The following is a 144,179-nucleotide window of genomic DNA, read 5'->3' as shown; positions in this document are numbered from 1 at the left end:
TGTATTGTCTAATTTTTCTGCAATTAATATGTACTATTTTTATAATAAAATACTTAATTTTGAAACATATGTCATACATCACCAATATTTAGACAAACCAGCATTATGTGCCCTGAAATGATTACACTGAGGACAAATTATCTCCTATCTAGTATTTCTGCCCCAAAAGTCTAATCCAGATTTAATTATGTGGAAACAAATACAACTTTAGAGACAGTCTACAAAACATGTGCCATGGACCCTTCAGACCCATCGGTGTCATGAAAGGAAAAAGGCAAAGAAACTTCTAGATGAAAGGCCAATAGAGAAGTTCTAAAACGAAATACAACTCATGATCCTTGACTGTGCCCAGCACAATGGGTGAAAATAAATGCATCTCCATTAATTCATCAACTGAAAACATATTTCCTGAAACCTACCATGTGTCAGGCCCAGTGTTAAGCACTAGTGATATGATGATGAAAATTATAAAGTCTCTAGCCAAAGGACAATAGCTCAGGAAATTGGATTACTACAGCAAATGGCAAGATTGTCATTGGCACCCACCAAGCCCTCCTACCCCATGCACCTTGAAGTGCCAAATGTTGTCTCAGCCTGGGTATGTGAACCCCAACAGACTCCCAGGTCAGGAAGTGCAGGAATTCTACTTTCAGGGTAAACTAATAAGGAGGGTGCACAAAAGACAAATTGATGCTTCCAACAAGAAAACTAAAATTTGTGAAGTTGGAGGGCTAAAATAAGAGGCAGCATTTAACCTACACCATTTCCTGTAACTTGGATTGCTTTTTTAAAACTTGGCTGCCTTGTTATTTTCTTAGTCACCTTTTCTCTAAGCTTATTGGAAGCGTAGTCCCTCCTAGCTACCTCCCACCTGCTGGAAGACAGAATCAAGAGAACGAGAAGCCATGATGACACATCATCGCTGCATGAAAATATTAGGGGGAAAGTAGCAAGTGTACTACCATTTGCATAAAACCTCTTGATGCCCTCTTCAGACTAATGAAATGAATTTTATATCACCCAGAGAGCAGCTGTGATCCTCTGCTTCTAGTAATGAGTATTTGAAGCCAGGTATCTGCAAACCACTGCAACTCCTAATTGCCAAACATCACTGACTTTAGTCCAAGTAAATCCTCATTGTTGGCCAAAGATACATCTTTATTAAAGATTCATCTAATGGGATCCTCTTTGCTCAAAATGCTGTTAGGTTTCTTGTGTTTGTTTTTCTCCTGCTAGTACAGATCCACATCATCTCAAACCTTTTTTATGTTTTTCATCAAAACTGGTTTCTTGTTTCTTTCTTCCTCCCCTCCCCCCTTACTGGCAATCATGGAATCATTTTGAGGGGTACAGTCTCAGTCAGCAGCTTCATCTTTTGTGTGTTGGTCTTGGGTTAACATGAGCCTTTACAACGGCCCGGCAAAACGACCTTCTGTCCAGATGGGCTCTACGGGTAAATTGGGAACCCTGGAGCTTCCAGAGCCCGGTGGTATGAGGCTCCTGCGAGGGCAGCCTGGGGGCTTGGCAGAGATGGGAAGGGGAGAAGGACTGGGCGGGCAGACACGGAGAAGGTAGAGAATAGGAATCATGTGTGTTCCTCGAGTGTACAACCCACATTCGAGTGACAAGTGACGAAGGCAACCTATGAAAAACATCTAAGCACAAATATACCGGAATCCAGCTGCCTCTCTGTGCACGTGGGTTTTCAACTAACTTTGGGAACTGACAGATCCGGCATCGCGCCGCGCGCGCAGCCTCGCCTCCACCTCGGTTCCCTACGCCCTGCCTAAGGTCTTCGGTACCTGCTCTTCCTCCGAGGTAAGAATGGAGTATCATCCCTTCAGCCTCCCGACTCTGTCGCCGGCGCCCAACCACTCCGCACCCATCTCTCTGGGCTGGGGTCTCAACCTGACTTCCGGACGGCAAGTCCCAGCTCCGGGGCCGCCGCCGACCGGCCCGCCTAGCCGCCTGGTCTACCTGGGGGCCGTCCTGGTGGTGGCCGTGGCCGGCAACGCCAAGGTCCTGTGCCGCCTGTGCGGCAGCGGCGGGCCCTGGGCGGGTCCCAAGCGTCGCAAGATGGACTTCCTGCTGGTGCAACTGGCCCTGGCCGACCTGTACGCGTGCGGGGGCACCGCGCTGCCGCAGCTGGCCTGGGACCTGCTGGGCGAGTCGCATCGGGCCGCGAGCGACCACGAGTGCCGCTTCGTGCGGCTCCTGCAGGTATCCGGCCGGGGTGCCTCGGCCCACCTGGTGGTGCTCATTGCCCTCCAGCGCCAGCGCGCCGTGCGCCGTCCCCAGGGCCCGCCGCTGCCCGCGCGCGCCCTCGCCGCCCTGGGCTGGCTGCTGGCGCTGCTGCTGGCGCTGCCCTCGGTCTTCGTGGTGCGCGGGACAGCCCCCTCGGCGCCGCCCGCCGCCCGCGCCTGGCACGGAGAGCATCGCTGCCGCGGCATCTTCGCGCCCCTGCCGCGCTGGCACCTGCAGGTCTACGCGCTCTATGAGGCCACCGCGGGATTCGCGGCGCCGGTCGCGGTCCTGGGCGTCGCCTGCAGCCGCCTGATCTGCGCCTGGTGGCGGCGCCCGCCCCCGGCCCCATCTGCTGCGGCGCCCACGTCAAGCCCCGGCCAAGCCCCGGCCCACAGCGCGCTACCGCGCGCCAAAGTACAGAGCTTGAAGATGAGCCTGGTCCTAGCGCTGCTGTTCGCGGGCTTCCAGCTGCCTTACTTTGCTGCCCGGCTGGCAGCTGCGTGGTCGTCGGGACCCGTGGGAGAGTGGGATGCTGAGGACTTGGCGGTGGCCCTGCGCCTCGTGGGGGTGGCGAACAGCGCCCTCAATCCCTTCGTCTACCTCTTCTTCCAGGCCGGCGACTGCCAGCTTGGGCGGCGGCTGGGGAAGCGCCTGGGCGCGGACTGCTGCGTGCGGGGGGCAGTCTCGGAGGACGACGAGGGACCCCAAGGCCTCCAGGCGCTCCACCGCCACCGCTGGCCCCATCCCCATTATCACCACGCTCGGCGGGAGCAGCTAGAGAAGGGCTGCTTGCGCCCCCCGCCGCCACCCCCCTGGCCGCTGCCCTGCTCCTGCGAAAACGCATTCTAGGTGGTCCGTGGCCAGAGACCCGTCATCTGTCGCCGCGGCACAGCCTCTAATCACAGCGGACCGGAGGGTCTCCGAGAGAGTGACACTGAAGCTGTCCACTTTCTCCATTCTCCTGATATATATTTTTTGTAATGTTTACATTTTCCTACATTCTTCCCGTTCCTTTCAGTCCCTGTTCACATTTTCCCACTTGGAAACGAGGGAGCAAGCCTTTGTGAAATTGTCAAGGTTATAATTCTTTTTTAAAGTTCTCTTTTACGCTCCCATAGGTTTCTGGATAACATCGTCTGTTTTAGCTAAATTGCCAAGCTTTTATTTGCTGGGTTATCATCTGTTTTTACTTATTTTGAGTTGTGTTTCAATCAAGTATACCTTGGGGACCAATTTGCCTTTCTTTCCAGGAGGAAAATCCCCAGGTTGCTCTCCCCAGGAGCCCGGAAATTGTACCAGTGGTACTGTGAGAAATGTAATTGTGCTGTTTTTGTTTTGTTGGGGTGGGGGTGATGTGTAGTGTTTTTGTTTCATGGTAGTGTGTTTTCTCAGAAGAAAATCAGTGCGGGTCTTTATTTACAACCTAGCTTCCACTTCATTAGAAGCTGGACTTGCAGGAGGGAGACATAAAAGCTTCCCTTAGTCCCTTTCAAAAATGCCGAGTTTCAGTAAGCAATTATCCCTGAGCTCAGACCAGCCTCTACAGTGGAGAAAAGAAGCACCAAGTGGTGGGTACGGGCGGCTCCCTGTCCCAAGGAGATCTGCAGCTAGGAAGGAAGCTGTAACCACAGAATGCTGCGTGTACATATAAAACTCCTTTTTTAAAAATGAAAGTAGTGTCTATTGGTGTGGATTGCTGAGAACAAGGTCAAGGAGTAGATATAATTGGTACCCTCCTCGTTAACTGACCTTGGTTCTACAGCGTTTATGAACAATACATCCACTTGTTTGCCAGTGTCCTTCAGCTGAGAATCTGCAAGCTTTCCATTATAGCGTTTCCTGTACATGCACAAATGCAAAACTAAGATGCAGAAAGGGGCAAAGATTGGTAAAATTCACTTGCAGAGTCAATGCTCTCTCAGGTCGTTTTTTTTCACTGATACAGGGCAGGGCAAAAATAGGTTTACAGTTGTTCCTAAGGAAAATAATACGATTAGTAAATAATAATACAAGACACTGTTTCACATACTCACAACTGTAAGCCTACTTTTGCCCCACCATGTATATTCCAAATTCTTAAACAATATACAACACAGAGTAGGCACTCAACACATATTTACTGAGTAATTCATTATATGAGTTAGGCATATGGATAGAAGACTTACAAAAAGAAATATTTGTTAGGCTTGAAACTCCATACTGTTTTCCATGGTGGCTGTAGCAGTTTACATTCCTACCAGCAATGAATGAGGGTTCCTTTTTCTTCACAACCTCTGCACTTGTTATTCTTGGCTTGTTGAGAATAGCCATTCTAACAGGTGCGAGGTAGTTTTGATTTGCATTTCCCTAATAGCTAGTGAAGTTGAGCATCTTTTCGTATGTCTGTTGGCCATTTGTATGTCTTCTTGGGAGAAGTGTCTGTTCAGGTCCTCTGCCCAGTTCAGCAGTCAGGCAGAGAGTACCTCTCCCTCCACCTTTTGTCTATTCAGTCTCTCAAACTGGGGAGGGCAATCTGATTTACTCAGTCTCTATTCAAATGCAAATCTCTTCCATCAACACCCTCCACGCACACCCTGTAGCCCAAATTAACACATCAAATTTACCGTCACAGGAAACTATTAGGTCTCCTTATAACTTCATCCCTAATGGGAAGTCTCAAATGCCTATAATTTTTTACTTTTCTCTCTGAAAGTACTCTAAGTGATACATAATTTCATCTAAGTAAGGACCAAAGGATACAGGTGATTGAAAATTTAGCCTATGCCATCTTCCATGAAGTTATAGTAAGAGAAAAGATTTGGGTACTGAACATTCAAGAGCTACTATGCAACCTGCAACCTTCATTCATCTAGCCAATGAAGTCATGCCATTGTTAAGCTTTAAACTCCTTAGAGTGGCTTCCTTGCAAATGATACAGTAAACATTTCCTCAGCTAGCTGGATGGAGATTTTTAAGTGTATTTTGAACTTTTTAAAGATTTCATTCTTCATTGAAATCTTTATTATTATTGTATACTTTTTAAATATACTCACTAAGAGCCTACCCTAGACCAATGTGTCCTACAGTATACTTTGTGAAGCAGCAGAGGCTTCCATATTAATACATTATAAAAGAAAAAATAGTTTTATAGTTAAGTATTTGGAACAGTAGGTTAAATAGGGTTTCTCCCCTTTTTTAACTTTTTATTACAAAACTAGAGGCCCGGTGCATGAAATTTGTGCACTGGGGGGTGGGTGTCCCTCAGCCCAGCCTGCATCTTCTCCAATCTGGGAGCCCTCGGGGATGTCCGATTCCCTGTTGGATTGGGCCTAAACTGGCAGTCGGACATCCCTCTCACAATCTGGGACTGCTGGCTCCCAACCGCTCGCCTGCCTGCCTGCCTGATCACCGCCTAACCACTCCCCTGCCAAATTGATCGATTCCTAACTGCTCCCCTGCCAGCCCGATTGCCCACAACTGCCCTCCCCTGCTGGCCCAGTAACCCCCAACTGCCCTCCCCTGCCATCTGGTTGCCCCCAACTGCCCTCCCCTGCAGGCCTGGTCACCCCTAACTTCCCTCCCTTGCCTGTCTGGTTGCCCCCAACTGCCCTCCCCTGCTGGCCATCTTGTGGCAGCCATCTTTGACCACATGGGGGCAGCCATATTGTGTGAGGGTGTGAGGTTCAATTTGCATATTACCTCTTTATTATATAGGATACACAGAAAAGTTGAAGAAAAAATACAAAACAACACACATTCACCACTGAGTTTCAACAGTTAACATTTTAAAATGTTAACATTGTTAAATATATTTAGTTGTTTTGTTTTTTTAAATATATTTTATTGATTTTTATAGACAGGAAGGGAGAGGGATAGAGTGTTAGAAACATCGATGAGAGAGAAACATCGATTCAGCTGCCTCTTGCACACTCCCTACTGGGGATGTGCCCACAACCAAGGTATATGCCCTTGACCGGAATTGAACCTGGGACCCTTCAGTCCGCAGGCTGATGCTCTATCCACTGAGCCAAACCAGTTAGAGCTAGTTGTGTGTTGTTGTTTTTTTAATAACTTGAAAATTAGTTGCAGACATCATATGCTTACACTTCACCTCTGAAAACTTGAGCATGTATCTCCTAAGACATGCTTGCATAACCTCAGAAGTATTATCACTCTTAAGAAAATTAGCATTAATTCCCTAATATCATAATACCCAGTTTATATTCAAATTTTATCTTTTGTCCTCAATATAATTTGTAAAGATTTTTTTCTTATGGACTAAAATATAATTAGTCCATACATTACATTTGATTGTTAAAGCTCTTTAGTCTCTTTTATTCTAAAACAGCCTCCCTGACCTTTTTATTTGTATTTATTTTTTATAAAGTACACAGAAGCCAATTTGTTATATCCCAAAAATTAATAATATTCAAAACTTTAGAATCCAGCATAAAAATTGAATGGTGGGCTTCCTACTTCATGAATATAAAGCAATATATTTGCCAAATTCTGATGTCAGTTATAGCATTAGTAAAATTCCAAACTACTGAACAGAAGCTACAGGGGCCTGAAGGGCTGATGTGGAGGAGGAAGAGGTTTAGATGCCATTGTTATAGCACAGAGAGGAAAAGAGAGGGCGCTATAGAAACATCAATGATGAGGGGGAATCACTGATCGGCTGGCTCCTGCAAGACCCATACCTGGAATTGAGTCCCCAACCAGGGCCTGTGCCCTGACCCAGAATTGTACCCTGGCCTCCTGGTTCATTTATCCAAGCTAAACCACTGAGGCAAGCCAGCCAGTTCTTTCTCACATTTTCTACAGTGTACGGCTTTCCTCCACTATAAAAGTCTCTGATATCCAGTAAATTTCGCGCTATAGGTACAGGATCTTGCACATGCTCTACATTTGAAAGATTTCTCTTCAGTATGAAGTCTCTCATGTACAGTAATACATGAATGGCTTTTAAAGACTTTACTACATATTTCACATTCATAAGGCTTATTCCCAGTCACATTCTGTGATGTTCAGTAAGTTCTCACTGCTGGTCAAGGACTTATGACACTCCTCATATCTGTAATACTTCTCTCAATACTACTCTGCTGTGCAACAAGGCAGGAACACTGGTTAAAGGCTTTGTTACATTTTTACATTCATAAGGCTCCTCTCCAGTATGACCTCTCTGATGTGCAGTAAGGTTTGAGGAGCTGCCAATGGATGTGCCACATTCTCTTCATTCATGTGGCTTCTCTCCAGTATGAACTCTCTGATGCGTAGTAAGATTTGAGGACCATCTAAAGGCTTTGTCACATTCTCTACATTTATAAGGCTTCTTTCCATAATGAACTCTCTGATGATAAGTAAGGTGTGAGGACCGGCTAAAGGCTTTGCCACATTCTCTACATTTATAAGCCTTATCTCCAGTATGAATTTTATGATGGCGAGTAAGTTTTGAGGACTCACTGAAGGTTTTGCCATATTCTCTACATTTATAAGGCTTCTCTCCAGTATGAACTCTCTGGTGACAATTAAGGGAGAAGGAATGGCTAAAGACTTTGCTACATTCTCTACATTTATAAAGGCTTCCTCCAGTATGAACTCTCTGATGACAATTAAGAGAGAAGTAATGGCTAAAGACTTTGCTACATTCTCTACATTTATAAGGCTTCTCTCCAGTATGAACTCTGATGTTGATTAAGTTTTGCAGACTTACTGAACGCTTTGCCACATTCTCTACATTTATAAGGCTTTTCTCCAGTAGGAACACTCTGATGATTTTTAAGGTTGGAGGAATCGATGAAGGCTTTGCCACATTCTCTACATTTATAAGGCTTCTCTCCAGTATGAACTCTCTGATGGGTAATAAGGTTTGAGGGCCAGCTAAAGACTTTGTCACAGTCTCTACATTTATAAGGCTTCTTTCGAGTATGAACTCTCTGATGGGTACTGAGTGTCAGGTAAAGGCTTTGTCACATTCTGAACATTTATAAGACTTTTCTCCCGTATGATTTCTATGATGTTGAGTATGTCTTGAGGACTGACTAAAGCCTTTTCCATTTGCCCTGAGTTTGTAAAATTTTGCAATAGTATGAATTCTTCCCTTATGTACAATGAGAGATGAATGACATTTAAAGGCTTTGCCACATGCCTTACATTTGTAAGGCTTCTCTCCAGTATGAATTCTCTGATTTACAATGCAACCTGAAGGCCAAATAGATGTTTTACCAGAATCTTTACATATATAAGGTTTTTCTCCACTATGGATTTTTTTGCGTCTATTTAGATTGAATATTTGACTGAAGACTCTACCACATGGATTCCATTTGTAAGCCTCCTCCCCAGTATGAATATTCTCTTGTTCATTGTAATTTGATGATTGCTGAAAAGACTGGACACATTTACTTCCTTTGTGTGTCTTCTCCACAATAGGAATAACCTGATATATGCTGTGATTGGACATTTGGTCAAAGACTTTTCCACTTTTATAATGGTCCTCTGCAAGCTCACTTGAATGATGATTAAGATGTGACTCTTGCTTAACGTTTTTCCAATGTTCAGTCCACTGATAACTGTTATCTCCATTATGTGTACTCAGTATTATTTCAGAGAATAAATCTTGTATTCCGGGCTTTGGCATAAAGCCTGGTTATCTTTAGGTGGTATAGCCAGAGTGGCCAGGTTGCTGTAGTTCTCCAACATCACATCCATGTACAATTTCCACTGAGCTGGGTCCAGGCATTCCCACTCCTCCTGAGAGAAATCTACGGCCACATCCGTGAAGGTCAATGGTCCCTGAGAAGCAGCCATTTGGTCCTGGTCCTGATAGGGTCTGGGTTGTTTTCTCAGGTGACAATATGTTGAGGAGTCCAGAATGTGCCTTCAAAGGCATCTGCACAGCCTGTTAATCAGCTCACCTCACACTCACAGTCAGGAGGATCTGGAAATGAGGAAAAGGTCACTCCCTCCTGTCCTTTGTCACTTGGAGATACAACCAAGATGACACACACTAACAATGAGCTCCTACATGGAGACCACACTGTGAGGTGTTTCATTTCATCTTCATGTGTCTCTCCTCCCAAAGACATCCAAAAACTCCACTGTGAGAGGCTCCAGAGCGGAGACTTCAACAAGGACTTCAGCGCCTGCAGCGCCCCTCAGCCTTCACTGCTGGGAGGTGGATGGAGAGCGTCAGCTTTAAAGCACAAACACCCTCCTCAGGGAGAACCCGCCATCTTCCCTCCCTGACCTTTTTAAAAAGGTATTGTGTTTTGAAGAGACCAATCCAATTATCTTGCAGAATATCCCACAATATTAATTTTTAAAAATATTTCCTTATGGTATCTTCTAACTTATTCATCTTTTCCCAACAGGTTTCTTTACAGAAGTACCTCTCAGAGTTAATATGTTACTGTACAAAATGACTCTCCAAGTGGATACCTTTTAGGAGCCTCTACTCTCTTCACAATAACCCTTTCTTTGGGAATTGTCCTCATCTCCAAACAGAAAACACACACACATATACACAAGCCTGTAGAGTCACATTTCGACTACATAACCCCACCTTTGGGGCTAGCCCATTAGAAACACTTTCTTGAAGACAAGTGCAGATATAAGTGGTTACAGAAATTTGGACAGTTTTATGGAAGAAGACGAGAAAAACCAGAATTAAATACCCATTGTTTATAGGTGAGTTTGAAAGTGATACCGTTGTTGTAGTTGTAATGCCTATACCTGAGGGAAAGGCAAGAGAATTGTGTTGAGTTAGGTCCTAGAGGAGATACAACCAAGATGACACACACTAAAGTCAAGTCGGCTGGACAATACCAGAGCAAGTACAGGTCTGGCTTAGATGTTGGTCTGATGGAAGGTTATCTCCTATTGGTACCATCCAACTTTAGGAAAAATTGTTTTTTCACAGTGCATTATTTATGCAGGCTCAGAAAAAAAAAACCTGGGCTAGAAAAAGTGGAAAATAAAACTCTTACCATTTGTAACAGCATGAATGGACCTGGAGAGTATTATGCTGAGTGAAATAAGCCAGTCAGAGAAAGATAAGTATCACATGATCTCACTCATATGTGGAATCTAATGAACCAAATAAATGGATGATCAAAAATAGACCCAGAGGCATAGAAGCATGAACAGACTGTTGAACCTCAGAGGGAAGGCAAAGGAGGGTAGATGGGAAGAGATCAACCAATGAACTTGTATGCATAACATGTGGACACAGACAATGGGGTGGTGAGGGCCTGGGGAAGGGAGATGGGTGGGGAGGGGGGGACAGGAACTGGCTGGGAGAGGTTAATGGGGGAAAAGGATGACTATGTAATACTTTCAACAATAAAGATTTTTTAAAAAGAAGAAGAAACGCAGTGTCTGTAAAAGCATGTGGCAGAGGTATTCTTGCTCCCTATGACCAGAGGAAACCAGATGGAGCAGTAGCAACAGCAGAGTCAAAAATGTGCACAGGTGATAACCCAGGTGGTACAAAGGTGAGGAACACTGGAGAATCACCTCTGCAAGCAAGTTGTATAAACCTAATTCATTCCATAAGAAGAGGAGCTGAAATCAGCCTCTGTGTTAAAGACTTAACCCTTTGCACTTGCTTGCTTTTTTCTCGATTCCTTTATTCTAATGCTAACCATGTCGAGTCACACTCGACATCCGAGTGCAAAAGGTTAAAATGCCACTCGCAGCAGATGTGGAGACTTTGGCACTCTATAGACTCTCCCTCAATGCAGCACACCCATTCCAGAAACACCAGGCTCTGTGGAGTATTAGACGGGAACCCACACCCCTTACCCTGTGGTCTCATGTAAAGGAATTTCAATTAGACTAACTCTCCAGGACTCTATCCCCTATTAGGGTTAAAAGGGAACAGTTGAAAACAAAACCAACCAAGATGGACAATGTTGTCACTTATGGAGATGGCAGGAACAAAGGAAGTATAGGTTATGTTTATGGGAGGAAATTACTTCAATTCAGAACATAAAATTTGAGACAGTTATGTATGAGATAGATTAAATATGCTATGTTGCAATCATAAACTGAAATCTTAAAATTTCAGTGGCTTAACACCATAAATGTTTATTTTTCACTTAAGTTACATGTCATTTATAGCTTGGTAGGAGTTGGTGAGTTGGGAGAGGGGGTGGGTAGTCTCTTTTCCACATAGTCACTCAGGGCCCCAGGCTGGTGGAGGCTCTACCATCTAGAACAGCAGTCGACAACCGGTGGTCCGTGAAATCTGAAAGGTTGGCGACCGCTGGTCTAGAACGTCAATTGTTGTGACAGAGAAAGGAGGTGACTGGAGAAGTCTTATATCAGTTCTGCTATGCTTAAGTCTAAGGTGCACTTTCACTCACAGTCCATTGGCCAAAACTAGTCACTAGGTCTCAATCAAGTGTAAGTGGGGTTGGGAAACATGGGGTAGCAGATGGGATGTTTGGTGAGCACCACTCTTTCTGCCACAATACCCAGGTTGGAATATCAGGCAGGTACGAATATGGTGCAGACTTCCACTTACAAGTCATAAGCAGATAGGTGGCATTTAAAGCCACCTTCACTTTCTCATAATCTGAATCCCAATGGACTAATAAGGGCAATGTAATCATCTTTTTTCTGGTTTGAAGGAATAGGAAATCCAGATTGATGGATATTTTTCAAACTTCCCTGTAGTGAAACTGGCAGCACACAGATTTTTTCACTAGCTCACAAGACAAGACTGGCTTAGGATTGAAGGCAGTTTTTGAACCTTTCTGAGAGGAAGGACTTAGTCCTGGAAAACCCTGCCTAGAAACAGCCTGATGCTCAGAGCAGAGGAGTGAGGCTCAAAGGTGAGAAGGGACAAGTGAAACTATCTGCAAAGATATTGAGGGGCAAGATCACAAAAGAAAAGCCAAAGTTTTCTGAGGTAGGTAATAAAACTCATGCCAATGGCTACCACTAGATGTCACTAGTAGGGAAGGAAAGAATGAAAGTTAGGAAGAAAGTGCCTCCAAATGCCTCAGGTGGACCTTTGTGGGAGCTGAGCCTACACTGGCTGGAACTGTTGTAATGGGGGGGACGGGGTGGGGGGGGGGGAGAAAGGAAGGGAGTGGGGGAGGAGAAAAGTAAAATGACAGTATGAATCATGAATTTTATTCTGAACTGTAATGACTTTCAAATGGACTTTATGGGCTCCTGCTTTTAATTCATGAACATGCCTACACTGCATGCATGTGTGCATGTGTTTGTATAACTGAGTCTCAGAAGTGGAGAAAGGTAGTTTTTTCAGCCTCCCACTACAGCTTTCAAAGCGTCTTATCCTTTTCATGACTAATCACATTATTACTTTTAGTGGAGATTTAAAAAAAAAATTCCCATTTCTCTCTCATTCTTGTGTATGTATATATTCATGTATATCTACTGAGGTCTTCAGTTTATTCAAAATCAGATTTAAGGTCAGTGGATCTAAGATGTGCCTTATCTTAATGCCCAGCTTATGCCAAAGCAAAAAAGAACTTTTCATTAGAAATAGCAAACCTTACTTAGTCCTTCAGTGACACCAACTGCGACTACTTACATATTTCATGTGTCAATAAAATAATTTGGAATTGCTAACAGATAATGTAAATTATAATAAATCCAAATATATTTTATTATCACTTTGGTAAAGCAATTCTTCAAAACTAGATGTTTAATTTGTGCTTGAATCAGTGAAACAAAAGGTCAAACTGGAAATTATTCCATAAAATACATCACCCTAAAGCTATACTAAACTTAATAAAAATCTGAAGAAAATGACATTGTAAGCAAACCCATTATTCTGGGCTTCTCAATCTTTTACATGTTTTGGCTCAGAGGGAAAAAAAAAAAGTCATTTGCATGGCATTTTGGGATAAATGGATAAGGCTTCTGGGTTTCAGCAGCCCAAGGCCCTATTGGCAACTCAAGGATCTGAGATCAGTGTATCAGGATATTAAACAAAGATTGTGGTTTTCAACCTGAGGTCACACTGGAATCACCTGGGAAGTTAGAAAAAATGTATCCTTCTCCCCCTCAAGATTTTTACTTCATTGGTCTGGGCATCAGGACTTTTTAATACCCCCAGGTGACTGTAATAAGTTTAGCCAGAGCTAAGAACCACTGCATTAGAAGACAGTCAAGGACGCTTAAAAAAAAACCACACACAAAAAACTATCAGAGCATCTAGCTGCCAGTTCTGAACACAAGTATAAGGTCGTTGTTGCTTTTTCAATTCGGAGACGTATAAAGAGAAAAAACAAAGTTGCAAAGTTCAAAATACGAAAGTGAAAATCTTTTCTCGTTCCTCCAAAAAAAACCACTAAGTTATTTTTTTTAAAGAAAAAGCTTATGTACATACCTACGTATTTCTATCTCGAGAAACAATTTTTTACACTAAAGAGGGTACGTACACATAGTATTCTATGGCTACAAGCAATTCCCATGTCTACACTGTTTATTTCCTGTGACCATTCCCTTGCTGATGATCATTTAGCTATTCTCATTCTTCCTTGCAATAAAACATCTTTATAAATGGATTGCATGCATTGTGACTAACGTTTCCAAATGTTTTTACAAGGTCAATTCCTAGAAGTGAGATCGCTGGGTGCATTTAAAATTTGGATAAATGTGGCGAGATCAACAAAATAAATGGATGCCACCTACGTTTGCGAAAGACAAGATTGCTAAGACTGGGTTCGCAGGTCCCGGCAGAGCGCGGTGGGCCCGCGGTCGCTGTCCAGTGGTTCGCGGAGACAGGCGCGCCGGGGTCACGTGGGCGGCTCGCCCCGCCTCCGGAGTCTCGGCCGGCGCCCGCAGCCCCGGCTCTCGCAGTAGCTTCTCGCGGGGTCCGCGGCGGGCCGCTCACGCCGAAGAGAAGCGAGGGACTAGAAGGTAAATTCTGTTCCGGCCGCGGAGTCGGGCGGCCGGGCGTGGGGCGGGGGGCGGGGATCCCGGGGGCCGCTGCTTCCGGCTGGGAGGCGGGCCTGGGCTCGGACTTCCGGCGACGGCGGCGGCTTCGGCTGCCTGGAGCTGGCGAGGGAGGCTGTTGTGTGGCTTTTGCGCCCCCCCCCCTCCCCAATCACCACTCCTCTCCCCGGCCGTCTGAGGACCGCGGTCTTCCCGGGCCTCGGCCCCGCGTCGGTTAACCATTAACCCCGGGGGCAGGCTTCCGCCCAGGCCCAGGGAAGCCCACACGCCTGGTTCCCGCTAGAGCCCGCGCCACCCCCCGAGCCTGCCGCCTCCGCTGGGCGGCGGGCGGGCGGTTTTCACCCGTTTCCCCAGCCTTGTGAGCCCGGAGGCAGGAAAACTGCGGCGGGGTCCGCCTCTGCTTCTGCTCGTCTCCCGAAGTGGGCAGGCGGGGCAGTCCTCATCCGCTCGGCCCCGCCGAGGACTGCGGACAGTCTTTGTAAAATGTTCGATGGCTGGAAGTCCTGTGCCCCGAAGCGGGCAGAGCCCAAGGACCACGGCCGGGCCCTGCTGCGAACACCGGGCTGCAGTGGCGAGGATTCCTCCCCGGGCGCACGCGCAGCCCTTCTTCCGGCGCCGTGGCCCCGAGACACTGGTCTCGCCGAGGCGGGATTCACCCCTGGTGATCTCCTCTCTGATATCCCTGGGAGCTCACCTGGCGATCTCCTCTCATATCCCAGGGAGCTCACCTGGAAATCTCCTAATATTCCAGGGAGCTCACCTGTCGATCTCCTCTCTGATATCCCAGGGAGCTCACCTGGTGATCTCCTCTCTGATATCCCAGGGAGCTCACCTGGTGATCTCCTCTCTGATATCCCAGGGAGCTCACCTGGTGATCTCCTCTCTGATATCCCAGGGAGCTCACCTGGTGATCTCCTCTCTAATATCCCAGGGAGCTCACCTGGTGATCTCCTAATATCCCAGGGAGCTCACCTGGAAATCTCCTAATATTCCAGGGAGCTCACCTGGTGATCTCCTCTCTAATATCCCAGGGAGCTCACCTGGTGATCTCCTAATATCCCAGGGAGCTCACCTGGAAATCTCCTAATATTCCAGGGAGCTCACCTGGTGATCTCCTCTCTGATATCCCAGGGAGCTCAGCTGGCGATCTCCTCTCTGATATCCCAGGGAGCTCAGCTGGCGATCTCCTCTCTGATATCCCAGGGAGCTCACCTGGCGATCTCCTCTCTGATATCCCAGGGAGCTCACCTGGTGATCTCCTCTCTGATATCCCAGGGAGCTCAGCTGGCGATCTCCTCTCTGATATCCCAGGGAGCTCACCTGGTGATCTCCTCTCTGATATCCCAGGGAGCTCAGCTGGCGATGTCCTCTCTGATATCCCAGGGAGCTCACCTGGTGATCTCCTCTCTGATATCCCAGGGAGCTCAGCTGGCGATCTCCTCTCTGATATCCCAGGGAGCTCACCTGGTGATCTCCTCTCTGATATCCCAGGGAGCTCACCTGGCGATCTCCTCTCTGATATCCCAGGGAGCTCACCTGGTGATCTCTGATATCCCAGGGAGCTTACCTGGTGATCTCTCTAATATCCCAGGGAGCTCACCTGGTGAACTCCTCTCTGATATCCCAGGGAGCTCACCTGGTGATCTCCTAATATCCCAGGGAGCTCACCTGGTGAACTCCTCTCTGATATCCCAGGGAGCTCACCTGGTGATCTCCTCTCTGATATCCCAGGGAGCTCACCTGGTGATCTCCTCTCTGATATCCCAGGGAGCTCACCTGGTGATCTCCTCTCTAATATCCCAGGGAGCTCACCTGGTGATCTCCTAATATCCCAGGGAGCTCACCTGGTGAACTCCTCTCTGATATCCCAGGGAGCTCACCTGGTGATCTCCTCTCTAATATCCCAGGGAGCTCACCTGGTGATCTCCTAATATCCCAGGGAGCTCACCTGGAAATCTCCTAATATTCCAGGGAGCTCACCTGGTGATCTCCTCTCTGATATCCCAGGGAGCTCAGCTGGCGATCTCCTCTCTGATAGCCCAGGGAGCTCAGCTGGCGATCTCCTCTCTGATATCCCAGGGAGCTCACCTGGTGATCTCCTCTCTGATATCCCAGGGAGCTCAGCTGGCGATCTCCTCTCTGATATCCCAGGGAGCTCAGCTGGCGATCTCCTCTCTGATATCCCAGGGAGCTCACCTGGTGATCTCCTCTCTAATATCCCAGGGAGCTCAGCTGGCGATCTCCTCTCTGATATCCCAGGGAGCTCACCTGGTGATCTCCTCTCTGATATCCCAGGGAGCTCAGCTGGCGATCTCCTCTCTGATATCCCAGGGAGCTCACCTGGTGATCTCCTCTCTGATATCCCAGGGAGCTCAGCTGGCGATCTCCTCTCTGATATCCCAGGGAGCTCACCTGGCGATCTCTCTAATATCCCAGGGGGCTCACCTGGTGATCTCTCTGATATCCCAGGGAGCTCACCTGGTGATCTCCTCTCTGATATCCCAGGGAGCTCACCTGGCGATCTCCTCTCTGATATCCCAGGGAGCTCACCTGGTGATCTCTGATATCCCAGGGAGCTTACCTGGTGATCTCTCTAATATCCCAGGGAGCTCACCTGGTGAACTCCTCTCTGATATCCCAGGGAGCTCACCTGGTGATCTCCTAATATCCCAGGGAGCTCACCTGGTGAACTCCTCTCTGATATCCCAGGGAGCTCACCTGGTGATCTCCTCTCTGATATCCCAGGGAGCTCACCTGGTGATCTCTCTAATATCCCAGGGAGCTCACCTGGCGATCTCCTCTCTAATATCCCAGGGAGCTCACCTGGCGATCTCCTCTCTGATATCGCAGGGAGCTCACCTGGTGATCTCCTCTCTCATATCCCAGGGAGCTTACCTGGTGATCTCCTCTCTCATATCCCAGGCCGTGGTAGCCGATTACATAACGGCGGTGCGACTTTATTAAATTATTGGGGGAAAGCTTCCTTTTTAAACATTTGTTGGCACAACTCTTACACATTAGCGTTCCTAAATTAAAAAAAAAAAAATGGAGGACCGCCATCTTTGGTGATATATATGGTGAGAGAGAGAGATATTTTTACTTTGCTAAACGGTTTGGTACCTTTCAGATAGTTTACTTGCAGGCCACGTGTTTTTATAAGTCCATGGATACTCCTTCGATGAAAGGGTAAGGTTTATATTTCCACGTTCACAAATTTAGACTCATAGGATCTGGGTTTGAATCTTGACTACTACTTTGTGAGTTTGAGGAAGCTTTTGTTTAAAAAGAGCCCTTTGCCCTTAGTTCCCTCGTCTGGAACATAGATACAGTACCGCTGGGGGTTTTGTGGAGATTAATGAATTCATATACGCCGAGAGCCCAACCATTGGCACGCCCTGAAAGATCGCTATTTTCATCTATTATTCTGCCATCCAAATAGATGGCACAAAGCTATTACCAAAGGTATTTCTCTTGTCTGAACCTAAAAGCAGAGGTGACACCTGGAGCTATGTATTCTGACAATATGTAGACCAAGTCTCCAGACTTAGTAAAAGCACCGTGGTCAGTGCTCAAGAGGAATAACAAGTTCCTTTAATCTCATGTCTCTTTTTGTCTCCATTGTCTTATGGAAACTGGATTACTGTCTATTTTTAATTTAATCTGAATGGATTCCTTATGCTGGAAAGGTAGCTAATAGAGATTGGGACCCATTTAGCTAATTTGTGATTTTATGTGGTGTCAACACCTTTAGAAACCCAATTTTAGGCACGAGTCAAAAAAAGAAATATTTCTCAAAGAGTGAACTGTGGAACAAAATGGCTAACTTTTTTCAGAAGGACGTCTTCCTCATCTATCCCGCAAACTGGGTAACCTGTCTAATTTTTCACTTTCTTTTTATTCAGTTAAGATTCTACTATCTTAAGGTTGATTCAAAATAGAGGAAATGTGTGTGGGAGCATCTGAATAGTGCATCGAAGTAACAGTAGTTAAGGTGAATACATTGCTCTTAATTGTTTTCTGAAGGGACCAACCATGATATTCACGATATGGTTAAGAATAATATGGGTGTTAATTATAGTCACCAGATATCATAAATAAATAAATAGAACCATTTATGATGCATATAGGGAAGAATTATTTGAAGGATGAGATAATAGTTTCCTAAGCAAAATGAAAGACTATAATCATAGTTCTCGGAAACCTTTATCATTAGCCCCAGCTTTCTCTGTTCATTTCTTATCAGCCCCTGCAAAGTTCACTACAGTTACTTTTTTTTTTTTTTTTTAATTGAGGGCAAAATCCTGCAAAGACTGCATGTTCTAAGAGACTGAAACTTGAGGGAGGATTGTATTTGGTTCTCATTTATTTGGGAGTGGGAGAGAACTAATTTAACCTTTGATGCTACTCCACATCTCATGTATTTTGTTACTTGCTTGATACTAGTATTTCTTTTCTAGCTTTTGCGTGGAAAAAGAAATAGAACTATTCATTTATTTCCTCCCCTAATGCCAAGTTTTGAAATAAGCTGTACGAAATTCTCAAATAGTCCATTAATGATCTATGCACAGGCACATTCTCTAAGGATAGAAAGTGCCTTTTTATCCCATTTTTCTTAGATTTTGGATTAGTTGGATCATAATTATAAAGTAGGATACAATGTAAATTTTGAAAAAGAATTTTAAATATAAGACTAAATGTAATACTTTGAGATGTTTATGAAAATTTGTATTTACCATCCCCTTGCTTTTCTTTATAAATTTACTCCTTATTGAGTATCCATGAATAATATTTTTGATTTTGCCTGTTTTTGCATTTGATAAAAATATTTTTAAATTTTTTTTCATTTAAAGTTATATTTTTCAAATCCAACTTGACAGAGCCATACTACTGCTACATTCCATTGACTGAATACAAAAAATTATCCATTTCACTGTTGATTTTGAGTTGTTTCCTGCCCAATTTTGCTATTGTAACCTTTCTTGTGCATGTCTCCTGGTGTACCTCTGAATGTTTCTCTATAATACACAGAAAGTGGGATTATTGGGTCATGAATATGTTCAACTTTACTAGGTAATGCCAAGCTGTGGGGAGCACTAATTGATGTCATCACTATCAGTTGCTCCGTATCCTTGCCAATACTTGGTATAATTTTTTGCCAGTCTGTTGGGTAGAAAATAGTATCCCATGTGTTACTTTGCTTTTCACTTCTTTTACATTTTCCTACTAATAAAGTGAAGCGTCTTTACATGTGATTAGTGGCCATTCAGATTTTCTCATCTGTGAAATGTTTGTTCTGTATTTTGCCCAGTTTTCTATGATTATTTCGTATTTTCTTTCTGGTTTATAGTTCATATATTCTGAATCTTAATCCTTTGTTGGTTAAATGTGTTGCAAATTCCATGTTTCTTGCTTTTTCTTCAGCCTATTTCCCCCCCTTTCAGTTCATCTTTCTGTTTCCATTTGTCTTATCATTATTGCCCTTCTGTCTGTTCTGGCACAAAATGTGATAAAGGGCTGCACGTCCGTCCAACACTGTGGAGGTAATTACTACCACATGAGCAACTTGTGTACTTTGGGTAGCTTCCAAACTGTTTAGAGATGTAGTATTCAGAAAATCATGGCCTTTAAAAAAAAACAACACTGTATTTTTTTGCTTTTATTATGACGAAATAATTTTTCAAAAATAGCATATGTGCTTTTCCCATCCTTTAAAAAAGTAACTAGGTTAGTTAGAGCAAAGTTTAACAATGCTAATGTCAGAGCACAAATTTGACATGTCTGTAATTCCCTAAACTTGATTTGTATAATAATGCTTTCCTTTATACTTTGAACTTAAAGCTCCTGCTTCACCAGAGGATATGTTTTTATTGATTTATTTTTATTTTTTTAGAGAGGGAGAGACATTGATGTGGGAGAGAAACATGGATCACTTGCCTCCCATGTACTCCCCAGGGATCAAATTCGAAACCTAAGTATGTGTTCTGCCGGGGAATCAAACCCACAACCTTTTGGTATATGGGATGATACTTCAACCAACTGAGCCACCCAGCCAGGACTGAATTTATTATTTAAATGAACTATCCTTTCATTTGAAGTTGCTGAGAGAGTAAATCTTAAAAGTTGTCATTACAAGAGAAAAAAAAATCCCATAACTATGTATACTGCTGGTATTAACTAGACTTATTGCAGCGATCATTTCACAATGTCTATAAATATCAAATCATTATGTTGTACACCCTAAACTAACATGTTGTATGTCAGTTATACCTCAAATTTTTTAAGTAGCTAAATGAGCCAATGCTCTGTTCCTACTAACATTTTCAAACTTCTAGTCAGCCATACAGGATTAAATAAGTATTTAGAGAAACCACTAGAAGGCCTGAAGACTATGTTCTTAAAGTATACAGAAGGTGTTCTTGAAAGGGTTGCTTTCAAAGAAATAGGCTAAATATCTGGGATGTTCATTCACACCCATCCCCTTCTATTAAAATAGTCGACTGGTTGCTCTGTAAAAGCTGGTTGTCCATGCCAGGCAAAACCAAGTGAGCCGACCCAGTAATTTCACTTCTGGGGATTTATCCAAAGAAACCCAAAACACAAATTTGAAAGAATATATGCACCCCTATGTTCATTGCAGTGTTATTTATAATAGCCAACCTATAAAAGCATCCCAAGTGCCCATCAATAGGGCAGTGGAAAAAAAAGTTGTGGTTCGTATCTATAATGGAATATTACTCAGCCATAAAAAAGAATGAAATCTTACCATTTGAGATAGCATGGATGGATCTAGAGGGTATTATGCTTAGTGAAATAAGTCCATCAGAGAAAGACAAATACCATATGATTTCACTTAATGTGTGGAATCTAAAGAACAAAATAAATGAACAAACAAACTTGAAACAGACTCATAGACCCAAAGTGAGAACTGGTGTTTGGAAATATAGTCAATAATATTGTGTAACTATGTATGGTGCCAGTTGAGGTACTGGAAATATTGAGGGAAACACTATGTAAATTATGATTGTCTAACCCAGTGGTTCTCAACCTTTCTAATGCCGCAACACTTTATCTTTTTTTTTTTTAATATATTTTATTGATTTTCCACAGAGAGGAAGGGAGAGGGACAGAGAGCTAGAAACATCGATGAGAGAGAAGAAACATCGACCAGCTGCCTCCTGCACACCCCCCACCGGGGATGTGCCCGCAACCAATGTACATGCCCCTGACCGGAATCGAACCTGGGACCCTTCAGTCCGCAGACCGACGCTCTATCCACTGAGCCAAACCGGTCTCGGCGCCGCAACACTTTAATACAGTTCCTCATGTGGTGGTGACCCCCAACCATAAAATTATTTTCGTTGCTACTTCATAACTGTAATTTTGCTACTGTTATGAATCATAATGTAAATATCTGTGTTTTCCGATGGTCTTAGGCGACCCTGCTAGCGGTTCTCAACCTGTGGGTCGCGACCCACAGGTTGAGAACCGCTGCTGTAGAGCCTAAGACCATCGGAAAACACAGGTATTTACATTACGATTCATTAACAGTAGCAAAATTACAGTTATGAAGTAGCAACGAAAATAATTTTATGGTTGGGGGTCACCACCACATGAGGAGCTGTATTAAAGGGTCACGGCATTAGAAAGGTTGAGAAGAGTTATACACCCAAAACCAATACATAAAGAAGGTGGCGGGGGGCGGGGGGGGGGGGAGTGACACATCTCAACCCAGAGGTCCAAGACTATCCAGACTATCGTGGAGTCCTAAATTCAACAGGATAACAACCAAATGTTGTTTAGCATTGAGTTTGATCAGGAATAAAAGGATAGTGAAACTTTAGTCTTGTGTTTTAAGAGTTCTGAAATATCCACCTTACACACTGAAATGAATCTAATACAAGTCCAGCTTTAAAGTGAGGAGACCTCCCTAATTTTGGCAAGGTTTAAAAGTCTGTAACTCAAAATCATGACTATAATTCAGTATTTTAAAATGTATTATATAGCTACAAAAAAATGCTTCAATCAGTCTCAGAGAAATTAGACTTCTCTTACAATATGATTATCTCTGAGTTAAGTTATAGTCTGACTAGTGAAGGCCACTTACCAATTGTTTTTCTTTTTCTTTTTGGTTCAGCTAGCATGGATCTTGGTAGCCCTGAACAAGACCCTGAAATGAAGGAGGAATATTCTTCTGTCTATGTTGGCAGAGAAGATGACATTAAGAAATCTGAAAGAATGACAGCTGTTGTCCATGATAGAGAAGTGGTCATTTTCTACCACAAAGGAGAATATCATGCTATGGATATTCGCTGTTACCGTAAGATTTTATTTTTTATTTGTAAATCCTGTACTTGTTTGCTAACCACAAAACTATCAAAATTTCCGGGGTTTTTTTTAGTGACTAGATTTAATACTCAATTTCTTTTCAGACTCAGGAGGACCTTTACATTTGGGAGAAATAGAGGTATGTAAGATTAAATCTATTCTCAAAAAAACTCAAATGTTTTCTATTTATATTCTTATTTCATTCTGTAGTAAAAAATAATTTACATTTGTCTTTGCACTGTATTTTAATGCTTCTAGAATAATTGCTAATATTTTAGGAATTTTCAGCCCTACAATGTAAAGAAAACCATTTCACAGATAAATGTGAGAACTATGTATGTCTTCTGACCTAGCGATTGCACTCTGAGATATCTACCCCACAGATATAATTGCACAAATGTTTAAATGTTTATAGGAGATGGTCATTGTAGCATTAGTTATTGTAATTAAAAATGACAGCAATCTAAATGTTTTAACAATAGGAAACAGTTTAAATAAATTATGAATAGCCATGCCGTAGAATACTATGTTTTTCTATTTCATGAAACTGATAGCTCTCTCTCTCTCTCTCTCTCTCTCTCTCTCTCTCTCTCTCTCTCTCTCTCTCTCACATACACACACACACACACTCACTCTCTCTCTCCCTCTCTCTCTCTCTCTGACTGGTACAAAGTACAATCTTTTTTTTTTTTTTTAATATATTTTATTGATTTTTTACAGAGAGGAAGAGAGAGGGATAGAGAGTTAGAAACATCGATGAGAGAGAAACATCGATCAGCCACCTCTCACACACCCCCTACTGGGGATGTGCCTGCAACCAAGGAACATGCCCTTGACCGGAATCGAACCTGGGACCCTTGAGTCCGCAGGCCGATGCTCTATCCACTGAGCCAAACCGGTTTCGGCACAAAGTACAATCTTAAACATAGTGTTCTACTCTCTCTATACTTCATATCTACCTAGTTCCCCACCTGCCCTCATGTCCTCATGTAAAAGGACATGTGTATTTAAATTATGAATGTTAATTTATAATTTATGAAAATATGAATCTTTGCTAACAGTTTTCTGGGGATATAATGTCAGTATTCCAGCACTTTGGGTGTTTAAAAAAATGTAAGCACCTGGTGCTGATAAATGTGGAAGAATTTCTCCCAATTTCAGACCATGACAGACCTATAGAGCTGTAAGACCTTGCTACTCAAAGTATGTTCCATGTGTCACTTGGAAGCTTCTTGGAAATGCAGTATCTTGCGCCTACTGAATTTAAACAGAATGTTGGTGACTCCTGTGCTCTTTTAAATTTGAGAAGCACTGTTTTAATACAATTAAGAAGTTGAGAATTGACTACTTTGGATCATAAATCGCTCTTTAATTAATATATGCACTCAAGCTTTTAGTAACCTCTCGAATTATATCTGAAGCTTACCATTCTTCCAGCAGTTAGTGAAAATTCCTTAAGAAGCATTTGAAACCATTGCCTCATTTCTGTCAAGGAAGTAACATTGACATCTAATATAGGTAGCAGCACAGCTGCAGCAATAGTTATAGTTGCTAATCTTCTGGCAGAGCTCTAACACACTGGAATTCTTATCAATAGCAAAAGGGATGATGTGATGACTGCTAAGATTAGATCCTGCCTTATGCTGACTAATTTCTAAATGGGAGGGGGGAAAAAAGTCGTTTTGTTCTTTAACCTGGTTCTTCTGCAATAGATTCCGTTCTGAGTCTGAGGTTTATTGTGAAGATTGGAAATATCAGACTATTAAATCAATTATTTCCTTCCCTAGGATTTTGATGGACGACCGTGTATAGTTTGCCCCTGGCATAAATTCAAAATTACTTTGGCAACAGGAGAAGGACTATATCAGTCTATAAACCCTAAAGACCCATCAGCAAAACCCAAGTGGTGTTCCAAAGGAATAAAGCAAAGGATTCATACAGTGACAGTGGACAATGGAAATATTTATGTGACTCTTTCTAATGAACCTGTTAAGTATGACTCTGATTTTTATGCCACTGGAAACTTCAAAGTAATTAAGACTCCTTCCTGATAAAATCATATGGCAATGAAAAGTGTATCTCTTTTAAAAATAACCTTGCTTCAATACCAAAGATGATTTTTTCCAACATAGGCACATTACTTATCTTTAAAAGTCATACAGTTCTGATAGGTTCAATAGCACAAGTACTGAGTATGAAGTCTATAAAATGCATAGGTCTGGTATGTGCACTTAAAGAAGGATGAAAGTAATTCGAACTAAAATGAAGAAAAGGTATAAAATAAGATCTATTAAGAAAAATGGGGGGGTCCTTATTTGATGTAGCAGGTTTTATTTATCATGGAAAACTTGAATATATACAAAGTAAACAGAATTATATAATAAACTCTCATCACCCAACTTCAGCAATTTCAGCAGTCTTCCATTCTTGTTCCATTGATACCTCCACATATTCCCTACCTCTCCTATTTGATTGTTGTTACTACTTTTTAAGGTAAAATTTAAATACATTGAAATGCTTAAATATTACCTTCTGTCTTTTCAAATATGTATATAGCAGACTTTTTACACTTAAAAATTGCCTCCAGAAATGAATTTAAAAATAAAAAGCTTATCAATGTGCTAGACATCAAAGCCACGTAAACCTTGGCTCAGTTTCTCTGGTCAAGACACATAGTCTCAACACAGGAAGACAAACACAGCTGCTGCCCGGCCATGGGAGATGTGAAGTTCCTCTTCAGTGAGCAAAAGTGCTTTGAATGCCTATATGAAATTTTCAAATAATTGTTTGTTTTTATTTTTAGAGAACTTTGTGCATGTATGTACAACTAAGTGTTTCATGTAAATGTTATAGAGGGAAAAAATGTAGAGTGTTGTTCCTCGGAATCCTTTCTGCTAAGTTGATGTTAAATGGTTTACCCTGCCAATTATTTTTGGCCAATGCTGTTCCGGTTGCCTGATTCCCGGGATGCTTGTCATCTAAAACTTGACAGCACATAGAATATAAGAACAAGTAAAAACAGAAAGACATAGCTATTCATAGCAGAATATGAATCTCGAGAAAAACAAACCTCGTCTCAAAGCACAGCAGTTTTCTTAGTGGCATAGGATCATATTACAGCTCCAAACCTAATACTTAGCATTCTAAGGGACCCACCTGGACTCTGTCCCTTGGTTATTGTAAAAATAATAAATGAATATAGTATCTTTAAGGCTCTGCTTATAGAGTACTTTGCTATATATTATTACACTAGAGGCCCGGTGCACGAAATTCATGCACGGGGGGGGGGGGAGAGGGTTGTCCCTCAGCCCAGCCTGCACCCTCTCCAATCTGGGACCCCTTGAGGGATGTCCAACCACCTGTTTAGGCCCGATCCCACAGGCGGTTGGACATCCCTCTCACAATCCAGGACTGCTGACTCCCAACTGCCCTCCCCTGCAGGTGTGGTCCCCCCCAACTGCCCTCCCCTGCTGGCCTGGTCCCCCCCAACTGCCCTCCCCTGCAAGCCTGGGTCCCCCCCAACTGTCCTCCACTGCAGGCCTGGTTCCCCCCAACTGTCCTCCACTGCAGGACTGGTCCCCCCCCAACTGCCCTCTACTGCAGGCCTGGTCCCCTGAACTGCCCTCCCCTGTATGCCTGGGTCCCCACCAACTACCCTCCCCTGCTGGCCTGGTCCCCCACAACTGCCCTCCCCTGCATGCCTGGGTCCCCTACAACTGCCCTCCCTTGTTGGCCTGGTCTCCCCCAACTGCCCTCCCTTGCAGGCCTGGTCCCTCCTAACTGCCCTCCCCTGCAGGCCATCTTGTGTCCACATGGGGGCAGCCATCTTGTGTCTTGGTGTGATAGTCAATTTGCATATTACTCTTTTATTAGATAGGATTTCCTTTTCTGGTGGAATATGGGTAGCATGAGGTAATACAACACTTGCTACTCATTTCTCAGACTACTACTAAAAAGCCAGGCTTGGGCTTTATATAAATATTGTTTATGGCAGTAGCTACTCACCAGGTATAGGAAATGTACCACCTCTAGGATGGACACATCCCAGCTTATTATATCAGATGCCAGTACTCCAATGACCAGGCACGTCTTAAAATTTTAATGCATGGAACAAACCAAAGTACCTCATGCAGGCAAAGCCATGGCTCTAGTTTGCAAGCTCACTTACAGAGCATTTTCTCTCATGATCCAGTGGCAACAATGAGTAATGTGGACTTGATTTCTGGTTTTAGATGTGTTACTCTAATCTGAAAATAAAAAATGTCATGTCAAGTCCTGTCCTCATGTACAGAAATCTTCTCATCGGATTTGTAAATAACATTCTGTTTTATAATAAATTTCTGACATCTATGAATTGCAAAATATTCATACTTTACCAGATGAGTTACAAAATAAGTGAAATAGGCAGACTCAAACTATCCAGCCTATAGATAGAAACAAATATTCTTTGAAAAATATCTCTAAAAAAGATATGTAGCATTTTGATAGAGGTTTTTTTCCTTCCCAGAAAAATAATTAGAAAGTTTAAAACAAGTCTTTAATAAAAACATAAATGTATTGTACATACTCCTATATTATAAACCACAGCATAAAGTCTAACCTACCAAAGGGTAAATTTTCATATTCATTAAAAAATAATCAGATAGTCATAAATATAGTCTACATCAAGATTCATTTTGTTTTCTCTACCATATAAACACTTGAGAATGACATTTTACTAGTTCCTCCCCACCCTTTTTAAAAGCAGAGTAGTCAGTATATGAAAACTAGTTTCCTAGTTTTGTCAGATGAAATGTTATTACATAGATAACTCTTAAGCTGTTCAGTGATATTTATGTTCAGATTTGCTCATTCATTTATTTCAGTTGATTGGTCAAACACAGAATGTAAAACCTGGATCTTATTACTCAGCATATTATCAGGAAAATCAGAAATATTGTCTGGCTGATCCAGTAATGAACAATAAGATTTCACTTTGATTTCACCATCGGGAAACATAGGCTCAGAAATTGCAGGCTCAGAAAAGGCTTTTCTAAGATGTTTGCTCTCCCCTCTGTTTTGCCTTATGGATTCTTCTTCTTGGAAAATTTTCTTTACTTTCTCCAGAACAGCATTAACACAGACTGTCTAATAATGAAAAAATATTGAAAAGTAAAGTTTTTTTTTAAGCTATTAAACTTGCAGATAAAAAGCCCAATAAAATCCTATTTAATAAAGAGATAATATGCTAATTAGACCTGATGGCGAATGACCTTCTGTAACGACTTTCCTGAACAACCAGTGGGTGGGGCCGCGAGGCAGCGGGCTGCAAGGGCCCAGGCAGCTGGGGCCGTGAGGACCAAGCCCCTTGCATGAATTTCATGCATCGGGCCTCTAGTGTTTAATATAAAGTCATTAATCTACATATTCTAATAAAGAAGCACTTCCTTTCTGGAACCCCGGGCACATGGCAAACATCACGAGATTGATTCCTTGTTCTAAATATATAGCACCATAATCTAGAAAGAAAATTAAAACCTAGTATAAGTCAATAAAGATATGCTTTACATCTTTTTTCTCAATTCATTAATGTTCTATATATTTATACTTTGATTTAATTAAATGAAACATTTCCTTTATTCTCCTGATTTAATTAAATGAAAATTTCTTCTGAGAGATGAAATGTCTCCAACATGTTAATACCTCACAGTAGGTTTTCCATTTTTGCTTTTTTAGCCCCTGGACTTTGCTTATACCTGTGTGTACAACTGGAAGGGCACAACCATTTTGATAAAAATTTAGTAAGCAAAATGATTTCTAAACAGACGTGATCCACTTCCCCTAAAAAAATTCCACTTAGTACTTTAAAAAAGTGTCAAAACATATAGATAAATACAATTCCAAAAACAGAAAGCTTTGGGTTCATGATGACATTGTAAATCCATTGTACAAACCTGGGAATGCCAGCCTAACTCCAGACTTTTAATTAAGAGTGATATTCAAATGTCTTTATCAATTAAGGCAACTGCAGGCATTTTTTTACTTGCATCTGAGTATATCCAAACTTAGAGCTATAAAACTTGAGGTGCAAACAGCTTCATGCATTTATCTCAAATATGATCATTTTCTGTGTATGCCATGCTATGACAAAAATTTGGGAAGCCCTATCCTATTTAATATATTTCTTTTTCCCTCACCTACAAAATTTTATCTGTGCCCATTCTAACCACTTCTGTCCCAGTTTTAGAAAACGAAAGAAAGTTCTCAAGATCGTTACCTCCAACACTTTTACTACTAAATCTAATGGAAACAAAATCCTCACTTTTCTTGCTTGTCTTGACACTTATCAATCAACTTCCTGAGTCTATTTCCTTGACACTGTTTCTCCTGATTTTCTTCCTACTTTTCTGATTATTGCTTCCTTATCTCCATGGATTTCTTCTTAGCTAATCTTAATGTTGTTGTTCACATTTCTGTCAACTTTTCTCTTGGCATGGTTCCAGACAGAGTGTTAATTTCCAACATATATGTTATATGACTTCAAAACTATAATTCCAGACCTGACCACTCCTAGGTCTTGTTTGGATGCATATATGACCAATTATCAGATAACCAAAAATTGTTTCTATTACCTGCTTAGAAAGTTTATAGCATGACAAATCATGTGAGATTATTTCAAAAGCCTTTGGGACATTACAGTTTAATTTTGGTTTTAGGCTTCTTTTTTTGTTTTGTTTTGTTTTGTTCAACATAGCTATTTCATCCAACCCATTTTTTGCAGTGTATTTGTATTCTAGCTGAATTTGTATTCTATCTGAAATTCACATTTAAGATATTGAACACATCTCAAAAGTTTAAAACACTTTCAAAATATTTATTTGATAAACTCTGTTCTTTAAAAATACTGTATATGTGTTTAAAATTAAGTTTTTTTATTTTTTTAAAAGGTATCTTGGTTATTCTTGACTCCTTGTAATTCCCTCTAAATTTTTCAATTAACTACTCAACTTACACACACTTGCTCATATTTGAATTGGTACTGCACTGAGTGTAGATTATGGGGGATTTTCGTCTTTATTACTGTGTGTTTCAATATAAAAACATTAACATAAATGTGCAAGACATCTAACAAAAAAGCCATAAAAATTATTAAGATAAATTAAAGAAGACCTAAATAAATAGAGATGCCATGTTCACAGACTGAAAGGAGGACTTATTCTGCCAATTATTAAGACTTATTATATTATAAAGCTTCTGTAAATCACAGTGTTGAATTGGTACAAGAATAGAGAAATAGATCAACTGTATAGAACAGAGAGTCTACAAATATACCTACATATATAAGTTCACTTGATTAAGAACACAATAGGTGTTCTTGGGCAATAGTAAAAGGGTGTTTTTTTTCACCAGGAAAGTGAGTCTGTTCAATTGGCTACCCATGGAGAAAAAATTTGACTCTTACTTCATACCAATTCCTAAAAGTGATAAAGCTCCTAGAATACATCAGAAGTAAGAGTTTCATGACCTTGGATGTAGCTCAAAATTTCCCAATTAAGATATTTAAATCTCTCAACATAATGGAAAAAGTTAATAAACTAAATTATATTAAAATTAAGAACTTCTATTTTAAAACACACTGATAAAACAGGAAAAGGTAAGTCCTAGAATAAAATAAATTTGCCCATATGTAAAATAAATTTGCCAATATGTAAGAGGGCTTGTTCCTAGTATATTTTTCAAGTACAAATCAAAAATAAAAAGGATGGACAATTCCCAATAGAAAAATAAGAAGATACTTTAACAAAAATTAACAAAAAGGATATTCAAATGTCCAATTAATGTATGAAAAGGTACTCAATCTCATTAATAATCAAGGAAATGTAAATTAAAACCACAATGTGATTATATCACATATATACAAGAATGACTAAAATGGAAAAGACAATACAAGTGTTGGTGATGATGTTGAGCTAATGGAATGAATTGTTAAAACCATTTTTGGAAAACTATTTGACAACATCTGTACAAGATGAACATATACATATTCTATGGTCCAGCAATTTCACCAAAAACATATGTACAAGAATATTCATAGCACCTTACAATAGCCAAAACTGTAAATATTCTAAATGTTCAAAAGTACAATGGATAAATAGTGATAAGAGTCAATCAATGGAATATCACACAGCAATGAAAATCAACAAACTACTGCTACAAGCATCAAATGAATGAATCTTACAATGATAGTGCTGAGCAAAAAAGGGCAAATACAAAAGAATATGCCGTATATAATTTTATTTATATACAATGCAAACAAAACTATCTATGGTATTGGAAGTCAAAATAGTGGTTGCCTTTATAGACAAGGTTAGAGATTATGAGGGGGACAAGAAAGAGACTTCTAGAATGATAGTAATACTTTGTTTTTTGATGTGTGTGGTACATAGGTTAATAGATTTTGTGATGATTCAAGCTGTGTACTTTTCTCTTTGTATGTTATACTTTTTAAAAAAAATTTAAAGATAAGTATAAATTTTATATAAGTGGAAATAGATTAAAAGAAATAATCATTTATAAAAGCTTTTATATTGTCATGTTTTTTGATGAACACTTTTTAATTACAGCACTTATAACTCAAAATACACTTTTAATTTACAGCACTCATAATTCAAAACACACTAATATTTGTTTTCCCCCAAATCACAGACTTACACAATGGAATACTGCATTTTAGCCAACCATGGCACTATGGCTGAAACAAAACAGCTATGGCTAAATGAAAGCAAAAACCACAATATTTTGACCAAGTGGTAATAGACTTTATAAAAACAAAATAATTTAAGTTATTTAAGCAAATTAGCTTTTAGTGAAGTAAATTTTTAATGTAAAATTATTTTGTGTAACAAGAGAATAGTACCTTGGTTTATGAGTAGAATGTACAGTATACCTTTAATCTTACATAAGATAAGAATATTTATTTCTAGATTCTAATAATTTTGCTTAACTTACCAAATAAATTAGTGCTGCATAGGAAGCATACATTATGCTAGTTAAAGCAGTCTTTGCTGGAAAGGAAATGATATCAAACAAAGAACCCTTTCTGATCTGCAAAAACAGAAGAGAGTTTTCTTGTTAAAACAGAAGTTTTCAATGTTAAATTTTACAGTGTTATTGAAAAATGAGAATTTATGTATTTTTTCCAAATAAAGTCATCCACTTTAGATCAGTCTGGGTTTTTTCACATTCTAAAAATATATGTTTATTTTTTTCCTTTTGTAAAAAGATACTTTCTTTTGCTCATCAAAACCTGCAACATGTCAATTTTAAAAACCTTGCGCTGGCAGGTGGTGTGGCTCAGTTGGTTACAGCCTCGTTCCTTGTACCAGAAGGCAATCAATGTTTCTCTCTGTTTCTCTCTCTCCCTCCCTCCAACCCCCCTGCCGTCCCTCCCTTTCCCTCAAGATCAAATAATAAAAAATAAAAATCTTAACTTTTTTTTTTACATTTACCAAGTGTTCACTAGGGGGTGCTGCTGTGCATGTTAGAACAACAGTGTTCAAATTTATGTAATCATCCTTTACTACATTATTCATTTCTTCAATTTAGCAAACAGTAATCAAAACACTGAACATTTCCTGGAGATTAATGACCTGCTTGGAAATGTTAATCATAAGTCTGCTGAAGGCCAGCCTTAATCCTAGATGATCATTAAGCTTTAGGAAATGCTCTGTGCTCGCATCCAGCATGCTTTTTGAAACTAAGAGAAGGTTTACGTCAATAATGGGTTTGTCTCTCAGATGTTTCCACCTTCTGGTAATAGAAGGTGTCCCTGCCTAAAACAATAATATTACATGTTCGATTCAAGGGAGCTGTACTTCCATAGGCCACTTCTATTGCCTTGAGTGGGATATAAAATGAGGACATTAGGAAAACCATTCCCTTCCCAGTCAGCAGTGCCGTGGCCGTTAGCCATGCCCCTCTGAAGTAACAGCTGAGCTACTTGATGGCTTCAATAACTCCCAAAAGGTACAAGCTGTAGTGGATAAAATAATGCACACAAACTACAAGGAACAGATATTTACAACATTGAAAAACTGAAACAATTAATGATAGAATGATTAGGTAAATTACACTACATCTACTCAATGGTATATTGCAGCCCTTTCAAATGTTTCCAAAGAACAAACATTTACTGGCACTGTGTACCAGGTCCTGTTCTAAGTACTTGTTATTGTAGTAAATTCTGTTTTTGCTTACTGCTGCCACTGTTGAATGGTGAACAAAATTGCCATCTTATTTCTTAAGAGATTTATGGAATGCTGAAGCAAAAATACTCTCTAGCCGAGTAGCTAAGAGATGGCTGGTGAGGGGAGGCCTTTCTTATTCCCTACCTTTCAGGCCATACCAACTCTTAGATATAGGGATAGGTAGGGGCAGTTTTAGCCCCTCATTCTGTGTCATTCTGGAAATTTTCCCAATGTTCCTGGCTTCTGAAAAGATTTTCCAGGAAATAAAGCACCTGTTGCTGTTTTCCTCTTGTAGAAGAATCAAAATGATAGCATGCCTTTGAGTCCCACTGTTAGGCTACAAGGAGATGTTACACTAGTAGAGAGCAGATGCTGACATTAGGAAGGAAAGCAGATACACTCCAGCAAAATGCCTCCTAGCAGAGTAAGATTATGAGTTTGTGAATATATAAATGCAAGTGAGAGGTCCATATTTAATAACTGGTAAGCCATATGCAGTAAAAATAGAAGTGTCTGAATGCCTAAGTCATTCTTTGAATGCATCTTTCTCTTTCAGATTTTGTCCTTCACATAAAGGTAATTAAAACTGATTAGTTTCAAAATAAATTATGTATTTGATACATGTTATGCTTCTGAATGATGAATCTGTATATTGCCTAAGGGTCAGTTTTTCACCATTTTAATGTTTTTAATAAATACTTGCTATTCCTTTGACAAATCATCCTTGTAGAAAATACATTTCCTCCAAAATTCATGGCTACAGACAAGTGGCCATTCTTCAATTTTATGACTCACTTGTAATACATGTTTTTCATATTATAAGCTACCCTGTTTCATCTTTGGCATGCTATGAGCAGGAATAGTGTATGGTAAAACTGAGATAAAGAGAAATTTGGTAAATTGAAGGCTTTATTTAGATGGTCTTGGCCTATTTCAGAAATTTTATCTTAACCTTGTTATATTAATTTTATGTTTTTGCATATTTAAAAGTATTTCATATCAACATTATGCCCACATATTTCTTTTTTAAATTTGGTAATATTACTACATAAGATATATGGATACTTCAACAGTAAAAACATTTCAATATTTAAATTTCCCCCACATAATTTTGACTGCTTCATCTCATAAAAGAACTGTGTTTATCTTATTTTCACTAATAATGGGATAAATCACCAAAAAAAGGAAACTAACTATAAGCAGTTTAGAAAATAAAAATCCATTTACAGGTGACCTGAAGGTTAGAGTATTACCAGGTCCCACTTAGTTTTTGTTGTCCAAAACCATCTTGGTGAGGGATACCAGGGGAGTAATAGGGGAAACTAACTCAGTGACTCATGAGTAAGTGTTGAAAGAAATACTTACTACTGTTAATAGGTCCAGGAAAAAAAGTGTTTCCTATAAGTTTGGGAAAGTTACATGACCATGTCTTTGCTTAGCAACTCACAATGCTCATGAGCACAGGAAATGCTCCTAGCAGTCCACATAGAGTAAAGAAAGTTATTTGACTTTGTTTATCCTAGTATTAACATCCAATGGAACACTGGTCTCAAATAAGCTCTTAATTGGGTGGTCCTGTAAAAGCTCAAACGTCCCAACCTCTTGGTCAAACTGGAGAATTATGTCTTCAAGATTTCAGTAGTTCTGCTTTCTAGGAATGGTCCCTTTCCCCAGGTCTTGAATTACACCACCCAAGAGAGCCTCATGGCAGGGTCATCCAAGGACCTACAGAAGTGCCTGCTATTTGTGAGGTTTGTAGTTTAAACGCAAAACTGTAGTCTACACCAGAGGGTTGGGGGTAAGGAGTAAATTTTATTTAGAAAAACCTGACCCTCATCTTGGAAAAAGCACTACTAGTCACTGGGGTCCACCTGTGGCACAGACCTTTTAGAGGCTGTTTTCTTCACTTTGCCTGCACAAAGTAGAAACAGTTATCTCTAATGCCGGAAGTGCTCCCGGTCCTGTGGCCCTGCTTGGCCTGCCAAAGTCAACAACTATGTCTGGGAGCTGACGTGTCTTGGCCCAAGTCAGCATTCAAAGCTGATTATCTAGGTCACTGCAGCTTAGAGCAGCTTACAAGGCTTAGCAGATGCACCATTCTGTGAGCGCTGGCACTGGGAATGTTGAAAACCATCAGGATATTCTCCACTCGGTTTTCCATTCCTGAGGCCCCTTACAGAACTAGCAGATATATCAGTACAACCTCAGCCCTGCAGAACCCAGAAGGTTTTGAGGAGCAACCTGACTCAGCACCCACAAAGGTGCAAAGCAAGTGCCAGGTGCCGAGGAAGTCTCTTTCAACAAGATGTCCAGCTGGAACCTCCTAACCCAAACTCTCTATGCTCATGTCACAACATGCCACCAGACTCTTCAGGTCACCTGTATCAGTTGGGTCTTTGGGTAATTCATATTTGGCACAATATCTTTGAATATATAGCCAGTGTCCTAATGAAAATACTCCTTTATGTTCTTGAGGGAGGCATTCTGCCTGACTGGTGTTCCCAGCTACATAATATCCAACAGAGTTTCGGTAGAATCATTCAAGGTGCTCTGGGTATACCATCCTCTCATCAGGGATGAGACAGAGCACATGAAGAGGTCCTTGATCGTACCTAAACATAGGTTAATGAGGCTGCTTCCTTTCCTACATAAAGCGATGCCCTCCATGCACCCACAAAGCATATCTCCTTGCAAAGTAATTCCAGATTTCACTCCTTTTACTTCTGCACATCACAAAGTTCCACCTTGACACAGGCAGCCTGGCAAATCTTGAAAGAATTCATGTTGGAATTCACTCTGCATAAGCTGAACTCCATCGCATTGGGACGGCAGCCAAGCAGTGTACCAGGGCTGATATAGCTCCTCTGTGCTATGCCACTGACATCTTGACACACTTTGGTACCATTAGCCAATCCATTGATCTTCACACGGCCCATGTTATTCTGTTGTTCCTTTGACTCTCCAGGCCACTGTCTTCACTGTTCATACTTCTCTTTTTGTCATCACTGAGACTTTCAGATTTGAGATACAGTATGTTGTTTTCTTCCTTGATGCAAGTTATTTTCCTCTCGGTGGCAATTCTGATTCTACATCCTAGCTAATGCATATTCCCCAAGTAAAGCTTCTTCCTCATTCCTACCCTCAAGGACCCAGAAACCTCTGACTTGGTACTTTCCCACTTGTCTCACTCCAGCCATTTAAAACTACTTACACTTCCTAAGTAAGGCATGCTCTTGATTGCTTCGGCATCTTAATATACACCGTTCTCTTCCTGGAACAATTCTCCCCTTTGCAAGGCTAATTTCTCCTACTTCAAGTCTCAGGTCAAGTATCACCTTCTGGAAAGCCTACTGACTCCTCTTTGGAATGACATGCCCCTTGTTGATGCTTCTATAGTGCACTTTGCACACTTTGATGATGTAATTGCTACAATATTCTAGCATTGCTCGCTTGCCTATAACACCCACAGTTCACAGGCCCAGGACAAGACATCTATGAATGCCTACTACCTAAGCTAATGACTTTACATGTCAGGTTTTCAAAAATATTTGTTGAATGAATGAAAAAGTAGAATTATACTTTACTTACTTCCTAAACCAATTCAACCATCTTATACTGAAATTTATAAAAGATATTAAGAAGTAAAGCTGGGTCCTGGCAGGGTAGCTCAATTGGTGAGAGTGTCATCCTGATATGCCAAGGTTGCAGGTTTGATCCCCGGTCAGGGCACATTCAAGAATCAACCAATGAACAAATAAGTGGAACAACGTATCTCAATATCCACCCCAACCCGCTTCTCTTCCCTTTCTTCTCTCTCTCAAATCAATCAATAATTAAAAAAATAATAATAATAAAACGTGCCCTGGCCGGTGTTTCTAAGTGGTTATAGCATCAGTCCTCAGACATAGGGTCCTGGGTTTGATTCCTGGTCAAGGGCTTGGGCCTGGACTGCAGTTTCAATCAGCCTGGCTGCTCATGTGGGAGGCAACCAGTTGATGTGTTCCCCTCACACCAATGTTTCTCTCCCCCCCTCCCCCGCTCTCTCTCTCCTACACTCCCTTCCCCTCTCTACCCCTCCCTCCTTCCCTCTCTTCCTTTCACTCTCTAAAATAATCAACAGAAAAAATAAAAAATATCCGTGGGTGAGGATTAACAAACAAAAAAGGCAAAGCTGAAGGACATCTGGTTCCAGCAACATGGGAGCGTTAATGGAGAACCACACACACAAAAGAAACCTACAAATTCTATGTAAACTCATACACCAAAAATGTAATATAAAACTGAGAAGGAAAGAAGGAAGGAAGGAAGGAAGGAAGGAAGGAAGGAAGGAAGGAAGGAAGGAAGGAAGGAAGGAAGGAAGGAAGGGAATCCCCTTGCCAGGAACAAAGAGGAAACTAAAAACTGGAAGAGTAAGTATCTGAGTTTATATCCCAGGAACTCTGGGGATGTTATTGGACCCTGAAATAATGGCTGGAGCTTGAGTTTCAATAAAGAGACTAGAGATGAGACTTAGATACACATGAGGTGAGGAGTAGGCCTTTGGGGAGTCTCAGTGAAGGTGGGACTGGGACAACTGCACCCACCGTCCAGGAAGAAAGTAAGGAAGCTAGGCTCCACCAGGGGCTGATACCCCTGGAGCACTAGCTGAATCCTTAGAGGAACAGTTCTAAGAGACAAGGAATTTCTGTTTTTAAAAAATCCCCGTTGATAAAAAACTTCCAGTTAAATAAAACAAAACATCAAAAGAAATTATCTACCATGAATGAGACATAATATATATCACAATAGTCAGGAAGATTAGCATCCCCCAAATATATCATAGAAAAATCTTTTAAAGAACCACAAAGAAGTGTGTTTAAAATAATTAGATTTTTAAAAAAGAAATAAACTCATAAAGACACTTTGAAAAGAAAAAAATTGGAAGTTTGGGAAAAACACCAAATAGAACTTCTAGAAATGGTAAATATAATGTTTGAAATTTAAAACACATTAAATAAGTAAAATAGCATAGTAGATACAGCTGGAGAGAATTGATTAACTGGAGGATAGCTCAGAGGAAATTATTCATAATGCATTTTAAAAAGATAAAGGGAAAATATGAGGACATTATATAGACAAAGAATAAAGTGAGAAGGTTCTAAGCATATTTTAATAGGCATTCCAGAAGAAGAGATTAGAGAAAATGAGAAAGAAGTAATATTTGAAGAAATAATAACTAAGAATTTTTCAGAATTGAAGAAATTATCCTCAGATTCAAGAATCACAACGATCCCCACGTGTACTGAACCTAAAAAGCATCTGATAATCTATAGATATAAAAGCCAAGTGACCATAACGGTGGAACGACCTGAACGACTGGAACGACTGGTTGCTATGACACACACTGCGGCAGCCAACCGGCTCGATGAGGGCCCTGATCGGTTCCCCAATCTCCCACAGCCCCTCCCCTCCCCCACTGACCCGGCCCCAATCGGCCCCCATCGGGGTGGGCGGCCGGACCCCACCCATGCACGAATTCCTGCACCGGGCCTCTAGTAGATAATAAAATTGAAGTCATGCATCCCTCATGATCCAGCAATCCCTCTTCTAGATATACACCCGGAGAATGTCTCATACATATGCATGAGGAGTTATTTACAAGAATGTTCACTGAAGCACTGCTTGTAATACAAAAAATTTGGAAACTAAATTGTCCATCTGTCTAGTAACAGATAAACTGAGTTGTTTTTTCTTATAATAGAATACCCCAAAGAAGTTAAAATAATAAATCATAGCTACATATATAAACCTTTGAGTAAAAAAGGAAGTTTCAAAATGATTAAGTACAGCATACCTTTTATATACTAGTAAATTTTAAGTATACATAGTAAAATACATGTATACAAATGTAGTGAAAATATAAACATATGCATGGAAATGTTCACATCAATGTCAGGATAATGATTAAATTTGGTAGAAAGAAAAAGGGGCAGGATTGGAGCATGGTCAATTATATTTCTTTTTATAAAGGAGATTTCTGAAGGCAATATGGAAGAATATTACTACCAGGTAAATAGTGATGGAACTTCTGATAAATTACCTTTCATATATTTTGAAATATTTTATTGATAAGGATTTTAAAACTTAAAGCTATGTCCTAAAACAATAGAACAAGAACAAAAGAGAAGAGATGGCACAGGTGTTGATCTTGAATAGATGTCAAAAGAGAGTCAGAGTCAGCATATGGACCTTAGATAAGTCATCTAATCCTTCAACCTGTTTCTCTCATCTCAGGTTCCTGGAATAAGTTATCACCACTAAGCTGTAAATTTACCTGTGAAACTCACTGTCAATCAAGGCAAAAAGGCAAACACATTGTGGTTTTTGTTCTTACTATAAAAGGAAACACAAATTCAACAGAAAATAGAGATTATTTTTCTGCCACTGAATTTTCATGAGTATAGGAATACAGTTCTCCAAGGATTTCTCTCAGCCCTGTACAGATTGGATCTTCTGAGAAAAGGACATGGTTGAATAGCAAACAATTTGAAAGAAAGTATATTCCTCTGGAGAGATCTAGCGATGTACTTCCCAAGACATGTCACAGGGCACTACAAATAAAGGCCTCTCCTCCTTCCCCTCCAGACACACGTGCTCTTCTCCCTCTCTCTCTCCCTCTCCCCCAACCCCACTAAACTGGGCAGACTACCAGCAACTGTATAAAAAGGCTAAATCTCCTAATTTCAGGTTTCCTCTCCTGTGATGCAACTTACTGTGTACACGCAGAGATAACATCTGGCTCTTAGCTCATTGCCCGGTGGGAACTGAGTGTAGAAAACTGACACTAGCTGTGAATAATAAACAATCTGTGAATCTGCCACCAGGCTCTGTGTCTCTGTCAGTGTGTGTGTGTGTGTGTGTGTGTGTGTGTGTGTGTGTGTGTGACTGTGGCAGGCTAACTTGTTAGCTTGTAAATGATGTAAAAATCTCATCCTTCACAGCAAAGAGGAGCAAAGGGAAAGACTATGAATAATGTAATGGACAGTCCCTTTAAACATGATTTCATAATGAAGATAGAAATGGTCTTCAAAGGACATTTTTACATCAATCCTCTGTAAAAACGTTGGGTCTAACAATGCAAGGAAAGAAATGTCAAGGCAAAACATTAGATTCAGACAGACATTTCGATGGGAATTTAAAATAATACGGGTCAGCTATATTTCTTTTTGATGATCTAAAGACGCACAAACACAAATCATTTTTTACTTTCTCAAACATCAGATATTATAAGAGAGCTCTTTATAATGCTGTCTCAGGCAGTTCATAGTTGAAATATCTGATGATTTCTGGGAAATGTCAAAATCTTTGGTTAGAGAAATCCCTGTATAATGAATATTTTGTTCATTTTAGCCTCCCATCCATTATCCATTTTCTCAGTGCAAAACAACCCAGATTTTTGTATGAGGATTCATCCTTTCCCCTTTCTCCAACCCAGATTTTTGTATGAGGATTCATCCTTTTCCCTTTCTCAGATCATGTGGTCTGGATGGAGTTCCAACCCCCACTCTAGGAATGCTGCAGGTAATTGAGTTCTAGACCAATCAGTGATTACCATTCCCCTGATTTAGACATAAGTCATTCTCTAAGAGTGAATCTCAGGCTTGGCCAGGAATGCTAAGTCAAGGACGCTCATTTTTTTCTGCTATAATTCAGCCTGGAAGGATGAAACCCTGGAACAGCTGCAAATCATCATGTGACCATGAGAGAAATATTAGTCTAAGAATGGTGTCAACATGGGTAGCAGTCAACACGGAAGCAGAATGAGGCGACAGAGAGAATGAAACAGGATCTTGAAGGCATCATTTGAGCACCTGTATCCAGCTATGCCCGAAACCTTATCAACTCTATGGTTCAACTACATGAACTAATACATCACCTTTTTGGCTGAACTCAGTTTGAGTCAGGTTTTCTCTCCCTTCAACAAAAGAATTAAAATTGATTTATTCTGGGGATTGATTAGATGCCAGATTTTCATGACTCTGAATCTTTTGAAACAAACATTTAGAATGCTTTGAATAATGTCCAGATTGAAAAACCCAGAGTTCTGTGACATAAAGTTTAAGGGGGGAAAAGGTCCCCAAAACATTTTAAGAACTGTTATCCTTTAACAGAGCCTCAATGAAGCAATGTAGAACATTAATTTGAAATATACCTGGATGTTGATAGGTCTATCAAAATGAGTGTATAGTTAAATATACTCAATATATTATGTCAATCAAAGATTAACTTGGAAACATAGTTTATGGGGAAATGGAAAAAAATGATCATTTTTAAGGTTTGCTGTAGGATTTTAGGTTTGACATAAGTAGTAATTTCTAGGCTTATATTTAGGATGAACCATCTGAAATTTAGTTTTATATAATTCAATTAAATAAGAAGATTTTAAAAAGTCCACATTACTTCTTCTTTCAGATTTATTTAAACCAGAGAATATACTATCTTGGAAAAAGACCCAACTATTCATTTCTCTTATGCAACTGGTGTTGTTTTACATGTAGGACAACCAAATGTGTCCTACATTTTTCAAATCTTGCAATTTCAAAACATTTTCTATAAAAAGGATCCACATCTTATGCAAATGCAACATTCACTCACCTGCATGTTATATAGGGGCTGCTTTGGTGCATTAACTTCCCTCAGCAGGCGGTGCGATATGCCCCTTAACTCTAAAAGTCTACAAGCAAGCCGAGGCTGCAGGAGTTTGGCCACTGATTTGGAGGATCTGGATATGCTGTTCAGTCCTTGAATTAATGCTCCTCGGTTGATCTTGGCTAAAGCAATGGCCATTTTGACTTTAGATGGTTTTTTCATGCTTTCTCTTTTCTGGAAAATAAGCCTTTGAAAAGTGACTAATGTGTGATTCTCCAGAGAATTAAAATCTACTTTAGGCGGAGACTAAGGACCACATAATTGTACACTGTGCATGGTCCTGTGCACACACTCCATGTTTGCTGATGATATCCCACCCTCTACAACTCATAGACCCCACCATGTACTTACATCTCTACATGAATATATGAATTTCTCCTTAGGATAACTATCCAGAATTTCAGTTATTAGTGTAAAGATATACATTTTTCCACTTTTCTCTCTAGGTTTATTTATTTTTTTGCATCGATATTTAAGAGCTCTATAAAAAATAAACAATTCTTATTCAAATATTATTCAATGTTTGAATTACTCAAATGATAATTATTATTCAAAACTTGTATTTCCCAGCTTACTTTAAACACTTTAAATGATAAAATAGAGCATACATACATAATTCATAAAAACAAATACCCTATATACTAATCAACAAGCTTAGGACACTTTTACTTCTAAAAAATTCTATGAGCATTCTGGTAGAAAAATGTGTGGCATTACCACAACACATAAAATGTAGTACTTCTCTGCTCTACCAGAAAATGAATCCCAGGGAAATTACTTACAATGTGGTCAGACTGCATTCCAGGCAACACACAAGTATAGTTTCCATTCTTCTTTAAAGTAATGTTACGGGCTTTTCTGGCTTTTTAGTATAAGCAACTTCGAATCTCTATTTGTTGAGTCAAAATATGTAAGTATAAAACATCTTTTAAATGATTTTTTTGGTCTACAATTAACATTACTAGTATATATTTGTCTAAGAGCTAACATGCTGTATATTTTAAATGCCTCAATTTTTATCCTGAAGTAATTATTTTATTATTATTGCTTTTGTCCTCAAAATTCAGTCTTCTCTTACTGGTCAGCATTTGCCATGGGAAATAAAAATAAAAAGCCATTCTAGCCTGTCAATGAGGATGTATTTCTGCAGCATGTGCTGGTTTAATCTGTTAACTTTATGGAAAAGTCCCATTAGCTCACCTGTGATCTTCACCCTGCTAGTCAATATAACAGCAGAAAATGCAGTCTAAATTATGGACTGCTACAATTCCAAGCCATTTTAGAATAGAGCAGTGGTCGGCAAACTGTGGCTCGCGAGCCACATGCGGCTCTTTGGCCCCTTGAGTGTGGCTCTTCCACAAAATACCACGTGCGGGCGCGCACATACAGTGCGATTGAAACTTCGTGGCCCATGTGCAGAAGTCGGTTTTCGGCTCTCAAAAGGAATTTCAATTGTTGTACTGTTGATATTTGGCTCTGTTGACTAATGAGTTTGCCGACCACTGGAATAGAGCAATCCTCACAAGCAAGCATGTGGTAGAGAGAGCAAGCAAAATAGCACGAGGTACAATCTACTCCGGTTGCGAGCACACCCATACGCGGGAGAGGATCCATCTTGTCTGCAGTAGCCAAAGCTCCTGCACATACAGACTCAAGTCCTCTGTGACCTTATGCTTAGCTGCTGTCAGGGCATAGGGCAGGCCACCCCAAATATCCCACATGGCATATCAATTATTTTGAATTAAAATTACTTTAGAAACTGCTAGTGCAAGAACAACTCTGGTGCTCTGGTCTCTCTCTCTCTCTCTCTCTCTCTCTCTCCCTCCCTCCCTCCCTCCCTCCCTCCCTCCCTGAAAGCAGGAGATAAATCTCCAATGTGAAAAGTTCTATTCTTGCACCTAGAGTCTAATGAGAGACATCCTTATCACCAGAGTTGGGAATTCAGAGTTGAGAAATGTATATTAAAAAAAAAAATCACTTTTTGTTGTTTGTTTTACTAATTTACTACCCAAGCCCAAACTAGATTCCTCACTAATGAGTACCCAAATCTAAGTTCCTTCATCATGATAATGCTTCACAATTTATTTTTGTCTACAAGATGTAAAAAGCTGCCTGCATTGATCATTTCTCTGAGCATCATTGATGATCTGTTTGCATGCCTTTAATTGGCTTTTCTCCTGTTATCTGATCTTGTGCCAATTTTATTATTAGTCCAGCTACAAGAACTCAAGAGGGACAGAGGAAGGACTTTCCAGCCCCCACACTGCACCAATTCTTCCAACTCCTCCTCAAGGTGAAGCATCTGGAATAAGTACATTCTGATTACAATAGACTGTGCTTTTTCTCATTACAATTTCTAATCATCAAGATGAGGGCCACAGTGCCAGGGCAAACAGGAATGGGACATGCACAGTTGTTCTGCCTTTACTGAAACCTCCTCTACATGATCATCCAGTGTTTTAGGAACCCTTCATTTTTGCAGTTGCAAAACATTAGCATTCTACACTTTTCCTCTTTTTATTTTATGTTTCTTTATAAAATGTTGGTGATCTGTACACATTGGCCAATGCACTGACTTTATATGTGTATTTTTACTAACCAATCTTGATTAATTCCCCCAAACACTATACTAAATTGAGCCATTCAACTTTCCCCTCTTCTCCAAATTGTCTTTCCAAATTTTTCTCTCTGTAGAAAATTAAGCTTATTTGTAACTGATTATCTGTTAATCAAAACTCTCCTGTAGGGTTCACATAATTTGTGTTGAGCAAAATATAGCATTTATTATACACAATATTTTTTAAAATTCAAGTGTGTATTACAATAATGCTTTCATGCACTTTTTATTATCTTTCTCTTTTTAGTCTCATTGTGAATTCGTGGCTTTTTCCAACGGACTTAACCTGTTCCTCATCTTCGTTTCCTTTAATGGTCAAATGGTTTCAATTTAATAACTGTGCTTCCTTTCAGAGTTTTGTTTTTTTCTTTTTTTTAAATCCTCACCCAAGGATATTTTTCCATTGATTTTTAGAGAGAGTGGAAGAGAGAGGGAAAGACAGAGAGAAATACTGATATGAGAGAAACACATCGATTGGTTGCCTCCTGAATGAGCCCCAACCAGGACTTGGGGGCCAGAGAGGAGCCTGCAACGGAGGTACATGCCCTTGACTGGAATCGAACCCGGGCCCCTTTGGTCCACAGGCCAATGCTCTATCCACTGAGCCAAACTGGCTAGGGCCTTTCAGAGTTTTCAAAATACTTTCTCTTTTTTGATACTTTCTTAGATACCTTGGAAAGAATTACTTCTGACAACAAACTGTTTCTGACCACCTCCACTTTCCCTGCCACAAAACACGAAATCAACTTGTTACTGCTCTTAAGAACAGTGTTAGAAACCAAACCCCGCCACTGGACGCATGTCTGGTGGTTCCTCAAGTCACTGGAATATGAAAGTGACAGCAGAAGAAGCTACTTACATTCATTTAAATGGAGAATGAAACATTCTTCTTTAAAAACAACAACAACAACAACAACCAGTCAATTAGTCCAATTAGTTACTTTTAAAATTAGCTCTAATAGAAAAAATTTAAATAAAACATTTCCCCCCCTTTTTTCTTGAGCTACCAGCTTTTCCTTTTTGTCTATTATCTATGCTACATATTTTCTTACCTAGCTGTGTGTGTAAATTTAAATGTTGACTCCAAGTTAAGAAGTCCTCATTTCTTTTCCCTCAGTTTTTTTTTTTTTTTTTTTTTTTTACTCTTGGCATAAGTAAGCATCCTTGAATTGGTTGCAAAGTATGCAAGTTTAGATGATTATTTTTGTCATCATTATCTTCACCAGAGCATATCAACAAATGTCAGAAAAGAAATTCCAACCACCACCATCGCCTCAGAGACACACAGAGGTACTTAAAGACCATTTGCCAAAAGAAACTTAGTTAATCAGATTGGTTCAAGAATCCCACCCCAGCTTTCTCTATTTGAGCCCCATCCTTTCAATACATATCCTGCTTTCCCTTTTTATTTTATTTTCCCTAGAGCCAGACCCATTTCTCTATCATCAGCAGTTTTAATGCTGAACTCCAATTTCTATTGTGCCAGCTTTTTACTACCTACAACTATAAAGCCAGCCTGTCAGCAAATCTTACTCAATTCTTTCTCTGAATAGCCCACTTCTCACTGTCCCAATACCAATACCCAGTGCATTGTATTTCTATACCACCATCATCTTGTCTGGACTAGTAAATTAGCCTCCTCAGTGGTCTCCCTGCTTGTGACCTTGCCTGTTTTCATTCTTTTCCCCAACACATCAGCCAGAGAGCTACAATGAAAACGTATGTCAGATCATATCTTGCTTTTCTTCTACTCAACTGCTTCAGTGGCTCCCTGGTGCCCTCAGTGTCAAAGCCAAAGTACATACCATGGTCGACAAGGCCCTACAAAGGTCGTCTTTACCTCTCATCCACCTCATCTGTTTCTCTCCTTTTTCCTCCTCGTAACTTGTCGAACTAGTTAGGTATACTCCCAGCCCGGGAACTTCGCATTAGCTATGCCATTTGATCCCTCAAGGATACCAACGTTCTCTTCCTCACTTGATTTAAGTCTTAATTCAAGAATCACTTTCTCACTAAGACCCTCTAGGGTCTTAACCATTAATTGTTATCCCTACCCTTACTTCATGTTTCTTCTATGATGTATTTTTTTTTCTTCTCCTTAAGACCTACCATTAACATAAAATATTTTTTTTCTTGTTTATTGTGTTTTCTGCTTGACTAGGATTTAAGTTCTATGACAGTGTTTTATATCCACTTCGCTTACTCATCTTTCCTTAGTGCATGGAACTGCCTGGCACACAGTAGGTGCTCTATAAATGAAAGTTAAAATGAATGAATGAAGAGTATCAGAAAAAAATCACAATAATGAGAAATATCATAGAAATATACCAAATATTAAATTAGAAACCACCCAGAAAGTTTTCAGTGCATAATGTAGTTTGTAACTGTCACAATAATGATAGTGCCCTACAAGAAACAACCCACCAAAAATAAAAATATAACTGAATTATAGAGCATCCTAGTTATAGTCAGGTAGATTCCTCTATAAAAACTCCACCATCATTCCCATCATTTTTTTTTTTTGCCCCAGGCCAACAAGATGGCCTTTTTCTAAATAAATAAATGCCTAAAATAATCATCTTTAAATTATTTAAATACTAATCACAACGTTTAGAGATTTAAAATACAATCCAATTAATAAAGCCCTCATTCCTTTTAGTATGCTTGAGAACTAAAGAGCATTATGAAAATAATAAAATTTGCAGCATTTACAATGTGACCTTTTAAAAATAATCTAGTTAACAGTGGAGTATTAGCATTGTTTTCTGGATAATTTATTTTTGAAGAGCAAATAACTTCAACATGTTACCATATCCCCTAACTATTTAGGTTCCCTGCCAATCTCAGTAACACATTCTTCACAGTAAGTGGTGAGAAAGAACAATGTTGTTTTGAAAATGAGAAATTAAGAACTTTTAACTATGTCTATATTCTCTGAGTGGGGTAAAGTTTTTATAAGTAAATGACTTCAGTGAATTGGAACCAGGAAGAATTCTTTCTTTGAGGATTAGAGCACCAATCTATTTCACCAGAAAGCATGGTGTGACTCTAGTGATAATGAGGCTATGCAGAGGGTAGGAAGAGATGAAGGGAGTTGTAAAGAAACCTGCAACTCCTTTGATTAAATAAAATTCCTGTTCTCTAATATTGGCAATTGTGGAAGAATCACAGCTGGAAGGGGCAGTGGGACTTTCCAGGTCTGTGTCTGGCTTCCTAAGAGTCATCGAGGCTCTCTCAATAATTACTGCCACTGCTGTGCTGGCCTGAACCATTTTACATCCCAGACCAAGCACGGCCACCTGCCCATCTCTTAATACTCCAGCGCATAGCCAAGAAAACTCTCCAATGCTTCAAAAGACTTATACCAAGACCAGGGGAATGGAAAGACGGGAATCAAAGAGACACTAAGTCTAAGATATGGTACTACAAAACCCAACTTGCCTTCTGGAGCTCGTAGGCCTTATCCTACCCTACTTAGACGACCTCCGTCTGGATGCCATCTTACCACTATGCATCCAGATAACTATTCTTCAGTGTCACCCCTCCCCAAGGTCTAGACCCCAAGACCCATGCCATTTATTCAGATTTACTTGACATTCTGGGAGCATGACGTTTAATACTTTTTGGTCTAACTGCTTCCTTTGAAATATTCTTCTCCGATCCTACCCACTTATACCTTTGCTCACTTTGTAAACTCCTATTCATCCTTTGACACTCAATTTAAGCATCCTTCCTGCACGAAGCCCTCTCTGACCATTCTAGGTAGAGTCCTTTATTCCTCTAAACTGGATTTATCTCTTCCCATATTCTAATGCAATTACTTGTTTACTACTTAGTCTCCACTAGATTAAGCATAATGAATGAAAGAATCCTATCATGTTTATCTCTGTATTCCCTCTCCCCAGTCCCATACAGTAGTAAAGTATTTAGTAAAATACTAAATACCAGTCTGATGCCTGGGTGTCTGGATGAATGGTTAAAGGTAGCTCTAATACCTCCTTCTCTGGAATAAAATATATAGATTTTGTGATTATAGTATGTTACTCAGAGTGCTTTTTTGTTTACTTCCAGGTTTTGGCTATGTTTTTCATGTTTGACATTGCCAAAAGTCTGATTTCTGGATAAGTAGATTGTTACTGTACCACCTAACTTTACAACACATTCCATTCCAACTGTGGTCAAAATGACTGAAACACCACTTCCATTAAGAGCTGTGTACTTTCAAGTAAAGTAGGTTACATGTGTCCTCTAAACATGTTACTTTTTCCTGACCATATGTATCTTTAAAATTCTCTCTCTTATCCCTCTTCTAATCCCAAAATTTTATGTTTCAAATCCTTTTTGGAACAGATGTTTAAAACACATATACTTATCTTTCCATTGGTATAATTTATGTCAGTTATGCTTTTTCACTGATTTAAGTGCCAGATATTTTAATTAAAGCACATTTAGGTATTTTTCTGATTTTATAGTAATCAAATCTAAGTAAACTACATTGCAATTGTGGCTGAGAGAGTTCTAGTTTTTCAATCGAACAACACAGTGACTATCATTAAATGTAGTTTATTTATCTACTTCACTTCTTTGTCCCAATCTCTCCCAATGAGTAAGAGTTGAAATCTGTGGGGTGGGGGAGAAGTTTGAAGTGAAATTAATGTTTTTCTAATCTTCAAACACTGACCTCAAAATCAAGCATCAAATAATTGATATGATATTAAAAATACAATATACTTCTTATAATTCTTTTCGGTTATGAAATCACATTACCTGGTTAGACTGTGATACTCTTGGGATGGTAGAAATATCATCTTTAAACTCATCTACAAGGTCCATGATTGTTTTCTGGATCCCCTCAACTGAGACAAAAAGAAGTTAAAGGGGGGAGGGAATCTTAAAGAAATATCCCCTAACCATACTTCAAAATAACAGGGAACACTGGGTCCACAGCTTAGGTGGCTGGAAAAACAAGCAAACCCTAGGGGGCTTTATTCCGTTTCCCACACCCGCGCCCCCTTCACAGCAAGCCTGTGTTTACTTCTTCCAGAAAAGTTCTTCAACACCTGCCCACATATCCACCCAACAGGTTTGATTGGCATGATGAGTTCTTGCTTGGGCTCCTTTTGCTTGGCAAGCTTGCAGGCCTGAGCAATGCTTGTCCTTCCCTCCCATTAGTGAGGGGTGCGGGCAGCCTTCCACTCGGGAAAGCAGGGAAGGACGGAACCTTAAGCTTTACTGCCAGAACTCTTTGTTACTGCACAATGGGCCTCTGAGAACTTGCTACAGAATCTTCTGAGATTACTCTGGCGGTGAGAACTGCATTTGGAGGCACAGAGGAAGAGAAAGGGGGGATTGAAAACTGAACCGCACTAAGGAGTTCCACAATATAAATGGAATCTTGTTCCAATTTCTGCAGTGATACCTCAATTAATGGATCATCTGAGAACAAAGCTCCCTTGGAAATGAGTTGGCATATGTTTTAAAAGAAATGCTTCACACACGATGCCAAGTGGAAAAGAAATACCAGCAGTTAATTCAGAAAGACTCCTGAACGGATTGTTGTCCGTACCCAAATGAAGGTCACTAGGTCCAACCTAGGCAAAATGGTGCAGCCTTTGTTTTGTTTGTCTTCTTTAAAATCTCTTCATCTTTTCCCCTCCTAGTATTCTCCCACTTAGATGACCATTATTCTCCTCTTATCAGACCTGGGAGGAACTGCATATTGTACAGACTTAATAGACTACCTAGTTACAATTCAGGGTGGATGAGTTGAGTTGGTTAGCACAAATCCCATTGTAATTTGAAACCTTTTCATTTAATTGTATCTAAGTGGTTTTCTTCAGCAAGCATTAAAGTGGCTGCTGGAGGTCTATTGGTGGGAAGTGTTTGGAAAAGAGAAATGTTCATCGGGAAGACTCTTCTACCAAGTGGAGCCTGACAGATTCCCAGCTTTCACACAGTCCTTAGTCCTAAGAAAGCTCCCCACCACAGCACAACCACCTGTCCTAACCTTAACCTGCCTTCCTCACTGCTTAAGATAATCACACCCTTAACATTTGGAAAGTGCAATCATTGCCAGAAAGAATATCTACTTATAAAAAGGTGAACATACAAACCTGGGTCTATAAGAGAACAAAGCTCTTTATTTGCCTTATCAAGATCCTTGGCTATCAGAGTCTTCCTCAGAGGAACACCTGGCAGGACATTCTCTTATCTTCTTCCCTGGTCTCATTCCCATCTACCCCCTAATTCTTTTTATCTATCTATTCACCCACAGGGTCCCACCTCCCAATTGGTTTCACCCAGTTTTCTTCTCTTTTCATCAGTTCTTGCTCTCCTGGGCATCCTATAAAATTAACAAATCTACAAGAAAAACATTTCTCATGCTACTATTTCCTACACTTCAAGCATAACCTAACTATGTGTGTTATGCTAACAAAGTCCTTTTTGTCTCTTCTTTCTAATGACCCAGATGAAAAAAGACTGGGCATGGTGGTGGTTGTAAAGTAAAAAAATTCCACCCTGCCACATTTATATTTGTGACCATCTTCTCTAATAAAATGGTAATATGCAAATTAACCATCACTCCACTACATAAGCCACGCCCACCAGCCAATCAGGGCGAGTATGCAAATTAACCCTATCCAAGATGGCTACAGCCACAGAGAGCAAGGTTTCCCAGGTAACAGAGCAAGCCAAGCTTTCCATAGCCGTTGCAGGCCTAAGCCTCCACTCAAGCTACAAAGTTTCAATTATAGAAGGTAAACAAATTCAAACAAATGGCAGCAGAATGGAGCTTGAGAGAGCAGGCCAGGGTTGCCGGCGGCAACAGGGGAAGCAAAGCTTTCCGCACACCCTGGCCGGGCCCACCCGCTTAAGGCTACAAAGTTTCAATTGTAGAAGGTGAATTAACTGCCACAGAAATGGCTTCCGCCCCGGAGGGAACAGCAGGCTTGGCTCCGCTCCAGGCTACAAAGTTTCAATTGTAGAAGGAAAATAAATCCCAGATACCAGGGCCTCTGCTTGGGTTGCCAGGGGGCGTGGCCGGCCTGCAAACCACCACAGGCCCCTCGCTCAGGCCGCCCCATGCCCCAAGGGAACCCCACCCTGATCCGGGACACCCTTCAGGGCAAACCAGCTGGCCCCCACCCGTGCACCAGGCCTCTATCTTATCTAATAAAAGAGTAATATACAGCTTGATCATCACTGCAACACACAATATAGCTGCCCCCATGTGGTCAAAGATCCTGCCCCCATGTGGACACAAGATGGCCACTACAAGATGGCCAGCAGGGGAGGGCAGTTGGGAGGCACCCGGCCTGCAAGGGAGGGCAGTTGAGAGGGACCAGGCTTGCAAGGGAGGGCAGTTGGAGGTGATCAACCCTGCAGGAGAGGGCAGTTAGGGGTGACCAGGCCGGCAGAGGAGGGCAGTTGGAGGTGATCAACCCTGCAGGAGAGGGCAGTTAGAGGTGACCAGGCTGGCAGAGGAGGGAAGTTGGGGGCAAACAGGCTGGCAGGGGAGCAGTTAAGCATCAACCAGGCTGGCAGCAGAGTGGTTAGGGGGTGATCAGGCTGGCAGGCAGAAGCGGTTAGGGGCAATCAGGAAGGCAGGCAGGCAAGCAATTGGGAGCCAGCAGTCCTGGATTGTGAGAGGGATGTCCGACTGCCCGTTTAGGCCCGATCCCAGAATCGGGCCTAAACGGGCAGTCGGACATCCCTCCAGGAGTCCCAGATTGGAGAGGGTACAGGGTGGGTTGAGGGACAACCCCCCGCCGTGCACGAATTTCGTGCACCGGGCTTCTAGTATGATAATATTTTGCTTTTTATTTAATTATCCTATCTAATAAGATAGTGATATGCAAATTAACCATCACTCTGCTACACCCACCAACCAATCAGGAGTATGCAAATTAACCCAACCAAGATGGCTGCAGCCACACAGTGAGCAGGAGGCTTGGGTTTTCCCGGTAATGGAGGAAGCCAAGCTTTCCACATACCCTGGCTGGCCTAGGCCTCCACTCAAGGCTACAAAGATTCAATTAGAGAAGATAAATAAATCCCAGATACCAAGGCCTCTGCTTGGGTCGCCGGGGGGCGTGCCCAGCCTGCAAACCACCACAGGCCCCTCGCCCAGGCCGCCCCACACCCCAAGGGAACCCCCACCCTGATCCAGGACACCCTTCAGGGCAAACCAGCCGGCCCCCACCCGTGCACCAGGCCTCTATCCTATCTAATAAAAGTAAAATGCAAATTGACCATCACTCCAACACACAAGATGGCTGCCCCCATGTGGACACAAGATGGCCACCACAAGATGGCCAGCAGGGGAAAGCAGTTGGGAGGGACCAGGCCTACAAGGGAGGGCAGTTGTGGGCAATCAGGTCAGCAGGGGAGAGCATTTGGGAGGAACCAGGCCTGCAAGGGAGGGCATTTGGGGGCGATCAAGCCTGCAGGGGAGGGCAGTTAGGGGTGACCAGGCTGGCAGAGGAGGGAAGTTGGGGGCGACCGGGCCTGCAGGGAAGGGCAGTTGGGGGGGACCAGGCCTGCAGGGGAGGGCAGTTAGGGGCAAACAGGCTGGCAGGGGAGCAGTTAGGCATCAATCAGGCTGTCAGGGGAGTGGTTAGGGGGTGATCAGGCTGACAGGCAGAAGCAGTTAGGGGCAATCAGGAAGGCAGCCAGGCGAGAAGTTGGGAGCCAGCAGTCCTGGATTGTGAGAGGGATCCCAAATTGGAGAGGGTGCAGGCTGGGCTGAGGGACACACCTTCCCCCCATGCACGATTTTTGTGCACCGGGCCTCTAGTATTTATATATTTATATACTTATATCCTGATGCATCTTAAGTTATTTTAGATAAAGTTAGATAAAATGTAAATGAAGATTATTTTCTTTATTGTTATTCTTTACAACTTATATTAGAGTGCTCCATACTGATACATTCTAATAAGAATTTGAGGCAGCTTATATGTAAATAGCATGTTTGTAAATTGAATCTTTTGAAATATACTAGGGAAACTTATTCTTTAAAAGTAATCCTAGATAAATTATTTTGTTTGGTAAATAATACTTTTTAAACCAAAAATAAATAGCTGATACATCTCTTGTAAATACAGATTTTTTAAAGATGTTTCAAAACAGGCATATTTAAATCATTTTTTTCTTCTTAAAAATTCTTTAAAAACTATATTGTACCAGTTCAGTTGGGTACCATTATATATAGACCTGGAAAGCCCGATGGAAATCTTCAAATAGTTACAGTAAAGTGACAGGCTAGACAGTGGACAGAATTAGCAACCTCAGAATTGCTATCCAAGTTTTAGAATTGCTGATGTTTGGTAGGATGGTAGGATGATAGGAAGTTGAGAAGGTCAGATTTGTTTGTTCACTATTTTCACTATCTATATATATAAAAGCCTAAGTGACCATTACGACCAGACAACTGGACAATTGGACACAGCCAACCTCCTGCGGCCAGCCAACCTCCCATGGTCCCACCCCCGGCTGGCAGGCCCCGATTGGCCTTGATCAGGGCCGGCCAGCTAACCTCCTGGCCCCAATTAGGCCAATCAGGACTGGGCGAGACGGACCCCTGATCGACCCCGATTGCCGGCTAGGCCCAGGGACCCCACCAGTGCACAAATTCATGCACCGGGCCTCTAGTCACAATATAAGCTCCATGAGTGCAAGGATTCTGGTTGGCTCAAGGCTATATTCCCAATAATTAGCATTCTTTTACAATTTCACAATATTAGAGTAAACATTTCCTGAAGTAATGTCTTCAAATTTGTTACTGATATCTGAGGCAGGATGAAATATTTTATCATTAACACATTCATTATGGAGTCAATCAACTGATCTATAAGTGCAGAATACATAAGACATTATACAGTATATATACAAATATATGCACACATAATGCTTATCAAACATTAGAGGAAGAAAACTTTTTCTCCCACATATAAAGCACTGCATTATCTATTTAACCCCTCAGAGTAAATACTGGCTCATGTCACATGCCCTAATAAATGGAATTAATTAAAACAAGAAAAGCTCATATGTACACATATAATACCTTAATAAAAAAAAAATAATAATAAATAAATAAATAAATAAAACAAGAAAAGCTCAATAAAAACTAGAAAATAGATACAATGACAACATATGTCTTTGATGTCCTTTTCTGATTTTTAGGGGGTAAATAATATTGAGTATATTAATTGTAAATAATCTATTATTCTTTATATCTGAGAATAGAAAATAAAAGTGTAGCAGGTTAATGGGGTTAGTATTGATAAATATGAGTAAAGTACATGAAAATATGTAATACAGTAGATATCAAAACAATGTACATGTGAAAAATTTCAAAATGTTTATTTTTTAGAAAATAATCCCTAAAACTGAAAACCAGCTGAAAAAAATTAGCTGTATACCTAAAAATGATTTATTTTGAGTGATGTTAGAACACAGTTCAGAAGATCCAAAGACAAAAAGAACTAAAAAAGACATTTTAAATTTATTCTATCATTTTCTTGGTAGTGTTAATATTGGTTTTCTTTGAAATTTTCCTCATACTACAGGATAAGCACACTTTTAGATTAACAATGTTATCAAGAATTTCAGTAAAATATATAAAAAAAGACCTAATTAGAAAAATCAAAGAACAAAGTAAAACATTGTAATGTTGAATAGAATTGAAAATATTATCATGAACGAATTATTTTTAAAAATAATTTCTTTTCTAGCTGCAGACTTCAATGGCTAAAAACACTGCCAACTGGTAGAAAAGAACACACAGGACTCCTTGAGGAAATAGCTTCTATCAGTCAGGGGCAGAAGTACAAGGTGCTCCAGGGAGATCTCAGGCCAGAACGGAAGAAAGCTTTTTGAAGATTAATGAGGTCCTATTAAAAGGACACAGAAGCCAGCTTCAAGTGGCTTCTACCGGCCTTCAATGTGATGATTATGATTTGGGTTTTCCAATGGAAGGATCCAGCCATCATCATGCTAATCCAGTGGTCAGTACAGCATCACTAATTATGGGACAAACAAATACTATGTGTCTCCTAATATAATGCAATATGAATTACACACCATATATGACATATCCTAGCCAAAAATGTTCCAACTTGGTCTAACTTTTAGATCTATCTTCCAGTTTCCCAGAATACAGGAGATGGACAAATAATCTAATTCAGTGCTTCTCAAGCTGTAGTAAAGAACCTGTACTTCTGTAAATTAAAAAATGAATTATCTGAAAAAAAGAAGTGCATATAAAAACATAAAGGTGGCTTTGGTATTTATTTTTAAATATTTATACAGTCAGATAAAATTATCTTTTCTTTTTAAATCTTCTGGTTTTCCTGTTAAGGTAGTTTTTTCCAGTCCCTAAATTTATATATAAATTTTTTGTCTGTTTTCTTTCTTTAAAAATTAATTTATTATTTTAAAATGTTCTATCTATGCTTCATTTTTAATAGGCTGTTATTTTATTCTATCTGAATACCCAACTGTTTTAGTACCACTAATTAAATGAGCTATTATTTTCTCATTGATATGAAATACCACATATCTATATAGACACACACAGAGATATATATTATGAACTATTTCTAAACTTCCTAGTCGGGCCCACTGACCTATTTGTCTATTTCTATATCATTACAATACTGATTTGTAGTATGCTTTATTTTCTGTTAAGGAAAGTTTCTGTTGCTCTTCTTTTTCATTCTATTATTTCTAGTAGTGTGCTCCCTCAAAACCCACCCCCCACTAATCTCTTGGATTTCAGTATCATCGGGGAGGAGGAGGGGTAATTATCATTTTATTGCTTCTTTTTCCATGTCCATACCAATTATTTTATTATCATATTTAACTGCATTCACTAGGACTTCCAAATCAAAGCTGAATAATAATGATTACAGTAGAAACACCTATCTTGTTCCTGTTTTCCATTAAAATGACTTCAATATTTTACTGTGTACCAAAAACTAACAGCAAATGTTATTCTAAACAGCCCTTTACGTATTTAGTTTCCTTCTATTGCCATTTTGGTTTTGTTTGTTTTTATTGCAAATGGTTGTTAAATTTTATCAACTTCTGTTTCATAGTCTAGGGATAGGATCACTTTCCCCCCTCAATTTGTTGATATAATAAATTATATATTAACTTTCCTGACATTAGAAAAAAAGGGGGGGGGGAATTTGTAATACTTTCAAATAAATTTAGTAAGTTAAAAGATAAATTTAAGAAGTTAAAAGTAAAAAAATAAAAAATTAAAAGCTATGTGATATTCTCAAAAGAAAGAAAAAGCAAGCAAGCAAGCAAGCAAGAAAGAGAAAGAAAAAGAAAGAGAAAGAAAGGAAGGAAGGAAGGAAGAAGGAAGGAAGGAAGGAAGGGAGGGAGGGAGGGAGGGAGGGAGGGAGGGAGGGAGGGAGGGAGAGAGAAAGAAAGAAAGAAAGAAAGAAAGAAAGAAAGAAAGAAAGAAAGAAAGAAAGAAAGAAAGAAAGAAAGAAAGAAAGAAAGAAAGAAAGAAAGTAAGTAAGTTCAGGATAGTGGTTGCTACCTCTGAGGGAGGAATGAAGAGATATGATTGGACAAGGGCACATGAGCCAAACTGGCTAGGGCAGTGTAAGTATCTTCTTAATATTAATAAACAATTAAATAAAATAACCTAATGAACAAATTGCTGTAACAACTTAAGTGAAAAATTATCATTAAAGGCTATTCCAGTAATAATGACAAAGGGGACTTCTTCATTCAATATTTATTGAGCACCTACTATGTGTCATCACTGTTCAGCACTGGGGATTGAGTAATGAACAAAACAGACAAAAACCCTTGCTCTTCTGGAGCATACATCCAGTGGAACAGACTCAAACTACTTATTTGCTATTTTCTATGAACCTACACAAGGCATTTCTTTCATTAGTAACTTGCTCAGATTTTGAGGTGAATATGTGACAACTACAATCTATACAACACTTGAAAAAAGTTAACTGTATATGACATAAAATATTCCTCTGATTGAGAAGTAGATCTTATTTTAGCCTTTAAAATTGTTATAAATCTGTTTTAAATTAAAGTCTTTCTTTCCTTACATCTCACTCATTAAATCTGTAGTCATCATTGTCCAAAAAGGGTTTTTGAGCAGCAGTATGTCTTCTTATAGACTCCTCCACCTTGGAATGGCAATCTATAATTGAAGCATTTCAAGCAAAGCAATATTGAATATACACTGAGTGGCCAGATTATTATGATCTCTGAATGCATAATAATCTGGCCACTCAGTGTATATCTTATATAATAAAAGGCTAATATGCAAATTGTCCCCTCAACCAAGAGTTCGACCAGCAGGCAGGCCAGCCAACCACCCATGTCCCCTCCCCCTGGTCAGGCTGGCCAGACCCCACCCATACACGAATTCATGCACTGGGCCTCTAATATATATATATATATATATATATATATATATATATATATATATATATATATATATATATATTGAGTGGCCAGATTATTATGCGTTCAGAGATCATAATATTCTGACCACTCAGTGTATTTAAATACATATTAAATTATTTTAAGTATTCATGACCTACATATTTTATGGCCTTTGGTTAGAAGTCTTAGATTTACTCACACTGTAACCTCTGCAGAGCATGACTAAAAACACAGATTTTGTATTTTCACCTCTGCACTTATAATTATACAATGTATAACTTAATTGCCTAGATACTTAAACTGGTGTCCCGGGTCAAACCAACAATGTTAAAATATAATGAAAAAAAACCCTGGTAATTCACATAATTATAAAAAAATCGTTATGTTCACTCAACAGTGCTAAAAATGAAAACACTAAAGGATGCATTCCACTCTTTCATCCAACACTTTGACAGCAAGTTGATGACACCTCTTTAAAGCTCAGTCCATATGCCAATGTATCTAAACTCACCATGAGACTACATTTATTTTTATCCAGTACCAACCAATCCTTTTAGGTATTTCTAAGTTACTCTGTACAAAAACAATTCTTACATGTTTAAAATGTAATAAATTGCTCACAGTCCTAAATTGTGAAGACAACATATAACATTTATATTAATAACAATGTCTTTTATTTTAAAATAAAGTCTACCTGGTCAATAATTTAAACTGTATCTACCTGATCTGTGGGTATTTTTTAAAATTTTTACATGAAAAAGCCAGTAAAACTCAAAACTAATTATGTCTAATATGTGTTATCTTGGCAGTTAGAGGATTGGAAAGGCAAAGAACTCTGTTTTTTTCTCTTAAAAGGATGTAGGAAAGGCAGATTTCCTCCTAGATTTTATGTAAAGACTAGAGGCCCAGTGCAGGGATTCATGCACCAGTGGGGTCCCTCAGACTGGCCTGCGGGGATTGGGCCAAAACCAGCTCTCCAACATCCCCCGAGGGGTCCCAGATTGTGAGAGGGCAGTTCTTGGGTGATGCACCCCGGAATCGAGCTCCCTCCTCTCTGGTTCTGGGTGCGTCACCCGAGAACCAAAGCTGCCAAGTCACTGCAGCTCAGTAGCTCCTGCATTGAGCGTCTGCCCCCTGGTGGTCAGTGCGCATTATAGTTACTGGCCAGTCGCTTAGGCTTTTATACTAGTATATATAGATAGGAAACAGAATGATTATGCAGACCATACTTAAGTATTATTATCTATACCAGTGGTCGGCAAACTGCGGCTCGCGAGCCACATGCGGCTCTTTGGCCCCTTGAGTGTGGCTCTTCCACAAAATACCACGTGCGGGCGCGCACGTACAGTGAGATTGAAACTTCGTGGCCCATGCGCAGAAGTCGGTTTTCAGCTCTCAAAAGAAATTTCAATCGTTGTACTGTTGATATTTGGCTCTGATGACTAATGAGTTTGCTGACCACTGATCTATACAAATGACACATTTAACAAATCATCATAAACCATTCTGTTCTGACAACATGAAACATATTAGCATTGAGCTTCATTCCTACTAAATTAAATCAAAATTTGCAATACTCTGACTGGGCTAGACAAGAAGGAAGCTTTTATTTAGGAAGAAAGTAGTATTGGGTCAATTGCCAAGAAAATTAATATTTATAAACTAGATCCCCCTAAAGATCTGCAATTAAAATTTCATGAAAATAATAAAAGCTTTTGTGCTTGGACTAAAATGTTAGTAGAAGATCCATGTAAGTAAGATCAGTGCTAAAGTAAATATTTGTAGGCTGAGTAAACACCACTTTATAAAACTGGCCATGAGAAGTAGACTTTGTACAACAGTCACCTTAGAAAGCTTGACAGCCTTCCTACATTTCACATATTGACGGTAACATACTGCAATAGGAAGGTTAGATTTCTAATTCAGTAATGTTCTAGAAAATAATAACAGTGGACTAAAGCACTTCATGGTGTTACTTTTACTGAACTAAAATTAATGGAGTATATTTAAATTCTTAAAGGATTGTTTAGTAGCTTGTTCCATTTAAAACTATACCAGTAGTTTCATTTCATGATACCAAGAATTCTTTTAGGGGACAACTTAAGAACACACAGTACTTGGCGTTTGGTCAACTAAGTTGGTAGAGAAAAAATATTTCTCTCCAAGAAGTAGGAAACATGACACAGCAAAACCCAGGTATTTAAACATAATAATGGCAGAAAGTATTTTTTATGTTGTCGTCAAATTTGGGGCAGAGAATCTTAGCCTGATCTGGGGATCTACATCTAGTTTGTTCTTGTATTTAAGAATAAGTATCTATTTTGGAAATACCTCTCAAGGAATATAATGTCACAGACAGACCATTTGTTGGGTGCTAATTCGGGGAGGGAGGCCTCGATATCCCCAATTTACAGATGCTTAGAAGCATTAAGTGATTTTCTGCTACCACACAGCTGCTGAGGGTCAGAAGTGGGATAAGAACCAAGTCTTTTGGGCTCAAATCCACTGCTTTCTGGCATATTCCATGTATCTATACATCGTAACTACATATTTAAATAGAGCACAGCCTCTACTGAGGAGCATTCAGCACTTTGCTCCTATATAACACATTTATTTCTTTAAAAGTCTCAATAAAGCACCATTTCTATTAAATCAGATGACTTTATTCAATTAAACTATGTGTTCAAATAGTATTTTTTTTTCTTTTGGAAAAGGCAAATTAAAATCCTATGTAATAAAGAGGTAATATACAAATTGACCGTCATGCCCTCACAAGATGGCTGCCTAAGACCAGGCCAGCAGGGGGTTTAGTGAGGGACGACCAAATGACTGAACAAGCATGCTGCGTGGGGCGACCAGGCTGGCGGGGGACCATGAGGGGCAACCAGGCCAGCAGGAAGGACAGTTGGGGGCAACCAGGCTGGTGAGGGGGCAGTTAGGGGTGACCAGGCTGGCAGAGGGGGGCAATTGGGGATGATCAGGCCTGCAGGGGGGGCAGTAAGAGGCGACCAGGCTGGTGGGGAGGCAGTTAGGAGCGACTAGGCCGGTGGAGGAGCAGTTGGGGGCAACCAGGCCGGCAGGGGGGGACACTTAGGAGCGATGAGGCTGGCAGGGAGGGGGCAGTTGGGGGCAACCTGGTCGGCAGCGGGAGGCAGTTAGGGGCAACTAGGCCGGCAGCGGGGGAAGTTCAGGGTGATCAGCCTGGCACACAGAGGCAGTGAGGGGTGATCAGCAGGCCAGCAGGGAGGGTAGTTAGAGGCAACCAGGCAGGGAGGCAGGTGAGCAATTAGGAGCGAGTGGTTCAGGATTGTGAGAGGGGTGTCCTGGGGATCGCACCTAAACCGGCAGTCGGACATCCCCCTAGGGGTCCCATATTGGAGAGTGTGCAGGCTGGGCTGAGGGGACCCCCCCGTGCACGAATTTCGTGCACCAGGCCTCTAGTTAAATATAAATAGGGAAAAATAGCAATTGTAATATATATATATATACCAAAGGGCCAAAATCTTCACTTTCTGAAATTCATAAATAATATATAAACATGTCAAAGGGGAAAGACTGACAAAACAAAGGATTGCTTCATTTATTTAACGAGTATTTTTGGAATGCCTTCTACATACCCTGCACTGTACTGTATGTTAGGGATAGAATGAACGAGTATTCATTCCATATTGCTAAAAAATGGCTTATTTAGGATAATTCCATTTTATAGAAATATGTGTATACACACACACACACACATATCAGGAAGGACATTATCAAGTGGTTATCAGTGGGTGGTCAGATTTGTTTATTTGAAACATAAAATAATGAACAAGCATTTCTTTTGAAATAAAGTTTTAAGTGTTTAGATATTAAATTATTCAGTTATTTCACCTATTGTTGGGGGGGTTGTAATAAAAATACACTTCTCTTTTCATATCTTATGGAAGATGTATTCCAGCAGAAATGGATTCAATCCTTTCTTTTATTAAAATACTAGAGGCCCAGTGCACAAAATTCGTGCACGGGGGAGGGGTTCCCCTCAGCCCAGCCTGCACCCTCTCCAATCCGGTACCCCTCAGGGGATGTCCAACTGTCGGTTTAGGCCACCAATCGGACATCCCTCTCACAATCCTGGATCACTGGCTCCTAATCGCTCACCTGCCTGCCGGCCTGATCGCCCCCAACTGCCCCCCTGCTGGCCTGGTAGCCCCCAACTGGCCCCCCTGCTGGCCTGGTCACACCTGTTCAGTCGTTTGGTCGTCCCTCACTAACCCCCCTGCCGGCCTGGTTGTAGGCAGCCATCTTGTGATGGTGTGGTGGTCTATTTGCATATCACCTCTTTATTATATAGGATACTTGTATTGATTTCCAAGAGGGAGGGAGAGGGAGAGAGAGATAGAAACATCAATAATGAGAGAGAATCACTGATTGGCTGCCTCCTGCATGCCCCACACTTGAGGATCAAACATGCAACCCAGACATGTGCCATGACCAAGAATTGAACAGTGACCTCATAGTTCATAGGTTGATGCTCAACCACTGAGCCACACCAACCAGGCCAATCCTTTCTTTTATACCACTATATTCCCACCTTCTGGATCCTGCCCCCAAGATACAATAGATACACAAATATTGACCTACAGATGTGCACAGAGAAATACAAATACATGGACAAAAGACAGTCTTCCACACAATAGAAACACACATGCACAGAGAAAGACACACAGAGATACAGTTTCATTAAACTTATTTTGGTGTAAGTGAAAGAGTGTGGCAGAGATTTGATGGTTCTAATCTTGGAAATAGCTTTCATTATTCTCTAAATTTTTTTTTCATTTGCAACACTTGAATGCAATATTTTTCATGCTTTCATATTATAAAATGTACTAGAGGCCGGTGCATGAAAATTCATGCACTGGCAGGGGGGGGTTCCTCAGCCTGGCCTGCCCCCTCTCACAGTCCAGGAGCCCTCAGCGGCACGAGGCGACCCGGCAATTAGGAGAAGGTGACGCCCCATCATACCTCTGCTGCTGCCACTGCCAGCAGTGCGTTTCTGCCGGCCCTGGTTACCTGAGGCTCAGGTGGCCCTGGGTGGCTGGGCAGCCACCATCCAAGGCTTGCCTGTGCCTCGGGCCAGCCCTGGGTGGCTGGGGAGTTGAGGGGACTGGGGGACTCCGGAGACATGTGCGCAGAGTGCCTCCCACCCCAGCGGGGCCTAGGGGACTGGGCGCCACCATTTTGTGGCTGTGGGCACCACCATCTTTGAGGGCATGACAGTCAATTCGCATATTCCCTCCTTATTGGCTGTGGGCACAGCCATTTTTGAGGGTGTGACAGTCAATTAGCATATTCCCTCCTTATTGGCTGTGGGCACTGCCATCTTTTACGGCAGGGCAGTCAATTAGCATATTCCCTCCTTATTGGCTGTGGGTGCAGCCATCTTTGCAATGGCGTGAGAGTCAATTAGCATATTCCCTCTTTATTAGATAGGATAACTTCTCTTGGTGGAAGATAAATCTCTAACTGACCCCTTTTTGGATTTCTGTTTTTGTGGCTAATCATTTGTTCCATCTATTTGTCCTGTGTACTAGACTATCTTTGAACATGTGACAGATGCATGGCTGTCACAGCTGCTAGTCTAAAATGATAACAAATAGATTTAGGGAATCAAAACAGAAACAGACTAATATGAAACAGCTGACAGAAGATAATTTTTTAACTTAATTTAAAAAATTATTTTGTTTAGATGCATATGTATAGAATTATGTTGTTAATTTATAAGAAATAGTTTTAAATAAAATGTGGGTATCCATTCATTAATTAATAAAAAAGGCAGTAGCGAGATAAAACTAGCCCTCATAAAACAGTCCATATATATTATTATTAAATATTATTAAATATTTCATTCATGAATTCAATAACTCCATATAGGAGCATGTCAATGACCATTTTATAAATATATTAATGGTTTAGTCAGAATAAAAAGTCGCTGATTCTCAACTTTTTCATTTTTACAATTATGTCCAGAGCTAATCCTTAACATTTTCTTTAAAAGTCAAATAAAGGTCAGCTGGTAATAATGTTTATGAAGTATGTTTCCCTAATACAATTTTGTAAAAAGAAAATTAATTGAGTATTTATGGAGAGCCTGCTTTGAGCCCAACACTACACATTTATTTGAATGATGGTAGACTAGATTGAATTTCACTGTAATCTAATAGTTATCCATTTTTTTGCCACAGTGTAAGAAGCCTTTTCATTTTAAATAATTTTTTTACAGCTAATAACTGTCAAGAAACACACAAACATTAATTGAAATATGAAACAACACAAGAGTTGTGTGAAAACCTATTTCCAGTGTACTGAATTTCTAGTGTTTGTCCCTGGTTTCTATTCAAACATAATCTAAGGTTCCTATTACTCAGAAACCTTCACAGATTTATTTTTAATACACTGAAAAATTTCTCTATTTCCTTACTATTATATTTCTGTAAGGAAAATAAGGAAGGCACAGAAGGAGGAAAGGCAAACGTTTTCTGTAATGTCTGGGGGTTCACCGATTCCTGAAGCACCTCCATTTGATCTTATCCCCCTCATGGAAAAAATCCATTCCTCAGACCTCTTTTAGGCTGATTAGTACCACATTCTTCAATGGCCCGTTTGATTCCTTTAGGCTATGATGTTTTCCAACCAAGAGAGGATTCCATCCTTCCTACAGGAACTGCTCCACAGGTCAGTCTCAGAGAGGCCTCAGGCAGATCTTCTGCTTTACATTGTAAAGGTAAATTAAGTCTTTCCCCTCCCTGCTCGTTCCTTTAATCACTTAACAGATTTTCAAAACTCTAATATTCCTTTCACTAAATTTCTCCCTTTCTCAAACTTACCTAACCAGAAACTCTGAGTTTATCATAAAAACTTTCAACAATGCTTATTTTGTTTGATATATATCATCTAAAAATACACACTATAAAATTTTGTATGTAAAGTCTATCTTTATCTATATATGAGAGGCCCGGTGCACAAATTTGTGCATCAGTGGGGTCCCTTGGCCTGGCCTGCGGGATTGGGCCGAAACCGGCTCTCCGATATCCCCTGAGAGGTCCTGGATTGCGAGAGGACACAGGCCAGGCCGAGGGACCCCACTGGTGCACGATCGGGGCTGGGGAGGGACGTGACAGGTTGGCCAGCCAGGGAAGGACTGCAGGAGGACTCCAGGGCGTGTCCAGCCCATCTCGCTCTGTCCCGATCAGCCAGACCCCAGCAGCAAGCTAACCTACCAGTCAGAGCATCTGCCCCCTGGTGGTCAGTGCACGTCATAGCGAGCGGTTGAGAGGCCTTAGCATATCATTAGCATACTATGCTTTGATTGGTTGAACAGCCAATTGAATGACTGGACACTTAGCATATTAGGCTTTTTTGTTTGTTTGTTTGTTTTGTTTTGTTTTATATATTTTATTGATTTTTTACAGAGAGGAAGAGAGAGGGATAGAGAGTTAGAAACATCAATGAGAGAGAAACATCAATCAGCTGCCTCTTGCACACCCCCTACTGGGGATGTGCCCGCAACCAAGGTACATGCCCTTGACCGGAATCGAACCTGGGACCCTTGAGTCCGCAGGCCGACGCTCTATCCACTGAGCCAAACCGGTTTCGGCATAGGCTTTTATTATATAGGATATAAAAGCCTAAGCGACCGTTCAACTGTTCGACCAGTCGCTATGACATGCACTGACCACTAGAGGGGCAGATGCTCAATGCAGGAGCTTCCCCTTGGTGGTCAGTGCACTCCCACAGTGGGAGCGCTGCTCAGCTGACCAACAGGAGCCAGACACCGGGCTCATGGCCCACAGACACTCCCCTTGTGTGCCCCTCCCCCATCCGGACCTGTACCAGGATTGGGACCGGCATCAGGACCAACTGGGCGCGAGCCTGCGGCCGCTTCCCAGTCATAGGCGCGCTGGTATTGCCCTAGGACGGGCTTGCAGAGACCGCAGTGGAGCGGTAGTGAGCCACCAAGTGGTGGCAGCGGCAGGCGCAGCGGGGCCAGGATGAACAGGAGCAGCGCATTGCCTGACCTAGGCTTGGGCTCCTCCCCAGCTGCCTGCCATTTTGCGCACTACTACATCCTTCAGGGGATGTTGGACTGCCAGTTTTGGCCTGATCCCCGCAGGCCATGCCGAGGGACCCCACCAGTGCACGAATCTGTGCACTGGGCCCCACTATTCAATAATAATAAAGTATATTGTTCACTTTTTGTTTAATATTTCTGCTTTACAGCTAAAGAGACAACAAGCTCCTTGCTTGCAGGAACATGCCTTATCAAGTCACTTGTACTAGTATAATATAATGGGGCAATGGAAGGTTTGCCTTTGCCATTTTGATCCTACTGTATTTGAACCCGAGGGTGTTTTGATACAAAACATTTTTAATAAAAATATTTGATATCAAAAGCAAACATAAATGAATCTTAGAAGTCTACAGTCAGCTAAATTACCATTCAAGAATAAAAATAAAATAAAGGTGTTTTTTTCAGACAAGAATCACAAGAATTTACCAAACCTAGAGCCTATTCACTTTTATTCTTGCATGACAATTTAGCTGAAGGAAGGATGGGGGTATGATAAGTAAAGTTAATAAAAGAGATTTATTAGCAAATGCATAAATCTAACCAAACATTGAACTTTAAACTTATAACAAGGGCTAATTTTTACAGTAAAAACAGAAAGCTAAAATACTGGGCACAAGAAAAGGACATGTGTGAGCAATCTGGTTGTCCCTCAGCTGAAATCCGGGCCAAACGTAAGCATTATCTGTCAGACCTGGGAGTGAAAGAGGTCTCCAGATGATTCCAGCCCCAAGTCATTGGGCCACTCAACGCTGTTGCTTCACTGTGAGCCATTAGAATCTACTCTCTCTCATCTATATATATAAAAGCCTAAGCGACCTTTACAACCAAACGACCAAACGACCAGAACGACTGGTTGACCATTCACTATGATGCGTACTGACCACCAGGGGCCAGACGCTCAACGCAGGAGCTGCCTCCTCGTGGTCAGTGAGCTCCCACAGCCAACCTCCCATGGCCGGCCAACCTCCCCCATTCCCTCCCCCGGCTGGTCCCTCCCCCCTGGTCCCTTTCCCTGGCTGGCCAACCTCCTGTGGTCCCTACCCCCTTGTCCCTCCTCCCGGCCAGCAGGCCCCGATCGGCCCGGCCCCGATTGACCCGGCCCCAGTTGGGACTGGGCGAGATGGCTCCGATTGGCCCTGATCACTTGCCAGGACTAGGAACCCCACCCTTGCACAAATTTGTGCACTGGGCCTCTAGTATTTATATATTCATCAGGGTTAGCCAGAGAAATGCTATGGTTCTGTTTCTGTGACTTATCCTGACGAATACAGTTGGTGACAAATCCAGCCCCGCTAGCCCTCGGAGAGACTTGGTAGGGATGACACCAGAGAGGGAAATATCCTATCCTATTTTGCTCCCTCTGGCCTCCCTGTTGACAAAATGCAACCAAAAGCCAGAAAGGGGAAGGAGCCTGTTGATATACAAGGTGTCCCAAAGAAATGTATACACACTTTGAATGATTATAAAGTCAATGTTTAATAACTTACAGTTGATTTTCAAAATTTAAAAGAATCTACAGAAATGAATAATTTTTTTGTCCATGCCTGTTTTCAAACCGATGGCCGCTCTGGTCCAGGCACTGCCGATAACACAAAGCAATGGAATTACAAATATCAAGAATCATTTCATTCGGTATTTGTGCACCCTCAATTTGTCAATTGTTGCTGGTTTTCTACTGTAAACTTTATCTTTTATGTATCCCCATTTAAAAAAAAAAGTCTAGTAGCACTTCAGGATACATTTTCTTTGTTCAAAGCTTAGTTTGGCTTCACCCATTGTTTCAAATCAGTTAAACCTGAAAAGGCGTGAAAATTGAGTTAAAGTATGTCTATATTTTTGGGGACACCCTATGGTTCATACAGCCTAGCTTCCCAGTATACTGAGCAGGGTGGAGAAGAGAAAAGAGTGGGCCTGGATGGGCAAAGAAAGAGTTAAACTGTTAAAGAAAAGCTGTGTAATTATTATCGTACAATTCAGAATGGTGGTCACCTCTAGAAGGGTGAGTAGATAAGATCCAAAAGGGACACATAGGTGGTGGTGGTGGTGGTGGTCGGGGGGGTAGTTTCTTAATCGGAATGGTGGTTAAATGGGTATTTGTCTTACAATTATTCATTAAACTATACATGTAGGTTTTGTGCTTTTTGTATATTTCATAATTTAAAAGTTTAAAGAAAAATCAATGCCGAACAATAAGAACTTGTTTATTCGAATTCTAAAAGTCATAATAAATTTTCAGGCGAGGACGGCTGCAGCACTTAAAACAAGTCTGTTTAAAACAAGAAAATTTGTTACAGAGAAGCATACAAGTCCTGACAAGTGAAAGAATTAAATAACTCGTAACTAAAAGATTTTTTCTTTAAAAAAAAAAAAAAAGTTTGCTTCAAGCCAGATGGGGAAGAAAGAATAGTAGCCTGAGTGTTGGACATGTTTAAATGCTGATAGCAAAAACGGTAGAGAGGCCAATGCTGAAGCCGCAGGAGAAGGAAAGGGGGATAGATGGAGTGCAGTCCCTCCAATGTCAAACGGGATACACAGAGCGCTGCCAGGGGAATTAGTCAGAGGGAAGATGAGGAACATTTATTGCACTGTGGCCGAAGGAAAGAAAAGCATGCGTGTGGCTGCACATACATTTGTTGGCTTGGCAGTGGGAAACAGGGGAGTTCCCTATTCGATGCTTCCTTTTTCTGTGACAGAAAACATGAGGGAGGAGATGTCAAAGTCAGAGGTGGGGAACAGTGAGGAGGCTTATACCACACTGACATCATGGAGGACCATGGACATATTGGGGTAGAGAGAAAAGCAGTGAACAGTTTAGGGGGGACCATAAAGGGGTTAACGGTGAAGTTGCTAACTGAGAGCAACGGAAGAGAAAGGGGACAGTATAGTCTCTCTTGGATCTCAGAACAGAAGTTCTTCAGGAGGATGGAGTGATGGTCTGGTTCTCATCCTTCACTCCAATTGGAAGTAGAAGATGAAGTAGAAAGTAGGAAGCAAAGCATGGGGCAACCTAGAGGGCCAGGATAAGGTATAGCTGGGCCTGTAGTGAGAATGTTAGGAAATGGGACATGTTAGGTTAAACCAGCTGTAAGGTTTTAAAGAATTTGGCCTGATATTGCGTAGTGGGTGGTATTGTAGCCTAGATGCCAAGGTTGGCTCTGGAGGACTCCACGTCTTAGATCACTCCCTGACAGGAGAATCTAGTGGTAAAGAACACATGCTCATTATACACAACCGTTTGCATACCTGGTCATCACGTTATCAGATTCCTCTGAAGCTCCGGGTTAAGACCATATTTAGAAGGTGGCTTTGTGTTGAATGTGCCTATTGGGTGATCTTCATGGCTAATTCCTCATGCAGGTAGGTATTCGTCTCTCCTAAAAGGCTGGACCTGCCAATCGGAAGAGAAAACTTTAGAAAGCTGATCAAAGCATACATTGGCTTAATGTAGTTTCCTTTGGAAAATAATGTCTCTATGACAATTCAGTGTTCCCATAACTCTAACTAAAGTGTTTATTATGCAAAAACACCCTTGGGATCAAAATGACCTGTACCGTAGGTGCTCAATAAATGTTTGTTGAACTGAAAAGATAATAATGGGCTTCCCATGTAGGCTTTCCTGCAGAGAAAAGAAAATGTAGGCCACATATCATATGTTTCTAGGCCCTTTGATAGTTTCCTTTCTCAATATCAATGAGCAAATTAGCATTCTAGTTTACACACTGGCCTCTTGTGCATTGGGTTAGCACAAGCTTTGTCCCTTGAGTAAGATCAGCTCTGGGCACCCAGACAAAATAAAGTTTCTGGACTTGCAAAACCCAGGAATGAGCCCTGGAAAATGTGACTTGGGTGAGGCAATGTTACCCTGAGGCCAGCCTCAGCAGCCCAGCTGGCCGCTCCCTATGACATTTCTAGCTTGGTTGTTTAGAACAGTGACTCTATTTGAATCAATCTGACCTCCTGCAATAAAAATCTTTGAGACCATGATGAAGTTGTTACCACAACATTGTTGTAATCCTAGTTAATGCAAGAGGGCTGAGCAATTTCTTAGACATCTCAGTGAATTAATAAAACACACTGTCTGAAAATGCCTCCCAATTCTCGAGTCCAGCATGGGAGTTGCTAACAGTGTACACTGTGTGACTGACTGTTCATGGGGAGCAACCTAGAAACAGACTGTTCCATTTTAAGGCGACAGCTAGTGCGTTCTAGCCTGCTTGTAGGAAAACACAGCAAAGCGCTGCACACTCTGCCGTTTGGGCTGTTTTGTTTTGTTTGTATTCTATTGCACTTCAGTGCTTCTTGTGTTATGCCAGCATTGCACATTTCTGAGTGTCTCATTCTTTTTGTTTATAGAAATCATCGACTCTTCCCCCCATTCTGAAGAGGTAGACATAATGACCAGTAAAAACAGGATTTTTTCCCCAAACTCGACAAACATTCCAATAACAATTATTATTCTTTTGTTTCCGTTCACCTACAAAAAGGTAGATTATAACTAGCCAGATCTACAAAGTGTCATTTCTTGCCAGATTTCACGAGAAGAGTTTTCTCCTCCATCAGAATTTTGTAAATTCTCTTTAAGATTTGCTGATTTCCATAGTAGTAAACCAAGGTATGTGAAAGAACAGTCACAGGATAAAAAGGCCCATCAGTTAATTTTACCTGTTGTCAAGCAATTTAATTCTAATTTTTATACTAATTCAACAAGGATATACTGTGGCGTAAAGGTAAAACTTGGAGAGACTTAAACAAAAAGTCCAGAGTGTTCAGTGGGCAGCTTATGCCACCCCCAGGGCAGGGGGCGGGGCGGGGGGGTTAGGAATGCAATATTGGGGGTTTTGCTCAAGTGCCTTTCTTTTGCGGGCTATTTCAGAGGAGAGTTTGAGAAGCTCTGCTTGCTGGTAAGATTAATCCAGAAGCGTCTTTGCTTTGTTTCCCCTTCTTATCACTTCACTGAGAAAGCTATGAATGCCTTTTAGTGTGGACTGAATTGCCCTTGTCCTAACACTGGAAGGAGCCTGTACCACTAGGACATTTTGAGAAGCGCATGGAACAAGCCCCTTGGTTAGCAGAAACTATCAGCCATGTAGGAGAGGGGCAATCGTTGGCTGAGAAAGTTGGATCTCACTATAGTACGGAAAGAAGCTGAGAGTATAGCTGAAGCGATGATAATACTTACAGAAGCCCAGGTGTTTTAATTTAAAAGTGAGGGAACAGAATAAAAAATGATACTCAAGTCCCAGATTAAGATGTTAAAAACAGAATGGATTCTAAAGAGGAGCATGGAGATCAGTGTCAGTAGGAATGTGACCAAGGAGACCTCTGGGGAAAGTGAGAAGCAGGGAACGAGAGAAAAAAATGTCTTTTGGATAAGCCAACATATTTAAATGCTTCAGTGAGGTGATTTTTTAGAATGCCAAAAGTACTGTTCACCAAGAAACTAACCTGCAAACCTAATGTTTAATGGTATCAGCTGGGCTTTCCTCAGGCGGGGGGGGGGGGGGGGGGGGGGGGAGGGGGGGGGAAGACCTATAAGAAAATTTCAGTTGCTATTCACTGTAAAATAGAGTTTTAAAGTGCAGTCAGGATTATAGACTCAGAAGTATAAAGTAAAAAGCAAGTCGAGAAAAATAAGGATCAGAAGTACTGTGTGAGGGCAGAAGTCAGGTTAAGTGGCTTATGACAGCTATTGAATGAAAAAGTAGAACATTGCAAAGCATGCTTATGAAATGCCCCAGTGGGGATGATATCCAATGGTTGGCCATAGCAGAGACACATGAACAGGACAAGTTAAAGAGTGCAAAGGATGATGGGGAAGACTTCAGAAGGATTTACCACTGTAAATGGCACAACTTTTAGTTCAGTTAAAACTAGAGCCAGGTTATAGTAATGTTTTTAAAAATCTATTTAAAAAATATTTATTGATTTCAGAGAGGAAGGGGGAGGAGGAGGGGAGGGAGGGAGGAAGGAAGGAGGAAGAGAAAGAGAGAAAAAGAGAGAGAGAGAGAGAGAGAGAGAGAGAGAAACATCAATGATGAGAGAGAATCACTGATTGGCTGCCTCCTGCACATCCCACACTGGGGATCAAGCCCACAACCTGGGCATGTGCCCTAACTGGGAATTGAACCAAGACCTCCTGATTCATTGGTCAATGCTCAACCACTCAGCCATGCCAGCTGGGCTATTTTTTTTTAAATGTATCTGAATTCTTCAAAAAGAAGGTTTATAGGCAAAGAATTCAAATCTCATATCCTGTATTTCTGTTTGGCTACAAATGGACAACTTCACAAAATATTATGTATAAATAAATGATATAATCAATAGTACTTGATTAGATACTTGTATACATATTTTTCAAGGGCTAAATAACACAACAGACATATTAAAGGCCATACAACCAGACTTCTTTGAAGTTCAACCCTTTGAGAAATGCTGGTAGAAATAGGCAGTCCTATTTCAAAGGAACATACCGTATTTTCCGGCGTATAAGACGACTTTTTAACCCAGGAAAATCTTCTATACGCCCAGTCGTCTTATACGCCGGAAAATACGGTATATGTATTGGTATTTTAAAGTAACATTTTAACTGAAAACAAAACAAAAAAAACAAAACAAAACAGCAGAACAGTTGTTTTAAAAACACGATTGGGCACAATGATAGAGGTGGATTGGTAACATAAATCCAATCAAACAAACAAAATGAACATTTTAGACCTTTTCTGAAAGAGCGTAGGATAGAAGTATTTTGCATATAAATAACATTCTGGATTCCCACTTTAGCTTCTCCAAACAGAATTGAGGCTATTGCAGCCTTGTGCCTTAGAAGAAATCAACAATTTAGAAAAAAACACACAACGTTGGTTATTTATCTGAGAAAAATTACCCAGGTAATAAAATGAGTAAAGTCAACTTTTCTTATGACTAACTGTATGGTTACCAACCCTGGGACATGACTTGGCTTAAGTTACTCTATATAAAGTATGTGCAAGCTCTTGTAAAAAAATAATGCTAATCTTGATTTTTATGATTTTTGTGTAAATTTGCAAACTTTATCGCTCATAAGATTAGTTAATACAATACAAATACATTTTTCACTTGGCTGATTTCTAGGCAAGTAGACCTGCAGTCTATCTGTGTTGCCTTCTCCTACTTCCTTTCTCACAGCCTCCCTGGCCCCCAGCAGCCAGTCCAGATTCTCTGTTCTGCTTCCTGGTGGCTCAGGACTCTGCCAGTGTCCTTCCTTCTCGGCTTGCTCTCTAGAGCACAGCCCTAGGCACCAGACCAGTAGGTCTGGAAATTATTTATATATTATTTTTCAATTACAGTTGACATTCAATATATTAGTTTCAGGTGTTCAGCACAGTAGTTAGACATTTATATAACTTACGAAGTGATCTGCAAACTTTTTTGACTCAGCGCCCTATCAGAAATAATTTTGAGTATACCCCCAATATCTTTATAAATTACATGCATATGACTGCCAATATATTATGATTACAACAAAATATACTGAAATAGAAAATTTTCAATAGTTGAGATAAAGATTAGATAAATCATCGTTTTGTAACATTTAAAAATGTATTAATAATACAAAATACATTTTTCTCTGAAATGTTATTGTTAATAAAGCTTTTAAGGAGAACAATGGAATATGCCTCATTATTTTTAAAATCTTGGTTTAACATTTTTGTGATACAGCACTGCCGATTTCTGCTTTTATATTAGGTTTATTTAAAGGATCTCTGAGGAGAGCTCACAAAGATATGTGGATTTATTTATTTATTTATAACATACTAGAGGCCCGGTGCACGGATTCATGTACCAGTGGGGTCCCTCGGCCTGGCCTGTGGGGACCGGGCCAAATGGATCGGGCCAAAACCGGCTCTCTGATATCTCCCGAGGGGTCCCAGATTGCGAGAGAGCAGTTCTTGGGTGACACACCCTGGAACCGGGCTCCCTCCTGTCTGGCTCTCGGTGCGTCACCCAAGAACCACAGCTGCCAACTCACCACAGCTCGGCAGCTCCTGCGTTGAGTGTCTGCCTCATGTTGGTCAGTGTGCATCATAGCTAACGGTCGGACGGTCAAACGGTTGCTTAGGCTTTTATATATATAGACTAGAAGCCCGATGCACGAAGATTTGTGCTAGAATGGGCTTTCCTTTCCCTGGCTGCTGGCACCGCCTTTCTACTCCGGCCCAGCCCCTTTCCGCTCAGGCCCCGGAGCCGCCTCTTTCTGCTCTGGGAGCCACCCCTTTCTGCTCCAGTCCCGCCTTCCCATGCTGCCCAGAGGCCCTGAGAGACTGGGGCTGGGGCAGAACGCCTGCGTCACCATGACGCAAGCGTCCCGCCAGCCCCCATCACTCGGAGCCTGGGTATGCAAATTAACCGCCATCTTTGTTGAGTTAATTTGCATATCACTCCTGATTGGCTGGTGGCCTAGCGGAGGTACAGTCAATTTACATGTTTGTCTATTATTAGGTAAGATTTTTTATTGATTTCAGAGAGGAAGGGAGAGGGAGAGAGAGAAACATCAATGATGAGAGAGAATCATTGGTCAGCTGCCACCTGCACACCACACTGGGGATTGAGCCGGCAACCTGGGCACATGCCCTGACCTCCTGCTTCATAGGTCGATGCTCAATCACTGAGCCACGCCGACTGAGCAAGATACGTGGATTTAAATGGTATAACTGCTTCCTTAGCTGTTTTACTAATCATGACACTTATTTTTCAGTCCCATCAGTCATTATGCAGAGATTTTGGCTGAAATCTGATGAATACATTTCCATCTTGCCTACTATTACTCATTTGTTGCAGCAAACTAATTAGGTGTCATACATTTTTATATTGTTCACAAAGAACTTCAAAATCGATAGCAATTTTATTTGAAAAATATTTAGGTTGGTTTTTAAAATCCTATAAGATATAAGAGTTTTTATAGGCTATATTCATTATTTTCAATCACAAAAGAGGCTACATGCATTATTTTCAATAAAAGTTACATAATGAAGGAAACAACAATCATCAACATAGCATAGTGGGTATGGGCACAGATCTTGGATCCAATTGTCTAAACTGGAATCCCAGCTCTTCTACTCACTACTTGTGTAGCTGTGGGAAAGTTACTTAGCATCCTATGCCTCAATTTTCTCTCCTCTAAATTAGGATTCTAATAGAGCCTAATTCAATAGGGTCATTATGAGAATAAAATAAGCCAATATTTGTAAAGCACTTACTATAATATCTGGCATATAGTAAGTATATTTAAGTATATAAAGGATTATGGGAAGATTTCTTGTGCCCTATTGGAAGTGTCATAATTAAAATCACTTTTGGCCCCGGGTCCGGGCGAGGCCGTGGGCCCCTGGATCCGGGTGAGCCTGGCCCCGGGTCCGGGCGAGGCCGTGGGCCCCTGGATCCGGGTGAGCCTGGGTCCCGGGTCCGGGCGAGGCCGTGGGCCCCTGGATCCGGGTGAGCCTGGCCCCGGGTCCGGGCGAGGCCGTGGGCCCCTGGATCCGGGTGAGCCTGGGTCCCGGGTCCGGGCGAGGCCGTGGGCCCCTGGATCCGGGTGAGCCTGGGTCCCGGGTCCGGGCGAGGCCGTGGGCCCCTGGATCCGGGTGAGCCTGGCCCCCGGGTCCGGGCGAGGCCGTGGGCCCCTGGATCCGGGTGAGCCTGGCCCCCGGGTCCGGGCGAGGCTGTGGGCCCCTGGATCCGGGTGAGCCTGGCCCCGGGTCCGGGTGAGGCCGTGGGCCCCTGCATCCGGGTGAAGCCGTGCCCCTGGGTCTGGCCGAGACCAAACCAGAGGGAGTCGGACCTGCATTACCACCATTTGTCCACCATCCAGAGCTGAGGGGTCAGTGCCGACATGTACTCATAAGGAACTGCTGGACATTGATATTGGGTCTCAAAAGAACTGTTGGTCCAGAAAGAAATTCACTACAGACTGATTCATTTGCCTGTCAGCATAACTATTATTGCTCGTCGCACATTCAATTCTTATAAGTATATCTCTAGTGACACATGATTTCGCTCATCTAGGGGAAATGATGAACAACATGGACTGATGAACAAGAACAGAACCAGAAACAAGGAGGCATCGATCGGACTATCGGGCCTCAGAGGGAGGATAGGGGAGGGTGGGGGGAGAAGGGAGAGATCAACCAAAGGTCTTGTGTGCATGCATAAGAGCCTAACCAATGGTTAAGTTCGACAGGGAGGGGGTTGGGGCATCCATGGGGAGGGGTGTGGGATGGGAATGGGGGGGATGAGGACAAATATGTGACACCTTAATCAATAAAGAAATTTAAAAAATAAATAAATAAAATCACTTTTGAAATCAGTTCGGTATTATTTACCAAAGTAGGACATACACCTACCCTGTGACAGCATACCCACCAAGAAACTATGTTTTAAAACAAGAGTAGTCCTAGCAGCTGTGTTTGTAATAGGCAAAACCCAGAAATAACTCACATGTCCATCTACAAGGAAATGGATAAATGAATAGTCACATCGAAGGCTATTCAGCAACAAAAAGAAATGAAAGGAACAAATCACAACTACAGCAACATGGAAAAATCCTACAAATGATGATAAACATAAGAACGCAGACACAAAGAGTATATCCATTGTGATGCCTCCTTTATAAAGTTCAATGAGAAGGATAACCAAAACATTAGTTTAGGAATGCACATTTAGGTACTAAGACTATAAGAAAAAAATAAAGAATCAGCACAAAAGTCAGGCTTGTGATTATCTCTGAGAAAAGGAAGAGAACTGAGGAAGGGCAACCAGATAAGGGGTGTGTGTGTGTGTGTGTGTGTGTGTGTGTGTGTGTGTGTGTGTGTGTGTTGTAGACCTTGCATGAGTGCTGATAACGCTCTATTCTCCTGACCTGGAGGATGTTTAGAAATGTTTATTTTATAATTATTTATTAACTTATGTGCATAGATATTATGCACCTTTCTTTATGTGTGTGTGTGATATTTCACAATGAGGAAATGTTTTAAAAAAAATACCCCAACTATACAAATTTTGCTTTCACAAAACGAACCACATTAATAATATCCTATATTATATGTGTTCTGGCTCCAGATACTTTGCTAAAATAACTGTCCATGAGATATATCGTGAATGAACTTAATGTAGTTGCTCTCACTATAACATTAGTTTGGACTCCTTCCATTACGTAAAAATATTTTTTTAGTCTAAACAACTAATCCATCAGTGGTTACACTTATACATGTCTTGCATACAACAGTTTTTTATTTTTTTAAGTCAATTGTGTGTTTTTTTGGGGGGGTCAATTGTTTTTTAAAATATCATTGAAAGATGTACTAGAGAAGGAATATCCTCTCAAATATCCCTTTCCTTTAATGGCTAACCAAAAAATGTTATTTTAAAATGTATTTTGTTATTAAAACACAATCTAATAAGTACCACTCTGAAACAGAATCTATTGAAACCATAACATGAGATATATATATTAAAACCGCCTGCACCTGCGGTTTAACCTTATCATAAATTTCCCACTCTGTGTAACTTGTTCCAATACCTGTGTCTTTGGGTCTTGAGCATTATTTTATATCCATATTCTCAAGGTATTCGCTGCCAAAGGAATGCAGTTGTTGTTTTTTTCATTTGTGTCCCATGTATAGTTCAGCCATTTGTATCTTCGCAAGAAGAAAACTATTTTCCCAATTGTGTGCTGCTTTTTGACTTTCCTTTTTTAAAGAAAGTTCAGAAGAGGCTTTATAGCATTTATAATTAGTGAGTTTTCTTCAAAGTATCAGCTTTAATAGTAATTTACTTTAATATCCTGTAAATATTGTTGAGTTTTATGTTCATGTCTGATGCCTAGTTTTTAAATGGTTACCTAATTGTGATCAGTTCAGCATATCATTATCTATTAACTATACTACACACTTAGAGTGAAGTTGATGTTAGCAAAAAGTAAGATGCAAATTCATACCTGAACCAATGTTCTTTATAATTTAAATTATTATGGCCAACTTATTGTCAGATCTGATTAGTCATTAGTTTTTCACCTCCCAATATGGCTCCCTAAGGGTGTCAGAAATGTCAGCTTAGCCAATTGTGTTTGCCTGTTATTGCACTATTAGTACTATCTCCATTGGCTCACGCTGTAACAGTTAGTTTACTTAAATATCCATAAATCCGCTTAGATACAAAAGCTGCAACATGTGGCGATACGTTGACAATCAACAAAGGAGAGAGCCCTCTGTCCCCCACCTTGTGCTGTGCTCCCACCCACTCCCAAGAACACCGCGTGCTTGCCCACTTACAGATCAAGTGGCGGTGCCAGCGCCAAGCCTCATATTAAATATTAGTAAAGTTTAGTTTCTTTCTCTCTTTTTGGTTTAAAACACACACACACACACACACACACACACACACACACACACACACGCTTGTAAATAGAAGTTCAAATACTCAATTCTGGAATTTCAGGGATCATCTTCTGCACCCCATTTTGGAGACCCTTGCTTTAGATAAGTAGTCTTCAAATTTTTAACGTTAGAAAGCACTATTTTTAACGAAAATGAACATGAAACTCTAATATTAAAAAAAAAAAGAAAAGATGGCAATAAGATTTTGATGTGGGAGCAGTAGGGGCTCAGACCCCTCTAGGCATTTCTCTCCCCTCCCTCTTCAGTTGGACTTGAAGATTCCTCTGTGGAAACCTAGTTTCCTTGAAACACAGTAGGAAAAATCTTATGCCAGGCTTCCTTCTTCAGACCTGCCCTTACTAACACTTGCTTCCTCTTTAAGCATTAAGGAACCAGCACGTTTTTTAAAGGCTGGGATATTAATATTCATGATCTGGGGACCAATGATAGTTCACTGAGTTACCTCCCCTGTTCCTTACAGTCATTTGTGGCTACCTTTAATCTGAGGATACGGACATCTTTCAAAATGAATATAAAATGGTGGCATTTCACCCAACAAAATAGGAAAACATGTTGTTTGGGCTGGAGGCACTTCCTTGTGTGTTCCCCAGTGAACCTGAGCTTGGAGAACGTATAATAATCCAATTTGTTACACCCTGGTTAAAAAAAATTTAATGCTACTAATGAGGAAAACTACAGATATATAAACCAAATAAAAATCTATAATATCTATAATAATAAAAGCATAATATTCAAACAGACCAAATGGCCCAACAGCGGAACTACCGTCCGGACGACCACGCTATGACACCCACTGGTGCCAGGCCAGCCAAGGCGGGTGCAATGCGACTGGTCGGGGGCCCAGCTAGTGCCCCATGATCAACGTGCAGAGGGAGGCCCAGGTCACTGGCTGGTGGGGTGATCGATCAATTGGGGGGCTCCACAATCGCCCCAGAGAGGGAGACCCAGGCCACTGACCTGCGGGCTGCAGCAGGTAGCCTGGGCCTCCCTCTGCTGGGGCGATCTATTGTGGAGCCCCGGCTGGGCCTACATTTTTGGGGTGATCGATCACAGGGCTCCTGGACTGTGACAGGGCGCAGGCCAGGCTGAGGGACATGCCCCCCACCCCTCAGTGCATGAATTTCGTGCACCGGGCCTCTAGTTGTAAATAAAAGGGAAATAACTATGAAAATATTTTAAGATAATTAAGAAAAAAATCATTAAGATACCAGGAAATGGATCATCTGTGACAATATATTAACCAAGATAATTAGCACTAACTGCTGTAATTATTGACCCCAAAATGTCTGGCTTAACTCAATAAATATATGTTTTCTCATTCATATTATAGTACAATGCATGCTGTGAAGAGGCTTTACTGTGACGGGTCATTTAGGGACTCGGGCTTCTTCCACACTGCGGACCAACAAATTCAAACACATGGTGTCAAGGTTGACCTAGTTTTATCCAGTTGGTAGATGGAAAGATAAAAGAGTGGAGAAGGCACACCTTCTCTTAACTGCTCAGCAAGGATTATGTTCCACTGGTGAGAACTAATCATATGATCCTACCTACATGCAAAAACTTTGGTAAATATGGTTTAGCTATGGGTCCTGGAAGAGAAAATGGGTTTTGGTTAGCATCTAGCCAGGCTTTGTCATACATTCAGAGGTTGGTCTAGGGATTCCCAATCTATAACTTGAACATCACCAGGTCTGCCTTTGGAAATCTCTTGGGTAGTCTCTACCACTCTCTTTTCAACCTGCTGTAATAAAGGAATCTGCTTGACAGCACTAATTTCAGCTCTTGTTTCCAGAACAAGTCCCGATCTTCCGGGTTTTCACACCTTTGCATGTGATTTGCATATGATGTCCAGTGCTTCTTCCCTCCCAGCCTCCTCTTCCTCCAAATCTCCTCTTCATCTTTTAAGACCTAAGACAATGTTTACATTCTCTATGAACTTGCTCTAATGATACAGAAGACACAGATCTCTACTTAATGTTCACTGGACTTTACTCTTGTAGTTCCACTTTTATTACTAGATTCATTAGCCTGTATGAGAATTATTTAAGGAACCAGTATGTTTTCAAAAGGATTGGGTGCATTAATATTCACAATATAGTGACCATGAGTAGTAGACTTAGCTTCTAAAGGGTAAAGACTGAGTCTTATGTATCTTAGTAGCTCCCATGCCTACTCAGCACAGGGTTGGCTCACATAATAACTGAGGGGAAATGCATCCTGTCTTCCCTCCTCCCACTTCCCAGTATCTCTCTCCTTCTTTTTGGTATTGTGGTAAAAACGCAACAAAATTTAGCAACCTCACCATTTTTAACTGTACATTACAGTAGTGTTAACCATATGCCCCTTGTTTACGACAGATCTCTAGAACTTTTTCATCTTGCAACTGAAACTATACTCATTAAACAACTCCTCCCTTCCTCCCCCCTCCAGTTCTTAGTGACCACTGTTTCGAAGAGTGTGACTACCTTAAGCTATCTCATATAAGTCGGAAAATTCACTATTTGGTTCTTTTGTGATTGGCTAATTTCACTTACTAAAATGCCCTAAAGATTCATTCATGTTGTAAATGTCCTTGTTTTTGAGGCTAATATGTCACTGTACGTACATACCACATTTTTATTTATCCATGCATCCATTATGTGTCTTTGATTTTGACCTGTGGTCACGGGAGAGGGCTAAGAGAAAATAGATTTTCTATTGACCCAAGAGAAAAGGTTTTCTTGTACTTAAATATTATAGGACGGCTTAGGTTCTGCAGACTAAAAGGTAAATGATACTAAGTGCAAAGGGAAATTAGATTTTTTTTTAAAAAATCAGTGACTACAGAAAGAATGCCTCCTACCATGCCCTGTCTGAGCATAAGGTACTGACACCCTTTTCATGGGAGCAACAAGGGCCCATAATAAAAAGCTGTTCGCGTTCCAAAGGCCTCTTACCCTAGTCTTCTCACCGCCCTACTCAGTACCTCCTGCTTCATACCCTCAAAATAGCTCTGCTGAGAACAAGCAGCTGCAAAATGTTAAAGTAGGGCGAAATAAAGGGATAAACAAGAACTCTTTCAACACAGAGCACTTGTTAAGAATTTTCATGTTTATGGAGAAGCTGAGCCCAGAGTAACCTCTGGCCCTTCTTGGTATTAGTGGATTCCAGTGTTCATTTGCACCGAGGTAGTGTGAGGCCCTGAAGAGACATCCATAACCTTCGCTACAGTGCGTTATCATGAAGGAATCTAAAGGAACCTTGCATTAGCATGAACATTATTTTTGCAGTTGGTCCAGGGACTATTATGAAATACGTAGCCATAATGTGTGCTGGGGGGAAAAAAAAAATTTCCAAGAAAACGAACATTTAGTTTGTAAACGCGTCGAACACCTCATGCACAACTTGTTTAAAACCACGGCCCTACGAACCCCAGCACTTAAAATCCTGCAGGGGTTTTTTTGGGTAAAATATGCCAAACGTAGCTTGAAATTGTAAATAATCCCCCCAGAGCGATGTTAGCAAATTGGTGTGTGAACAAAGAGCCCTTTCTGCACCAGCATGAATGCTGCCTTCCCCCACCGCACCCCGCACGCGCGATGTTAGAAAAGAGCTCAAGTACATGTTGACAAACCACAAAGCGGCAGACGCGGTGAAACACTGTCTGCCAAGGCCAAGGCCAAGGCCAAGGGGGAGACCCCGGGCCGCTGGAGAGGCGGACGGGCTGGCACCCCCGGCTTCACTAACCTCCTTTCTCCAGGCTTTAGGGAGCGGGGCCTCAGCGCCCCACCCCCCTTTCCCTGGCTCTGGTTACAGCCTTCCGAGTTGAACCAACTTGCTGCGGGCGGATTGGCGATCGGGAGCTGCGGCTGGGGCGGTGCATTTATTCATTCCCATTCCGCCGCCTCCCGGGCTCCGGGGCCTCCCCGGCGGCAGCGCGTCCCCCGCGTCCGCCCGACCCCCGAGGCCGGCACGTGCTGCGCCCTCCCCGCCCGCCCGCCCGCCCCGCCGAGGGGGCGGAGGCCCAGCTTCCCTCCGAACCCCGTTCGGCCAGGAGGAGGAGCAGCAGAAGAAACAGCAGAAGCCGCAGACAGCGACAGCTGCCCGGCCGACGGAGCGTGGCGGAGCGGGGCTGCAGCGCCAGGGCGCCCGGGGCTCCCGGGGCGGCGGCGGCGGCGGCCGGAGGTGGGGAGCGGCGCGGCCGCCCTGGATGTTCCCGGGCACTTCCTGACTGGCCGGCCCCGCGCTCTCGGCCGGCCCCGCACGCCCCCCGCCCGGGTGCTCGCTGCCCGCCCGGCGGGGCCCGCTCAGCGTCGGCCGCGCGCGCCGCGGTGGAGCACGCGAGGGGGTCGCGGCCGGGGATGAGCTGATCGCGGGCACACCCGTCGCGGACAGGACCGGGAGGCCGTGGGGAGCCGCCTTTCTCCGCGTCGCCGCCCAGCCCTCGGACCGGAGACCATGTACGTACGCGGCGGGGTCCTGCCATTGTCTCTCCTCCGCGCGCGCGCTGCGCCCCGGGGCAGCGGCTGGTGCCCGGCCTCCGCGCGCCGGCCCCGCACTTCCTGTGCGGACCCGGGGCTCCGGGCGCTGACCGCGCGCTCCTCTCCCTCGGCCCCTCTGTGCCCGGCAGGTCCATCCACATAGTGGCGCTGGGGAACGAGGGGGACTCCTTCCACCAGGACAGCCGGCCGTCCGGGCTCATCCGCACGTACCTGGGGAGGAGCCCGCTGGTCTCCGGGGACGAGAGCAGCTTGTTGCTGAGCGCCGCCGGCGCCGTCGCGCGCCCCGTGTTCACCGAGTACCAGGCCAGCGCGTTTGGGAACGTCAAGCTGGTGGTCCACGACTGTCCCGTCTGGGTAAGGCGCGGCTGCTGCTCTCTGATGAGGCGGACACAGCTTTCCTTTCTTTCTTTTTTTCCCCTCTTCCTCCTCCCCGCCCCCCCCCCCCCCCAGGCCCCCGTCTTTTATGCATGTGAATGTATGTGAAGTGGCCGGTGGAGTTTTCGAACATTTGAGGGGAAATCTTTGGTTCTTTGTTTGGTCGGGCAGGGAGCACTCTTAGAAGGCACGGAGCCCAGCGGGGAAGGGGAGCGCTCACACCTCGCGGCTGTGGCTGGTCCCCTGGTAGACGCTGACAGTTGAAGGTGCCAGCCACGAGGGATGGGGTCACCAAGTTTCACCAGCAGAGAGCAATGTTTTTACGCCCGCCCTGGGAGTGATAGTGTCATATTAGTGTTCTAAAAATAAGCCCTCTCTCTGAAAGCTCCACACAGGCAAAAATACATTCCACGGGGCAGGTCGGAAACAGGACCTGGGAAGGAGAAAGACCGGGGCTGAGAATCAATTTCAAAGAACTCACTGATATTACTGTGTACCTTTGACATTTCTTAGCTAGTGTTTTTAATGTTGACAATACGGATACTCTTGATATATTAGGCATTTGATTTTAGTGATCCCTAAATCAGAAATGATATTACTAATATGCTTGGAATTTTTTAAAAGCTTTAAATTTTTCAATAATTTGGCAGCAGTTGTAATGAAAGTGATAAATGCTAATTCGATTCTTGACTGTTTGATAAAGGGAGAAAGGAATCTACTTCCTGACACATATAAATGTTTTCAGTACACAATGACATCATATTTTTTAATGTTTTCGTTTAATCTTATTTGAAAATGCCTGATTCTTTACTGGGATTAGAGTTATATTGCTACTAAAGATTAGATTTTGTAACAGAAGAAAGTTTAGTGTCTGAAAAAGGGAATACAAATTATCATTATGTGAGATTTTTACATTTGGCAAGTTTTAAAAACTGAATTTGGGGCAATAAGGAACTAATATACCTTTCTAAGGAAATGTGTAGAATGTACCAATTTCTATATTGTGGAAAGAGATCACTTGTCCAAATAAATTTGTGATTAAAGGAAGTTTACATTAATAGACTAAAATAAATGAAAAACAGGCCTTTTCAATAATAGTGATGCTATTAAACTCCTAGTGATGAAAGAGATGCTGCTGACCATAAGAAGCATTGATAGAGAATTTATTGTTTGAAGTCCATGCAAGCAAATAAAACACTGCTTTTAACTTTGGTATTTCATTGTGAAAGACTTTACAGTCTAAAAACTTATTGGTTCTACATAAACTTGATCAACCATTGAGTGAATAGAGGAAATAAATGTCAGGAATATAAAATAAGCTGAATTAGGATGTTAGGATTACCTTTTACATTTTTTTCTTTGAGCTGTTAACTCTTTCTGTTTATGTTGTTAATTTAGCAAACAGCAGTACTTGTGATCCAATGAAATCTTCCAAATAGATTAAAATAGATTAAAAAGCCCCAGTGGATTTTTGCCATTTACTGGTTGTTATGTTTTATCATAAAATCACCTTTTGTTTGGTTAGACTTGGGCCCTATTTAAGGTAACCAGGTATAGTTTTCTAGGTTATAATGGTTTGCAGACATAGTAGAATATATTTGTAGAGCTATTCTTTTTAAGGTGCGTTTCTTCTCTTGGTGTTAAATGAAAGCACATCAGAGATATTAAAGTTGATTGTATTCATCAGCTGATATTTGACATGTACTGAGTCAGAATATTAAATATAACAGAGCAGAAACAGCACAGGTTTTGATGTCAAAAGGACCTGATTTCAGATCCTCACATTGCTACTTAGTGGTTGTATTCCTTGCTAAGCCACTTGTCCTCTTTGCACCTTACTTTCCCTGTGTATAAAGTAAATATAATAATCCCTGCCCCCTAGAGCTGTGCTGGAGAGTAAATGAGATAGTACAGGTAAAGATCTTAGTATAGAAACTGGCATGTAGTAGGTACTCAATAAGTGCTAGCTACTATAATAATAGAGTATTTATTACAACCTTAGTGTAGCCATGTATCACTTATGCTAAGCCTGAGTAGTTTTCCCATACATCATTCAAGATTTAAACAAATACAGTACATCAATGCAGAAATGTTAGTACTTAGTATTGTATTCGCAGCCCCACAATCAAGTAGAATAAAATTGTTTTGCTGTAAAAGTTCAGATTAGTTTTCGTTTTAAAAAGATGAGTTTGATTCTCCAAATGTGACTCCAAGCCTTGTGTTACATAACCTCCTAGAGGAAATCCTGGAACTGATTTACAAGGGGCGGGAAAATTTTATTTCCTTCATATTTCTAGAACCAGTGGAGCGTTTTTCTCTTTGAGAAGAAATGTGGTGTTTTCTTGGAGCTAGAATGAGATAGCTGTGCTTCTCTTTTCTAGTTTTCTTCTCTAGATCTCTAGCCTTACTCTGGATCCTCGCCATATAAACTTGGCATTTAAAAAATAAATGTGCTTCAGATTCGTTTTATGTAGCTCATTATTTAGTATGTCTCCCTCAAACCCACCCTTTTTTGTTGCAGTTATTTTATTTCTAGATCTTTTCCTGTTTACCAAAAATAATTCCACAAGAAGCAGTGAAGTAATGCATGCAGTTTTCTTGTGCAAGGGTTGAAACTCTGATTTGTATTAAAAATAAAATGATTTATGTCTTTATATTCCCAATACCATAGTGTTAATGATGCCAAAGCCCATTTTCTCATGACATTTTCCCTTAAATGTTTCTCTCTCTACCCACTGCCCAATCCCCTTACTTCTCTCCAATAACTCTGGAATTTTAAACTATTTGGAATGCAAAGAGCAAGTTACTTTTGTTTTGTTCTCCTAGAGTTAAATGGCTGCTTACTATTGATTCCACTTATGTTTAGTTTTTGTATACCATTCTTCTGATGTCCTTTTCCATTGTTATACTTATATACCGTCTAATACTTCTATACTTAGAGTTTGAATACTATAACAGATACAATTGGAACTGAATGGGTTTTGTGGTTTGGGATTTGGAAATGAGCCAGAGCTTTGTTGGGAAGCTTTCACATTTTCTTGATCTGTGTCCCCCATCTTACACTCTCTACTAAGTGCAAGACTTTGCACTTTATATTCCTATATTTTGCCTTTGGGCTTTTTGTTTTTTTAAATCTTTCTTTAAAAATGTGGTGTTCATCCTACTTTCAGCAGAGTATGCATACCTAAAAATTCATAATTCTTGTTATTCTGAGTGTACTTGTAGGAAATGGGTGGGTTGGGAAGGTGCAGGGAATCCACACAGGTTTTGCTGGGGCTGTGGAAGTACTGTGAGAAGAAGCTCTTGGCCCAGGGCACTGCTGGGTAACACTTCTCTAGAATTTTCCATCATAGGGTCAGAGCCCTGATACACAGGCACAGATCTCGATTGATTGATTCAAACACTATTAAACTTGTTTTAGACTCCTATGTCAAAATGAACACTTCTGTAATCCAGCAGTTTTTGGACCTGTTAGCCACATCTACCTGTCTATTTTATTTGTGTGTGTGTGTGTTTTGTGTGTGTGTGAGTGTGTTCCAGTAAATCTTTATTCACACAAAAATAGGTGTCAGGCCATATTTTCTTAATCCAGCTTTATTACATCCATAAAATATATAGAAAAGGCCACATGACAGGACAAATAATGATGAATAGTTAACTAGAATTTGAGAAGAAATTATTTATGCATATTTAGCAGTGGTATTAAGACTCATAAAGATGTTTTCTTTCTACTATTCACACAAAAACTTTGAAAAACATAAAGCACTGAATTTTAAGGACTAGGTCCATAATGAATTATTCTTGGCCCCAGTTCTAAATGTAAATATTAGAACTCTCGTGCAAAAGTAAATATTTCAAAACTAGAAAGACTTATCCTGAATTTTTTTTAATCCTCAGTCGAGGATATGTTTTCATTGATTTTTAGAGAGAGAGGAAGTGGGGAGAGAGAGACATCAATGTGAGAGAGAAACATCCATTGATTGCCTCCAGTACATGCCCTCACTGGGGATCAAACCTGCAACCTTTTGGAGCGTGGGACAACATTCCAACCAACCAAGCTACCCCGCTAGGGCCTAAATTTTTAATTTATATGAGCAAAATACATGAACTGCAAGTAGAGTTCTTACCATGTTAGCATCTTATAATACACAGTATCTTTTCATGGAGGCACCCTTCCCACCATGCACATGCATGTACACACTGTATGCATGCGGTGCTGTCCAAAGTATACATGAAAGTATATATGAATTTTGAAAATACGAATAAAATATATGGAGCGCCACAGAATTTACAGTGCATTACAATTCAAAACACTGAATAATTCCGCAGTGTCTAACTGGGTCAAGGAAAATCCTCTGAAACTTCCTTACTCATACTGATGCTATGCATCTAATGTATAGCGTTATGTCTTTAAAATTATTAGATGGTAAGAATAAGGCTTCATTTTAAAACCAAGTGCTTATTTTTAAACACAAATATTGAAAGAAGTTGCTTATTTCATTAGATTCTCAGGAATTCTCTAGATTGTCTACCACTACTTAGTTGTCTAGGCTAAATGAGTAAATAAAAAGCTGGTAGACTTCAAACATTTAAAAAAATTATGTAGTCTCTTTTGTAAAATAAAATTTTTAATGAATTCCAAAAGTTAAAATATAACAAAAAAATTAAACTACTGATACATGATTGATTTGAAGACAGACTAAAGATTACTCTTTGCATTTTGGTTTAGGACATTTTTGACAGTGACTGGTACAGTTCTCGAAATCTGATTGGGGGTGCTGACATCATTGTGATCAAATACAACGTAAATGACAAGTTTTCATTCCATGAAGTGAAGGATAATTATATTCCCGTGATAAAAAGAGCATTAAATTCAGTTCCAGTAATCATTGCTGCTGTTGGTACCAGACAAAATGGTAAGTATTACATTTTCTCTTTTATAATGAGAGTACCATATTAATTTTAAATAGATCTGTTTATTAATGATTAATATAATTTTTATTTTTTTAAAAAAAGCCTACATGACTGTGGGTTCAGATGCCAGCTATTATGTCTTCATCATTGGATACGATCATGAAATGTCAAAGGAAAGTATTGAAAACTGCTGTGATTAAAATGCATCAAGTATCTCAGAGCCAGCTCAAAAATCACTTTGATTTGGTGATACCTTATATTTCTTAATAGTACTGGTATTTTCTCAGTAAAACTCTCTTTAAATATTTAGTTTTATTCATTTATTTATTTTTATTGAGAAATAGCAGAGTAAAGGACATGAAGTTCACTAATCTTTGAGTGCAGCATTTTTACATTTGTGTACATCCATGCAGCCATCACACTGATTGAGATTCAGAACATTTGCAGTATGTAGGAAGGCTCTCTCTGACCTCTTCCCAGTTATAATAACACCCCTCCCCAGAAGTAACTGCTGTTCTGACTTCTAAAAACATAGATTAGTTTTACCTATTCTTGAACTTCATACAAATGTAATGACTGGTGTCTGACTAATTTCAGTTAGCATAATACTTTTGAGATTCATCTATGTTGTGCTTATCTGTAACTTGTTCTTTTTATTGCTGCATATTCCATTGTGTGAAAAGCTGTAATTTATTTATCCATGCTCCTTTTGATGATGCTTAGGTTTCTACCTACAATTGGGGCTGTTGAGTCATAGGGTAGGTACATGTTTAACATTAGTAGATACAAATAAAGTAAGTTTGACCCTTCCTTGACCGCAGATCCCCTCTATTTCTCTCTTTTTCTTCTTACTGCTGGCCATGATTCTTGAAAGTATCTTCCCATTCATTCTTCAGTGCACTTCAGTCTAATTTTGACATTTACAATTACACTGAGTTTATTCTCACTCAGGGTTGCCAGGTTATATGCTTATTGCCAAATGTAATACATTTCAATAATAATTTGCTCTTTGAAATTATTCAAACACACCTCTTCCTTTGGTTAATAAAGTTATTTGTACTTTAGTAATTGTTCTAGTTCTATCTTCTTTACTGCTCCTCCCCCCCCCCCCCCCCCCACACACACACACAGCAACACGTCCTGTAGTTGTTGAACAGAGTTCCATCGGTTGACTTCACCTTTTCTTGCTCTTTACTCTGACCAGGAACCCACTCATCCTTTGCCCCAGCTTGTCCTGTATCAACACTGATGATTACCCAGTCTCTTTCTCTGGCTCCAGTCTCCCGCATGACCCATAGCTCCACAGACATCTTCCTCATTCTACTGAATTCCCTCTCTTGGTGAATAATTTCAAATCTATACATTCATCCAAACTAGAATCATCCAATCCTGCTTTCTCTCCCATCCCCTATATCCAGTTGACTGAAGAGCTCTAGATTTTACATTTTAAACGAATCTCAAACTCATGTTTCCTCTCCATATTCACTGGATTTCAGATCCTAGTCATTTAATTTTCTGTCATAGCAGCCTTCTTTTTGATCTCCGAAAGGGGCAGTTCCAGATTTTGTAGGACCTGAAAGTTACACAATTTTAGAGATTCTTTGTAAGGAAAAAGAAAAACAACTACAAAATCACAGATACTTATATGTACAGAAGTGAAAATTTATGAAAGAGAAAAGAAACAACAGATTGTAAATCTTAAACAGCTGTCGAATACCACAAAATATTTAAACAATGTTTCTATTATTTAACAGCTTGACACTTCTTTAACTTTTCTTATATGTTGGGGGCTACATGGTCTTTGATCACCTCTTTATATGATAAGCACTTTTTAATGTCTTCTATAGAGAGAAGAAATGATAGTCAGTTTTCTTCCAGCATATTTCTTCACTGTCCACAGTGGTGCTGGGCACTATAGTTTGTGTTGTGTTCACCTTTTAGCTTGGCATCTTTGTGTCATGGCATCAAATAAATCAGCACAGTGGGTGGCAGGAACATTCCTGAGCCTCTTCAAGCTAGCTCTAATTAATTTTTGAGTTCTTCCTTATTTTCTGGCACAAGATGTCCCAGGCTCACCTTACACTTTGCCTGCGCCAGGCCTGGAATTAGTCCTTTCTTCAGTGAGCTCTGGTTCCTGATAATGAGTAATGATATTTAGAAACCAAGATCTGGGCTCTGGGGTGTTCATTACTTTAGGTGTCATTAGGTGTCAGGGCTTCTAGGCATATGTGTGTGTGTGTGTGTGTGTGTGTGTGTGTGTGTGTGTGTGTATTTTTTTAAAAGTATTGATACCCTTATTCTAATCTGATATTTTAATCTTATTTCCATAATTTTCTAATGTAAAGTTGTGCCTAAAATACAAGATAGGTGTATCCTCTGTGTCATATGCCCATCATACTGAACTATGTGAAGAACTTAATGTCTTTTTTTAGATCTAGGAAGGCCCAGCTTCCTGACTTCTTCAGATATCACCTTCCCTTCATTTTCTCTATTCTTTCCTTTTGGGACTCTTACGAGACTGATGTTGAAACTTCTGGATCTTGCCTCCATTTCTCTCATCTTTTTTATTTCCTATCCCTTATTTCTCCCTGTCACATTATGGGAGAATTCTTGGTCTTTTTTTTTTTTTTCCTTCTTCCCCAACTCACAAATTAGTTCTTCTGGGTCTATTGCTTTTTTAAAAATTTCAGCAGCTTTTCATATCCAAGATCTCTAATTGGTTATCTTTCATAATTTTTTGTTCCTGTTTTAAGGATATAACTACTTAAAAAAACCTCAATTAATTATACTTATTTTAAGATTCTGTTTTGATTGCTCTATTAAGTTTGGTTTTGAGTGGGGGGCATTTTATAAGTCTTTCCATTTGATGAGATTTTATTTCATGGTATAGATGCTTCTCAAATGTTTGATAGTTCTTAATTTGCCTACGTTTGCAATTTAGATTCCCTGTTGATGCCTTCCTCCTCCTCTGCCCATCTGCTCTCTGGGGTAGGTGTGGGAGTGGAAGTACAAACAGGATCTGCAGGCCTAGCAGCTTTCACTAGGATACTCGGCTAATCTCCACTGGGTTGCCCTTGGGACTCCCTCCCTCCCCAGTCATTGAGCAGGGAGCATTCTTGATGTTGACACAGTGCAGAACTTCATGACCCACCAGTACTCCAAGCTTCAGCTTTCCCCTTGGGTCCTATGCCATCAGCTTTTGGCCTCTCATGCACTCCTAGTTTCTGGGCGAGAATCTCTCCTCTGATTTTTGTGTTGCTGTATATACATATCTCCCTTCTTCCCTCCCTTCCTTCCTCCCCCACCCCTTCCTTTCTTCCCTTCTTCCTTTCTCCCTCGTTCCTCTTACCCCCTTCTTCTCTTTATTTTATCATTTTGTGATTCAGCAGGGAGAAGAGGTTGCAGTGTGGGCCTAGCTTGTCATCTTGAAACTGGAAGTGAATGTGTTCTATTTTTTCTCTCACGTCCAGGCCTCTGCGAAGGCCACATCCTCTGATTGGAGTGCCCCTCTGCACACCCCCATCCTACCTACATAGCAAATTCATGTTTATCTTTTAAATCAGTGCCTCTTCTGTGCAGCCTTCCATAATCCCCCAGGCAGAGTTCATTTTCTTCTATTTCCATGGTGAATTTGTTTACCTTTATTTTAGTACTTACATTATAATTGTTTGCAGTCATGTCTATATTGGCTCAGTTGATTATGAATTTATTTTATCTGTGTGTCCTTATATCCCTAGTATTTGATGTGGTAGGGGCTTAATACATATTTGCTTAGGAATGCTTTAATCTTTTTATGAACGATAATACATGAGTGAAAAAAATAAATTTCACTGACAAGATGAAATTAACTTACCATATAAGATTTTATCACAAAGTAATTGCAAAGCTAAGTTTGTCTATTCAACTCAAGGACATGTATTGTCTCCCCTCCCCCTGCCAATCCCTTGTAATACATGAAACTCCTGGTAACTCCTCTCTTGGTCTCTTTTTAGAATTAGTTTAGCAAATACAATCAATCTCATCTCTCCTTTGTTACCCATGTTTTGACAAGCTTGACTGTGTATATCTTCTTCATTGTTCTTGGCTCTGAATAAATTTTTGGCTTTTACTAAATATTGAATTAATCTTTAAAGTAGGAAAAAGATCTTCCAAACATGCCTAGGGTGTATTCATAGCCTTCAGCTCCTGAAAATTGGCATTCTATCTTCTTTTTGAAGCTCTGATATAGCCTAGTACATTGTCATGCTAGAATTCTTGCAAGGATTTTTAAAAAAATATGTTTTTATTGATTTTAGCGAGAGGAAGGGAGAGGGAGAGAGGAAAAAAACATTGATGTGAGGGAAACAAATCAGCTGCCTCCTGTATGCCCCCTACTGGGGATTGAGATTGCAAACCAGGCATGTGCCCTGACTGGGTATCCAACCAGTGACCTCTCAGTGTGTGGGACAGTGCTCAACCAACTGAGCCACACCGGTCAGGGCATTGCAAGGGTTTCTAAAAGTTTCAAGCATTGGCAACATTGTAAGAATCACCCTAAAGATTCACAAAGCCACCTCTTTGAAAGAGATGCCATTCATTTGAATTCCAGAGTTACATTGTGTTTGCTTTAAAATAATGGACATTTAGTGATAACTAAAGAGATAACATAGAAGAAAAAAAGCTACAATGTTAACTGGAAGCATAACACTCTGATTCACAAAGTCCCTTTGACCCTGAGGTAGGCTCGTAGGAGTAAGCTCCTGAAAAAGGCTCCACAGTTTAAAATTATTTTGGGTCCTTCGGTTGTTTCTGATGAAATGCTCAATGAAGGCTTATTTAATCCATAAATGTTTTGTTGATTTTCCTACCCAACACATAATGCCTAGTCATTTTTCCTTTTGTGTGTGTGTGAACAAAAAGAAATGTCTTTTGTGACTAAGAGGCTATATAAGAATCTATAATAATAAAAGCATAATATGCTAATTAGACTGGCAGCAGAATGACCTTCCGGACGAAGCCAGGGCTGCGAGGGCCGGGGCAGCCACCGCGGCTGCAAGGGCTGAGCCCCTTGCACGAATTTCGTACATTGGGCCTCTAGTTAGATATAAGGAGGAACTTTTTAGTGTCACTAAGATACGTATGGCTCCTCACACTGGGAAACCCTACTGAGCTGGATTAAACCTGAAATTAGTTATATTTTCCTTCAAATCAGATGATTTGTTAAAAAGTATCTTAAATTTTGTTCACTTAATTTTCACTTGAAAACTACTGACTTTGCTTTATTTTTGTGTAGAAATAAAGTTTAATGCCTGCCCACCCCATTCCACCGACATAAGAAGAGCTTTGTAGACATAAGAAACCTTCTGTCTTCAGAAAATTAAAGGCGCTGTTTATGAACGCTTTGTAAAGCATGTGAAATACCAGTGTTTTTCAAAGTAGGCTAAATTCTGTGTGAAAACTTTACTCCAAACCTAAAACGATCTTGGAAAAACTAAATGCAGAAACTCAGAGTAGAACGTATACCATAATTTAGAGAATCCAAGTTTAACTGTTAAATCACCGTATGTTTGGAATCTATAATTCTTCATTCAAACTAAATTTTCAGCTTATTTTTTGATGTCCCTTTATTTATCAGATGGAGCAAGTAACAGTTTTTTATTGTTTCTCCATTTCTAACACAAGGAGCCTTGGACAGGTCACTTAACCTCTATGAGCCTCAGTTTCCTCCTCTGTAAAATGAGGATTGAGTATGTACATGGTTTCTGAGCTCTAAAATGCTCTCAATGAAGCTAAAATTATCTGTCAGGTGTGCACACACGCATATGTGTGCACACACACATACATAGTATGCACGTGCACTCAATATCCTTAGAATACACCCTATATACACACATGTGCTCTATCAATGCGCAGCTCCTTGGTAGAAGATTGGTTGTGTAGGCCGTGGGGAGTTTCCCAAATGCCCTTTCAAGGCCACTGTTCTTACTCCCCCTGTTACTGGGCTCATTGGCTGCTGATGCCACATAGCTGAGTCCCTTTCCAGGCATTACCTCTGCCTATAGAAGCTGCTTTCCCAAGGTTATGGCTCCTGCACGCAGGGATCCTCCTCTGATTGCTGGTGGATTTAGGGATACAAAGGTCCGGCTGCCTTTCCCCAAAGGGGAACCATTCTAAGGGCCATTTAAGCTCCAGGACACCCTGTAGGATCAGCGCAGGTCTCCGTTGCAACTGTATTGCAGTTTGAAATTTTCCTCTGCCCAATCCTACTTCCTTCACTCCTAAGAAGAGTTGTTCCCAAGATCACCCCCCGGTAAACCACCTGCACACCAATTTCCACCTCGAAGTCGGCTTCCCAGGGAAGCCAACCTACAACAGCATGCATTTCTAGAAATAGATTTACCCTCTTTGGACTTGGCTGCCTTTGAACAGTGACACATCTCATGTTTTGGCATGAAACAAAATGAAGCCAGCTGACAAATACAGAGTTGAACATACATTTTTAGCCTTATTAAGGAGTGTACTTAATAGAAGGTTGATTTGGCACCTTCCCAGTCATAGATTTGTACATGTTACAAACATGAACCTTGGGACAGTGCGCATTTTGAGTAAATACTTTTTATTCCGTCAGTTTTTTATTTTTTTCAATCTTGAAGAAAAAGATAAAGAGTGATTGAATTTGGTCTCTGCTTTAGAATCTAATGATTGAAATGTCTTGATGAATAAGAATACACTTTATATGAAATCTACAAAGAGGAGGCAGTTTTACAGCCTTGAAGATTCAGGTCAAATTGAGAATTCTATTAAAATAAAAGTATAAGGTCTATTCAAACTTGGTGAATGTATTTAAAATGTAATACAAAGAGAGAGAGAGAGAGAGAGAGAGAGAGAGAGAGAGAGAGAGAGAACCCACTGTTTTCCATGGTTTCTATGGGCAACCAAGTTGTTAAATTTGTATTGATACTTAGGATGTCAAGGTTGCGTAAAAGGAAGCAGGCCAACCATTACTGACTCACGGTACAGTTACTGTAATACTTGGTAATATCCATAATCCTATTTTTAAATTCTTCTATTTTCTAAAATACTGTTTATTCTTCTTGCAGTTAAAGCTTGTTTATTTTAGGGACTTTTCATTGACGCTTTTTATTCAGAGTCTTAGTGGATCATGGATGTACTAAATGCCCTTGAGCTGGTATGAGCGTTTAATTTGTTGTTTAATGTTCAGATCGTCTGTACATTTCCCCCCCGTTTAAACTCAAAGCTCTTTGTTGCTCACATTCCTCTTAGAAGAATTACCTTGCACATGCCCACTGTGCACCTCAGACAGAGGAAGCTGTGTCAGTACGACCGAAGGGATCCAACTTGCTAAAGAGCTAGGGGCTACCTACCTGGAGCTGCACAGCCTGGATGACTTCTACATCGGGAAATATTTTGGAGGAGTGGTGAGTGGAAATTCCTGTTACACAAATTAACGGCATTCGTCGGGTGTTTCTTTAGCTAGTTTCCAGAACCTCAATTCGAACTTTAGTTTTAAAGGCATGATTAGTTTTAACCTTGAGAAATAATATAAGTAGGAAAAAAAAAGGTTTTGTCAGAATACAATTATAATTTTATTTTTCTCTCCAAATGAAACATCTCCTATTGTCTATGTATGATGTTTTGGAATTTTCCATTTGGTGCCACTTTATTAAAGTGTGTTTATTTACACAAACCCATGATGTCAGCTTTAATAGTCCTCTTTCAATAGCTCAACCCGCCTGGCACCCTGAGCTGGTGGGCCTGGAAGGTTCTCCTTCATTTCTGTCTACTTGAAAAGAATAGTTATTCTTCTCCGTGTGAATGTTTCAGCGAGACTCCATGCACTTCTGATCTTGGAGTAGCTCAAAACTGAGGAACTACCTACAGAGCAGCTTCTCGCTGGAGGTGTGGGGAGCCAGGGTGAGTTGCTCGGTGGCAGGGACATTTGTTGGCTCTGCAGGCACCTTGGAGGCCAGCTTCTAGCACACAGCACCTACCCTACCGGACTAGGGCTGCAGGGTCCCTGGGGAACTCCTGTGTCATTGAAGTATTACTGACTTGAGAAGTCACCTTCCCAACCCTCTAGGAAGTGGTTTCTTTGAATAGACAAATTCAGTCAGCCTTGATAAGCGGTTGACACCAAGTAAGCCCTGCATTAAGCAGTAGCACTTTGGACTTCACCCTCAGTTCCCTAGCTCCTCATCACGTACCCTTTCCAATAGGCCAGCATATTCATTATGTAGGTTTATGTTAAGACGTTGAGGTTTCCACAGGTAACTATAGAAATTTCATTTGTTCTGGAGTCACTAACCTCCAGATAAGAACCAAAGCTAAAATAAGGACCAGATATAAATGGTTCTGATTTCTACCAAATAGAATGGCTATTATTCACCCAGTAATATAAGAAACATTAATAATAAACCACTATGGGAGATATGCTCACAATATTGATATTATCAATGACTGAGAAATTTTTATCTTATTTAATTATATTGATAAGCAATGGGTAGAAAGACTGGGAGGGGTGGAACCTAATTTTCCTGTCAAGCAGATATTATAGTGGCTTAAAAAAAAAATCTTAATTTGGTTTAATACCCTTACATTTTCCTGAAATACCTATGGAGTTGGTGGGCGGGCGGGGGGCCGATATAGTTTTGTTTCATTTGTTGGAGAAGAGGGGCTGGTTCTCTTGGTGGGGATAGGGGTACGGGGAGGTCCTTAGGCCTCCTGTTCCCCATTCAAGTTCCTGAACCTGAAACTCTCAGAGTCACTCTTCCCACCTCCCAACTTTCACTTTCTCTTCTTTCCTCTCGTCACTCCTAATACTAACTAGTGTTACAGCTAGGGCTGGAGGTATGAAGAGAATTGAAGATGTGGCCAAGGTTGGAAGAAAAACATGGCAGTTTCTTTTTTTCCTTAACTCAATGTTTCCTTAACTCGTTTTTCCCTAAACTCTCTCAATGGGAATGTGGAGATAAGATCAGAGAGGTCTCTTCTCGGACTCTTGAGAAGTAAAGTACAGCTGAGATCGTGAGTGTAAGAATATGGATGGAGGTGATAATGTCAGAGTGAAAGGAGCATTTGAAATCCTGTGTTTGAGATTCAGGGGTGAAGCGCTGTGCAGGATTACTTCAGATCAGGGCAAGGAGAGCCCCATTAGCCCTCCTCCAGTGCACCCTCCCCACAGGGCACGAGATGCTGGAGCCAAAGGGATGTGCCCTCTAGAGCTGGTAGCCCCTTCCAGACCCACAGCATCTACTATGGTAGCCACTAGCCACATGTGGCTAATTATATTTAAATTAATTTAAAATTTTCAGTTCCTTGGGTACACTTGTCTCATTTCAGGTGCACATTTCAATAGCTACATGTGGCTGCTGTGCTGATTAGCACAGATATTTCAGGACAGTTTCATCAACACAGAACAGAGGGTTGTATTGACCATGCTTCAAATCCCAGGACCCCAGAACTCTCTGGGTAGCTGGCCCGAGTCTGTTTCCCAGGCCTGCTCAGGACTCTTTCCTGGGTCCACCCTCCAGGTGGACCACAGTGCTGGTGTGTGCACCCCTGGACCTGAGAGGTGGCCGAGGGGATATTGTGTGAGAGGATTGGGGAAGGGAGAGTGGAAGGAGCTTGGATGTGTAGCTTGTGTGCATAAACCTCCCCAGGGCATGGGATGGAACAGGGGCTGAGAAGAGAAGGGGTGATCTTGGGGCCCAGGAGTTAGGGCCCAACTCTCCCTGTGCTGCACGAAACTCTGAGGACTCAGAATCCAAATCCGAACCTGGCCTTCCAGGCGTTTATGATGACCTATTTGTCAAAGCAGGAGGATACAGCATTTTCACATAACAGTTCATATTTAGGTATGTGGTACGGAGACCTGCATTTGTACTTTTGCCCCAGGCCTCACAATGTAAAGCATAGGCCTGGAGCTGTGTAAGTACATGTGGTTAAGATTTTAAATTTATAAAATAAAGGATGTATTTGTAAGGAATTTATTCAGGAAAAAGAGCAGTGAGCTTCCCTAGCTAATATGAGCATACGTGACCTAGCATATCTCTTCCTGCCTTGACTTTCTCTAATGTTAATTGCCATGGTTACCAGAGAGATGGTTACTGACACACACAGTGGTATTGCTAGGCGTCCTTGATTATTCAGGAGAATAAACAGTTCCTTCTTGAATGGATAGCTTATTTATGTTTAGGCAAGGCACAGTCTGTTTTACCTGATACGTTTTAAAAAATAATGTTTGAAGGTGTTTGCTAAAGCTTACATGTCGGTGGTCTGGGCATTTAAAACATTTGGCAAATGTGATTTGGGTACAAATAATCATGTCGCATGCATAGTTTTGTTGGAGCTTTAATTAAAATTTGATTCATGTTTTAGTTGGAGTATTTTATGATTCAAGCCTTAAATCAGAAGACAAGTGAAAAAATGAAGAAAAGGAAAATGAGCAACTCGTTTCATGGGATTAGACCACCTCAGCTTGAACAACCAGGTGCATTTATTAGCCAATGTCCAGATATTCTGTTGATATTTATTACAGATCATTTCACAGGTCTTAGAGCAATTGTTCTCAACTTTCAGTATGTTTAGGACTTACCTGGCATTGTGATTGAGTAAAGTTGGGATGGAGCCTTTAATCTGCCTTTTAAATAAGATTCCCGGGTGATTTGGAAGCAGGTGTTACTTGGGCCATATTTTGAGGACTACTGTCTTAAAAACTTGAACCTATAGATTCTTAAACATAGTGTGTGTTGTGTTTAAAAATTTTAATATGGACTAGAAATTAGGTAATATTGAATTTTCATTAATTTTCTTACGTATGATAATGCCATTGTGGTTAATAGAAGAATGTTATTATTCTTAGGAGATAAATGTGAAAGTATTTAAACCCAAAATATCCTGATGATTTCAGCTTACTTTTAAATGGGTCAGTAGTGTGAGTGAGTGAATGTGTGTGTGTGTGTGTATCTAGAGATAAAGCAAAAAATGACAAAATATTAATAATTGCAGAATTTAAGGGAAGGATATATGTGTGCTCATTATATACTTCAACTTTTTTGAATGTTTGAAAATGTTCACAATACAAGGTTGAAAGAAAATAAAATTTAAAAACTAGTAAAATTACATCAACTGTTATCAGAATTTTTTGCATAATTTTGTGATAGGTGTAGTAGGATAGTATTGTATAAAAAGTAGGTACTTGATACAGTATTTGTTAAGTGAGTGAATGTAAATTTAAAATCAGGAAAATATAAATTAGTATGGGGAGTCAATTCCAGGTTTTAAAAACAAATATAGAAATATTTATACCATAAATCAGATGTTTTCAAACTTTTTCATCTCCTGGCACATATAACCTAATTACTAAAATTACACCAAAAATATATTTTTTGCTGATCTATCAAAAAAAAAAATAGGTGTAATTTTGATCGGTTCATACCAGATGGCTATTGTGTTATCTGCTGTCATTTTTTTGACAATCTAAGGAAAAAGAGGTCAGTGCCCCTGACTAAATTAGTCACGTATTGCATGTTTTAAAAATGCTTGCGGCACACCAGTTGAAGATCGCTGCCATAAACGATACACACGTGGCTTTGAACTTTCTATTGTACAGGGAAAGGAGAGACATGGTCTATTACATAGCAAACACTGAGGCCTTAAATACTTTCTGGATGAGAAGATGGGTGGGGGGTAGCCAAATAAATGATGCAGATAGATAATTTCTTAGTCCGTTTTAAGAAGAAAAAGCACACCAGTTCCTCAGAGGAAGCAAAGCCATTTCATGTTATTTACCACTAAAAGAACTTTGTTCATCTTACAGAGTTTTGCTTTAGCATAAAACATTTTCATTGCCAAAGAAGTTTGAATTTCCCTGACTCAGGTGATTGCAAATCCTCCAGGCAACCCTTCACAGATAACACTTTCCCCAGCTCAGCTTTGGATAAAAGTTAGCAGAGTTTTACAATTAGGCCAATGATGAGAGCCTGGGGTGCAGACTCTGTGTGGATATTTGAATCGATTTAAGGCTAATCTATTTTTGTTAGTGATCAAACCAGGGAATGGAAAGTTGTTTCCTCTTTTGGAAATTAGGGAGCTGAGCCAACACTCAGATGTGCTGAGGGGGGAAAGTTGATTCTAGGGAAGCATATTGCTTTACTGGGAGGAACAATATACTAATTTTAGGATCGACACAAAATGGTCAAGGTGGTTTTAAACAATGAAGTCCAAGACACTGAGCCCTGGCTTTGAGAAGTTGCAGTTTTAATGATTTATTTCCCCATTTCTAGTCCTAGGAGGAAAATGACTTCCCATGTCATTTTCGAGACTTATTCAATAATTTGTTTGAATTTTTGGCAGGTGACAGTAAGGAATGATGACTATCAACGTACTAAAATTCAGTATTTGGAGCAGTGTTTTATTTGGGGGCACAGACATAATGAGTAATGTTATTGCTCCTTATGGTGTTAATAGGGTTTTTGTTTGCACTATAAAAGTACAGCATTTCTGTGTGTGAGTTATGAAATTTTACAGTCCTTGGATCATTAGTTTTTATGTTTTTAATTAGGTTAAACTATATAAAATTGCTGGTTTTGTAGGTCAAAAATGGCCCAATATTGGCGATTTTGCATGATTCAGCCAAGTACTATTAAAAAATGTTTTGTTGTAAACCTGAAATGATTGGCCTGGAGACCTAGAGAGTAGTTTACTGGTTTTATTTTCTGTCTTGAAACAGAAAAAATGCCCGTCTTGAAGGCTGAAGCGTCGCATTATAACTCTGACTTGCATAACCTGCTGTTCTGCTGCCAGTGTGTGGACGTGGTGTTTTACAGCCCAGACCTCAAGGAGGTGGTGGAGGCCCACAAGATCGTCCTCTGCGCCGTGAGCCACGTGTTCATGCTGCTTTTCAATGTGAAGAGTCCTGCTGACATCCAGGATTCCGGGATCGTCCGCACGGCCCAGGATCTGTTTGCTGTAAACAGAGAGGCTGTGTTTCCAGGTGCTAGCCAGGACTCTCCAGGCAACCCACCACTGCGAGTCATCGTTAAAGACGCCCTCTTCTGTTCGTGTTTGTCGGACATCCTGCGCTTCATTTATTCAGGTATCTTGTCCAGTGGCTCTGGTACATTCTCTTGGGCTATTGAAATGAAGTATGCCAGTGGTCCTCATGAGTTTTCATGTTTATCTTCTTCCTGTCATCTGGAGTGAAGATTATACATGAAATAGTATTGGCTTTATGCGCAGGAACTGTTCCAAGCTTTCCATCTTCCTTACTGGTTTATTTGGCCTGGTTTTACATCCTCTTGTATAAAAAATCATCTCTTTTCATACTAAGCAAGAAATACCCCGTGTGAAAATACAAGAAGTTATTGTCCAGTTTAACTTTAAAGAAATAACATTGTCCAGGTGTACATCAAAATAAGTGTCTGCGTCTTAAAACCCAGCTATATGTTCCCCTTTCTGTTTGACACTTAGATTTGGGAAGGGAATGAGGAGAGAAATTAGCAGGGTCATTGCATTCTGTTTAGGAACTAGAAATAGCACTATCAGGTAGTTTAGGCTGAGATCTGATCAACTTTGGCTATGACTATTTTAGACTTTTTTTTTCTTACTGTGCTCTTACTTTTTTAGGATTCAGCTTATTTATTATTTTTCTCCTTATCCTTTAAAAGACCCAGTAGCAACTATATTTTAAAGAATAGAAATTTTACCACAGTCATTTTATCAACTGAATTGACGGTCTCACATCTAAGTGTCCCATATGGGAATGGAAAAGAACAAATGTAAAAGGACTTTTAAAGCATCTAAATATATATATTCTGAGGGCTTCTTTCTTCTTTAATTTTTCCCCCAGTTAGAACCATATGCTGATGAAATATTAGGTTAAGGTCACTCCTTCTCTTGAATGTGTCCGGAGAAACATTTATAGTCCATTTTTAGACATCAGAATTGGCAACAGATAAGAAGCTTATAAAGGTTTGCAAATAGAGAAGTATTGTTTCCTGTAGGTAAGAAAGTTTTGAGTAGCCTTCAGTTGAAATAATTGATGCTAAAAATAAGATTTTATTTTGTTCATTGTGGCTGTAGTTATACAATTTTCAATTAAAAATTAATGGTTGGCCCTGGCCTGTATAGTTCAGCAGTTAGAGCATCAGCCTGGGCACCAAAGAGTCTCAGGTATGATTCCTGGTCAAGGGCATGTACCTGGGTTGCGGGTTTGTGCCCTGCCCCTGGTCAGGGTGTGTGTGTGTGCAGGAGGCAACCAGTTGATATGTCTCTCCCACATCAGTGTTTCTCTCTCTCTTTTTCCCTCTCCCTTCCTCTCTCCCTCTCTCCTCCCTTCCTACCCTCTCTCCCTTCCTCTCTCCCTACCTCTCACTTTCTCTGAAAAAGCAATGGAAAAAATATCCTGTGGTGAGGATTAACAAAAATAAATAAATAAGTAATGGTTGTGAAAAGTACAGTTGCAGCATGCAGATTTTAGTGGGTTAAAACCTATCTATCTATCTATATATATATAAAAGCCTAAGTGGCCGTTATGACCCAACGACCAAAACGCAGGTCAACCAGTTGCTATGACGCACACTGACCACCAGGGGGAAGACGCTCAACGCAGGAGCTGCCCCCTGGTGGTCAGTGAGCTCCCACAGCCAAACTCCTGGGGCTGGCTGGCAGCGGCAGTGTCGTTCCTTCTGTGCCTGGTCCGCAACCGTCGCTTCTTCTCCAGACCCTTTGGCCCCGGGCTGGGATGGGGAACCGGGGGTGGGTGGCGGCAATGGGGTCCCTTTCCCAGGGGGGCCGAGGACCAGCTCCCTCCTCGGGGCCGGCGACTTACCTCCCATGCCCTATTCTTCCCCCCCCCCCCCCCCCCCCCCGCCAGCTGGCAGGCCCCTGATTGGCCCTGATTGTGGGCCAGGCCTAGGGACCCCACCCGTGCACGAATTCGTCCACTGGGCCTCTAGTATACATATATTGGAGTAGACTGTGGTGGTAGGTGTTAATCCACTGTTCAGTGAATATTGACTTGGAAAAGGCATAAATAATCTCTCGGACAGGGCACACTAGCACGGTGCCTTTAGCCTGGCAGGTTCTCTGCTAGTGTCGGTGAAACTAATGAGTAGGCTCCAGTAGTGGGGAATCCTATGGTTAAACTAAAGACTTCATTTAGTTCTACAGATTTTTATGTTTAAACCTAGAATCTCACAGTGCATAATTTAAGGCTAATTGTGTAAAAACAAAATGTTTACATGTTTAAAAAATTACCTTAATGATATGTTTAGAAAACTACAAAGGAAGTGTTGACTGTCCCTTTCAATGATGTTATTGTTGTAATTATGAATTATTCAGCAAGTTTCCCACATACTGAATACTTTTGAAGGCACATGAACACTTTGAGGTCAGTTATATCCTGTAATATTGTAGCAGTAAAATTGCTAGCTGTCTCTCCAGTGACAGACCTGCTTGTCTTCTCCTAGGGAGTAATTTTTTTAAATTGCAAAATGAATACATGCAGATAGGAAAGGGGTGGGAGGAGGGGAGAAAGGAAAAAGAAAAGCACTCCTCACCCCCCAGTTCCCTTCCCCAGAGTCAGTGACCTATTACTGGGTTTTTACATGTTCACCCTAATGCTGTTTGAAAGAAATTACATATTGGGAAATTTGCATTAATGAAAATGTAATCCTTGGTAACTGCTGTTTTCCGGGCTGGAGGAAGCGTGGGAGGTGATGGCTGGAAGGAGATGAGGCTGGCCAGACCGGTGTTTGCTGTTCTTACAAGCGTTTCTGGAGTTTTAAGCATGATCAGACTGGGCTTTAGAAAACTCATCTCTGGTGAGGGAGGGAGGAGTGAATAGAGCAGACAAGACAGGAGTCCAAACCCGAGGCCCCCTCACTCGCGATCCACCTCCGGAAGGCCAACATTCTGACAACAGGTGGTTGGGGTTGCGGTTTGTCCATCATCTGGGCCAGTGCTTTTCAAACCTTAAAGTGCGTACACGATCTTGAGGATGTTCAGGTTGTGACTCCGTAGACCCAGGGTGGGCGCGAGAGTCTGCGTTCCCAAGTCTCCCAGGTAGTGATTGAGCACGGCGGTTGCAAGCACCTCTTGGGAGAACTGGGTACAGCCGTAACCAGGGGATAAGGACCGAGAATTCACTCCAGAGACCCAGGAGAGGAGCCCAGTTCTCAGTTTTAGTGCCAAAATCAAAGTGGGGTCGGCTGCAAGGCTGACTGATGTAGAGCTATTCAGAGCTGGGGCCCTCGGTGCCCTGTTGTAGTCCCTTCCTGAAGCTGGGGAGAGTGGATGCTTAGTGGTTGGGTGGAAACTAAGTGAGCCTGGGAATAGCGAGGAGAGGGCCTCGGGCCATGGGCCAGGAGAGCTTGCTGATCTCCTTGGCCAGTTAAGCACTCTGGCTTCTTAGTCTGACACTGAGCGGTAGCATTTCTGCTCTGATCTCTCCTGTAAGTCACGGCCCAGCAAGAGGTGGTGTCAGGTCTGAGCAGGGCCACAGGCCCTTGACCTGGGGCTGTAGGGAGACCCCGATGCTTCAGTAGGTACCTGTGCATTATTCTCTAATTATTTACAAAGCGTAACCTCAGACTCACGCAAAAGTTATATTATCTGAGTTATGCTTTAACAGATATTAAGGCTATAGTTCCATAGTAAAGACAATTTTTTTAAAAATGCAGAAAATTTATGGAGAAAAAACATCAGATTCCCACTATCAAATGCCTAGAAATTTATTGTTTTGTTTTGACTCGGTTTCTGTTTTATTTTAATACATTTTTCTATCAAATCAAACAAAAAATTTAAAACTACTTTTTTTTTTTTTTTTTTTTAGAGACTTCAGTAGGGAGGCCAGGTTGTGAGCTGTTTGTTTGTTTGTTTTCTTGTTGTCTGTTAAACATTTAAAAACTTTTGAACAGTGCGCAGGCTCTAAGACCCAGTTGTGTAATGGTTCCTCACAGAAGCCTGCCCGCAGTTACGTTAGTAGGAGCTGTCTGTACTCACATTGGCTGGGTTGGCAAAGCAGAGGTACAAGTCCATGACGTGGCACACTCGGGAATATTTGCCCTGAGCAAACGTGGCTGGAAACCCATATAAAATCTACCTCCTAGCTTTATTTTTAATGAACCAAATTACAAAGAATACCTTAATTTTTAAAAAATAACCCCCCTTTTTTATCTTTAGGAATTTGACATGTTGTATACAGAACAATTGGGTCCTATATTTAGGAAGGGCCTGTGTAATAGTCGGGTTAACACATTATACCTATGAGGTCTCGGTTTATTTTTCTATCCACATTTCTGAGTAGACACTGTAAAAGTGTTTGTGTTCTGTACATGTTAATTTTCCATTGGACAGTAGCTAACACTGCGTGATGTGTAAGTACTTACTGACTAACACTAAAGAAGGAGTGATCTGAACAGTGAGGGCAGCAGTTTCCTGGTCTGCATGGAGCAATCCTTAAATGGCATACAACTGTAACATTCTTACAGTCTAACTATGCCCTTCAATACAGTCTTTATGCTTGCAACTTCCTGAGTCACATGATCTCAGATGGTTATGAATTGAAATATTTGTAAGAGCCTCAAGAATTTAGCTTTGAACCCTTCCTGCCACAGATGGCCCTTAGAATTTCACATCACTTATTGAAATGCCGTCAGGGTAAATGAATGTGTGGAAGCACATTTTCATCTTCAGTTTGCATAGTATTCGTCAGCACTTGGAATTATTCTGCAGCACGCTCTTTTCTGCACTGCATAAAAATGCAGCTTCGGACACAAAGGTATGCCATGCTCTCTGAGTCTAAATAAAGTAAATAAATGCTCTGAGAAGTTAAGTAAAGGAAATTCCAGCCAGTTATGCAAGACAAGTAAGTTCTAGAGATCTGTGCATACAACATCATGCCCATTGTTAACATACTGTATTGAACACTTAAAATTCTGGGAAGGGGATAGAGTTCATGTTAAATAGTTTTACCATAGTTAAAAAAAAAAAATCCCAGTCTAAGGATTATTGCTTTATTAGGACCTAAAAGTGTCAGAGATGATTAGTTAGCATTTCTAATTATTAAAAGAGTGCCTTTATGAACCAGTCTTCGTTCTGGTTTAGGTTATTGGATCTTTCTGTGTCTGTTCTTAAACAGATTCGTGGCCTGTGGGAATTTACCTGCCACTAATCCCATCTATTTAGATTGGAGGATTGCTTTCTTTCACATAATCTTCTGACTAGAGATATCATATAGGTGTTCTTTAGTTAATATAATTTTACTTTTAAGAGACAATGTCTGTGCTCTCCTTTAATAGCATGAATGCAAACAATCATAAGTACCTGACTTACTGTTTGCTGCATACCACTAACCCTGGGTTTTGGCAGTGGGTGAAATGTCCAAGGGAAGTACACATTAGATTAAACTGGGAGGCTTTTAAGATCAATGTCTGGGACCCAGCACCAGAAATTTAATTCAGTTGGTCTGAGGCTGAGACCTTCTCCAATAGTATTTTATAAATGATCTATTTTATAAAAGACACATGATTGGTTGTCTCCCACATGCGCCCCTACTAGGAACTGGGGAACCTGCAGCCGAGGTACGTGCCCTTGACCAGGAATCAAACCTGAGAGCCTTCGGTCCACGCCGACGCTCTAACCACTGAGCAAGTGACCAGGGGTTTGTAAAAGATATTTAGGTAAATGTAATGCATAGCAAGACTTGAGAATCACTGGCGTAGAATACATTTTATTGACCTGGCATCCCTTGGCTTCTAAAGGGCTCTTCTACTTCTGACATTTTATGTATACTTTTTAAAAATATATATATTTTATTGATTTTTTACAGAGAGGGATAGAGAGTTAGAAACATCGCTTAGAGAGAAACATCAGTCAGCTGCCTCCTGCACACCCCCTATTGGGGATGTGCCCGCAACCAAGGTACATGCCCTTGACCAGAATCGAACCTGGGACCCTTCAGTCCGCAGGCCGACGCTCCATCCACTGAGCCAAACTGGTTAGGGTTTTATGTATACTTTAATGTCTATCTGTGCATGTGCAATTTCTGGAGACAATGCAAAGAATTTATCAGATTGTGAAAAGAGTATGTGTGACCTTGACGTTGAAAATCATTAGTGCAGGAAGAGGAAAACAAAAACTATAGATTTGTTCTGGACTGCACACCTTTGGGAATTTGAGGTGGATGGGGAGCTAACAGTGAAGTCAGAAAAAGAGCAATTTAAGGTAGGAAGTAGCATGGCATGCTGGAGCCAGCTGGCACCGGCTTGTGAGAACCGATTGCATTTATTCCCAATTCTGTGTTCTAGATGTCACGTTGGTAGCTTGAAGATGGCCTTGGTGAGAGTATTTTCACCACAGAAATAGCACACACCTCAAATCAGGGCTGTCCTTCCCCGGCCCCATAATGACGTACACTGTAGTCATCTTAAAGGCCAGGGGAGGAGAACTTTAAAGATGTGCAAGAGTACCAAGTGCCGCTCTTCTGTCCGAAGCCTGAGAGCGGCCGGACTGTCAGTCTGGCTCTTCAGATTAGCCTTGGATCTCACTGGGACAGACTGGCTGCCATTGCCTGGCCTCATGGTTCTGTACATGTTTATCATGCGCCCTCTGCAGTCCCCAGTATCTAGGAGGGCATCTGGCAAAGTTCTGGATACATAAAGGGAAACGTCGGAAGAGATAGATTGAGAGCACATAGAATAGGACCCCAAGTTACTTAAAGTCACACCAGTAATTAATGGCAGGGATAGAACTAGAAACTGGGTCCCCCAACTATGCCAACTCCCACACCACATCTTTTTAAATTCCATTTTTAGGAGGTAGGACTTCCTATAAACCATGGAGTGGATGAGGATAATCTCCCAGAATATCATGGTCAGCATGGAAACATATCAGCATTGAGTAAGGGGATAGATCGGATGGGAAAGGCCACTAGGGAGCAGGGAGGCCGCTCTAGGCCAAGGGAGAGGAGTGCGTGCGGAAAAGGTGAACTTATGCTGACCATACAGCGGGAATTTCTCAGAACATTGAGGGGAAAGGGCTGACAGAGTGTGAGACAGAAGTGAAGTGAGCCCAGGAAGAGAGAACTTGGAAGTGGGTCGGGGTGAGGACAGAGGAGTGAGGGACCAGGTGGGGCGATTTTGCTCCAATGCCACGGTCTTGTGGCTCCTCAGAAAATTATCTAGCTCGCCCTCTTCTGGTTGGTCTGTGGAGGTGGCTGTGGAACATATCTTAATGTGACCCTGACAGTGCATGAGACCTGAATGCATTCTGCCCGTTCCTCTGCCTGGGACAGTCACTGCTCTCCATGATCCTATGAGTTATTCAGCCTTAGGAAAGACCAGGCCTGCCTTCTTGCCCAGGACAAGTACATAATTTGGGTGTTGGACCACTTGTGATGGTAACTCATCTTCTGGCCATTGCTGTTATCACCAGCTGACCACCGACTACAGAAAGGTGGCAGCTCTCCGAGGAGGAAGACTAGGTTTTGAATAACTAAGGGGAAGGCAAACTGATTTTTTTAAAATGAGAGAGTTGTTTAAATGTTTTGCTGTAATTACAAGGATATATATTTGGTAAAGGAAAACTAGAATACTAAAAAAGAGGGAACATGGATATCTAATAAGATACTTCTTTTTCTTCCTGCTTTAACAGAAAAAGTCAGTATGCATGTTCACTTGTTTACAGGTGCTTTCCAATGGGAGGAACTGGAAGAAGATATCAGGAAGAAGTTGAAAGATTCTGGGGATGTTTCAAATGTAATTGAGAAAGTTAAATGCATTTTAAAAACACCAGGAAAGGTAAGTTAGTTTTTTGTAAGTTTATTTTTACTTTCTCTGAATTGTAAGTGATATAATGAATAGGATACTGAGTCATGAAGAGACTCAGTACTTTACAAATGTTTTCCTTAAGTATATTTTTGCCTTTTAAATATTTTAAATGTAAACACATTATTTCTCACCGTCTCACATTTTAATTCATGTAAGAATTAAAATATGTGTAAGTCATTTCTTGAAAATGCTGACTTGTGGGTTCCATCCTCTGAAACATTCCCCCGATGCTCCGGAATGTTCAGGAACAAGGCCTTTCTCAAGAGTTCTGAGGAATCTCTTTGAGCAAGTGACCAATTAAAGGTTTATTTTTCATCTAATACAGGTTCAAAAGTGTAAGTTAGATTCACAGGTTATAAAAAGGCAGACTTTCCGTACGGCCAGATGCTGTGCACGTTAAAACTCCGGTCATCCAGACTGTGCAGAGTCTGCAAGGCTTTTAAAGTAAATGTATTACATTTTAGAACAACTGCATTACACAGTTTAGCCAGTGTATTCCTATTTCAGATTCTGTGATAAACAAATTGGCTACAGTAGATAAAAAGGTAAGTTATGTGCAATGCCTAGCAGAATATAGGTTTATATTAAATGTAAGAACCATTATTTCTTTAATTTTAAAAAAATAAATCCTTATTGTTCAGATTATTATAGTTGTTCCTCTTCCCCCGCCCATAGCTACCCTCCACCAGGTTCCCACCCCACCCTCTGCCCTTACCTCCCCGCCATTGTCCTCATCCATAGGTGTACGATTTTTGTCCGGTCTCTTCCCACACCCCCTATACCCCCTTTCCCCCGAGAATTGTCTGTCCACTCCCTTTCTATGCCCCTGGTTCTATTATATTCACCAGTTTATTCTGTTCATCAGATTTTTTATTCACTTGATTTTTAGATTCACTTGTTGATAGGTATGTATTTGTTGTTCATAATTTTTATCTTTACCTTTTTCTTCTTCTTCCTCTTCTTAAAGAATACCTTTCAGCATTTCATATAATACTGGTTTGGCGGTGATGAACTCCTTTAGCTTTTTGTTATCTGTGAAGCTCTTTATCTGACCTTCAATTCTGAATGATAGCTTTGCTGGGTAGAGTAATCTTGGTTGTAGGTTCTTGCTATTCATCACTTTGAATATTTCTTGCCACTCCCTTCTGGTCTGCATAGTTTCTGTTGACAAATCAGCTAACAATCATATGGGTGCTCCCTTGTATGTAACTAACTGTTTTTCTCTTGCTGCTTTTAAGATTCTCTCTTTGTCTTTTGCCCTTGGCATTTTAATTATGCTGTGTCTTGGTGTTGGGTTCTCTGTGCTTCCTGGCAGGAGCTACAGAGAGATCTGCAGATTCCTCCTCTTTGTTTGGGGTTTGGAAGTGCCCAGATGAGGCCCAGCTGTGAAGCAATGCAAGCTGCTATCCAGCCTTGGGCCTTCTTTTGGAGGTTCTGGGGCTCTCTGACCCAGCTGCAGTTTGTTAGGTTTTAGATAGCAAAGGGCCAGGCCATTCATATGCAAAAGCCTCTGCACACAGCTTGGGTGGGGTTGTAAATTGGGGGGCAGGGTTTCAGGGAATCACCAGGGTGGAGCAAGCAGCAATGGCTGACCATCAGCCCTGCTCCAAAAAGGTCCCCCGATCTCTGGTCTCTGTGTCTCGCGGCACCGTGCAGGAACAATGATCGCTGCAAACACCTCTGAGAGAAAGCCGCCCTCGTGTTCCGGCCCAATGCCAGACAGTCCAGTTTCTCCCTGTATGAGCCTGGGTCCCCAGAGTCTCGCCTGGAACTGGAGTTCAGAGCAGTCGGGAGCTTGTATCTCCCTCCCTATTGAGAAAGACAACAGCGTACTCAGTTGGAAGCCCCTTTCCATGTGCGCGCCTCCGTACCTCCGCACTTCACTTCTGCACCTCCGCACTTCCTCCCAGTCTCGGTGTGCTTTTCTCTTTCCTTCTAGTTGTATCAATTCCACTCAGCCAGCCTTCCCAGGTTCTGGATGATGTCCGTTTTGTCTTTTAGTTGTAGTTTTGATGTGGTTGTGCGAGGCAGCAAGTTTAGGTGTTTACCTATGCCGCCATCTTGGTTCCTCTTCAATTTTTTACACAGATGACTTTGTCAGTTCTACAACCTAAGTTATTAACATTTCTTAATCCTCACCCAGGGATATGTTTTTAATGCTTTTGTAGAAATGTGCACATAAACCTGCATTCATTTTTCAAAAGTTTTCTAGGTTATCTAGTTCATGGACCATTGAAAATGTACATCCAAACTTCTGCCCTCTCTTTCAAGGCAAAGGAATGTTCATGATATACAAACTCATACCCTTTACATGTGAGTGGTTAGGACAGAAGTGTTGTCGTTTGCTCTAAGCCAAGCCTTCCTTGGGTTTGTGTCTGAACACAGTCATTCCTTTGAGTACTAAGAATAAAATGAACTCTTGTTGGGGAAAGGGAGGCTGAGGCTATATGAGTCCATGATTTTGAACTAAATCCCCTCATGGGCCTGGGAGGAAAGAAGAGGTCTTCTGTGCCTTCTTGCTGTGCTTTCCAGGGGTAAGGGTCTCCCATTCCTTGAGAATGACACAGGGATTGGGAGTCAGGAAAGCTACATTTAAATTGTGCTGCCACGGATTATCTCTGTGGCTTTGTGCACGTCTTCTCAGGGCTGTCGATAAAATGAGAGGTAAGCGGGTGGTCTCTGAGGGTCCTGCTAGCTCCCCAATTCTGTGATGCTTTCACTGTTGCTCTCTTTCGTGTGTGACACTCACCTGAAGGCTCTCCATCAGCCCCTTCAGTGTGTGTGAAGGTGCATTGTGTATAGAATCGGCACGCTCTCTGTAAGCCCAGCATTGGTATGATCCTGTTTTGCTTTCTTGTCTTGCTCACAGATAACATTCTGGAGTGTTTTCTTTCTCCTTGTGAGGAAAGATAATATTTTTTTCCCTCCTCAACAAATATTTTAAAGTGTCACTGTAGTAGATTAATCCGGAGTGGGAAGCTGGTGACATTTATTCTTAATGCTAAAATTGTACGCCCAATTATTTTTTTAGTGATAAATCTTTCTGTATTCCCCAGCTAGGCAAGCAGAGGCCAGAGTGAGGTTGTGAGATTCATCAGAGGAATGGGTGGAGGGTGAGGGAAGATGGCAAGAAAGGATAAACAAAGCGCCAAAATCCCGAGTTGCGGGCTGAGGAAGGCTGGGGACCTCTAGGTCAGATGGGCACTGTTACTGGAGGCCGGGGGCTGGAGTGAAGGTGCGGGAGGACAGATGGCGTAGTCCTGGAAGAAGTCCTGGGGCCCTAGATTGGAGATCCCGGCCACCTGTTACAGCAGTCCCTGCTGTGGGTGGGCATGGTACTTAGAATTATAAAATTGTCCATGAACCAATCCTTCACTCTTGGGTATTTTCATAGAGATTTAGAATAGAACATGGTGTGATCAGGGGGAAATAGGTATTTTTTTTCCTTAATCACAAATTGAATTTTGTGTTTGTACTTTCTTAATTAGTGAACAGATGAGCAAGTTGTATGTGTAAACATGTTTTTCTAGGCAGTCATGTGAGGTTGGATTGCTGTTGTCTGTTTCCCAGGTAACAGATCCCCGGGACTCAGGACCCCACTGCTCCCCAGCCATAGAGTTAGATTTTCACTTAGCCAGTTCATTTCACTGCTGTGAATGCTGCATAGTGAAGTGTTGCTCTTTGGCGGGTAGAAGATACAGTTGAAACTATGATGAACGAGGCCATAGGTACTCATTTAAACACTTAGCACCGTTTTCCAAATTCTCTAATTAGCCCATATATGTTATCAAAGCTTTTTGTATAACATTTACTCTTGTATTTTTGTTTTTCCTTACAGATTAATTGCCTGAGGAATTGCAAAACCTATCAAGCCAGAAAACCTCTGTGGTTTTATAACACTTCCCTCAAGTTTTTCCTTAATAAACCAATGCTTGCTGATGTTGTCTTCGAAATACAAGGTATGCTTCAGTTTTTACAGAGTTGATTGTTTATTTTTACTCCCTGTTTTCTTACCTTTCTGTTTCAGCTTTGAATATTTAGGGTGTAGGAATGACTTCTCTCTATTGCAGGATATAGAGTAACACTGCCTTAAGTTCAACAAAATATTCTAGGGTAATGAAGGATTTTATTAAAATAAGAAAAGAAATTTATATTTTTCTTAGATTTTTTTCCCCTTTACCATATGTTTCATTAACTTTTAAGAACCAGCAAGGTGATCTTTAATATGAAATAAAATATTTTTGTTTGTGTATTTCTTTTAAAGATCCTAGTTTTTTAATAGTCTGAAACCAGCCCCCTTAAAATTATATTGCTTCTAGTTTCTCTTATTCCGCTCTCTTAGTTGTTATTTGAGCAAAAGGAACAGCCATGGGTTGAGGGTCCTGCCTGGCTTACATCAGGCGTCTACAGAAAAGGGCTACATTTATTCCTCCCAGCACTCTGAAAATTATCACCAGAACTGAGAGCTGCTTTTTTATCTCTGTAGGAAAGTAATGCTACTTAATTTTAATTACGATGAGCTGCTTTAAAGCCCATTATTGATTATCCATTTGGATAATTTTGTCACTTTAGTAGATTAAGAGCATAATCTTAAAAATGAATTGTCAGATACCTTCAATTATGCAAGGCTAGAAAGAGTTGTTTTTAAATGAAATAAGTAGAACTTCAGGTGGGCTATTACTAAGAGGAAGATATAATTTTGTTTTATGGTAGAAATGTATGACAGCCAACAGTCATTTACTTTTTAAAAATGTTCCCCAGAAAGATCCGTTTTACTTTTCAATTTGGCCACCTACCAAGTCTAACAGCGAATTGGAAACTTTCCCAAGTGCCTCCTGAGAAGCTACCGTTGGCACTGTCTGCAATGTGAGCGTGGGACACTGAAAATGGGACAATAAGAGTCACCTTGAAATACATAAAAAATGATTTGGGGGAAAAAGAAAGTGAACAGGAGACCAGATTTGCCTCTTTACACAGAGTCATTAACACCTGTTTAATATTTGCACAGGAGGCGTTGACACCAAACATTGTGTCAGCGTAACCTACTGAAAAGGTTTTCAAAAGGAATGTGAAACACATGAAAATATGTTCTATTAAAAGAAAAGAAATAAGTGGTGACATGGAGAACCCTTTCTCCTCATACCTGCTTGCGTTTCTTCCACGATTCCACCCCTGGGCCCTTCCGCAGGCACCTGCTACGCCCACCTGTGCAGAGCCTGGGTCCGAAGGGCTGGTTGTGTGGGTGCCTGTGCTGGTGCCCAGCAGCAGCTGCGGGGGCTCCTAGCCTCTCCAGCTCCAACGCCTCGGCCTCCCAGGGAGTCGGGAGCAGAGAGAAGCAGGAAGGGGTGGGCACAGGGTGCCGCGGCAGTTTCTCTGACATCGTCTGGAGGAAAGGCAAGCCTCCCTTCGGGAGAGTGTGGCAGGGGTGGAGGGCAGTAGTGCTGTCTCCCCGAGGAGGCCGAGCCCTCGTGCGGGAGCCCTAGCTCCGGCCTTGCCTTTGCATTCCAACCGGTGTGTGTGTCCTCTGACAAGTCACTCAGCACGTCTGGCCTTAAGTCTTCCCATCTGCAGAGGGAAGAAGGTAGACCATATAGGTTCTAAAGAGGTCCTTTTTAGTGTTGGGCTTGATGAAGTGGTAGTGGCAGGGACTAGAAGACCTGGCTTGGATATTGCTTGGGTGCATATTTACTATATAATAGGTTTGGCTGTGTTACTTTACATTTCTGATCCTTTGTCTCTCCTCGCCTATAAAATGGGGATACTAATTTCCACCTGGCCGCGTGGTCACAGGGATTGAGACAGTGTGTATAAAGGTGTGGATAGAGGCCTGCCTGGTAGACCCCTCCCCTCCCCCTGCACTGGCAGCCAACTCTGACGGATTGATGTGCTGTTTCTTCCTGAACCCAGGGCCTCAGAAAATCCTTCTTTTAAAATGTTCTAAGCCATCATCAACAACTGGCTGGAGATGACGTGGGATATAAAACCTATTTCCTATCCCTGAAATAGATAGTAATAAAAAAAAATACTACCACCCCCAATTTGTTTGTGTGGGTTTGTATCTTTTTCCATGAAATAATTTTTAAAGAAGCCACCTGGCAGTTCTAAAACTAGTCTTGGTAAACATTTAGACCTGATATGGAAAGATAAGAGTTTCCCTTTGACATTGGAAGCTGTGTCTCATGAAAAATACTTTTACATTCTGTCCCTGTTTACTTAAGTAGTACATATTCTAAATCTCCCTTGGAGTAGGCAAGTTTACTATTTTCAGAATAAAACAAAAACATTTCTAACATTTTTATTTTTAAAACTTGGCAAGTGATAGGAAGAAGTATTACAAATGTAGCATTTTATTTTAGTCTATAATAAAAACAAAGACCTTTGATAATCTATGCTAAATTATTAGAAAACTTGGTCTTTTAAATTTTGTTTCACTCTTAAAACTCTTTTCCTTAAAAAAAGTTTCTTAAACCTATAACAGCAATTAGATACTACAGGAAAGACACTTTTGGTCTTGACATTTTCAAAGAACGTATTTATCTTTTAACCAGAAAATTGATGTATTTTTTCCTCCCTGAGTAAGTCTTCAGCTCTAATCTACTGCTGTTTAGTATATAAACACTGCATTATGTTTTTTCAGCAAGTTTTGTGTGCAGTGTTTATATATTTATATAATTTATATACAATGTTTAGAAATGTGGCTATTCTGAGGTACTGATATTACAGTTTCACAATAGAACAGTTTATAACACCAAAACAGTAGTTTGAAAAGGTGAGAAAGAGAAGTTGATCTTTCCTTAACTGGAGGTATAATGGTTTTCTAAACTAAATTCCAAGCTTGAAATTATCTCAAAAATGCTTTAAGGTATTGAGCCTTTTGTTGCTGATTTTGTAATCACATTATCAATGAAAATTTTCTGTTAAAATTCCAAGATTACTTCTCAAATTCCTTCCCCATCTACTATCCACTTGGTATTTTTGGCCAATCTTTTTCCTTTTTCTTTTTTCTTTTTCAAAATCCAACAACTTTTATTGTTTAAAGTATTACATGTCTCCTTTTTTCCCCCCAATTACCCCCCTGCCACTCCCACCCCTGAGGGCAAGCCCCCACCACCCTAGTGTCTATGTCCATTGGTAATGCCAATAATGCATGCATACAAGTCCTTTGGTTGATCTCTAACCCCTCCCCTCCCCTGCCTTCTCCCCGAGGTTGGATGGTCTGCTCAGTGCCACCTTGTCTCTGGATCTGTTTTTGTTCAGCAGTTTATGTTGTTCATTATATCCCACAAATGAGTGAGATCATGTGATACTTACCTTCCTCTGACTGCCTTATTTCACTTAGCATAATGCTCTCCAGTTCCATCCATGCTGTTGTAAATGGTACAAGTTCCTTCTTTTTTATAGCAGCGTAGTATTCCATTGTGTAGATGTACCACAGTTTTTTAATCCACTCATCTGCTGATGGGCACTTAAACGATTTCCAAATCTTAGCTATTGTAAATTGTGCTGCTATGAACATAGGGGTGCATATATCCTTTCTGATTGGTGTTTCTGGTTTCTTGGGATATATTCCTAGAAGTGGGATTACTGGGTCAAATGGGAGTTTCATCTTTAACTTTTTGAGGAAACTCCATACTGTTTTCCACAGTGGCTGCACCAGTCTGCATTCCCACCAGTAGTGCACGAGGGTTTCTTTTTCTCCACATCCTCGCCAGCACTTGTCATTTGTATTTCACAAACCTAGAACAAACTCTCCAAAAATTCATCTGGAATAAGAAAAGAACCCGAATAGCCACAGCAATCCTGAGAAAGAAGACCAAAGTAGAAGGGATCACAATACCAGATATCAAGCTATATTACCAAGCCACGGTTCTCAAAACTGCCTGGTACTGGCACAAGAATAGACATACAGACCGATGGAACAGAATAGAGAAACCAGAAATAGACCCAAGCCATTATGCTCAATTAATATTTGACAAACGAGGCAAGAGCATACAATGGAGTCAAGACAGTCTCTTCAATAAGTGGTGCTGGGTTAGATACATGCAAAAAAATGAAACTAGATCACCAACTTATACCATACACAAAAACAAACTCAAAATGGTTAAAGGACTTAAATGTAAGGCGGGAAACGATAAAAATCTTAGAAGACTCCATAGGCAGCAAAATATCAGACATATGTTGTAGCAATATCTTTACCGATACAGCTCCTAGGGCAATGGAAACTAAGGAGAAAATAAACAAATGGGACTACATCAAAATAAAAAGCTTCTGCACAGCAAAAGAAACCATCAACAAAACAGCAAGAAAGCCCACTGCATGGGAGAACATATTTGCCAATGCTATTTCAGACAAGGGTTTAATCTCCAAAATTTACAGGGAACTCATACAACTTAACAAAAGGAAGATAAACAATCCAATTAAAAAATGGGCAAAAGACCTAAGTAGACACTTTTTGAAAGAGGACATACAGAAGGCCGAGAGACATATGAAAACATGCTCAAAGTCACTAATCATCTGAGAGATGCAAATCAAAACAACAATGAGGTACCATCTCACACTTATCAGATTGGCCAATCTTAAGTTCCTCTGCTTAACCCAAATGAAGGGGTATCTAATTTGTGTAAGCCATGCTTCAAATTTTTCTTTTCTTTTTACATAGTAACCTATTTAAGATTTTAAAACCTTAAGATTACAAGTCAAATTGCATTACCTGTTTGAATTCTTTATTATTGCTATGTACAAATATCTCTAGCAGGCACTGAGTATGGAGACTGGTCATTCCATAGATGGATGCTAATATTGAGGGCAGGTGGCCTAAAGGCAAAGAGGCAGGGATTAAAAGGGCCGAGAGGGTAGGATGTCTGCTAGCAGGTGTGTGTGACCTGGTAGGAGTGCTTGCTGTGATCCCTTCTTCCTGTCCCGTGGGAGGTGTGCCTGGCAAATCACAGTGCCAAGCAGTGAGCTCAGAACCGGCGATGTTGGGACTTGCTTGCAAATCCTGAGGGATTATTGGCTTTGGAGAAAGCCACTGGGCTTAGATGGAACTCTTTCCTGAGCCAAAAGATGTTGTGCTTAGATTTCCAGAGAGCGAAGAATCCAGTGGTTACAAATATTTTAGGGAAGAATGTATGCTTCTGAGGAGAATGAGATCTGAAGGATGCATAGTGAAGACTCTGGGTCATAGCAGGGTGGTTTGGCTCATAGTTACGTTCCAGAAGGTGACAGCCTTGTCACTCATACTGGCTGTGGTGTCTTCCACCTAAAGGCTTGGCTTCTCCTAAGCTGGGCAGCTTTGTCTTTCTCATCTTTGTATCTTCGTTAGCACGGCGATAGGAGCTCCATAATGATCTGATCTAGACTAACCTGAGGACTGGCTGTGGATCCATGGCTCCCATTGTGCTGGGAGTGGTGAGAGCTGCTTCTCCACCCACAAGCCCGGGGTTATGTGTCCCTCTGGAGCTTTGTGTAGTCTGGAGAAGCAGCTTTTACTAGAGAGTCATTGTAGTTTAATGAGCTTCAGTGAGAGGCGTGGGCTGAGGGGCCTTTAAAATTTTAAAGTAGCTCTGTCTCTCCCAGAAGTAGGCATCGTTCATTTAGGAAAGAGAGGTTCCTTTGGGAGGCAGTATGCTGGGGAGACAGCAGGGAACTAGGCCATCCCCTTGCAAACTTTCCATAAGATCTGAAATGCTCCCCTTGGCTTCACAGAGATTCCCTGGGCATTCTTGTGATGTATGGACTGCTTAGGCCAAGGATGGCTTATTTCCTTTTTCTGATAAGGGAAGTCTGGCCAGGACTGTCCTGTGACTTGGCCAAGAGAAGGATGGCATTGTTTTCTTGGGAGGCACATGGACAAGGGTGGCGGTGTTATTTCAGGCCAATTGGAGAAGATGAAAAATAGATGTTTCATTATAAACACACTAGAGGCCCGGTGCACAAAATTCATGCACTGGGTGGGGTGGGGGGTCCCTCAACCCAGATTGCAAGAGGGCGCAGGCCATGCTGAGGGACCCCACCGGTGCACGATTGGGGCCGGGGAGGGACACAGGAGGTTGGCTCGCTGGGGAGGGACTGTGGGAGGGCTAGTGTGTGTCCGCCCTCTCGCCCAGTCCCGACTGGCTAGACCCCAGCAGCAAGCTAATCTACCAATGGGAGTGTCTGCCCCCTGGTGGTCAGTGCACATCATAGTGAGCAGTTGAGTGGCCTTAGCATATCATTATCATATTACACTTTGATTGGTTGAATGGCCGACTGGACACTTAGCATATTAGGCTTTTATTGTATAAGATGAAGCAAAATATTTCATTTCAGTGTTTCTATTTTCATGAAGTATAAACTAAGTAACAAATAATTGCCTGACTTGCAAATTGTTGGTTTCAAAGGCAACTTTTGAACACTTTATGTTTCAATGAAAAATTAAGTCTCTGAATTAATACTGGCTACCACCCCCAAATTTGGTTTCCATGTATCAGCTTAGCTGTACCGAATGCAATACCATTCTAATCACAAGGAAAGTTGCTAGAATAGTAACTCTGCAAGCTTATTTTACTTAATTCTGTTTCCCTTTTGAACCGTGCAGGTACGACGGTGCCAGCCCACAGGGCCATCCTGGTGGCTCGGTGTGAGGTGATGGCAGCCATGTTCAATGGCAATTATATGGAAGCAAAGAGTGTTCTGATTCCCGTGTATGGTGTTTCCAAAGAGACGTTCTTGTCATTCCTAGAGTACTTATACACGGACTCCTGCTGCCCAGGTGAGCGGTATAAATGTTAGGTAACATCTGACAATTCCATCTTTTAGAAATGTCAGCCATTGAAATAAATTGCTTTCTGTGAAATCTGTTTTCACTTAAGGCGTATCAGAGGTGACACCATGGAAAGTGCTAAGCAGGTGGAGGTAGTGTTGGGACAGCAATGACTCTTCAGTCAATTCAAGTGGAAGAGCAGTGATTGGGTACCTCTTATGGGCTCTGAGTCGGACATAAGTTCAGGTGTCCCAGCCAGCACCAACAGCATGGTGGCCACCGTGGGCACCCTAGACATGGAGGTGTCTTGATTTTTAGATTTGGAAGATATCCTGTGTTTGTTATTGTTTATGTTATATTGATACTGGCAAACATGTATATTAAACAAAAACTTGACCAGATTTGAAATAAGAAAATTTGGTTTCTCCATCATCCCCTCACTAGAGTAATTGGTGCTTTGATTTTTTAGGTTTTATCCTGTTAATTAGAAAAAATGCTCAGAGAAGCACTGATAACTATAGGACAAAGCACTTTACAAATTGGTAAAAGGTGTAGGGGGCATGAGTCAAAATGAATAATCTAAAGTTAAGGTAGACACTGGGATATTTACATGGGGACAGTCACAGAAAGAAAGGTAATCTATTCATTATGTTAAATATCATGCACAGCATTCTTGGTTCCTAACTATAAAAGCATGTAAGGCATTTAAGGAGGGATAAGAGAATTACATAAAAAATCGGATTTACAAAGAAGTGTTAAAACAACAACCACCAGGGTAATGGCCAGGGTTGGGGGAGGAGGCTGTGGGGAGTTCTTATTTGTGGACACAGATTTTCAGTTTGGAATGATGTCAGAGTCCTGGAGATGGGTAGCGGTGATGGTTGTACAGCATTGTGAATGGACTTAATACCAATGAACTGCACACTTAAAAATGGCTGATGGTAGGGTGCGGGGGGATTGGAGGAAGGTGGTCAATAAATAAGGTCTAGAAATGTACAACATGACTGTAGCTAACACTGCTGCATGATATATAGGCAAATTGTTAAGATTATAGATCCCAAGTTTTCTCATCACAAGGAGAACATTTTTTTCTTTTATTTTTTATTGTATCTATATGAGATGATGGATATTATGTAAACCTACTGTGGTATTCATTTCACAGTATATGTCATTCAGACCATCGTGCTGTACCCCTTAAGCAGTGATGTATGCCAATTATTTCTCTGTAAAACTGGAAGAATGCTTAATAGTAAATTTTATGTTTATTTTACCACAATTAAAACAAAACAAACAAATCTGGAACTAAAGCCAGAAGGAGAAAAATTGCAAGGATATAGCTTAGGGAGCAGAAGGAATTATCCCGTAGTTCTGGACTTGATTATTAAGGGCAATTATAGAATCTCCCTCTCTGGATAATTAAAAAATAAAAAACGACACATAGATTCTCTTCTGAGTATGAAGGCTTAAATTAGTTCTTTTTAAAAATAGAGTTTAGAATGCTGACTTCTTCAAGGTTTTCTCTAGGCACTCTATTCTGCATTGAATGATAGAGTCAGCATTTTCTGTTTGTCTTAGGCCATAAAATAAATGGTTTTATTGTCCATTTTCTTTTATTTCCCTCCTTGCATCAGCTGGCATTTTCCAGGCCATGTGTCTCCTGATCTGTGCTGAGATGTACCAGGTGTCCAGACTGCAGCACATCTGTGAGCTGTTCATCATTACCCAACTGCAGAGCATGCCCAGCAGGGAGCTGGCATCCATGAACCTCGATATAGTTGACCTGCTCAAGAAAGCCAAGGTAATTGGCCCTATGTATCTGCTTATTTGAATTTCAAAAAATCCTCTTAAGAGATATGTTAGTACCTGTCCTACTTTGGAAGTTTGGCTAAATGAGGCTCAAGGGCCCTCACAGCCGTTTCTGTGGGCAGGTAATTTTGTTTGGAGATAGGGTTTCTGAGCATTCCCTTTCTAAGGAGGTAGAATTTGCTGATGGGGAACTTTTCAACTGAATGGTGGCCATTATTAGAGTCATTTGAGTGTGGTGCACTATTGTGTCATATAGGCATTATAGGAAATAGAATTTACCCAAAATGATCAAATCTTAGGGTTCTTGAAAGGAAAATGACAGGATTGGTCCCTACAAACTGATAGGATGATTAGGCTGAACTCATTTATCTGTCCATCCATTCATTCACTTTATGAACCTGTTTTGAAGTTTCAGTTGTTTGTAGGAAGTATAGGTATACTTCTTAGTCCTTTCAAACCTCATTTTGTTGATATGTCTCACGGTATCGGGAATATATTTAGTAAAAAATGTTTGAGTTGAGAACCACTGCAGTTCACCTACTTTCCCCTCAGAATTTCTTGCCTCTTCTAAGCTCAGGACCCTTTTGTTTTTAATAATTGTTTTGCTGCACATTCTAGGGAACAGGTAGATTTTACACAGCCAACTTAATGTGACTAATTGTAGTTACACGGACCCTAGAATAGGAACCTGACAAAGGACCAGGCTAGGTCTGTAAATAAACTAGGTCTGCTTTCTTGAACTCTGCTTCTGGAACTCTCACCTGTTGTCCCAGTCAGACATTTACCATCTCCTTATTCCCACTCTCTTTTAATATGTTGTTGGTTTTCTTTTATTGGTATCAGCGAGGAAGGGAGAGGAAGAGAGAGAAATATCAATGATGAGAGAGAATCGTCGATCGGCTGCCTCCTGCACGTCCCCCACTGGGGATCAAGCCCGCAACCTGGGCATGTGCCCCGACCAGGAATCGAACCATGACCTCCTGGTGCACAGGTTGACGCTCAACCGCTGAGCCACACTGGCCGGGCTCCCACTCTCTCTCTTTTATCCCTGGGAGCAAGAAGTTTATGCAGATGGGTCGTCCAGCCCTTGGCTATTCTACCATTTCACCCCCTTCCCGAGACAGTTTCAGGGCCCGCAGCAGTCTATATACACAGTGATGAGTACTGACCGAGCAGTAAACTGAAACTTAAAGGTCTTTTTCACAGGAACATATTTGCTCTATCATTACAGACTATCAAAACTTTGTAAAATGTTATCTGGCATACAACATATTGGCTATTCCTATCAACTTTGACATCCAGAATTAGAAAAATATGATGAATTTGTCTTCATCCAAGTTGCTGAAATAGAGCCACAAAATGCAGAAAAGGACAGACTCTCAGACAGCAAAACGTGTGCTGAGGTGAATTCATTAATCAACTTGTATTTCTAGGCATAGAATGGAATTCATTCAAAGCATCCAGGTCTTCCTTACTCTCTCCTACTATTTTGGAGTTCTTTTCTTTCATAATCAAGTCATAAGATCATACATAGTTAATATTAGAGATAAAAACAAATATAAAAAAATTGAGTAACCCTGATCGCTCTTCTTTGTAATATATTTACAGTGAGCTTGGGATAAATAACTACCCTCTAGATTTAATTTAAAAATGCATTTTTATTCTGTCTAGTATTTTCACAATCTCAGTTCATTTTTGATGTATCACTTTCAGACTATTCTAACAAGTCTGTCATACTTTAAAAAACTGGATACGAGCTTCTCTTTCCTTATCTTGTAGTATCCTTTTTTATTATTAATTTGAGAGAGAGAGAAACATCAATTTGTTGCTCCACTTATTTATGCATTCGTTGATTGATTCTTGTACGTGCCCTGACCAGGGATTGAACCTGCAACCTTGGCATATTGGGATGACGCTCAAACCACCTGAGCTACCTGGCCTGGGCCTTGTGTAATATCCTTTCAAGTAGATAGTTTATACATAAGAGAATTTTCAGTATGATTGCATTGATTTCCTTTAAGTGCCCCTTCCCCACAAATACACACACACATACACAAACACACATACACACACATCACCAGCATCATTTATGATTGCATTGTCATAAATTCTTCCTGATCTATTTCCCCCAACTGTGTGGTTTCTGATTATGTGATTATACTTATTTTTCTCTTGAATTTTAAAATTCTGAAATAATTCTTTTTAAATTTTACTGTTTCTGATAATGTTTCTATTTGCTAAGATTAAGCCTACGCTTATCAGCTTTCCTCTATTATATTCCTGATGGTCCCTAGTTTGGAATTATGGGTCTCAGATAACAGGATAGTTTTCTCCGTAAGTTCTCTTTGAAGTTTCTAGTTTAAGGTTCTACTTCACTAGCCAGTTCATCCTGTAGTCAGAATTTAGTTAACCTTTTCCTCATTGTTTCTCTGACTTCTAGGAGGTGAAAATGTTTTAGCAGACTTAGACTTCTAGTAGCTCTCTGAGTAATTGAAATTTCTAATCCTTTCATCATCTCTGCCAGCTGTGTACTGTGTGTCAGGAAAGCATCATTCATACCTTCAATATAGATTAGCAGTTTTAGTATTTTCTCATTTCCGCTTCCACTTGTCCCTAAACTCTCTCAATTCTTTACCTTGTTTCCACTTTTTAGGTCCATATATTTCCATCAAGTTGAACTCTTAACATAAAATACAGGCTTCTTTCCCTAATCGACCAGTTCCTTGGGATTGAGGTAGAGATTTCCTTATCTCTACTCCACTTTTAACCCTTTCTAGCCAAACTTTGTGATTCCTGTGAAGTCCTATTTACTCTCATATTAAAGTTTTAAACTCAACTTCTTTATAATCTGTGCATTAATATTTGGCTGCTTCGGGCCACCAGTTTTGTTTCTGATCTTTTCCTGGTGAGTTTCTAGGTACTTTCTGCACCATTATTATTCATTACAGAGCTGTTAAATGCTACAGCATTTGGTTTACAGGTGTTTTTTTAAATGCCTATTCTTTTTTATTCTTTTGTTTATTTAAGTTTAAACCTATTTTCTCAGTTCAGCATACATTTTTGCCCACAAGTAGTTAGTTTATAGCATCCCATCTCTTGCCAAGAGCCCACACTTAGGATATCTTAAATTTCGGTCAAAAATAAAATTCTGCATTTGAATTATGTTTTTGTAGGCAGCTATTTATTTCTGTGATCTCCCTTCTCTTTCAAAGTCACAGCCATCAGCAATGTTCTGAACTCTGTTGGTAGGTTAGTTGCTCTGGTTAATCATCTAATAGTGTTGGTGGCTTCTGTTAAAATAGCTACATGGTCTTGCTCTATTCCCTTCAGATCATTCACATTCATCTGCTAAAATACAAGGTGAAAAAAAGATTGTTAAAATCTGATGTAGGATTAGATGAACTATAAAGTTTCATACAACTCAAAAATTCTGTTGTTTAATAAGAATCAGAGACCCCTATGAATTGAAATGTTAAAACATATTCCCACATTATAACTTTTTAAAGGAGCAATACTTGAGTTTCTTCCTTAAGATTTGAGATTACAAATCTTTCCTCAATTTAGTATTACTTATTTTTTACATATTTTTGATTGTCCTTAACAGAGCTATATATAGCCTAAAAGTGGAAACAACCTAAATGTCCATCAACAAATGAAAGAATAAATGAAGTGTGGTATGTACATACAATAGAGTATTACTCATCCTTAAAAAGAATGAAATTTTAATATATGCTGCAACATGGATGAACCTTGAGGACATTACACTAATTAAAATAAACCAGACAGAAAAAGGACAAATACTGTATAATTCAACTTATATGAGGTACTTGGAATAGTCAGATTCATAAAGGTTAAATAAAATAGTGATTACCAGGGACTGGGGCTAAGGGGAAAGGGGACTTATTATTTAATGGGTAAAAACTTTCAGTTTTGGATAATAAAAAGTTCTGAAAATAGATAGTGGTGATGGTTGCACTTAAAAATGGTAAATTTTATGTATAATTTACTGTAATGATAATAAAAAGAACTACACTCATATATCCAAGTTTCCTGCCACCAAGTTACCACACTCTGAACTGAGTGGTTACGTACATCAGTGAGTGTCACTGGATTGGCACCAAGGTGATGATGTCATGGCCAAGTTGCTCAGAGTTCCCCCTCCATTAGCTATTGAAACGGAATGAGAAATATGCTGGGAATCCTGCTCAGTGTAACAGTACATCTGAGTTAAAAGCAACTATTCAAGCATAACCTTCTCGTAGAAATACTTACACAGGGCCACCATAACCTTTGGTTGATGACACTTCCTCCTCTAAGTAATCTTTAGTTTGCTCCTCAGATGAATTTCTTTAGATATGGCCAAGTGTATACCTTTGCTGGCTATAATCTTGCACAGATACAAGTGCAGTTAGTGAAGGCCATGACCTTAGATTGAAAGCTTAAACAAAATCTTCAAGAACCTCAGATAGCCTTTGTGAACCACGGATGCAACCATACATCTGCTTAAAGATATTCAGCCACTGCAGCAGCAGTAACTTGTTATTTATTTGATTTGGTGTCTCCATTGATGTAATTTTATTATTATTTGTTATTAATGCTCCCTTTTCCTTTCTGCTGTCAGAGTAGGCTGGAGGCTGCATCGTATATACAGACACCTTAAACATGGATTGGGGCTCTCCAGGGGTTCTCCAGACCATTCTCTCTTATTTAATCATCGTATTGAAGGTCATTATTTACAATACTGTTTCACTTTCCATTTCTCTTGCAGTTTCACCACTCTGATTGCCTTTCAACCTGGCTACTTCATTTCATTGCCACTAACTACCTCATCTTCAGTCAAAAGCCTGAATTTCAGGATCTTTCAGGTAGATTGCAACTATTGTGTTGAAAGAAAACTTTATGTTCTTTGTTCTTAGATTTGAAACGTAATTTATATAGGAATAGTAGTTTTTAAAAATTAAAAAATCAATGTAATACATTCCTTTTAAATACGCAGTGCGGTCATTGAGGACACTTTACGTAAGGTAGCTTGACCTGTATTACACAAGAAGTTTTCTAATGATTGTTTTATAGCTCCCATCATTTTTAAATGCACTTTTTCCCTGAAGTGTAGTGATAAAGTGGCCTCTGGTGGCATTTGGTTTTGATAAACAGGATCTTGGTTTTAACTACCCAAGTCAGAAGCAAAATTTAAACAGTACTGACTGAAAAATGTTTTTTAATATAAGAATTGTATCTGTTGTGTATTGTTTATAATATACTAGTGGCCTGGTGCATGAAATTCGTGCACGGGGCTGGGGGGGGGGTGTCCCTCAGCCCAACCTGCACCCTCTCCAATCTGGGACCCCTCAGGAGATGTCCGACTGCCAGTTTGTGGGATTGGGCCTAAACTGGCCAGTCAGACATCCCTCTCGCAATCCAGGACCGCTGGCTCCTAATCGCTCACCTGCCTGCCTACCTGCCTGATCACCCCTAACCACTCTGCCTGCTGGACTGCTCGCTTCTAACTGCCCCCCCCACCCCCGCCGGCCTGCTTGTCCCCATCTGCCCCCCTCCCCCGCCGGCCTGCTTGTCCCCATCTGCCCTCCTCCCCCGCCGGCCTGATCACCCCCAACTGCCCCTCCCACTGGCCTGATCACCCCCAACTGCCCTGCCCTCCTGGCCTGATCGCCCCTAACCTCCTCTGCCTCAGCCCCGCCACCATGGCTTTGTCCGGAAGAATGTCCGGAAGGTCTCCTGGTCTTATTAGCATAATACCCTTTTATTAGTATAGATCTATTGTACTAATACCTATATCTATTAAGTTTATCTATATAGGAGTTCACTGTATTACCTGGGAGTAGCAATTATTTATGGATCAAAGAGGGTTGCAAAACTTAATGTGCAGAGAAAGTATGTGTAGTGGGATTTTTAAGATAAATTATAAAAATTAAAATTGATCAAATGTTGAGCTTCTCAGTGTTACATAAGAGGAAAGAAAATGAAAATAGACTAGTCATCAGAGTAGATGATTACTTAGATACAGTGGTTTGCTCACGTTATTACCTAGAATAGATTCAAGGAATAATCAGATTAAGAGGGAAAGGAAATTAAAGATCACCTAATCAAGTAGTCTCAAACTCTACACAGAGAACTCGCCTTGGAGATGCTTGAAGGTCTTCTGGGGTGGGGTGGAGAGTGGGGAGTGAGAGAGGGAAGAGGAAGGAGCCAAGAGAAGTAGAGGGAAGACAAGGCTACGTTTGTGCTTCTTGGATATTTTCCTCAAACCTTCAACCAGAGTAATTCCACTTTTATCTGCTTTATATCTTAGCCTTCCACATAAAATCTTACTTGTATAAGAGAATCTGCTGCTAAAACAAAGTGAAAGTGCCTGGTTTCATTCAGCTACTTGTACAGTTAAGGAAACCAAGAAATAGTCAGTTTTTGGCAGACGCCTTGACAGACATTCATAGCCAGACAACAAACATTGAATGGCGAGTGGAAGCCTCTTTATGTAGAATTCAACTCCTAGTGCTGTAGAGTAACAAAACAAATCAAAGCATCACAGCACAGACCATCCACTTTGTGCAAGAAAGAAACAAAAAAGCACGTTCTGCTTGCTGTTAGTATAGACATTCTTATACAGTTATTCGTTCAGAAGTCAATTAAAATGAAATGAAGGAACATTTCGATTTCAGAACTACCTTCATTATGCTACCTCAGGTCACCTTCACTTGTAAACAAAAAATAAGGTTTATTTTCCACTTACTATATTGTATAAATGCATGATACACATGGAGAACGCTGTTACAACCTAGGAGAAAGATGCCCTGTAAGTCCTTTGAGTTATTAATTTTTATTTGGTTACTTATACAATTACCTATAAAGGATATATGACCCCCTGGCATAGTGCAAAGCAGGGCCCGAGGGTGTAGTTTGAAAAGGCGTGGTAAGAAGGTGAGGCTGTGTCGGTGATTTTCTGTGTTCCTTTGAGGGGAATGAGAGGGTGTCACGAGAGCTCTGGGTCCGTGGTGCCTGCTTATGTCCAGGGCCCGCAGTGATCCTCCTGTTGGGCAGGAAAACCCGCTGTGGGTAAGGGAGAATTTGATAGTCTAAATAGATGGTCACAAACTGGTAGTCTGTTTGGACCACATGGTTTTTGTTTGTTTGTTTTAAATTGAGTGTCAACATTTAAAAATTGTAACGTGTTACATTTAAAAAACCTAAATTTTTGTCTTCTTTTGAAAAGTTGAAGATCTGGCTACTCTGGCCCATCTGTACTAAGACTAAGCAGTCGCTGCCATGTCTTCCAGAGTGTCACAGTCACCTCTCCTCCATATTGCCTTACACCTGGCCCACGTCACAGGGTCACTTTCAGTTCAAAAGGGTTCTTGTCACAATCACTTCAGAGCTTTCGTAAAGAATTGCCTATTTTAGTTTGAAAAATTATCAAATTATTACTGGAATTCTGCAAATTGTTTTAACGGAGAATTTTTTCTTATTTAGGGGTGTTTAGAAATTGAAAGGTGAGACTGGAAAAGATGTCTTGTCAATTCTAGCACTAATGCATCGGAACTCAGTAAAATAGCTCAATAAATATTAGACATTTTATAGACTGGACTCATGAAAGCAAACAGCAGTGCATAGGAATATGTTACCATTGGCATTTATGGAGCCATTATTCTCACAGCTAGTTTAATTTAAATGAATATTATATTATGTATTTTACTAGAGACCCGATGCATGAAATTCGTGCAAGAGTAGGCCTTTGTAGCCGCGGCTGCCTCGATCCTCTCTCGCAGCCACGGGTGGTTGCCTCGATCCAGCAGCTGCAGCCCCGGCTTCGTCCCAGGAGGACATCCGGGAGGATGACCGGTCTGATTAGCATATTACACTTTTATTATTATAGATACTATGGAGTTTTTTTGTCTTGTTTGTTGTTGTTGTTCGCCAGAGCTCATCTGTGATAACATTTTTTCTGTTATTTTATCTTAACTAAGGGAGTACTTTTATGTCACCTTTGCTTCTTAGTGAAACGTAGAACTAATTTTCCTGAGTAGCTAGGTCATTTCTCTTTATTCAGGCCAGACCTTGTTAATCCAAATTACAATAGTTGAGGTCAAACAGTAGATGGAGAAGTAGAAACTGACTTAGCAGGAGGAAACCTGAGTTCCCACAGAAGGGAATACTGATAAGAAACAAGCTTATTCACCCAGCAAAATACCAAAAAACCTTAGAAATGTGAGGTACCAGGTATTTTAGAAAGTGGAATGAGGCTTGGGGCTGAAAGCAGTAGACTTACTTTCATGTTGATTAAGAAGCTTTTGCCATACACAGTACCACCCAGGCAGGTAACTGCTTCTCCTTCATCACCACTGGAGATGGCAGGTTCATTCCTAAAGAAATTAAACACAAAAAAATGTGATAAAAATCATGAACTTTTGGTATAGTGGAGATGGGCAAGGAGCTGGACTGAAAACATGTGGGTTATGGGAAAGTTGCACATTTTGTAGTACATCTCCAGCCTCCTTCCAATACCCAGATTCTAGAATTCTGGAAGCCAGGTATTGGCTACCTTGACTCCCCTAGTCTGGACAGGAAATTGAAGCATCCTTCTCTAGCCTCATTTGTGAATTCTTTCAATGAACCCATCAGTTGTGCTTCAGTGTATTCCACCAGTCAGCAAGTCCCACCCATGCCCTAAAGATTTCCAAACAGCATCTCACTCTTCAATATAAAGAGACTAGCGGCCCGGTGCACGAAATTCATGCACCCTGGTGGTGGGGGGGGGTCCCTCAACCTGGCCTGCTCCTTCTCGCAGTCTGGGAGCCCTCGGGGGATGTCCGACTGACAGCTTAGACCTGCTCCCCACTGTCCTAAGCCATCAGTTAGACATCCTTAGTGCTGCCTTGGAGGCAGGAGAGGCTCCCAATACCGCCGCTGTGCTCGCCAGCCATGAGCCGGCTCAGGGCTTCTGGCTGAGCAGTGCTCCCCCTGTGGGAGCACACTGACCACCAGGGGGCAGCTCCTGCATTGAGCATCTGCCCCCTAGTGGTCAGTGTGCGTCACAGCGACCGGTCATTCTGCCATTCGGTCGATTTGCATATTAGCCTTTTATTATACAGGATAACTGAGGATTAACAGATATTTGAGGCAATGTCCAACCTGAAAGATAGGTACCCAAACCAAGACACAATGAATAAAAACAAGAGAGAAGTGAATAGGAAAAACCTACAATCTTTCCACCTGTGTTACTTTCCTCTGAGTCTTTGTCCCATGTGGTCTTTACTACTCACACAGAACACTTCACTTTTGATACTTCTGATCACCAAATGTGTGGGGTTTTACCCCACACCAAGCAGTTCTTCCCACCACCAGCTATGACCTGGTGTTAGTGAGAGTGCCAGATCCCACAGGTTAGGGGCTCAGTCCCACAAGACCATCCCCCACCCACTTCAGACACCAGTCCAAGTCCAGTATTTCTGAGCAACTGGTATAGATCAGAGGTTCCAATGACCCCCTCCACGGGTTCAGTTAACTTGCTAGATCGCCTCACACAAGGCAGGGATGCACTTACTTAAGTTTACCCGTTTATTAAAGGATACAGATGAATAGCTAGATGAAGAGATACATAGGGAGAGGTCTGGGGGTTCCCGAGTGCAGGAGCTCATGTCCAGTGGAATTGGAGTATATCACCCTCCCGGCACGTGGATGTGTTCACCAACCTGGAAGCTCCCTGAACCTCGTACTTTGGGGATTTTTATGGACACTTCATTTATGCAGGCATGATTGGTCATCAACCCCATTTTCAGTCCTTTTCCTTCTTAAGAGAATGGTGGGGTCAGGAAGGGGGGATGCTGAAAGTCCAAACTTCTTTTTTTAAAAATAATATATTTTTATTGATTTCAAAGGGGAAGGGAGAGAGAGATAGAAACATCAATGTTGAGAGAGAATCATTGATCCCCTACTGGGGATCAGGCCTGCAACCCAGGCATGTGCCCTTGACTGGAATCGAACCCAGGACCTTTCAGTCCACAGGCCGATGCTCTATCCACTGAGCCAAATCAGCTAGGGCCAAACTTCTAATCATGTCTTTTCGATGACCAGCCCTCATCAGGAGGCCACCCAGAATTGCCTAATTAGAATAAAAGATGATAATACCACCCAGGAAATTACAAGGCTTTCAGGAGCCTCTGTGTCAAGAACTGGGTGCGGAGACCAATATATATTTTCTATTATCTCACAAGAAGGAACTTAGAGGAATAAAGAGACACAAGAGCACAAGGAGTAGAAGAAAACAAACAAAAACCTTTAAAATTAATATCCTCAAAGCATAAGAGACAGCTATAAAAAGCAGGGATAGAATGTTACAGTTGTAAAGACAGGGAGTAGAATGGTGGTTTCCAGGGGCAGGGATAGCGAGTTGTTTAATCGGCACAGTTTCAGTTTTGCAAGATGGAGCGTTCTGGTGCTTGGTTGCACGACAACATGAATGTATTTAATACCACTTATACACTGTGCACTTAAAAATGGTCGAGATGGTTCATTTTATTTTACGTATATTTTACTACAATTTTCTAAAAAGCAATACAAGAATAGGAAGTCATTTTTGGACATTACAAAGATGATAGCAAAAAAAAACCAAAAATAATCGAAGGTAATGATATCTCCCAGAAGGAAGGACAAAAAGACCGGAAAGGAAAGTTTGAAAAAAAATGGAGGCTCAATCCAGGAAGTGAAATACCTGAATAATAGAAGTTAATACAGATAATACTAGTAAAAAACAGTGGGGAAGAAATTATCAAGAAATAATACAAGGAGTTATCCCAGGAGTGAAGGCCTTGAGACAGCAGATTGAAAAGATCTGCTCAGTGCTGTCTCCAGCATTCTGAAGCAAACCAAATTACGAATTGTGTGTGAGGAGATGAAAGACGTTTCATCACAAGCAAGGTCTCAAAAATACTTCTTATGTGCCTGCCCTTTTCAGGAAGCTAAGAAAGGTTCTGCTTCACCCAAACTAGAGAATCGACCAAGGGAAGGACCTGGCGTCAGGAGTGTCTGGACCAACACGAAAGCATGAAGCAGGCCTAGGAAGCAATAGGGTACAGGTTCGGGAGGAAAGGGTCTCCAGGGCAACACCCCCAGCCCTGCAGGGATGGATGGGCTACCTGATCACTCTGGCTTGGTGGGAGACAGGACAGAGGGGACTTTAAAAGCGTTTGGGAGGTTGTGTTAGTTACAAAAGAAAAAGAAACAATTACATGAAAAAAAAAAAGTTCATTTTCATCTCCAGGAAAAAAAAAAGTTTTATATATATAAACACATTATCAAATACTACTTGATGAAGTGATGGAAAGATGTATCCTGATGACTGATTTAACCAAAGTTGTATTTAATGATTTTGGAAGGCTTGAGGGAAGAGTAGGGAGTATATAGAAGAGCGTGGATGTCATCCATTCAACAGGAAGCCAATAATTCATACCTAAACTTGATCCCAAATAAAATATATTCAATTAACACTTTTTTTTCTAAAAATTTTAGTGGAAGAACGCAGTTTTGTTGAAAAGCACAGATGGCCATCGAATCTGTACTTGAAGCAGCTTGCGGAATACAGGAAGTATATTCACTCCCGGAAGTGTCGTTGCTTAGTGATGTAACCTGGCACTTTTATGTACACACACTTTTAAAATTACTATCATTATGAAGAATGGGATACCTCTGCGTACCAGTAAAATTCTTGTGGATGTGGCGGGGGGGAAAGTCACCATAAAGCTTAATGTGTTTACTAGCTCTCCTTGAAAAAACAATGATCGTGATCTTAAAAGGGAACAAAATATACTACACGCTAAACCTAAGGCTTCACATAGTGTATAAAGCGGTTGTGCAGCTACTTATTCCCTTTAAAATGACCTGTTGCTTTGGCGATATTAATTCCTCTCCCAGTTAAGAAACGTTGAAATGTTTTAGAAATCATGTAGGATTAATACAGAAATTTCATCATGTCTGATTAATGGCTTTGTTAAAATTAGGGGCATGTAGAGACCCAGTGTGACTATTTCTATAATGAAAAATCTAGGGGACGACTGATCAATCAGAGACTCTAGAAGTCGAATTTTGCCTGACATTTTGAATGTGAAATGACACCTGTTTTCACATCAGTGTTGGAACCATCAAAAGAAAAAAAATCTGGTTTTTGTCTGAACAACCCAACTGAGCACCTTGTCTCTGCCCTGGGATTCAGATTAGGTAGGAAACCTCAGGCAGGATGATGGTATGGGCCGGGAACTGTGTGGTAGTATAGGGTCAGAGCTTAGAAGGGCCCCTGCTTGGTTCCATCTTGAAATTCATAATAATGTTTGAAGAAGGGCCCTGCATTTTCACTTTGTGCTGTGCCTCCAAAATTAGGTCTGTCTTGTCGGGGGATATGTACTATGTTTTCTTGCTGAGACATCATTGTTCCTGAAAGTAGAAAAGAGGCACTGATACCAAGGGAAGAGAAGGAGGCATTCTGGAGGGAAGAGGGCGTGTGGGGTTCCGGGAGCTTTGGGGAAATGTGTTCCTCCCAGGGCCTCTGCCACCGCGACTAGCGAGTGAGAGATGTGTTGTGTTGTGTTGTCTTTTAAGACACTCACAGTTCTGGCTCTGTGCCAGACGAGCCAATACTTTGTGGATCATTCTGTAGGACCAGGATATTGGTAAAACTGACTGACCAGCGTGACTTTTATGCGTATTTATGAAGATGCTCATAGAAAAACGTGCTTTTTAGAGAATTGGCTATCGAAGGCTCAAGATGTTTTTGTTTTAGTGTATTTACTAAGATTAGGATGTCAGTGGCTTGAATTATTTGAATTCTTTTAAGGACCGCAAAGCTATTTGATGAGGAGTAGCATGAGTTTTGTCCTTCAAGATTACCCAGTAAGTTAAAAGAAAGGATACTTGTTCCATGTAGAGAAAACGGTACTAGGATAGAGGACAGAATTCTAGTTTCTCTTGTGTTTTATGTCAACAGAAATAATTACACAAGCAGAGAGAGAGAAAACCAGATTACTGTGTTATTGTTGGCATTATTTTCATCTGTAATAAAATTCAGTATTAGATATATGTATTTTTTAATTTTCAATTACTGTAGAATACATATAGTTTCCCAACTGTCCAAAAGTTTGATTAAACAGTTTGACACTATAGTATTAGAATCACATACAGTTAGTCCTTGGATGTATACCAACACTGTCAGAGAGGAAAAATAAAAATTCTCTACATATTTCTCCCAAGAAACCGGATTTTAACTGAATTGTGTTTTAACTGAATTGTGTTGATGAAGATTACTGGAATGCATTTTGTCTTTTTGAATTTTAATCACTTGAGCTAATCAACTTGGCAAATCCCAGTGGGCATGCACTAGCATGGTAAAGAGTAGACACTGTAGTGGATTTCCAGAAATTCATTCACTTTTAAGAACTTTTAAAATGCAGTGACAGCATTTTATTCTTCATAAGCATATGCTTACCCCTATATGAATTAGAGCACTTTAAAATTCTCAATCAGTAACTTTTAATCTAGGAAATTGAAACATAAAAGTTCTAAAGCAAAATATATTCTTGCAAATACTATTTAACATTAAAATGTACTACATATAGGTTTTAGGTTGTTCGGTTGGAGCTGAGTGTGGAAGTTGATGCTCTATTGTTTTTATTATAAAAACATGTAGTTTTTATTATAAAAGTTCTTTACCACCCGTGTGAGCGACTCAAACACGCAAATGTCATGGCTCTTCAGAGCTGCTCAGAATAGTAATCAAATTAGTTTTGAAATCTAGATTAAATATTTGAATTCACTCAATTTAAAATAACAAGACATTATAAAATAATCTCTAGCTATCTTGGAGAAATGAGTACTCTTTTGGTTTTGGTTTTAATTGAAAGATTATTTCTATATGAATGTGTGCTCTGTGCTCATCTCTGCTTCAATATATTTACCAATCATTTTAATTAGAGAAGAGACTGTATGGTAGAGCTAAGGCCTTCTCTTTCTGGGCCAGGTTTTCACCTTATGTAACCCTTTGTATACTTCTGGCTACTCTGTGTCATACTGTAGAAAAGCAGGCTTGTAATAGAGAAGTTTCAGCAACATAACTGAAATTCATTTAGTCCAAGCCAGCATGGTGGCTTCGTATTGGGCAGTAGCAGAAAACTGAAGATTTGGATAAATTTGACTTTCAAGACAGATAAACTTTTCAACTATTATTTTTAAAACTACACTACACTGATACAGTTAATTATACAAAAAAAGTCCTCAAGAGTATTTTATTTTATTTAAAGCATCTGTTTAATTAAATCTTTAATAATTTTGCAAAGAAGGATATGTGTGTATTTTAATATAGCCTGATCTGAATTTATATGTTTTTAGCTTTAGTATTTAACATTTTGTAACAAATAAACCTTTTTTAAAAAATAAGTTTACCACAGTGTTCTATCGTTATTTTATCTTGGATGTTGAAATGCTGGAGTGAATTTGGGAATACTGCCTTGTGTTTATCGAGTATAATTATGTTTCACAAAAAATTTCCATTATGTGTACAACTTTTAGAATATTGCTGATATTGTAGATGATTCATATGCGTGTAATGAAAGAAATTTATAACTTCTATAGAAAATTATATTTAGCAGCTATTACCACAATTTCTCCTAACAATATAATAGTCTTTATTTAGAAAAAGTGCTTTGATAATTTTTTAGCATAGAAATGAGCCTTCTGCAGGCTTGAATGTTGGCTCTGCATAATGGACTTAAGAATTTGGAACTTTTACCCTGGCCGGGTAGCTCAGCTAGTTAGAGCGTAGTCCTGCTATTCCAAGGTTGCAGGTTCTATTCCCGTCAGGGCACATACAAGAATCAGCCAAGTGGAACAATAAATTGATGTTTATATATATCTCTCTCTTCTTCTTTCTCTCTCCTTTTCTCACTCTAAAATTAATCAATACATAAAAATTTAAAAACAGCCGAAACCGGTTTGGCTCAGTGGATAGAGCGTCGGCCTGCGGACTGAAGGGTCCCAGGTTCGATTCCGGTCAAGGGCATGTACCTTGGTTGCGGGCACATCCCCAGTAGGGGGTGTGCAAGAGGCAGCTGATTGATGTTTCTCTCTCATTGATGTTTCTAACTCTCTATCCCTCTCTCTTCCTCTCTGTAAAAAATCAATAAAATATATATTAAAAAAAAAGAAGATGTGTCTTTCATAGGATATGACATTTCTTTCTTTAAAAAAAATTTAAAAACATATTTAAAAGTTTTTAAAAAAATATTTTTTATTGATTTTAGAGAGGAAGGGAGAAGGAGAGAGAGAGAAACATCAGTGCTGACAAAGAATCATTGATTGGCTGCCTCCTGCATGCCCCCGATTGGGGATCAAGCTGCAACCCTGACTGGTCAACCACTGATTCATGCTATCTGGGCTATTTAAAAGTTTAAAAAAAAATAGAAGAAGAATTTGGAACTTCTCAGAGCTGAGGAGCCCAGATAGGAGCAGGAGAGAGACCAGGAAGCCCTAACACGTGGATAGATTATGCACTGTATATTACAACCTCTCCCCAGGGTTCCCACATTGTCAGTAAAGGCTACTGTATCCATAAAGTCCTCCACAGTTGCTTTGGAATAGTGTTCCTGACACAAATCTGACCTGGGAACACACTCTCCTAGAAGACAACTGTTGCCTATGGAAGAACCTTCACAGTCCTCATTGCCTTTCATAACCTATCCCATCTTTTCTACTTTGACATTCGGGACTGTTCATCCAGATTATCTATTTACTTGCACATCTCGTACACTTCCTATGGCTTGGTTTGGGTTCCCATTCCCTGTCTACTTTGCAAACTCCTGCATATCCTGTAAAGCCCAGCTTAAAAATCCTATCTCTTTTGCTTTCTATGACTCTCCCAGGAAGAATTAGTTGCTTGTACATGTGTCTTTATTAGCTCTTTTTTTTTAAAAAAAAAATTGATTTTAGAGAGGGAGAGGGGGAGAGAGAGAAAAACATCAATGATGAAAGAGAATCATTGATCAGCTGCCTCCTGCACGCCCCCTATTGGGGATCGAGCCCACAACCCGGCATGTCCCCTTGACCGGAATCGAACCCGTGACCCTTCAGTCTGCAGGCCGATGCTCTATCCACTGAGCAAAACCAGCTAGGGCTTTCTTAGCTCTTTTGTGGTATTTATTGCCTATTAGGTATTGGTGGTCTCTACTGGGCAAGAACTTGAGAGCAGGGACCATGTCTTGATTTTCTTTGTGAACCACTCTCCAACCTTCCACTAAGCACAGGGACTGACTCAGGCTGTATGTTAAATAAATGGCACTGAAAAGGCCAGCTTGCCTCAGCTGGAATAGTCAAAACTTGCAAATGCAAATGAAAAGTATGCTCACACTTGAAGCTCTGTGTGCCGTCTCAGGAGTAGCCTGAGTTAATAGTCATGAGACCTGGGGTGACCAGGGCAGCTGGCTGGCTGGAGAGTTGATGAACATACAATGGAAAAGTGATTAAGTGTTGGGCCATTGAGGGGGGGTGCAGAACATGTACAAAATGATCCTTGGGGACACCTGGGCCTGGGAGTCTCTATTGGAGATTGGGCAACAAGATGCATTTGGGGGTGCAGAAGAGTTCTTATTGGACATAATGAGGCAGAAATGGCTTCCAGTGTTAAACATAGTGTTTGACTTCATGCAAACAATTCCATAACTGCATGCAAATGATTCCCCTGGCATGCAGCAGGCTATGTCCTCAAAACCTTAGTTGTCCGGCCTACTGTGACAGCTAAATGCTCAACAATGAGCTAATGATCAGCGTTCGTCTGGGAGTGACTGACTTTCTCTTTTACATGTTCAAAGCAAAGAGCTCTCTTATTTGCTCCCATTTAGGAAAACAGCATGCAATTTAGTGGCCACAGTGTATTATTTTTTAAATGAAGTGGAAAGGAGATGGGATCTCAGCCCTTCTTCCTTTGTAGGAAACCTGGCCTGAAAGATCCTCAGGGGAGTACTGTAACTCAAAAACAAACCAAAACATTTTCCCTAAAGGCAGCATAGGCCCTCATCTATGACTTAGTGCCTGTCTTGTTTACAATGACAGATTTTGCTACTACCTCAGAATACATTTTTTTTTTTTGCCTGAAAATGGTCTACCTTTTCGTTTTCTGCTTTTTAAAAAAAAGACTCAGCTGCCCTTAAGAATTGAAAGCGATATTGAAGCACAGTCATAAATAACTAACTTTTAAGCCAAGGGCCTATAGGACAAATGTTTGGTTAAACCAGTTTTGTGAGCCCTAGGACTGCTTATCACAGACAGCAGGAAATTACTGATTAGCCACTGCCCCTCACACAGGCAACCAGTATGTCCAGATGGCAGCTTAGGAACCCCTGGCGTCTACTAAGTCCCATACAAGATCAGCCTTTCTTACCATATTCATTAAAAATAGTGAGGGTTGTAAAATAGAAAGCTTTGTTGTTGGTGGTGATGTATAGCTTAGGAAAATGCCCAGGCAATTCCTCAGGCTCCTGAGCGCTTTTCCTTTCCTCCTCCTGATTGGAGTATCTTGCTTTCCCTTCACTTTTAGTGACTTTAAGGCTGTAGGAAAACAACTACAATTCCCCCATTTATGTAGATGATTTCTATTTTCATAGAAATTTCATGTCTGAGTCTGTCCCCATGGTCACCTAGGTGACAACACATTGTTGTTCTTGGGTCGTCTGTCCCCTTGGTTGGAGGAGGAATGGGGGAGGTTTTCTCAATTTACAGAGACTTCCTCTGAAGAGCAAATTGCCTCCAAGTGAATTATGACATATCAAAACCCCGAGAGGCCACAAATAGAAGCCCTGGTGATGCTAGGAGGGCCGATTCCAATTCTGCAATGCCCAGGGGAGGTTCAAATGCTTAGCTTGGCCAGATGGAAGTAAAAGTTAGGACATTTCCTTGGCAAGAATTCAAATGTAAAGACCATTTAAATAAAGTAAATAACATTTTCCTAAGCTATACATCACCACCAACAACAAAGCTTTCCCTATTTTACAACCCTCACTATTTTTAATGAATATGGTAAGAAAGGCTGATCTTGTATGGGACTTAGTAGACGCCAGGGGTTCCTAAGCTGCCATAGGGTACCAGTCTGGACATACTGGTTGCTTGTATCTTGTATCTTCTGGCATCATTTCCAAAACATAATAGTTGCTTAAGAGACGTCTGCTAAATGTAACAGCACACAGTTGACAAGAGTTGCTAGTCTCCAAGATGACAGTGTTGACTCTGATGGCCCATTTCTGCTTAGGGCCCAGGGCGTTTAGCCCTGTGAAGAGGGATGGAGGACACTCACAGCAGAAGGGACTTCAAGGGCAGGGCCTTCAGGGAGGGGCAAGTGTGGGAGGGCTGGAGATCCAGGTGAGATACCCCAGCAGTAACTTCGAGAGACTTAGGGACCCGGGTCATGCAAGCAGAGGTGTGATGACGTGAAATTTCTGTTATTACTGTTGGTATGAACTCCATCGGCGGGTGAGGCCTGGGGAAATTGAGGTATTACTTACTATTGCAATATTATCACTTATTGCACTGTTACTAATGCCAGGCACGATTCCTGTATTATTTCCTTTAGAAGAGACAGTAGAGTGCAGGAGAGTAGTCTGGTGGGGTGACTAAACACAAGGGTGATGAAACCAGACTGCCCGGTTTGAATCCGATCCCAGCTCCGCCTCTCACGTGTGACCTCGGACACACGAAGTGACCTCTCTGGACATTGTTTGCTCATTTGTGAAATGGAGCTACTGGATGTAGCAACCGCATCGTTTCATTGGGAGGAATAAAGGGGGTGATACGTATACTCTTGACATTATTAGTATTTGCATTAATTAATATTATCATACAGTTCCAGCAGCCCCATGAGCCAGGTTGCTGTCAGTATCTCCATTCTAAAGTGAGCAGTGAGTAAAAGCCCAAGGCCATGTAGTTAGTAAATGACAGAACTGGGAAGAACCGGAACCTGATTCCAAAACCCAAGTGCTCTACCAGCCAGCAAACAGCCCCCATAAGAATGCCAAGAAAAGGGTGCCTCCATCCAGCTGAGGCTGGGGTGGCAGCTCCCTCTGAAGGTGCTGCAACACTGCTGGTCTGTGGGAAGAGCAAACTGGACATGTCCTGGGAGAGGCACCATTGAGCTTCCTTGCAAGGATAACTCCAAGGTCAAGGAGTTATCAAGGTCATCTCTCCTCCCCTACCTCCATCCCCTTCCCTCGACTCCCTTCTCCGGAAACTGTTCCAGGGTCTAATCTGATCACGATTCTCCAAATGATAGGACTGGTTAACATGCCACCTTTGTGGTTAATGTTTGAAATAACCCAAGGCTGGTGACCGGAAACAAATAGCATATCCTGATATGAAATGGTCAGAGAGAAGGGCAGCTCTCTTAATTGACGTTAATGCTCATAGGGAGAGCTCAAACCAGAGAAATTGGCATGGCCACAGGCACACATCTAGGAAGTAGCCTAACCAGGGTTTGAATTCAGTCCATGTTGCTTTTAAACCATAGAAATCTCCCCTTGGAGCAGCAATTTCATGTTCCTGGAGCAACGGTGCAGCTCAGATGAACGCTCTTCATTGAATTGTATAACTGAAATGGGTGAGTTATGTGAGCCATAGACTACGCCTATATAAAGTTTTTGTTTTTGTTTTTTTAAAGAAAGAGAGAAAGGTCTGTTCCCAGGGGAGGGGTTATCAATTGAATTGCTTGATCAGACCTAACCATGACGACTTTGGAAACTCACGATGCACACTAGCATATTAGAGACTCTGAAACGTTCCCAGGTAAAGCTGGCAGCCTGATGGGCCTGGCAGAGCCTTCCCAAGCCTCGTGGGTGTCTCTGGGTGAATTCGACAAGCTTAGCACCTGTCCAGGCTGCTGCTGCTGCTCTGCTGCTAGCACCCAGGACAAATCAAACATTCAGTTCCACTAACATGTCTCAGATGCTGATTTAGTACATCTGGAAGGTCCAAGGAGTTAAACTGAGTTCAAGGCCTGGTTCTGCTTACCTGCTTATGACCTTATATGACTCATCCCCACATCCTCCTCCAAGCTGGAGGTGCCCGCAGGGAGGCTGTTTCCCCAACATCATCCATTGTTGTCCCTTTCCCATATCTCAGCGAAAGGAGAGAGGTCAAAGTTTATATGCAAAGTGGAGTCTGTTGAGGCCAAGAGCATAAGTTTTAAAATATATATATAATTTATTTTTTTAGAGCAGCTTTAAATTCACAGCAAAAGTCAGCAGCAGGTTCAGAGAGTTCCCATGTAGCCCTTGCTCCCACACTTGCACAGCCTCTCCCATTATCAGCATCCCCCACTCTAGTGCTACATAGGTCACAGTTGGTGAACATGCATTGACACATTGGAATCACGCAAAGTCCTCGGTTTACCTCAGGGTTCACTCTTGGTGGTGTACAGCTGCAACCTTGCTATAATTGCTCATTAGTTCCTGAAGGGTTTTTTTCCTCAATCTTTGGATTTTTTACATAGATGATTGTGTCATCTGTGAACAAGGAAAGTTTTAGTTCTTCCTTCCCAGTCTGTATACCTTTTGTTTCCTTTTCTTGTCTTACTGAATTAGCTAAAACTTCCAGTGAAATGTTGAAAAGGAATGGTGAGAAGGGACATTCTGGCCTTGTACCTTGTACCTGATCTTAGTGAGGAAGCTTCCAGTTTCTTACCATTAAGTATGATATTAGCTGTGAGGTGGTTTTTTTTTGTAGATATTCTTTACCAAGTCGAGAAAGTATCCTTCTATTGTTAGTTTACTGAGAGTTTTTACCATGAATGGGTGCTGGATTTTATCAAATACTTTTTCTGATATGATCTATTGATATGATCATGTGATTTCTTTGGGTTAGCCTGTTAATGTGAATGGTTGTAATTAATTGATTTTCATGTGTTGAATTAGTCCTGAAAATCTGAGATAAGTCTACTTGGTTGAGGTATATAATTCCTTGTATGTGTTGTTGGATTTGATTGGCTAATATTTTGTTGAGAACTTTGGCATCTGTATTTATGAGAGATATTGGACTGTAGGTTTCTTTTTTTTTTAATTTTTTATTGAGGTATTATATGTGTACATATCTTACCATTACCCCCCCACCCCACACCCACACTTGCCCTCAAGTTTTGCGTCCATTGTTTATGCTTATATGCATGCATACAAGTCCTTCGTTTGATTTCTTATCTCCCCCCCCTCCCTAACTTTCCCCCTGTAATTTGAAAGTCTGTTTGTTGCTTTACTATCTCTGTATCTATCTTTTTGTTCATCAGTTTATAATGTTCTTTATTATCCATAAATGAGTGAGATCATGTGGTATTTTTCTTTCATTGACTGGCTTATTTCACTTAGTATAATATTCTCCAATTCCATCCAGGTTGCTGCAAATGATGAGAATTCCTTCTTTTTTATGGCAGCATAGTATTCCATTGTGTAGATGTACCACAGTTTTCTGATCCAGTCATCTGCTGACGGGCACCTAGGCTGTTTCCAAATCTTAGCTATTGTAAATTGTGCTGCTATGAACATAGGGGTGCATATATCCTTTCTGATTGGTGTTTCTAGTTTCTTCGGATATATTCCCAGGAGTGGGATTACTGGGTCAAATGGGAGTTCCATTTTCAGTTTTTTGAGGAAACTCCATACTGTTCTCCACAGTGGCTGCACCAGTCTGCATTCCCACCAGCAGTGCACGAGGGTTCCTTTTTCTCCGCATCCTCGCCAACACTTGTCATTTGTTGATTTGTTGATGATAGCCATTCTGACAGGTGTGAGATGGTACCTCATTGTTGTTTTGATTTGCATCTCTCGGATAATAAGTGACTTTGAGCATGTTTTCATGTGTCTCTTGGCCTTCCTTCTGTCTTCTTTTGAAAATATTCTGTTTAGGTCCGTTGCCCATTTTTTTATTGGATCATTTATCTTCCTTTTATTAAGTTGCATAAGCTGCCTGTAGATGTTGGAGATTAAACCTTTATCAGTGCTAGCATTTGCAAATATGTTCTCCCATGCAGTGGGCTTTCTTGTTGTTTTGTTGATGGTTTCTTTTGCTGTAAAAAAGCTTTTTATTTTGATGTAGTCCCATTTGTTAATTTTCTCTTTAGCTTCCATTGCCCTAGGGGCAGTGTCAGTGAAGAAGTTCTTTTGGCATATGTCTGAGATTTTGTTGCCTGTGGATTCCTCTAGTATTTTTATGGTTTCCCGTCTTATGTTTAAGTCCTGTATCCATTTTGAGTTTATTTTTGTGTATGGTGTAAGTTGGTGATCTAGTTTCATTTTTTTGCATGTGTGTGTCCAATTTTCCCAACACCATTTATTGAAGAGACTGTCTTGATTCCATTGTATTTTCATGCCTCCTTTGTCAAATATTAATTGAGCATAGTGGTTTGGGTCGATATCTGGATTCTCTATTCTGTTCCATTGATCTATATGTCTGTTCTTGTGCCAGTACCAGGCTGTTTTGAGAACAGTGGCTTTGTAATACAGCTTGAAATCTGGTATTGAGATCCCTCCTACTTTATTCTTCTTTCTCAGGATTGCTGCGGCTATTCGGGGTCTTTTTTTATTCCAGATGAATTTTTGGCGAGTTTTTTCTATGTCTGTGAAATATGCTGTTGGTATTTTGATGGGGTTTCTTATGACGTCTTCTCTGGTTTCAGTATTAGGATAATGCTGATCTCATAGAATGAATTCAAGCCTTCTGTTTCTATCCTCTGAAAGAGATAGTAGAAAATTGTTATAATTTCTTTCTTAAATGTTTGCTAGAATTCACCAGTGAATCTATATGGGCCTGATAATTTTCTGTTTGGGGAGGTTATTAATTATTGATTCAATTTCTTTCATAGGTTTAGGCCTATTGAAATTGTCTATTTCATCTTGAGGTTTGGGAAATTGTATCTTTTAAGAAATTGGTCCATTTCAGCGAGGTCATCAAATTTGTGGGCACAGAGTTGTTCAATGTTCCTTTATTACCCTTTTCATGTCCATGGATCGACAAGGATGTATC

The 144,179-nt window shown here is 40.9% G+C and overlaps 5 protein-coding genes across 12 annotated transcripts in view; 3 read left to right on the top strand and 2 right to left on the bottom strand.

The window, feature by feature from the left end:
* Positions 1 to 4,898, top strand: part of GPR150 (G protein-coupled receptor 150) — a 6,554-nt gene extending 1,656 nt beyond the window's left edge. The window contains exon 1 of the mRNA XM_079783488.1: positions 1 to 4,898. This exon is cut by the window's left edge and continues 1,656 nt beyond it. Within this exon, the coding sequence (XP_079639614.1) occupies positions 1,825 to 3,093 (1,269 nt within the window). The 5' untranslated portion in view covers positions 1 to 1,824 and the 3' untranslated portion in view covers positions 3,094 to 4,898.
* The window catches only part of SKIC3 (SKI3 subunit of superkiller complex), a 124,239-nt gene extending 110,212 nt beyond the window's left edge, over positions 1 to 14,027 (bottom strand). Inside the window, exon 1 of the mRNA XM_079781138.1 lies at positions 13,894 to 14,027. The gene's annotated coding sequence lies outside the window, so the exon portion shown is untranslated. The remainder of the gene's footprint in view (positions 1 to 13,893) is intronic.
* RFESD (Rieske Fe-S domain containing) lies at positions 14,028 to 25,736 on the top strand. Of its 6 annotated transcripts, none has more exons than XM_079781167.1 (5): positions 14,082 to 14,121; positions 18,060 to 18,148; positions 22,292 to 22,474; positions 22,587 to 22,621; positions 24,270 to 25,736. In XM_079781167.1, exons 3-5 carry the CDS (start codon positions 22,297 to 22,299, stop codon positions 24,531 to 24,533), a joined length of 477 nt encoding a protein of 158 aa, XP_079637293.1. In that variant the 5' UTR covers positions 14,082 to 14,121; positions 18,060 to 18,148; positions 22,292 to 22,296; the 3' UTR covers positions 24,534 to 25,736. The 6 variants fall into 6 exon arrangements, with proteins under 6 accessions (XP_079637294.1, XP_079637293.1, XP_079637295.1 ...); XM_079781169.1 differs by lacking the exons at positions 14,082 to 14,121; positions 18,060 to 18,148 and adding exons at positions 17,052 to 17,343; positions 20,048 to 20,129; XM_079781166.1 differs by lacking the exon at positions 14,082 to 14,121 and adding an exon at positions 17,052 to 17,343.
* Positions 25,737 to 26,164: 428 nt separating this feature from the next.
* Positions 26,165 to 49,109, bottom strand: SPATA9 (spermatogenesis associated 9; the record flags this gene model as incomplete). The annotated part of the gene is made up of 5 exons (XM_079797556.1): positions 26,165 to 27,609; positions 31,471 to 31,566; positions 41,343 to 41,570; positions 48,781 to 48,869; positions 49,049 to 49,109. 5 exons carry the CDS (start codon positions 49,107 to 49,109, stop codon positions 27,331 to 27,333), a joined length of 753 nt encoding a protein of 250 aa, XP_079653682.1. The 3' UTR covers positions 26,165 to 27,330.
* A 32,922-nt stretch (positions 49,110 to 82,031) lies between these two features.
* RHOBTB3 (Rho related BTB domain containing 3) lies at positions 82,032 to 132,953 on the top strand. 3 transcript variants are annotated; one of them, XM_079797529.1, is made up of 12 exons: positions 82,032 to 82,427; positions 82,598 to 82,823; positions 87,574 to 87,760; positions 95,025 to 95,176; positions 98,136 to 98,247; positions 100,489 to 100,854; positions 108,447 to 108,559; positions 112,428 to 112,548; positions 119,166 to 119,339; positions 120,962 to 121,128; positions 125,905 to 126,001; positions 132,657 to 132,953. In XM_079797529.1, coding segments are annotated over exons 1-12 (1,833 nt in total). In that variant the 5' UTR covers positions 82,032 to 82,425; the 3' UTR covers positions 132,773 to 132,953. The 3 variants fall into 3 exon arrangements, with proteins under 3 accessions (XP_079653655.1, XP_079653656.1, XP_079653654.1); XM_079797528.1 differs by having other exon boundaries at positions 82,035 to 82,427; positions 95,022 to 95,176; XM_079797530.1 differs by lacking the exon at positions 125,905 to 126,001 and having other exon boundaries at positions 82,034 to 82,427; positions 95,022 to 95,176.
* Positions 132,954 to 144,179: the final 11,226 nt, after the last annotated feature.

Source organism: Cnephaeus nilssonii (assembly GCF_951640355.1).
Source record: "Cnephaeus nilssonii genome assembly, chromosome: 2".
In the NCBI taxonomy this organism is placed as follows: domain Eukaryota; kingdom Metazoa; phylum Chordata; class Mammalia; order Chiroptera; family Vespertilionidae; genus Cnephaeus; species Cnephaeus nilssonii.
The sequence above is the reverse complement of the archived record's forward strand: the minus strand, read 5'-3'. Positions and strand labels throughout refer to the sequence as shown.

What these genes read in the sequence shown, in the direction of transcription:
- RFESD (XM_079781168.1), top strand. Translation starts at nt 22,297, where the DNA reads ATGGATCTTGGTAGCCCTGAACAAGACCCTGAAATGAAGGAGGAATAT. An exon ending in TATGGATATTCGCTGTTACC is followed by an intron (nt 22,475 to 22,586) that starts GTAAGATTTTAT and finishes ATTTCTTTTCAG; the next exon opens with ACTCAGGAGGACCTTTACAT. An exon ending in TACATTTGGGAGAAATAGAG is followed by an intron (nt 22,622 to 24,269) that starts GTATGTAAGATT and finishes TTCCTTCCCTAG; the next exon opens with GATTTTGATGGACGACCGTG.
- RHOBTB3 (XM_079797528.1), top strand. An exon ending in CCTGCGCTTCATTTATTCAG is followed by an intron (nt 100,855 to 108,446) that starts GTATCTTGTCCA and finishes ACTTGTTTACAG; the next exon opens with GTGCTTTCCAATGGGAGGAA. An exon ending in TTTTAAAAACACCAGGAAAG is followed by an intron (nt 108,560 to 112,427) that starts GTAAGTTAGTTT and finishes TTTTCCTTACAG; the next exon opens with ATTAATTGCCTGAGGAATTG.